Source organism: Cavia porcellus, unplaced genomic scaffold, assembly GCF_034190915.1.
Source record: "Cavia porcellus strain 051 isolate PalLab524CR breed Dunkin Hartley unplaced genomic scaffold, mCavPor4.1 scaffold_40, whole genome shotgun sequence".
Taxonomy (NCBI): domain Eukaryota; kingdom Metazoa; phylum Chordata; class Mammalia; order Rodentia; family Caviidae; genus Cavia; species Cavia porcellus.
Genome location: NW_026947523.1, coordinates 8,541,468 through 8,660,859, shown reverse-complemented (window position 1 = coordinate 8,660,859; position 119,392 = coordinate 8,541,468). Strand labels below are relative to the sequence as shown.

General features: G+C 58.5%; 1 protein-coding gene and 2 long non-coding RNA genes across 4 annotated transcripts; 1 reads left to right on the top strand and 2 right to left on the bottom strand.

The window, feature by feature from the left end:
• Positions 1–25,334: 25,334 nt before the first annotated feature.
• Positions 25,335–103,287, top strand: Cacna1i (calcium voltage-gated channel subunit alpha1 I). Its single transcript, XM_063243917.1, is given in 37 exon segments — positions 25,335–25,591; positions 42,763–42,874; positions 43,215–43,348; positions 57,777–57,874; positions 65,714–65,873; positions 70,192–70,507; positions 71,439–71,531; positions 74,070–74,364; positions 76,117–76,538; positions 81,777–81,928; positions 82,535–82,720; positions 82,994–83,111; positions 83,247–83,402; positions 83,797–83,890; positions 84,547–84,749; positions 85,169–85,636; positions 85,875–85,975; positions 86,545–86,668; positions 86,836–86,904; positions 87,330–87,514; positions 87,923–88,049; positions 88,253–88,378; positions 89,089–89,178; positions 90,292–90,484; positions 90,953–91,104; positions 92,494–92,603; positions 93,192–93,325; positions 94,106–94,176; positions 96,403–96,481; positions 97,154–97,275; positions 98,006–98,344; positions 98,579–98,731; positions 98,827–98,949; positions 99,649–99,814; positions 101,123–101,319; positions 102,483–102,965; positions 102,968–103,287. Coding segments are annotated over 37 exon segments (6,561 nt in total). The 5' UTR covers positions 25,335–25,355; the 3' UTR covers positions 103,142–103,287.
• Positions 61,303–63,463, bottom strand: LOC134474876 (uncharacterized). Its single transcript, XR_010045770.1, has 2 exons — positions 63,201–63,463; positions 61,303–61,661 (listed from the first exon to the last, which is right to left on the bottom strand). It is a non-coding gene; the product is annotated as an uncharacterized LOC134474876 (long non-coding RNA).
• Positions 103,288–103,755: 468 nt separating the features above from the next.
• Positions 103,756–108,566, bottom strand: LOC134474883 (uncharacterized). 2 transcript variants are annotated; one of them, XR_010045795.1, is made up of 4 exons: positions 108,347–108,566; positions 105,365–106,002; positions 105,168–105,254; positions 103,756–104,622 (listed from the first exon to the last, which is right to left on the bottom strand). It is a non-coding gene; the product is annotated as an uncharacterized LOC134474883 (long non-coding RNA). The 2 variants fall into 2 exon arrangements; XR_010045794.1 differs by lacking the exon at positions 108,347–108,566 and having other exon boundaries at positions 105,365–108,286.
• Positions 108,567–119,392: the final 10,826 nt, after the last annotated feature.

Here is a 119,392-nt window from a genome sequence, read left to right as displayed (position 1 = left end):
GAGTCCTGATCTCTCTGGGCAGTGGGGTCAGACTGTGCTGCCTGAGGTGCCAGGGGTGGGGCGAAGAGAGGGAGTCGCCCCAGGGTTTGGAGAGGGGAGGACGTGGGGGGAGCAGCTGGCTCTGGGGCCTCAGAGGGCCCTGAGGTAGGGGTTCAGGCTCCAAAAGAGGCAGAGTGGGGTGGGGGGCTGGACCCCTTCTAGCCTCAACCTTTCAATTCTAATTATGTTTCCATTAAAATGCAAATTTCCAGCATAGCCTGGAAGGGAGGCCCCTCATCCTGACAACCAGAGTCTGGAGGTGGGCAGGGGGTAGGGCCTGGATAATCCCACCCACCGCACTCAGCTTAGGGTCTCCAGCTCTAAGGCTAGGTCTCTAAGGTCAGAAAACTGGGGGATCCTGCATGTGAGTCATTTACTCATGCTGACCTCAATTTCCCCATCTGCAAATTCCGGTGAACCAGTTGGATCTTGCAGGATTGTCCTGAGGATTCAGTGAATGAGCATCTGGGTCCTGGGGGAAGCAGCTCAGCCCTTAAACAGGGTCAGAAACTATGGCAGCCCTGGGGGAGTCAAAGTGGTCTCCTGTCCTGCAGGCCCAGGGACTGAATGCAGTATCAGAGTGAACTTCAAGACTCGCTTCAGGCTGAGGCTCCCCACACACTTATTTCTTAGCCATTTATTTTTATGCTAGTCTTTCCTTGTAAGAGGGATATGACTTTTTTTAAAATTGGAAAGTGGGGATCTTTCTGCCCTCAGCAGATCTAAAACTAGGAGGGGTTAAAAGAAGGAAGGGAGGGGCTGAGGATTTAGCTCAGTGGCATAAACACCTGCCTTGCAAGCAGGCAGTCGTGAGTTCAATCCCTGGTACTGATTAAAAAAAAAAAAAAAAAAAAAAAAAAAAAAAAAAAGGAAGGGAAAGAGAGCTGGCCAAAAGCCGCAGGAAGGGATGAATATATGGAAGAAGTGGCTATAGTATTTCTCTTTTTGCCTTGGCTCCTAGGAAGCTCAGATTGGAGTGTATTCAGCTGTTCTGAATATAATTTATTACATGACTGTATTATGCTGCTATATTATTCAACTGCAATAAATGTTCATTTAACTTTCTAGTACTTCTAGCTGGCTCTGGTTCCCTAAATGATTTCTGATCTTTTATTTTACTTTTTAAGAAATCCCCTTTAGAAATAGCCGAGAGTATAAATTATAAATTAGCAATTAAGACGTGAAAGAGTGCACGGGCTGTTCTCTGCATATCTTTCAAGCCTTAAGCCTCAGTGATTGTGGCTTTATACTAAGAACCCAGAGGGGCAGCGGCTGCAAAATGTGCCGGGTGATTGATTTTGTGTTCTTTGAGCCGAGCCAGGTGGGTAAGAGCAGTTGGCAGCCAGAACACGGCCACTTGGGCTGGTCCTTGAGGAGCTGGGTCCTGAACAAGACAGGGCTGAGTCTTCAGGAGTCTGAGGGTCTAAATCCCTGGACGTACTTGGTGTCTACGCCATCTCCCCCGTCCCCCTGAGCCCTGGCCTGGCTTGGAAAGTGCCCTTTCCAATGTGGGCTCATTTCCTCCCTGCTGTGACCTCAGGGCTGGTGCTGAGTGACACAGGGCTGCCCAGGCCAGGGAGGCTGTGACACTTAAGAAGTAATAAGCCACCATCGGGCAGAGGGGGCTGCTGACTGGGACATCTCCTCTCCCTCTCCGCCAAGCTGGGACTGGGGGCACCCTGGGTGGTTTGTGGGTGCAGAGGCGGAAGGAGGGGAACAGGCTTTTCTGTGGCTTTGGAATCCTCAGGGCCCAGCCTTCCCCACCTCAAAGCATGGCAATGATGGCTGAGTCTGGGGCTTCCCACATCCTGACCCGGAGCTGGGGCTTCAGGACAAGGACCAGGGGACAAGAGTCCCCCTGCCAGCCTGGAGAAGGTGGAGAGGTCTGGGGCTGTTTACTCCATGCAGGAGGAGCTCAGGCCAGGGACAAGGTCTGGGGAGGTGATGGGGGCACCCCAGCACCCAGCGTTCCTGGCTGGGGCTGTCCTGAGGGGCCAGAGGAAGTCCCAGGATCACAGAGGGAGATTTAGAGATGAACCACAGGCTCCACCCAGGACATCTGGGAGCCACTGATCCCTTCCCACCCCACCCTGCAGACACCCCAGCCCTGAGAAGAATCTCCCCGTCCCTGCTGCCTGGGGGATCGGTGACTTCATGACTCTAGATTTGGTGTGAGCATCACTGGTGGGGCCAGAGGAGGGGAGGGAGCTTGGAGGTTTCAAATCCCATGCAGCTCGCTGAACCTGGTACAGAATAAAAGCATGAGATGCCTGTTAGAAAGCTTAAGGCTGTGTGTGTGTGCGTGCGTGTGTGTATGTGTGCGTGTGTCACTAGGAATCAAACCTGGGGCCTCCAGCACTGCACCCCTGAGCTGCACTTCACTTCCAACCCTGTTCTTCATTCATTTTTTGAGATGGGTTTTGCTAAATTTCCCAGGCTGGGCTCCAATTCGGCAATCCTCCTGCCTCAGCCTCCTGGAAGCTGGGATTGTTGTATGAATCACCACACCCCAGCAGCAGCAGCAGAGCTTCAGGAAACAAAGAGGGCCAGGAAGTCCTTGGGGGTGAGATCTACGCTTGCCTATGTCCTTCTCCAGGCCCTGACTATTTCCTGACACCTGCACCCCAACTCTGGTTAGCATGGCAGCTTCCAGCATCGACTCCCCGGCCAGCTGGCCTGATTTGGGTCCTGGCTGTGACCAGGAACCCGGGCTTCACCTGCCTGTGCTTCACTCTCCTTGTGCCACACGGGAAGAGCAGCCTGGCCTGCAGTCCCTCCACAGGGGCCCTTAGACTGACTCTGATACCCCGCCCTCCCTGCACCCCTCTTCCCCTTCTTAGCCTTGATCTTCCCTTTCTGCCCCCTCCAAATGCCAGCATCTTGTTCTCCTCTGAATGCTGGGAGTCAGTACCGAGGGGGAGGTGGGCTGTGATGACAGAGCTCAGAGGCAAGGCTGGGTTGGGGGCAGTTGGTGTCAAGACTCAGGGGCAGGCGGGACTGGCTGGGAGGAGTCGGGCCCCCTGGTTGGGTGACAGCCTTGTCGGGGGAATGATCTTTCCATGGGTGCCCTTTCCCTGGCAGACTGGCTGTGCATGTATTTATTTTAGCAGTACCCAAGGTCTTCATGCTGAACCACATCTCCGGTTCTTTAATTTTTTATGGTGAGACGGAGTCTCACTAAGTTCCTAATTGCCCAGGCTGAGTTTAAACTTTTGATCCTCCTGCCTCAGCTTCCCAGAGTGCTAGAATTCCAATCATATATTAACATGCCCAGTATCAGATTGGCTTCAAGACTTGGATCTTTCTCCTTAGCCCCTGCTGCCCATCCTGCCCGGCCACACACTCCACAGCCACCTGGACCTTGGAATCCCTGGCACGTTTCCTCCAAAGACGCTGATGCTCCAGCAAGCAGCAGCCCACGGGCCTCCTGGGAATGTTTATGTTTGTGAATTTCCTAACACAAGGGCTCAGGGGTCGAGGACTTGCCCAGCACATGTGAGGCCCTGGGTCCCATCCCCAGCTCTGAGGGAGAACCAGCTCGTCCAGTGAAGCAAGCAGACCCGCTATGGTCCGCTCTGTGTTCCTGCCACTGTGCTAAGCTCTTTTCACATGGTGGCCGGTGCCATCTGCTCAGTGCCATGGTGGAGGGGGGCTGCCGCTGATGCCACCCCCACTCTGTGGGCCAGGAGCCCACGGCCCCCAGAGTGAAGCCACTTGTCCAAAGGGCATGGTAAGAATAGGACAGGTTCTCAGATCTCTGCAAAGGAAGGCTTATTTCCTGTTCATAAATTGGGGGCTCAGACTCAGAAAGGGACCCCCCAAAGGCAACCGGAAAGGGCCGACTTGAGCTCACACCCTGGACTGAAAATCCCGAGCTGGAGCCCGGGCCCCTACTTAGTGCCACTTAGGGGGCCCAGGGAAGAGACGGTGAGATGCCAACCTCACCCCTCTCTGTTTGGCACCCGGGCATGTGTGAGTGATTTTGCTACACACTGGCACCGTGATTCCTGCGCCACCACAGTCCCAAAGCAAGGAGCCCAGCCAGTCACAGGCTGCAACCACCAAAACTGTGGACCAAAGAGTTCTTTCTTCTTTTTAAGGTGATTACCTCAGGTGTTTGCTTCAGTAGCTGTCTCATGTAGACATAAGAAGACATAAGACATAAGACATAAGAACTCTGTTCGCTGTAAAGCCCTTAGGCCCAGCATGGTGGTGCAGATCTGTAATCCTAGCACCCTGGGAGGCTGAGGCAGGAGGATCACAAGTTTGAGCCAAGGCTGGGCAACTTAGTAAGATCCTATCTCAAAATAAAACAAATGGATAGGAGACTAGACTATAGCTCTCTGCGAAGCCCCTGGTTCAATCCTCAGCACCACTAAATAAAGAAAGAAATAAGTGCCTAGAATCTGCCCACTCACAGCCACCAACAGGGCGGGTATTGGTGAGCACAACTTACAGAAGAGGAAACTAAGGCACAAAAAATTAAGTTATTGGCCCATGCAATCCGTAGCCAGTGGTGCAGGGGACACTTTTGAGACCAGCCCCGAGATGGAGGCACAGCCGGAGACCCACAGGTCCCATCAGGCTGGGGGCATTGTGGTCACCTTGGGCAGGGCAGACAAGGCGGCAGAGGACCCCAGGGCCCCAGCCGGGCAAGCAGATGCCACGGCTGCCAGCTCCCTGCTGGGCTCTGGCAACTCTTGCCCTAGGAGCGAGGAGCAGGAGAGGCTGGGGCCAGGGCAGAGGGGAGTCGGGCGGAGCTGGAGGAAGCCAGCCCAGGCGGATGGTGCCATCTTTGGCTGGGTGAGATGGGAGGGCAGGGGCCCAGACACATGGAGGATGCGCCCAGGAGATCCTGGAGACTCGAACCTGGGGCCTGGGAGGTCTGGGCACACACAGCCCCCACCCAGCCTCAGATCTCAGCTAGGTTCCTGGACTCCCCAACCCTCCTTGTGCCCATTTTCAAGGGAGAGACTGAGCCCATCTGTATCTCCTGCCTGTGTCTGCCACACCAGGCCCTGGCACGGGTGGCTACCCCCGCCTTCCTGGGCTGAGGGGCTGAGGAGCCACCTCCTCCATGAAGTCTTCCCCAGCGCTGGGCAGTTCCAGCTCAGGACCCATGAATGTAAACCTGTCAGGCAGGGGCTGAAGGAGAAGAGTTTTGAGGCCAATCTGGTACCAGGTATGATAGTATATGGTTGGAATTTCAGCACTCTGGGAGGCTGAGGCAGGAGAATTGCTGTGAGTTCAAGGCCAGCCTGGGTTACAAAACTTTGTCTCAACAAAGCAAAGCAAAGCAAAACAAAACAGAAAGTAAGAAAGACATGATGACAATGACAAGGATGTGCCCACCATGGCAAGCCACAGCCACGCCCTGGCTGTCTGCAGTGACCCTGTGCTTCTAGGATCCTAGCCAGGGGGCTTTCACTTCTGCCCCTCGCCGCCTCCACCACTGCTTCCCTGGCTCTGCCCAGCACCCTGCTTGTCCGGAAGCCCACGTGTGACAGTGTAGCTCCTCTCGGGAAGGGAGGGGTCACACACATGCTTGGAGAGGGGGCCACTGCCTCTCCTTCACCTTTCCTCACTCAGAAGAGGAAACCTTCCTCCCTCTCGGGGCCTATTGCGTGTCCTCGGGCTCTAGCGTACAGCTCCTCGGAGACCCAGATGAATTAAAGATGTAATTAAATTAGGACTCCTTCATTATTGGAAGCCTGGAAGCCTCTGCAGGTAGGGGGTGGAGAAGGAGAGGCGGGCGGCTCCCTGCCTGGGCCCCGGTGCTGTCTGGAGCTGAGCTCTTGTGGGTTTGAGGCCTGGGAAAGCGCGCTGCCCCCAGCCCTCCTCCTGCTCAGGGCCCCCCAACACCCCAGGGAAGCCTCAGGGTACCGCTGCTTCCCTGGGTACCTTGCACAAGATCCACCCTCTCCCAGGCTCAGTGTCCTCATCTGCAAAGTGAGACAATACAGAAGCCATGAGACAGTGGCAGGGAGACCCTGTTACAGTTTCTTTTTGTTGCTGTTATTTTTTGGTTTTTTGAAACAGGGTCTCAGGAGTTATTTCAGGATGATGGTGTGCTTGGCCTCCTGAGTGCTGGGGTTACAGGCGATGGCATGCTAATATCTGAGGAAGAGGTTGGGGTACACATTGGCTAAAGTAATGAGGGCATCTCAACTGTTCTGGGGTTGGGGAGAGGTCTTCCAGGTTTTAGAGATTTACTGCCTAAAGCAACCTTAAAGACAACCCAATGCTGTGTGAGGTAGTGCATGCCTGTAATCGCAGCACTCAGGAGGCTGAGGCAGGAAGAGCGCCTCGAGTTTGAGGTCAGAGTGAGCTATATAGTGAGACCCTGTCTCCAAAAAGCCAAAAATAAAAATAAAAAAGGAAAAAAGATGAAGAAAGTGAGCAGGGCGGGTTCTATACCAGCTCCTGGGCTTGGTAAGTAAGGTATGGGCTTTCCTTCTTCCCCTGACTCCCCTGGTCTGGGTAGGGAGATGGAGGAGCCATGGCTTGTGGAGGAAATGGGAGGAGGGCATCCTTCAGGTTGGGGGGAGACTATGTGCAGAAGCCTGGTGGCAGAGGTAGGGTAGCGGCCCAGGGAGAGTCGCTGACCCTTGGGGACACATGTGTGGCAGGCGTGAGACCCCGGAGCCTGCTGGTGAGGGCTGGGGAGGGGCTGGCGCTCCTGTGCATCCTCAGAGGAAAACAACATTCTCAGTGTCAGCGACGCCATGGCGCCGTCAGGAGCTCACGAAACAGCACCTGCCATGGGAAACGGAAGTCCCTGGCTCTGTTTGTTCTGTGAAAGTGCGAAAACTCACAACCTTTTCAACCAGACGGGTAACAGGAACACGGGAGACAGGAGCACTTGGGTTCAACTTGGAGAGGGAGGAGGCCTTGCGAGCCACCGCGCACCGGCAGCCTGGTCACCTCCACCAGCAGCCACGTCCCTCGCAGTGGTTTCCTTGGTCACTGTGGGCATCTAAGAAGGATATCGAAGAAGACGTGGCTCTCTCTCCCCGGAAACCCTTCCTCCCTTCCCTGAACTCCGGGAAAGTTCGGAGGGGACTCGTCCAGCAGCGGGGCGGAGACCGAGGCGGGGATTCAGCACCGCGGACAGCGGCGCCGAGCTGGGGACAGCCGACCGGTGACCGCTGGCCTCCCCGGAGGGATGCCGCCCACCAGCCCGTCGGGTGCAGGGATTGTGGCGCCGGAGGAGCTCCCTTGGGTCCGGAGAGGACTCACGTGGAATTCTCTCCTTTGTTCCCGGGACCCCGCTCTGTCCTCTGTCCACGGACACACAGAACGCACCGCGTGCGCACACGCAGCCCCTCCGCGCCCCCACTCCCGGGCTGGGCTCCGGTGCTCTCCGTCCCCGTGCCCCGCCCCTGCTGCACCCCCGACCCCCAGCCCTGCAGTCTCCAGCCGGGGTCCCTCCCCACGGGTCTGCCCTCAGGCTGCGTGACCTTGGGCAAGCGTCCCCGCCCTCCGCCCCCCGACCTCCCGGCTCCGGAGAGGGATGGTTTGGACCGTGCTGCTTCCGAGAGCTCGCGGCCAAACCCACGGTCGGCTCCCGGCTCCCTCTGGGAAAGCCGTGGGCAGGGCCTTGCGTGCCCAGGGCCCCAGGAGGCCGGGCAGAGCAGGGGGTGCGGGGGGCAGGGGCCCGGGCGATGGGGGAGACCGCGGGAGCTGCTGGACCAGCGCAGAAGAACCCCTCAGCTGTATATTTAGCTCGCGGGTGTATAAACAGAAACCCGGGCGCTCAGCGCTCCCCCTCCCGGTGTGAGTCATCCCTGCACTGGAGCTAAAGTTAGGCTCCAATCACAGCCCTGCCCTCCCTCCCCTCCCCTCCCCTCTGCCTCCCGTCCCCCTGCCGCCTCATCCCCTCATCTTCTCCTGCCCTTCCCCTCTCCTCTCCCATCTTCCTCCCTTCTCGGATGCTCTGAACTCTGCCTCCCATCAGTTATTCCTCCTCTGTCCACAGCTCACCCCTCCTGAGTGCGTTAGGGGACGGGCACATTTGCACTCGTGTCTGCGTGAGTGTGAGCTCAGTAGCTCCCGTGCGCCTGTGTCTGAGAGCACTGGAGAGGCGTGCGAATGTGTTCTGTGAATGTGTGTCTCGCTGCGAGGGTGCGTTTAATAGGAATGGTGTTTATTTGGGTGTAGTGTGAAGGCGTTTGGGGTTTGTGGGTCTGTGTGAATGTGTGTGTGTCTCTCTGCGTGTGCACAAGCAGGGCGAGAGGGCTGTGCGTCAGTGTCTCTGCGTGTGTCTTCTTTGCGGAAGGGCAGCTCCATGTCCTAGAAGTGAATACTCCTTAATTTTGTCTGGAAGGTTAGGGTGCAGGGGGACCCACAGACTGCTTCAGGGTGGGAATGAGGTGGCTGCTGGCTCTGGGCTGTGCTATCCTGATCTAGCCTGGGCAGGAGGGGAGCGGACATGAGCTTAGCCTGCGGGCCCTGCCCTGATGTTTTCTGTGGTGTGGCCTTGGGTCAGTTTCTGGCTTCTGTTTCTGTCAGAGGAGGGTAAGCACCATGCCGGACTCTGCAGATTGGATGTGCGGGGCAGGTGGGTGGTCGTGAGGACGTGCTGGCCGCTGAGACACTAGTGGCCCGTTGGTCGAACCTGTGCTCTTTTACCAGGTGGGATTTGGTTCACCACTGCTTATTTGTAACTTACACCCACTTTCCCTCCCCTAGGAGATCCCCTTTCTACCTGTGCACCCTGAAAACCACTCTAAAGAAAGCTTCCTCTCTGCTGAGTGTGTGCATGATCCTCTAATTCCTGCATGAGCCTCTTTTAGGGGGTCACACTGAAGGCTGTGTGTGTGTAACAAAGAAAGAGAGAGAGAGAGAGAGAGAGAGAGAGAGAGAGAGAGAGAGAGAGAAAGAGAGACAGAGACAGAGACAGAGAGTGGGGGGATGAGGAAGTGGGGAAAGGGGAAGGCTGGCAGGAGCCCCACACCCTGTTCTCCAGGAACTGAGCGATGCTGGGTCCTCAGCTGGGTGGGGGATCCAGATGTCAGGTCCTTAGCAGCAGGGAGGAGGGAGCTGCTCAGAAAGCCCTGTTCCTCACTCTGGTGGTGGCGAGGGAGGGACACAGTCTCTTCTCTACATGGCATCTAGGGTGATCTCTCAGGTTTAAGTCAGATCATGTCTCCCACCAGCTCATTTCAAGTGACAATTCAGGGTTGGGCTTAGCATGTGTGAGGCCCTAGGTTCCCTCCCCAGCAATAAAAAAAAAAAAAAGAAAGAAAGAGAAAGACACTCCCACCACCTTCACTTCCGGTCCACAACCCTCCGCTTCTCACAGACTGCTCATCATCTGATGCACTGTATGTCTTACTTGTTTCTTTTGTGAATTTGCCGACTTTCCCCTTAAAATGTGAGCCCCATGGGGGCAGGGGCTTTGCTTTGCTGGCTGCTGGGATCCCAGGGCCTCAGCCTGAGCCTGGCATACAGCTGGCCTGGGTGTGACCTCCCCCCCACTCATCCATGCACCCATCAGCAGGCCTTCTGTGTCCATGCTGGGCTGCAGGGACAGGTGTCCCTCCCAAGAGCTCTTGCCTGGCAGAGTGGGCCAGCAAGACAGGTGGGGCGTGCAGCGGCGACACTGACCTGGTGAGGCCCTGGAATAGGTGGCATCAGAGTGGGACCCTCTCTAGATGGACCACTGGAATAGTCTTCCTGCTCCACCCCCCAAACTGTAACCAAATAGAGGGCAGGGCTGGGGATCATTCTTTGAAAAGCAGGGTCACCAAATGTACAGAGCCAAGAACCAGACTGGACACCACTTTCAGGGGGTTCCAGTTTTTCTCCAAAAGAAAGCACTGCAGACCTGGCAGAGCCAGCTGTCTTCTGCTGGGTCCTCGAGGCCTGAGGCTGGGCTCCCTGGGGCCACTATGGGGCCACCAGGCTGAGCTGAGCTCCCTTTCCAGCCCCGAGGCCTTCCATTGCCTCTCCTGGGTGGTGCATTTGGAGGTGGCTTCCTAGAGCACTGTCCAGCTGAGGCTGAAAGGGCCGTTCTCCTGCTCTATTCTTTCTGCAAGCAGCAGGGACAGTGGAGAGAACAGAGCCAGAGGAGGCACGTGTGTGTGTGTGTGTGTGTGTGTGTGTGTGTGTGTGTGTGACAATTGGACACACAGAGCATGAGGCCTGGGATGGATGTGCAGACAGGGCCATCTCATAGAGTCACAAGGACCCACAGAGGGTGGGGAAGGCAGAGAGACAGCCAAGGAGGGAGGGGGCCACGGGACAAAAAGGGAAAGGAGAGACCGAGACAGAGCGGGCAGGGGCAGGAGCGGGCACCGCCCTGACCTGGGGGTGGGTGGGGCGGGCTTTCTCTCCCTCCTTGGCTCCTTTTGACTCCCTGGCTCTGGAGCTGGGGCCCCGCTGCTCTTCCCTTCTCCCTCTGGTGTCAGCCCCTCCCCCTTCCTGGCCTTTGCTCCTGCTCTGACCCCACGGGGGTCATCTCTTTCATGGCCACCACTCAGGGACCTATCCAGGACCACAGTGCTTGCCTTGTGTGAAGCCTGCTGGGACCCTCCACCCCTCCCAGGATGCCCAGCTCTCTTCTGCTAGCAGCAGCCTGGGTGTCCCCTTGCTGGGCTGGAGTCTGGAGTTGTACACCTCTGTGTACCTGACATGTGACACCCAGGTGTTCAAGAAACAGTACCTAGTGGCCACCTGGAGTGATCGGTGGTCTGTCACATCACCTCTTTTGGCTTTGGTGTCCTCGTCAGTGAAACAAGCCTGGAAATGACTGCTATGGACCTGGAATTCGAGGCGTACAATTATTGAGCACCTACTGTATGCTGGAGGCCACAATACTAACAGGCACAAAGCAGGTGTTGTGCTGACTGTCAGTGTGAGGGAGACTTCTGGTGTTTCTGCCAGCGTAAGGGTCTGGGTGGTGCTCCCCTCTGACAGTCAGACTGCCATCCTTTTCACCAGCTGTGGACTGTCAGGGCAGCAAGCAGCACTTTCCAGAAGTGTCCACCCTGGAGGGCTTGAGTCCCACCCATCTAGGAAGCTTCTAGGACCCTAAGGACCTCTTCTGGCAGAGAGCCAGGCACCGCCCACCTGGAGGGACCTGAGGTTCTTGGCATCTGTCCCCTTCTGTCCTCTCTCTGCTTCCAGCCTTCTGTCCTGGGCAGGGGGAAGAAAGTCCTCCTCTCTCTCTCTCTCTCTCTCTCTCTCTCTCTCTCTCTCTCTCTCCTTCCTTCACTCCAGCCCAGACTGCTGGTCATTAGTGATGTGACCCTGTGTGATTCACTTCTTCTTTGGATTTTGGCTCTCTGGGCTGCAAGGGGAGGCTCACAGCCCATCACCTTGGACTGCTGAGATGTTAAGGGGTGAACATAGCATTTGGGCACCTGCCGGTGGGGAGGAGGGACTCCCTGCCAGACACACCGGCTGCACGTTGCCCTGCCTGCCTGGGTTTGACCCCTAGAGAGGCCAGTGTCATCCTGGGCTCCCCTGGCTTGGACCTTTGCTTCTGCTGCCTGGGTCCAGTTTGGGGGTGGCCTGGCTGAGCTGCCGGGGGTCTGTCCTGTGTGTGCCGCCTCTGACAGAGACTCATGTCCTTTCCTGGTGCTGCACACAGGAAATCCTGTGGCACAGAGCTGCTGGGTGTTTGGTGGACTTGCTTGGGAATGCAGCCATGCGATGGGCTTTATATCGATGTCCTTGTCCCTTGAGGGCATCCTCTAGGGGTGTGTCCCCCAGACTGGGGGACCCGGCCTCTGCATCTTGCCGTCTCTTTTCCCTTCTCTCACTCTCCATTCACGCTCTTTAAATCCCACAGTTCTTCACTCTACATGACACACAGTGTTGCCCATCAGACAGTGCCCTGGGGTCCCCAAGTTTCCCCAAGTCCGTCAAGGTGGCCACGAGTATCAGGGCTCAGCTTGCTCCATCCCTCTCAGGAAGCCCCGTGCCCGGCATGCGCGCCCCTGGGTCTCACTTCGCACCTCCTCCCTGCCTGGCCCAGTCAGCCCTTCAGCTCCTCCACCTGGGAAGCTCCAGCAGCTCTGCACTGCTGTGGGAATGCGCGAGTTGGCTTTCTGTCCTTGGTTTCTCAGGCCTCTACCTTCTGTCCAAGTGTAGACTCGGTTGGTAGGTGTTTGGGATCCAGTGCTTCACAGAGGACAGTCAGGACCTGGATCCCACCCTCCCCCCAGCAGGGCTGGTGAGAGGGACTGCCCTGCACATCCTGGAGGAGGGCGTGCTAACGGGACTGTGTGGCCCACAGGAGTGTGGCTCAGCCTGGCTTCTCTCTCCTTCAGCTGAGGGAGCTGGTGTCTCAGTTTGGAATCCTGCAAACTTTGACTCCTATGGCTGTTTTTGTTTTGTACCAGGGATCCAACTCATGACCTCTCGCTTGCAAGGCAGGTGCTTATGCGGCTGAGCTAAATCCCTGGCTCCTGTGGCTTTTGAGTCTTAGCATCCAGAATCTCAGTTAACAGGTTCTCTTAATATGAATCCTCTCTGTCGCTTCTTAGCTGTGTCACCTTGAGCGAGTTACTTAGCATCTCTGTGACATTGGTTCCTCCTCTATAAAACAGAGGCGATGATTTTACCAGGTGACGATAAGGATTAAAAGCATTGACATTCTTGAAGGTTTACACAAGGGCCAAGCACACAAAGTGATTTGTGCATCTTTGAGCAATAAATCAGCGAGGACATCGTGCCCTTCTCTGGGGTCTGGAGGCCTGGAAGAGACCTCATTGATGTCCGGGGGTGGGACTCCTGCCGCCACCCCTTGTAGCTCTGGCTTGTTTATTTATTACCAGTGACCAGGGTGCACCCTACCTGCCCAGCACTACAATCTCAACAGCTCTGCATGCGGGTGTGACTTAGCTGCTCTGCCCTGTAGCTGCTGGGCTACAGACCCTGCTAGGCCTTGGTAGGGGTGGGAGGGGCCGGGGCCAGCACAGCTGTCTGGGGAGCGCCACGGGGACTCTGGTCTGAGGACCACTCCCCCACTCCTGCTACCCAGGCATAAGGGGCCTAGCGAGTGTGTGCGGGCGGCCGGTGCAGCCTTCGGCAAATACCAGGCGCAGTATAAATAGCAATAAAGAATAAACGAAGCTGCCGCAGCCAGCCAGAGCTTCTGGAGGGGCAGCCCAGCCATGGCTTCTTGCGGAGACTCCGAGCCCTACTCCTGTCCCCCGTGGATTTGGGGGTCCTCTCATCTCCAAGCAGGCTTCAATCTGTCATCTATTCTGCAGTTTCTGTGTCCCCAGAACACTCACTGTCCTGGTGGGAGGCTGGGTGGGCAGGGCTTCCTGCCAGCGCGGATGCTTGAGAGCGGCCAGGAGGGAAGAGACAAGGGTTACGGGATGGAGCAAATTTCTGCTCAGGTGCGAAGAAGTCTGAATGCTCGGAGATGCCCAGAGAGCAAAGGAGCTGCCCCAACAGGAGATGAGTCCTGCGTCACCCTGGGAAAGCAGCCAGGGGGCAGGACAGCCACTTCCCTTCAGGAACGAGGCCCTGAGACTTCACCATCTGGTAGCTTCTCCACGTTCTGAAGAGCCTTGTGAATTTCTCCAAAAGGTGGCAGAGGGCAGTGGAGAGACCGTGAGTGCTGGTTGCTATCTTCCCTGCAGCCTGGGGCTTTCACGCTTCAGGCCTGGGGCTTTCTAGCTGTGCCCCCAGCTGTCGGGGCTGCTTGTGCCTGCCCTGTGCTACCCAGTTTTTGTCTCCCACCTTTCCCTCCTCCATGCCACTGTCCCACTACCTCCTCCTAACCCTGGGAGGCTTCAAGGCTGAGTTCAAGATGTCCCACTTTGAGGCCTTGCAAAGACCCTGTGATCTGAAATCAATGCAACCCGATCTCCTAGTTCAGTACAACTTCACATTCTGGTCTTCTTGCAAAGGTTCGTTTCCCTGGATAGATGAAAATGTGGGTGGGGATGAGGATTTGTTGAGTAACTACTATGTGCCAGGCACCGTGTGGAATCCTTTAGAGACTGAATGCTGGGATGTGTAAACTTATAGTCCCGCTTTGCCGGAGAGGGAGCTAAGGCTTGGAGATATTCTGGGGCTCACTCATTATCCTATCAGGAAGTTGCAGGGCCAGAGTCAAACTGGAGCACACCTTTCCCCTGTCTGCCAGGGTAGGTGGCCTCGGGACAGCCTCAGCATCCTCCCCCTCCGGCTGCAAAGCCTTGAGGTGTCCTTACTGCCCTGTGCAAGGACACCCGAGGGCCGAGCTGAGTGTGTGGAGAGGACACCCAGGCAGGGATAGGCGGCACTATTTGTAGTTGGGGGCTGCGGCTTCCTAGATGAGGAACCTTGGCCAGCTGCTCCCTTGTGGGCTCAGTTTCCATCAGTAAAATGGAGGCACAAAGGAGATGCCCAGGAGGTGCTCAGCACCCAGGAGAGGCTCATTAAATGGGTGCCTGGTGGCAGTGGACTGGACCTGCGATTGGGAGGGTCTTGGTGCCTTTAATTTGTTTGACTGGGTACAAAATAAAATAAAAAGGAGATCATAACCTTGGACACTCCCCAGGCCCCTGCCCAGGACGGGAGGAAGGTGCTGGAGAGCCAGTTTCCTGGAGAAGCCTGGCCTCTAGCGCCTGGGCCTGGCTGCCCAGGGCACATCGAAGCTGTGGGAGACCTTTGCATCGGCCCTCCAGGGAGCCTCCCCGGAGGAGGTGACCTTCCAGCCAAACCCTGACCCTGGGAAGAAGCAGGGCTGTGACTGGGAAGTGGGAAGGCAGCCTGGTTGCAGAGGGGCCCTTGCAGCTGGCCCTGGCTCAGCCCCACCATTTAGGAGCTGGGGGACTCCGTGGGATCCTTCCTGGGGCCCTGGAGCACCGCCTCTCAATCGCCTCATCTCAGTGAGGAACCGGTGTGACCAAATCAACCAGGCACTGGGCACATGGGCACATGGGTTGGTCGTTAATGGGGTCCCCCTTGCTAGCATGACGCAGCCCTTAGGCTTGAGGGGTCAGGACCTTCTCTCCAAGAGGGGCACGACCCTGAATCGAAGGAAGTGACCCCAAGGCTGGGGGTTCCCGGGAGCGCTCTGGGGAAGGGGCTCCCGGGCCGGCTGCCGCGTCAGTCTGTCTGTCTGTCGCCCGCACGCCTCCCCCCGGCGTCCCGCGCCTGCAGCTTTCTCCGAAGACATGTGGTGTCAGTATAAGGACGGCTTTGCCTCGCACGCGGGCGCTCGGTCTCGCCGCCGCCGCCGCCGCCGCCGCCGCACGTCCCCGCACCGCCGGGCGCTCGGGCTCCTCCGCAGCCCCCGCCGCGCGCAGACCCCGCGCTCGAGCCCGGGCCGGGGCGGGGTGGGGGCGCCGCGAGCCGCGCCGAGGCGGCCGGGAGGAGGGCGACCCCGCGCGCGCGCCTCTCGGGCACTTGGCCCCGCCGCGCCCGGCCCCGCGCCCCCGCCCCCGGCCCGGGGCGCCCCCCCCACGCCGCGCGCCCAACTCCGCGCGGTCCGCGCTCCCCGCGCCGCCGCCGTCCGCAGCTGCGCCCCCCGCGCCATGGCCCGGGCCCCGGCGCCCGCCGCGCGCCGCTCGCCGCCCCCCGCGCCCCGGGGGCGCAGCTGATCCGCAGTCGGCGGGGCGGGGGCCGGCGGGCTGGAGAGCCCTCTGACCGCCGGCTTCGAGGGATCGCGTCGCCCCGCGGCCCCAGCGCGGAAGACCCCGCCGGCCGGCGACGTCCCTGCCAAGGTAGGGAGAGGTGGCGCGGGGAGGGGGCGAGGAGGGGAGCGGCGGGGCTCGGCTCCGCGGCCGGCCCCTGGCGCGCGTCGGGCTCTGGATCGAGGCGTTGATTGATTGATTGATTTCCGGGGATCGCCCCTCACCCCCACCCCCGCCCGCGCAGCTCGTCAGGTGGGCTCCCCATCCTGCGCCCTGGAGGGACCCTGCCTTGGGAAGGAAGGACGGAGAACTTTGACCGGGCCCCTTTCTCCAAGGCCACCAAAGTTCTCCTGGTGCCAACACCGAAGCCCAAAGCTGGCGGAGCCAGCGCTGCAGAAATTTATTCAACAAGTCAGGCTGCCGGCCGGGGCCCAAGCTGCTTGTCCGTCTGTCTCCCCTGCCCCTCCGCTGGCTGCTGCGGTTCTGCGACTAAGCCGGTGCCAGTGCCCTGCTGGCTGGGCTGTGCCTAGAGTGTTTTTGGAGGGACAGTGACAGCCGAGATTGAGTGGGGGAACCCCGGGCAGGGTTTAACTTTCCTCCAAGCTGGTGGTGGAGGGCCCCCCTTCCTTGTCGGGTACCTCGGCTGGTGGCGGTGACCGAGGCTGCACCCTATGGAGCCAGGCCAGGGTCGCAGCTGGGACTCCAGGGGCAATCGGGAGCCCTCCTCGGCGGCACTGGAGGTGGTTATATAATGAGTGTTTATGATGATTGGGTTTTAATTGTTTGCTGGGTGGTGTGTGGGGTGCGGTGGGGGGGGGAGGGCTTGGCTGGGGGTGGGCAGGCCTATTTTGGGGGAGGTCAGTCTGCCTCAGGGAGGGGGCTCCGGATGGGGCCCTGGGAGGCATCAGCCAGCCCCGCTGCCTGTGTGTTGCTTCTGGTCAGGGTCCTGGGTGCTCCTGAGCTGTGGATGGCACTGGGGTCTGAGGAAACCCCTGCGCTATTTTCTGGCCTTGAGAGTCTATGTTCTGGGGCCAGGTGTGTGTGTGTGTGTGTGTGTGTGTGTGTGTGTGTGTGTGTGTGTGTGTGGTGTGTGAAGGAGAGAGACTGAGCGTGAGTCTGTGTGTGTCTGTGTGTGTGCTTGGTGTGACGAGGTCTGGGTCTGATTCACGAGTGAGGAGTGTCTTAGGCCGGAGGGTGCACCGTGGCCTGGACAGCCATCTGTCCTTGGTCCTCTCCCTGCCTGGAGGCTCCGTATGCCTGGGATGCTGTGCCCGCAGGGCAGCGGGTCCCAGGGCTGGGCTGGGAGAGAGCTTGGTGGAGGACCTGGGGCCTGCCTCCCCACTGCCCAGTCCTCCGGCCCTGCCCACGCTGCCCAGTCGCCTCTTGGATTATCAAGCTTCCCTCAGCTCCCAAGACTCGCTCTGGAAACTCCTGTCCATCCTTCAGGACAAACTTCTTTCTGTTCAGCATGTGGGTCCCAGGGCCAGGCTGGGCACGGGGCATACCTCCTCGGGAGACCTCCCCTTTCCTCTTCCTGCCTCTGCATCACCCCCCAGGCCTGATGGAGGAGATGCCGGTAGGTGACAGGTTAGGACAGTGCAGGTTGACACTGAGCGGGGACTGAGCCTGGGCCTGCAGCCTGGGGGTGGGTGATGAAATGAGAGGACAGCACCAACCTGGTGAACCTCCCCACACCCCGAAGGCCTGGGCATGGCCCTGTGTCCTGGGCTCTGCGGTCCTGGCTGCTCAGAGTGGCTTGTACCAGCCCGGGCACCATGGTGGGTGTTTGGGGAGGAGCTGCAGCCTGATTCTCTGCCCTCTCCCGCCCTGGCCCTGCACCGTCCTCCACACCCTCTCTGGTCCAGGTGCTGTGGAAGGGCTGCCCCAAGAGGGCATTGTGTATGCCCACCAGGGGGCGCCAGGCAGCCCCCATGGCCTGGGGGTTGACTCCCCTTGACCTTGGGGGGCCCCCTGGGGCAGAGGTTCCTAGGAGAACTCCCCTGCTCTCCTACTCAGTCCTCTGGCTCCAGCCAGGGTCAGCACATGGCTTAGCTGGGCGCAGTTTCAGGGGATCCCTGTGGCTGCAGCCTCTGTGTGGCTCTTTCTAGCCCCAGAGCCCCCCCAGAGCCTGAGGCTGTGTCCTCTGGTTCCCCTCCTCCCCCCTCACCTGTCCTTTGAACCCCAAGGGTGGCATTCTGGGGTTCAGCTCCCAGACAGATTGTTTCTGGGCCCCCTCTGTCCCTGGCCCTCCCCAGCTGGCTCAGCCCTGGCAGCTCCGAGCTTTGTGAGGTGAAGAAGCAGGCTGTCGGTGCCTCCTTGATCTGTGCTGTCTCCCCTACACTGCCTTGTTCTTAATTCCCCAGCCCCGCATTCGGGGTACTCAAAACCACCGGGAAAGGGTGGTGGGTGGGGTCTAGAGAGATCCCAGGGGCTGCAGGAGACGCTGGCCCATTGTGGCCTGCGCCGCTCTCTTCCTCCCTCCTCCTCCTCTCCCTCCCTCTCAACCCCCTTCTGCTGGATCCCTTTCTCTCCCTCCCTGACCCTTCCCTTCCTCCTCTCCTGTTCTGCAGAACATGTCCTTCCCAGGTGTCCTCACGATGTGCCCCATAGTGCCCTCCATCCACCCTGCTGTCCCATGAGTTCTGGGGCTGGGCTGGGACTCAGCATTCTGTGGGTGCTTTGTGGATCTCTGGGTCCATGAGTCTGAGTCTGAGGGCTGTGGATTCTAAAATCCAGGCAATGTGAGCTGCCAGTCTAAAGAGAGAAGGAAACAAATCGGATTTGCTGATTTCCTTTTCTTTCTCTTAGATTTCTTAAGCACTTACTAAGCGCCAGGTCCTGTCCTGGTCGCTGGCGTACACAGCAGTGAGCCCAAGCGCACACGCCGGATCTCTCCTTGTGGTTTTCCACACGCATTTGCCACCTGGGCCAGGTACTCAGGGGCGGTGGAAGGCGGGACACAGCCACAGTTTTTGCTTCTGCTCTTGCTGGGCAGTGGAGAAGCAGGCTGAGTGTGACACGTGGGGGTGCAGACTTTGGAGGATAGAGCACGAGGTGTTCGGATCCCCTGGAGCGGGTGCTGGCTCCAGGGCTCCTTGAGCGGGAGAGGAGGATGAGGAGGAAGAGGAGGAAGAGGAGGAAGAGGAGGAAGAGGAGGAGGAGGGGGCGGGAGATGGAGAGCAGGAGGGGGAGGGGAACGGAGGCTCCGGGAGGTCACAGCCTCTCAGCAGGCAGCCCTGTTTCAGGGAGTTCTTGTCCCTCACCTCCCCCATTGCTTCTGTGTGCTGTTCCCTTGTCCTGGACTCAGCCAGCACTGTCTGGCTAAGGACACATTCCTGGAAGGGCAGCGGGCTCCTGTCTCTGCTGTTGCTGCCCTCCAGACCAGCCACGGCCACTCTGCATGGGCCACATGCGCTGGACCAGGGGCTCAGCTTCCTGTGTGGACAGAGAGGGAGGAGCGAGTCTGTGACTGTGGCCCAGAGGGACGGGTCAGCAGCGTCCCCGGAGGCTTGGCGTGTTTCCAGGCGGGGTAATGTAACGCCTTCCACCTCAGAGGCTTCTCAGGCCGAGAAGGTGCCCCAGTGCCTATCGTGGGCCCCGTTCTCCTCTCATTATAAGGTGCTTTGCGAATTTCTTCCCGTCTGCTATCTCAATTGCCAGGGGTATAAAATCCTTGGCATTTTACACAAAAAGAAGCAAAGCTTGTGGAGACCTAGTGACACGGGGCAGGTGAGCTGCAGCCTGGACCCCCTCCAGCAGGGCACACTGCACCCTGACTTTTGTTAGCTGAAGTAAGACCAAAACCCTAATTACCACAGGGTGAGTAAAAGCTGATCAGCAGAGGCCCTGCTGGGGGTGTCCAGACTCACCAATGGGGATTCCAAGTGGCCTAGCTGGCCAGCACATGGCCTAGGGCCCGGCGACAGACATGTGGGTGGGTACTCAGGGCGGCAGGGAGGCTGGAGTCCTGGATCTTCCTCCGAGGGGCTCTTTTTTTGTACTGAGAATTGAACTCACGACCTTAGGATGGGGCGGCAGGGGCGGTGCCGCTGAGCTATATCCCACCTCCAAAGGGCTCTTGACCTTGGGAAAATCTCTTTGCTTCTTTGTGCCTCAGTTTCCTCCCTGGTAGATGGAGAAAGCACAAGTTCTGGCTATCATAGCATCTTAGCATATACTAGGCCCCCCCCACTCACACACATACACACACACACACACACACACACACACACACACATACACTCACTCGCACAAACGTGTGGGCTGTGATTTGTTAGCTGTCCCGGGAGGTGCTGATCTAATTCATTGATCGGGGGACTGCAAAGCTGGGAGGGCTGCTATTGATTTCGGTGACAGGGCCAAGAGGGGTTTCAGCTGTAAGCAGGCTCAGCTGTGGACCACAGCAAGTTCAGGGTCGGGCTGTGCACGCGGGGCCAACGTTAGCCCTTTTTATGTCAGAGGCGCGTGGCGTGGCTGTGCTGCTTTGAAGAGGATCTGAGGGCGCGGGACCGCATTCCTGGAGGAGCTGCAGGCTCATGGCTTGGCTGCCGGCGCGTCCTGAGCTCCAGCCAGCATCAAGAGATCCGGTGTCAGCTCTGGCCTGCCTGAGCAGGCAGCAGGCGAAGTGGGTGGGCTAGGGCAGGACCGAGGAGGGGTCCCAGGGAGGCATGGGATCTGGAGATTGTCATCTGAGGAGTGGCTGGGGGAGCTGGTGACAAGAGGCCTGGGGCAGATGAGGTTGGGGGTGGGCGGCTGTCGTCAGGTGTCTGCAGGGCTGTCATGCGGAAGAGGGAGCAGACAGAGGGTTCCAGGCTCCGGGGTGCCTGCTGGAGGATTCTGGGAGGCAGCTTCTCCGCAGCCTCGCAGACTTTTCTGAGACCACAGATGCAGGCTCTGCGCTGATGATGTGTGCATGCACACACCTGTGTTCTGTGCATTTGAGTGCAGGGTGTGTGTATCTATGAGATTCTGTGTGTATGTGGGGTGTGTCCATGGTGACGGGTGTGTGGCTGGTGTGTTCTGTGTGCCCATGTGTGGCTGTATGAATGGGTCTGTGTCCTCGTGTGTGGATCCGTGTGTCTGTGTGATTGTGTGTGTGCGTGAAGATGTGCCTGTTGACTGTGTATCACGTGTGTGGCTGTGTGTGTGATGATGTCTGTGTGCCTGTGTGTGTCTGCAGCTGACCCTGTGTGGGCTGCTGAAGCCAGCACTGCCCGTGTGAGAGTGTGAGTGTCTGTGTGTCTGTGTGTCTGCATGGGGTGTCGCCAGGTCACCTCGCAGCAGCCCTGCCCGTGAGCGGGCGTCTCCTAATCTCTAGATGGGGAGCCGAGGGTACTTCTGGCCCACCCTGTGCCACAGCACCCTGGTGTTGGAGCTGGGACTCAAACAGGTCGCAGTTTCTGGTGCCCACGCTCCCAAACGTCACACATAGTTGCCGGGATGACTGGAGTTAATATTCTGGGCCTTTAAAGATGCCACGTGGGTCTCAGACACTGATTCTGAGACTCCTGGATTCTCATATCCCCTGAGTGAAAGTGTTGCTTGTTCTAGCAGTGATATTACCTGGTGTGAGCTTGTTGACAAAGTTGTCTGCTGATGTGAACACACAGACACACTCACCACTGGGCCTCGGGACTCTGTACTCTGGAGACACAAGGACTCTTAAGAGGCCTGAGTGCTGGCTGGAAGATTCTAGAAGTCAGGTTTCCCACTGCCCTGGGAGGACTTGGGGGTTTCGTCTGGACCAGCAACGGGGTCCCTCCTGTCTAATGACTCAGCCTGGAGGGGAGGCCTGTGACCTGGGCACCTGCTTCCAGGACACTGATCCAGGTTGGAGACTGTAATGGCTCAGTGTTCGAGTTTGGAAGCTAGAAGAACTGAGCAGGGACCAATCTGTGCCCCAGGCCACTGGGAGACCTTGGTCAGTGCTGGATTCCCCTGGGTTCTGGTCTCTTCCTCTATGAAAGGCTAATGTCGTGGTGTTGTGGAGAGAATTGACACAGATGATGCAAGGAGCTCTTTGGCCACTGCCTGGGGGTGATGCTGGTTATGGTGATGCTGGGGACAGTGATGTGGTGGTGATGGTGATGCTGGTGATGGTGGTGATGGTGATGCTGGTGATGTGGTGGTGATGGTGATGATGATGGTGGTTAGTGATAATGATGGGAATGGCAGAGGGAGGGCTGGGTAGCAGCCCCTGGGGATGGCACAGTTGTCCTCATGCCTGTATCCCAGAATGTGTCTCATCCACCTCACATTGCCTCTTCCCAAGGGCTAAACATTACGGAGAGAAAAAGTGAGGCTCCAGGAGGCTCCAGGTGGGGGGCTCACACATGGTGGGTTCTGCGTCATCCCTCCCTGCCTATGAAGGCCACTGCCTGGCAGGCCCATATCAAGGTCAGGCCCTCGGAACATCACAGGGAGCAGTGGAGCAGCGGTGCATGCCTGTGAGCCTAGCACTTGGGAGGCTGAGGCAGGTGGATTCCAAGTTGGAGCCCAGCCTGGCTCTGTAATAAGACCTTGCCTCAAAAAACAACCAAACCAAACCAGACCCAAACAAACAAAACCACCAAAAACAAAACAAAGGTAGGAGTCCTAGAATGTGGCAGCAGCTCAGACCTTGGGGCCTGATGCAAGCCACCAGCGCTTCCCCTGAAGAGAGTGCCCTGGCCTCTGTGAGGCTCCTCCTGCTGCTGGTCAGCACCTCGGGCCGGCTGCCGGCCCTCCCGGGCTTCCAGCCACGGTGTGCAGGCAGCAGGGGCAGGAAAGTGGGGGTTCTGCATGGGACCGGGGCCCGGGGAGTGGAGAGTGGGCCAGCGGTGGAGCCTGGGTGGTCACTGTGGTCTGGGTCGGCGATGGGAGCTGCGGTGACTCGAGGGGACAGGCTCAGGCAGAGGACAGCAGGACAACTTGTTGGTTTGCCTCTGGTGCTGGGGGTTGAACCCAGATGCATACACAGCCATTTTGAATATTTATTTTAAAACAGGGTCTCCCTGAGTTGCTAAATTGTCCAGGCTGGGCTTGAACTTGCAATCCTCCTGCCTCAGCCTCTCAGGGTGCTGATCATGACACATTCAAACAGGAGCCAGAAAGGCAAAAGCAAGTGAGTGCACCACGGCCCCCAGCGTGAGGAGAGGGGTTTGCGCGGCAGGCCAGCGGCTCTTCCCAGCATCAGGGTTTCCGCGGGGCTGGGTGGGGCTGGGTGGCGGCCCCCCACCCCTTTCGGCACCCCGGGGCCCCAAACAGGTCCAGGGCCTGGCCCACCCCACCTCCACTGCACGCAGGGTCCCCCTGCGAGGCCGCTCTGGGCCCTGCTGCCGCCCTGTCCTCCTCGGCCCAGGCTCAGCTGCCCAGCCTGTTTCTGTCCCTTAATGCCCTGAGCTGCTCCAGCGCCCAGTTTTGCTGCTGCTGTTCCTCCCACCGAGCGCCCTTCCAGTGGGCCACAGGGTGGGCGTCGCTCTCTGATTCGCATCCTCTGTCCCTGAAATGTCTGTTGTAGAGAAGGCGAGGTCCTGTCTCCCTTCCACTTTTCTCCCTCCTTCATTTGCTCCCCAAGCCTTTTTGTCCAGTTTCCCAGCAAACACTGATTGAGCACCTAGTGTGTTCCAGGGGCAGCACCTCAGTGCCTGCCTCTTATAGGTCAGGGTGATGGACACTGAGTCCTAGAGCGAGAGTGGTGGAAACCTGAAAGACTGAGGTGCTGTCCGATTCTCTGGCCACCCAGGGCTGCTCCTGAGTCTGGCTTGTTCATTAGGGTAACCCCAGAGCCTGCACATAGTAGGTGATCAGGAAATACTGTTGGACCAATGGCTGGAGCGGCAGGGGCTGGACCAGCAGGGCAGGAGGTGAGCAGAGGGCTGGAGGAGGAGCCAGCACCCGAGGAGGAGGAGGACGGAGGTCACGCCACGGTGGTGGGAGACCTGGAGCCGCGCGGGGAGGCTGCTGGTCTGCCTGGGTGGGTGACACGTGGCCGGCCAAGGTGCCTGGGAGCTTATGTAAGGCCTGTGGCTGTTTTTCTGGAACCAAGAGCAAAGCCTCAAGCTCTGGAGAAAACTCTGCCTCGCTGACCAGCCGGGCGAAGTGGCAGGAGGCACCAGCTTCCGCCCGCTGCCCCTGGGAGCTGGAGAAGTGTCCAAACGCATCAGCCGCGGCGCTCGGTGCACAGTCCTGCAGCTGCCAGCAGCGGCGGTGGGCACCGGGGATCTGGGCCTCATCTCCGTGCCCACAGCCAAGCCTGGGGCTCTAGGGCCCAGGGCCCCACAGACAAGTCTTTAGGGACCGGTAGCCTACAGGGGGAGGTGCCAGCCCAGCCAGGCCAGTCGCTCTTGTCACTTAATGGATCTGGAGGGCTGGCGCTGGAGTCCCGCCTCTGATTCCCTCCTGCTTCATTCTTAGCTCAGGGCAAAGCTTGAGCAACCTGCTTGCTACTCTGGGCCTCAGTTTTCCCATCTACCAAATGGGCATATTCACTCTGGAGAGGACACTGTTGCCACTGGGCTGAGGGACACCATCGTGATGTGTTCTGGGGGGCTGCCGGTTCTGTTCGTGCATCTGCAGAGCAGAGAGGTCGCTCTGGAAGCTTCCTGGATCCTCATCCCGGCTGGCTGAGACCACAGCGCCCTGACTGACCGTGTCTATTTGCAGCAGTTGCCTTTTACAGGTTTTCTTTACTTTCAAGGATGCAATAAACAGTAACTCTCGTCTTTTGTTTTTTAATATTTTGGTGCTGGGATCAAACCCAGGCTTTGTGCATGTGAAGCACACGCACTGCCTCTGAGCCACGCCCCAGGCACAACGCTAGTGTGCGGGGGACAAAACCTGGGGGTGTGGGGCCGGGATTTAGCTCAGGGGTTCCAGTCATTGACTGGTAAGCGCGAGGTCATGATTTTGATTCCTGGTCCCCCAAACAAAAACAAGACTCAGGATAGCTCGGGGGTAGAGTGTGCTTTTGAGCCCCACCACTGAAAAAAATCACCATTGTATTCTTTCTTAAAATTTATTTTAAAGAAAGAAAAATCCCAAACTTTCAAAATAAGATATAGGAGATAATAGGTTAATGTATTGCATATTGGATCTTTTAATTTGTTTCTCAGAGTAGAAGATATTGGCATTTAATTGTCAAAACAAAAGTAACACAACCCTTTCTTTTTAATGAACAAAGAGAAATTAGTAGCAGAACTATTTTGTGTGTATATAGATCTAGTTCTTTTTGCTTTTCCCTTCTTTCTTTTCTCCTTTCTCCCATCCCAGTTTCTCTTTCCTTTAGAACAGTTTCGTTCCGTTTCATGGTATCTATGGTACATTTGGGATCTTGTTTACCCTTCAGCTTCTCACACCAGGGAGGCAATACGATGTTTACACACGTGTCTGGTTTACGATGTGTCTGATTTATTTCACTTACAATGTGGTCTTAGTTGCAACCATTTACCTATAAAATTCTTCAATTTATCCTTCTTTCTGGCTGAGTAGTATTCCACTGCATGAAAATATCCACATCTTTTTTATCCTTTCCTCAGTCGATGAGCATTTAGGTTGTTTCAAAGATCTGGCTGTTACAAATTCTGCTACTGTAAACATAGATCACTATGGTACGATGTTTTTAATTCTCTTGGGGCCCAAGACTGGGCTGTCAGAACCACATTCTTGTGACCCGAAGCTGGTCAGGGAGTAGGTGCCAGGCTTGCCCTCCATGCCTCCCTCTCTGTCCCCCAGGGCTCCCTGTGCGGCACTGACATGGCTGAGAGCACCTCGACGCCCTCCTCATCCGCAGCGGCAGCGCCGGCCTTGGAGCCGGGGATCACAGAACAGCCGGGGCCCCAGAGCCCCCCTCCGTCCCCTCCGGGCCTGGAGGAGCCCCTGGATGGAGCCGACCCTGAAGTCCCACACCCGGACCTGGCGCCTGTGGCCTTTTTCTGCCTGCGACAGACCACCAGCCCCCGGAACTGGTGCATCAAGATGGTGTGTAACCCATATCCTCTGTGCGTGCGGCTGGTGGGCCGGGCACTGCCCAGGGCCAGGGGCCATGTGGGGGCAGCCTCCTGCCTCGGTCGTCGGCAGAATACCTGAGAAGAATGACCTAGGCGCGGAGAGGTTGCTTCGGCTCACGGATTCGGGGGTCCGTCCAGAGCTGATGGCTCTGTGGCCCGAAGGCCTGCGGTCAGGGAGAAGCATCATGGCAGAAGGGCGTGGACGAGGAAAACAGCTCATCTCACAGCAGCAGGGGAGCAGGGAGAGGGGGAAGGAGGCAGGAAAGAAAGGAGGGGGCAGGGGACATGGTAGGCCCTCAAGGCGAGGCTCGGGAGACCCACGCCCTCCACTCGGGCCCTGGCTTGCAACCGCCGTGCAGCGGGAGCTCATGGGAGAGTGCGTTGCGCTTGGTGTCAGTGTGGGGTCTTGGGGGACATTTGACATTCAAGCCATTAGAGTCTGGAGGGAAGCCAGAGTTGGGGGTCTGTTCTCTTGATGTCCTTTGGTGAGGGGACCCGAGGCCGGGCCATTGGGCCCTGGGTGTTGGGTCAGGGGAGATGTCGGGGTACGGAGGTCGGACCAGTGGCAAAGTCATAGACGGTTCAGTGCTGTGTGCAGGGGCTGCAGATAAGTCAGACCTCTGCGGCTCCCGGTGACCCAGCTGTGGACGGCTGATGACCACACGGTGAGGGGAGCCAGGACAGGGAGCCCGGGTGAGGGTGGACAGCTGATGGTCCCGCGTAGCTCTATCCAGAGCCAGGAAGCGGCCACGGGCAGCACCTGCCCAGGTATTTGCGTCCCGTGTACTCGTGTGCGCCTTCTGGGGACTCGTCCTCATGCCCTGCGTGCTGCTGTGACAGGACACCTGACACGGGCAGCTTACAGAGACCCCGGAGCCCAGTGCGGAGGCGCACACTTGTAATCCCAGCTGCTTGGGAGGCTGAGGCAGGAGGATGGCGAGTTTGAGCCCCACCTGGGCAACTTGGCAAGACCTTGACTCAGAATAAAGTCCAAGGCCAGGGCGCTGCCCAGGGGTAGGTTACCTGCCACGTGTGCGTGGGGCCCTGAGGCCCGGGTTCCAGCCCCCTCGAGGGTGGCGGAGGTGGAGATTCACTCCTTACGCTGCAGTGCACGCAGCAGGCAGCGCTGTGGGGGAGTCAGAGAGGGCCACGCTGGCTGCTGGGACGACACTGTGTCCGCGACAAGCCGCTTCCCTCCTGCCGCCCTCCCTCTCGCCGGGCTGAGGCCCCTGAGCCAGCCCCCTCCCCTCGGTCACACCCCCCAACACTGTTGCCATGGGGACTGAAGTTCCGGTTTATAAACTTGGAGGGAGCCATTCAACCCTGGCAGGACTTGGGGGTTCAGAGGAAAGTCCTGGTCCATGTACCAGGCCCTGTGCACCCCCTCCAGCCTCGATTTACCTGCTGTGCTTCCCTGGCCTCTGCTGGACCCCAGGGGCTCCTCACACACTCTTCCCCCTCTGAAATGCTGTTCCCTTCACTCTGTACCTGGCTGAAGCCTTTACTGATTCCTTTAAATCATGGTTTTGGTGTTACCTTCTCAGGGAGGCCCCGTGGACTGCCCGTTTGTGGTCACATCAGCTGTGGAGTTCTGGGTGCTGGCAGATGACTGGGGAGGGATGGAGCCTGAGTGCTGTTGGGGAGTGTGGGGCCAGTGCTGTGGTGGAGTCACACTGAGGAATGGGGTGGTCAGATGGGGAGGGGGCTCCACGTAGGGGAGGTGGGAAACTGGGGGAGGGCGGAGCCTGAGAGGTGGCAGGGGCCTTGCTGGGCTTTGCAGGCTGCATAGGAGCCCAGAGGGGTTCAGAGTTGGTGGAAGCTGCAGTGTTTAAAACCAAGTCTGGAACTGGGGGTGGGGTTGAGACTCACACTATGGCGGCCTTGTGGTTTGGGGGTCACTGAATAGAACCCACCAGGGCCTACCTGGGGTGCTGGTGTTTAAGGCCACCAGGGCTCATGCTGGGGTGCCAGGGAGGCAGACGGGGGTGACAAGACTGGTCCCAGAAAAGGGCGTGGGGTGCACATGCACCTCAACACAGATGTGAGGTGATGGTGGATCTCAGGCTCCCCACTCTTGGAAATGGGGTGCTCAGGGAAGAAGGCAGAGCTGGGTGTTCTGGCTCTTCCTGTGGACTGCTCAGGCCCTCTGAGATTTTTCACGGGAGACACAGAGGACCGGGACACTGAGCTCAGGACTGCTGGGAGTCGGGGACATCGGTCTGAAGTGTTGAGGAGATGGAGGGGCTCACAGCAGGGGGAGGGAGCAAGAAGGGTGACTTCGAGGGAAGAGAAGCCGGTCTGAGGACCGGGACGTTGGAACAGCCTCTCAGGTCTGTACTGCACCGGTGACAAGAGTTGGCTTGGACTGTGCCACTTGGGTGCTGTGTGGCTTCAAGCTGGTCCCTCCACCTCTCTGAGCCCTGGCGGTCAGGATGAGCAGGTGGCCTGGGCCTGGGAGTCTGCTTGGTCAGGCTCCAGCAGGTCTGGCTGATCCCGTGCACTGCATGGGTGGCTTTGGGAGGTCCCCTGTCTCGGAGCCCCAGCGCCTCCACCTAAAAAGGAGGGCTGCCTGAGATGTCCCAGTTTTCTGTGGGGTCACTGTCCCCTTCTACCTCTGTTGCCTCCGCTTTCCGTGAGCTGGGGACGAGGATGGGACTGGCCCGGAGTGGAGAGAAGAGGAGAAGGGGCCTGGGCAGAGCTGGGCGTGGCTGCCTCTGCCTGGAAAGAGCCCCTGGCCTGTGGGGGTGGCAGCCGCCCAGGCCTGAGCCTGATCTTCAGGTAGGGATGTGGTGAGCCCCTGGCCGAGCCACCCCACTTCTGAGAGTGAGCCTGGCAGTGCAGAGCGAAGACGTAAGCTCAGTGACCCTCAAACTCGCTCTGCAGCCGTCCAAAGCCCAAAGAAGCCTGAGTTCCACCGGGAAGTGAACTCAGGACCTCGGGCTCCCCAGGCAGGCGCTGGTGCTGCTGAGCTGCATCTCCGCCGAGGCCTGATGTCTAAAGAAGGCTGTGCACTCTTGGTGGCTCCCGCGCTGTGGGTCTGGGAGTTAGGACAGTGGTGTGGCACTGGCCGTGGTGGCCGAGGTCCCTGAGCTGGGCAGGGGCAGGTGGGGTGGGACCAAGGAGCCAAGGGGGACCTTGGCAGCTACAGGGCCCTGCAGCAGAGACTCCCGCAGCAGCCGGGGGCGTCAGGCCTGGAAGGGGGCATGGGAGTAGGGGTGTCTGCGTCAGGTGTGGAGGTTCTGGGAACCCCCAGCCAGGGTCCTCCTTCCCACTGGGCCTCAGTAGGAGGATCAGGGCAGTGCTTAACCTGGTGCTTCTCAGTGGAGAGGAGTCAAGCGGTGCTTAGCCTAGTATTCCTCAGTGGGAAGATGTCAGGGGTGGTGCTTAATCTGATATTTCTTAGTGGAAGGCCTTTAGGGCATGCTTAACCTAGTATTCTAGGAGGGCATCTGGGCAGTGCTTAACCTGGTACTCCTCAGTGAGGCACGTGTCAAGGGAAGTGCTTAGCCCGGTACTCCTCGGCAGGGCCTGTGGGCGCTGTGGCAGTGATGGTGCTGTGTGGGCCCGCTGTCTCCAGGGCGCCTGGAGCTCCTGACTGGGCTCTTATCCCCGAAGCTCGGTCCCCGGGACCAGGAAGCCCCCTTACCTTCCAGCTCCTGCAAAGGAGAGCTGGGCCTGGAGGAGTGGGTGCCACTGTGTTCCAGCAGGGCCCGGGGGTGCACCCGGGGACCCCGCCTCCTGACAGCCTGTCTTCTGCTCTGTCCCTGTGCTGAGGGCCGGGCCAGGCCCAACCTTTGAAGCTTGGTGCTCCTGACTCAGCTCCTCGGGGCCTGAGTCACTGCCTGACTCACAGAGGGCCTCAGTGGTGGCAGCATGGGGTCCCCCTGGAGCCTGCCAACCGGGGTAGGAAAGGTCTGCTGCCCCAAATGTCCCTACTAGGCCTGGGTGTTAGGTTGTGCTGTCAGCTGGGAGGCGCCGGCTTCACCTGGATGTGGTGGGGTGCTGTGTTGGACAGCGCTGGGCACCCTAGGGAGACAGGCTGGGGGCTGGTTCTGCCTCTGGTTGCTGTGTGGCCATGGGCCAGTGTCTTCACTTCTCTGAGCCCCCATTTTTCATACCTGTCAAACTGGGGTGGTAAAGCTGCCTGGGAGTGATGGAGCCCTCCCTCCGGCTGAGTGAGTTCAGTCAGCTGTCAGGGGACAGGTTTTCAGAAGCTGCTAAGCGTAGCCGGTGTCACCTTAAGAGCCATCTTGGAGATGGGGCCCTCAAAGCCCCATTTTATGCATGAGAAAAGTGAGGTGTGGAGAAGTCAAGTCACTTTTATTTCAGGTTGCACAGCCCGGATGTGGCAGGTCTGGGATGAAAAGCCCAGTGTCCCTGCTCCTCCTCAGCCCCGGCGTGTGTCCAGGATGCCACCACCTGTGTGACCTGAAGACCCCTCTCTGTTCTCCCCATGTCACCTGGGGCAGTGTTTGCTGGGTGCTTCCTGGCGCAGAGGGCGGGGTGCTCAGTCTGCACCTGGTGACACCGCTAGGGCTTTAGCAGCCCCTGGCCCTCTTTGTGTCCTCCTGGGCCGGACCTCCTGCGACAGCAGCCAGTGCTGGGCCAGGCCTTGTGCGGCGTGGGCAGGATTAGCTGTGTGTGTGGAGCCAGCCGGCCGCAGAGGCCCCCTTTCTGCTGGGACACGAGGACCAGCCAGAGCTGGGAGGCAGGAGCCGGGACCCGTCACCTCCCTGGGGTGCCCTGAGCCTCCCCGGCTGCAGCCAAGGACAGCAGGTGGTGCGACCCCCACGAAGTCTGGCCAAGGCCAGGTCCTGTTCCGCTCGCGCGCAAGCTCAGGGTGTCTTTCGAGGGCTTTGTCCCCATTCACTGGCCACCGTCACCAGAGCTGTGGCTGTTTGTGGCAGGGATGCTCCCTGTGGCTCCCAGGAGAGTCGTGCTTCGGGGACAGATCTCCTGAGAAGGAGCCTGTACTGCGGAGAGCAGGGACGTGGCCCGGGTGCAGGCAGAGGCCCTGTGGTCACTTTGGGGGATGAGGGGACCCAGAGGAGACCTCAGGGGTCACACATTGGTTGCCTGAATGAATGGAGCCTTGCACTGGGCTTTTTGGCTCTGTGGCCTTGGACAGGGTCCTTGTCCTTGCTGAGCACCTGTGTGCGTGAGCCCCATTGTGACCCCGGGTGGGGACATCAGGATTCAAGGAGAGTTCTCGTGCAAGCGCCCTGTGAACCGGTAAGCGATGAGCAGCCGCTGAACGTGGAGCCAGCAGGTCCTGGGCAGACGGGCGGCGGGGCCCTGTGGCCCCGGAAGCGGTGTGAGGGGTCCAGGTGCTGGCGGGTGCAGGGGGGGAGGTGGGGCTGGAGTGCGATGAATGCAGAGGGACTGCACAGGGCCATCACTGCAGGCGACACCTCTTCCCTTGCCACTTCCCCTGGCCCTGGGGTGGCTCTTAGCTCTGCTGCCCCAGACTGGCCCTTGGGCCACCAGCTAGCGGCTTCTAGGATCCTGTCTGGGGGACTTGGGGCTCCTAGGAAGTCCTCCCTTGGCCTCCCCCGCTGCCCTCCGGTGCCGGCCCTTCCTCTTTGGTCACGCTGGGAGAGGCTGAGGTCTCACTGTCTGAACAGGCAGCTCCTGGCCTCACCCCTCCTGCCCATGTGACACCTGGCCCCGCCCTCCCTCCCCTCCCTCCCCTCCCCTGCACAGCGGAGTGGGCCCTGGACCAGGAGCCCAAAGCCCTGTGACCGCGGCCTCACCTTGCCCTGCCCACCTGCCTTCCTCCTGTTTGTCACCTGTGAAGGCCCAGTGCCGCAGGGACAGGGACGCTTCCCTCCCCATCAGCGTTATTTATTTCCCCCACTCTCAACTTACTGTGCTCCGCCCTGGCCCAGAACAGCCTAGCTCAGCCCGGCTCAGGGCAGGCCTGTGGCTCTCATGTCCCCATCACCGTGTCCCCAACTCCCAGCACAGGCCTGGATCTCCTGGACCCATGCAGAAGTTTCCAGATTGCAGGGTGCTTTCCACCCTGCTGCGACCTCCAACCAGCTCAGCAGCCTCACGGGGTAGCGGCGCAGGGAGCCAACTGCATCCCACAGCCTCGGAAATTGAGGCGCAGGGAGGAAGCGTGACTACCCCAGGGTTGCTGCCCCAGTGGAGACAGGGGCAAAGTCAGGGCAGACTGGGCTGGCTCCGCCCAGGGCAGAGGCGCCCCCTGCTCCTCCAGCCCAGGCCTGGTGGGCTGTCCAGACGCACGGCAGGCATTGCAGAAGCAGCACGTGCCTGGAAAATCGTCTCTTTCCCTCCATGTGGAGAGGAGAAGGTCGTTTTTCTAGAAAGAAAAGGCAGCGGCAAGCGTGATCCCCCAAAATGCTCCTAAAGCCCCATGGATGCTGCACCCTTACTGGTCATCAGAGTGGACCAGGCAGCCAATCAGAGGAAGTCTGACTGACCCTACAAGGCAACCTCAGGTCCTTTGGCATGGAGATACTTATATAAAGAGAGGGCTGCCCATGACCCAGATAGGGGTGTTGGTGAAGCCTCCCTGAAAGAGGGGATCTTTTGGTCTGGGTCTTACTGCATGAATAGGAGCTTCCCAGAACAGTTGCAGGAGGACGTTGCAGAAGAGGGGATAGTGCAGGAAACAATGAGGAGTTTAGCGTGAGTGGAACAGTGCGAGACAGGCCGTGACATGCCAGTTTAGAGCTCAGACTTAGTTTTGTGGCACTGGGGGCTGCTGCAGGGCATCCGGCAGCGGGGGGACTTGGGTAGCCCCACCTGTTAGAGTGGTGACTCCAGCAGCTGACAGGGAAAGGTGTTGACTGGGGCCAATGTGCAGGTCGCCCTCCTGGGGAATTCAGACTCCCTCGCCTGGACAGGGCTGGAAGCGGACTGCGACCTGCTGCCTCCTGAGACCCTGTCACTCTCCTGTCACAAGACAAATGGCTCCATTTGCTTCCTTCGGGGAGAAATCAATACTTTTAAAAACCAGTCTGAATGTCTTCCTGCTAATCTCTCTCCAGCTCCCCTTGGGGCCACCGCTCACATTTCCAGTCCTGTCTGCCGGCGATTGCTGTGTGGCCCTGAGCAGTGGCCGTGGCCTCTCTGATTCCCATCTCAGGGGGAAGCAGCTGGTGGCTGGCTGTGGGCTGCCCCACCCGTGCGGGCTTGGGTCTGGCATGGGCCCTCTCAAGTTCACACCACTGAGCACAGGCAAGCAACCACCCCTCTCTGGGTGTCAGTTCCCGTACCCTTAAAATCGGGAGGCGGGAGGTCAGGCTGTCACTGTGGTTTTCATTCAGGGCTGACTGTGCCCCCCATGGGACACATGGCCACGTCTGGAGATGTGTTTGGTTGTCATTGCTTGGGTGCGGCACAAGGCTGACAGTCCCCCAACATAGATGCCATCCCTGCCCTTCTGCCCACAACACAAAGACACCCAGAGAATTAGCAGCCAGAAATCATGAGTGCTGGAGTTGGGCGCCCTGGCCTCAGTGGGCTCCTGAAGTGTGGGGACAGTGTGGAGCTGGGGCTTGGGGGAAGGTCCCGGGACCAAAAGTGGGGATCTGCTAAGCAGGAGACATGGCGCCAAGTTCCGAGAGAGGTGGAGTGTGTCTGAATCCTGGAGCTGCCACTTACTGTGCCTCCTTCCCTGTCATTTTCCTGTGAATCCATTGATCTGTCTGTTCCTCATCCACCCAGCTGTGTGCTCTCACTCTGTGCTTCATCAGCCAGTCCATGCATCATCTATGCTTGCTTCCATCCGCCCATCCATCCATCCCTTCATCCATCCACCCACCCATCCATCCATCCATCCATCCATCCATCCACCCATCCATCCATCCATCTATCCATCCATCTGCCCATCCATCCATCCATCCATCCATCCATCCATCCGCCCATCCATCCATCCACCCATCCATCCATCCATCCATCCGCCCATCCATCCATCCATCCATCCACCCATCCATCCATGCATCCATCCATCCATCCGCCCATCCATCCATCCACCCATCCATCCATCCATCCATCCGCCCATCCATCCATCCATCCATCCATCCGCCCATCCACCCATCCATCCATCCATCCATCCATCTGCCCATCCATCCATGCATCCATCCATCCATCCATGCATCCATCCATCCATCCATCCATCCATCCACCCACCCACCCATCCATCCATGCATCCATCCATCCATCCATCCATCCATCCATCCGTCCATCCATCCATCCATCCGCCCATCCATCCATGCATCCATCCATCCATCCATCCATCCATCCATCCATCCGCCCATCCATCCATGCATCCATCCATCCATCCGCCCATCCATCCATCCATCCATCCATCCATCCATCCACCCATCCATCCATCCATCCATCCGCCCATCCATCCATCCATCCATCCATCCATCCACCCACCCACCCATCCATCCATGCATCCATCCATCCATCCATCCATCCATCCGTCCATCCATCCATCCATCCGCCCATCCATCCATGCATCCATCCATCCATCCACCCACCCATCCATCCATCCATCCATCCATCCATCCATCCATCCATCCGCCCATCCACCCATCCATCCATCCATCCATCCATTTGTCTATCCATGCACTCATCTGTCTGTCTCTCCATCCATCTGCACATTATCTGTATTCCCATGTCTTATCTACCCATCTGCTCACCTCACTTCCTGTCCATCACCCAGGCCTTGCAGGCACACCTCCCTCTGCCCACCTTGTACCATTTCTCTGCCCAGTTGTCTGTTGGCCTCACTGCCGCCAGACCTCACCACCTCATCGCCCTCCTGTCTGCACAGCCGTGTGACCCATCCGCTCATCCAGCCTGTTCACTTGCTTGGCAAATGCTGTTCATCACCCTTCCCTCTCTTTGTATGTTTCCTGCTACCTGCCGAGTGACCATTCAAGGTCCCTGTGGGGCACCTGTGCTACCCGACTTACTGTCCTCCCCTTCTGTGTGGCCACACCCCAGGGTCTCCCGATGCCCGTCTCTTCTCTGGGTCTGGCCCTTGATGCCATGCAGGGTAGGTGTGCAGCCAGGCTTCCCATGGAGTGTACTGTAGGGGCAGGGGTGAGGTGGACAGAGCGGAAGGCCCAGGAGTGCCAACACCGTGGGCCCTGAGTGCCAAGCCGAGGTGCTTGAAACGGATCCGGAAGGCAGTGGGGAACCGTAGAAGGCTTTAGTTTTGAAGAGCTGTCTGGCTGCCTCGTGGAGTGTGTGTCAAAGCGGGCAAGGCTGAAGGGAGAGGTGGCAGGGGTTCCGGGAGTGCGGCCAGCCTGGGGCAGTGGGGCGTGGGGGGGATGAGCCTCGGGGTTGGGGTGGAGAAAGGGACAGGCCTCTGAGATGGGTGGGGATGGGGAGGGAGGTCCGGAGAGCTCTCGTCTGGGCAGCTTCGGGGATTGGTGGTGGGATAGGGGATGTGGTCCATGGTGAATCTGAGACAGGAAGAACGTGGGGTTGATGGAGGCATTTGGTGCCGTTCCCGGGAGGCCTGCTGTTCTGCAGTGACTGGGCCAGGGCTGGGACAGAGGCTCTGCATCCTCTGAGCCAGGGTCATGAGCTAGGGAAGTGGATTGGGGCGGGGAGGGGAGGGACAGGATGGGATAGGCTGGGGCAGCCGGGTGCCTGAGAAGACCCCGTTACTCTTAGTGTTGTTGTTCGGTTGGTGCTGCGGATGGAACCCAAGGCCTTATGCCTGCTAGGCAAGAGCTCTGCCACTGAGCTACATCCTCAGTGCTTGTTACTATTATTAATGGCAATATTTTAAATTCTGAGACAAGGTCTCATTAAGTTCCTCAGACTGGCTTCCGATTTGTGATCCTCCTGCCTCAGCCCCAGAGCAGCTGGGACTATAGGCGTGTGCCACTGTGGCTGGCTGAGACCTGGTGCAGAAGGGTTGGGGCCCAGGAAATGCAAAGAGGACCAGTCCGGGACTCACACCTCCCAGGCCCCTCCCAGGGGAGAGTTTGTAGAAGCCGGGTCTTAACTTGGGATTCTTGAGCTCAGATGGGGACAAGTGGCGCATTTGTCTCACTGACCTTTGGTTGAAATATCATATGGAACTTTTCCTCTGAAAAATGGAGTTGACAAACAACAGTGGTGTTAAATGCAGCTCTGCAACTGTCACCTGTGGAAATCACCAGTAATTTCATGTCACCTCACGGCCATTGTAGAGCACGCAGAAAATCATGTACATCCATCATGGTGACCGGCTGTTACCTGGTGTCAGGCCCGCTGCTGGATCTTGTTATTTACCGCGCTGATAACAAGACACGCACGTTCTTCAAAAATTTGTTTTAACAATGTTTTGACAACTCAGCTGCACACCCGTAATGCCAGCGTCTGTGAGACTGAGGCGGGAGGACTGCAGTGAGCTTGAGGCCACCCTGGTGACAGGGTCAGTTCAGGCCCAGCCTGGATTACACAGGGAGGCCCAATGTCAAAAAAAATTGTTTTGGAGGGATAACTTTTAACAGAACTGGCTTCTTTTTTTTTTTCTTTCTTTTTTAGTATTAGAAACAGGGTCTTACTGTGTAGCCCAGGGTGGCCTCAGACTCACAGTGATCCTCCTGCCTCAGCTTCCCTAGGGCGGGGGATTACTCGTGTGTGCTACCATGTCTGGTTTCTTTTCAATATCCTTAAACCTTTAAGAAAAAGTGTATATTTAAGACTTTACTCTGAGAAGGGGCTTGTGAGGTCTCTGGCTGAAGCACGGGAAAGGTTAAGAGGCCCGTCCTAGGACGAAAGAGGTCAGCCTGCCTGGGGCTGCGGGCTGCGTGGCCGAGAGGGGGGCGAGCACGCAGGGCGCATGCGCCTGCCGTATCCGCGTGCGCGGGATGAGCGTGTGCGCATGCTCAGGGGGTTGCGGGCGAACAGGTGCAGCTGTGTGTTCAGGGGCAGGTGCGAGGGGCTTCAGTGAAGGGTGACCCACGGTGACCCCCAGTGATCCACGGAGATTGCTGCCTGTGGGGAGGGAGGCGACGAGGAGTTTAGGGTGGGGAGGCGGGCTGCAGATCCCCGCAGGGCGGAAGTGTCACCTTAGCCTCCTCCATGCCTCGGTGATGGGGGGCTCTCACCCCTGCTGAGGTCTCCAGGTCTCCACCGCCCGGCGCGGGCCCTCAGGACCGGGTCCGCCCGCCTGGGTTTCCTTGTTGTCACCTCCACAACGGCTATCTACACCGGGCACCGCGAACTGCTGGGCATCGGGGGGCGAATTCTCATGTGACAGGGACGCTGAGAAGTGGGACCGAGGCCGGGGGCAGGGAAGGAAGGCGGAGAGGGGGCTCACGCTGGTCCCTGCTTGCTGTGTTCTTTAAAAATTGAATTTTCATCTTCCCTCTTGTGGTTGCTCTTCAATTATGCTTGGTTCTTTTTCTTTCTTTTTTTTCTGGTCCCAGGAATTGAACTCAGTTCCTCACACTTGCCAGGCAGGTACTGTGCGGCCGAGCTATAGCCCTGGCCTGGTTCCATTTTTATGGGGTAAAATATGCATAGAGCAGAGGTCCCAAATCTTAGTGTGCAGCAATGCACCGCCTCTCCTGGCACTATGTGGAGGCCAAGGATTCATCAGTCCCCCGAAGCTCCCTGGTTCCCCGTCCCCCTGTGGTGGCTTCCTTTGTCACTGGTATTCTGTTCCCCTTCACTGTACATTAATCTTGCCTGATTTTTTACCTTCATATAACTGGATCCATACACTGTTTGCTCTGTGCCTGACAGATTTATCCACATGGCTGCATGTAAGTCAGTTTTCTTTTTTTATAATGCAACCCCCCAGCCCTGCTGATATTTTGGGCAAGATAATTCTTCCCGGAAAGGTCTGTCTGGTGCACTGTAGGGTGTTTAGCAGTGTCCCTGACCTATTTGATGTCAGGAAGTGGCCCCTCCAGGTTGTGACAACCAAGCATGTCTCTGGGAATGGCCAGATGTTCCTTGGGGCGCGAACTCATCCCTAGTTGGGACCATTATGATAGCACAGCCTTGACCCTTGAGAGTGTGGTTCTGGTGACCCATGCTGGGATGGCCGGGGGGCTCCCAGGCTGGGTCTTCAGTCAGCTTCCGTAGATGCACTGAGCAGCTTTCTGGGGTGGCTGTTGCCTGTGATTAGTCCAATGAGTAAGTGAGTGAATGAGCTTTCTCTCAAAGTCCGAGGCACGGAACACAGGGCTTCTAGAAGCTGTAGCTATGGCCACTGCAGTGCATGCAACACAGTCCCCTCCCTGCTGGGCCCTGGCACAGGTTTGATCCGGCCACCTCCAGGGAGGGAGCTGAGCTCAAACTATCTCAGAGCCCAGTGTACACACCGGGTATACAGCTGGTGCTCTGTAGCTGCTTGTGGACCTGTCTTTACAGAAGCACAAAACTGGCTCAGGTTTGGAACACTAGGCCCCCCAGGAACCCAGTCCTGTGCTGTTCACCTTTACGTGCAGGGTAGGAGCTCAGGAGAGACAGTGCTTGGCAGGGGCTGCAGACCCCAGCCCCTTCCTTCACTTGATTTATTTAGACAACTGAGCCCTACCCAGGGAAAGGATCAGATTTCAGATCTGACAAAGATAAAATCAAACTTGCCCGCCCCCACCAAACGCAACACTCCCGGCCCCCACCGCCTTCCCGGAGCCCCCCATCAGGGAGCCTGTGCCTGTCAGCTGTGGGAGGGAGGGAGTGGTCTCCATGGTAACCACACCAACCTCTGGCTGACTGCTGCAGAGGAGGCTGCCCTGTGGGTCACTCTGGTATCAGGCACTGTCCCTTTACCAGCTCACCCTTCTGGCTGGCCCTGGCAGGTGCCAGTGAGCACGGTGGCTTCTCTCAGGACTGTGGCAGCGTGTGGGGAGGAGTTTCGTGTTCTGATCCAGCTTGGCCTTTTACAAGGAGGCCATTGCTGTTTCCTGCTGTGAATTTTCCCTCTTAGCCGACCAGGGGCTGGAGTGTCCCCCTTCCTGGCCCCCCGAATGCCACACAGGCCTGGACACCCAGCAGAACCATGGCCAGATGGACCGATGGCGGTGCTAATCACTGACCCAGGCCCGACCTTCACTTGCCAGAGCTCGTTATGCAGACCTCTTGCTCTGTGAGTTGTGTGTGCCGCACATTTAAATGAGATAATGCATGCAAGTTGATTAGCCAGCTCCTTGGCAAACACACACACACTCAGGATGACTTAAGAAATGTTTGTGATCATGGCCATCATTACTGTCATTAACCCGGTGCCTGGCACAGAGCAGGCGCTCGATATGCCTCATTAATTCCCTGCCTGCTCTCAGGACCTGGTTCTGAGGCTCTGGGGGGCCCTGAGGGAAGGGTGTGGGGAAGGATCCAGGCCCTTTGGGTGGGCAGAGCCCCACTGGAGAGCTGGGGTGCTGGGAGGTCCCCAGGTTGGTTTTCTCCCAAGGTTGGGCGGCTTTGCCTGCCAAGGAAGCCATATCGATTGGATCGCCATTGATCCAGTTCTCCGTCTGCGTGCCTAGGAGATGCTCATCGTGGCTGTCAGGGTTCCAATGGGCTCTAGCGACCCGCATGTGGCTGTTTCCAGCGAGTGGCCGGATGCGGAGCTTGGACCTGTGGGCAAACACAGGCCTCCCAGGTGGCTTTGCAAAGGCAGCTGTGGCTCAGGGACCATGGGACTGGAAAGTGGGCCTTGAGTGTCCTTTCTGCATCAGGACTGCTGAGGTTGGCCTGGTCTCTGCCTGTGCCTGATCATGCAGTGGGGGATCGGACTGTGAGGATCTGGCAGGGCTGCAGTGTGACAAGTCACCATGGCAGGAGTGGGGACCTGGATGGCTGGGTCCCAACTTTGCAGCCTCAGATGCCAATCGGAGTATTGAACCTGGCCATGGGAGGCAGCAGGGGCCACTGGAAACCCCTAAGTGCAAGCTCTCCTGTTCTGCTTCGAGCCTCCAGGTACTGCTTTGAGCCAGAGTCCCCACTTTGTGTGACCTTGGGCAAGTGACTGCAGCCCCCCAGACCCCTTCCTCATCTGTCCTCCTGTGATAGCTAAGCTCATATCCCTAAGGTGTCTGGTGTACATAGTCATGGTGACTGCCCAGTTCATTACTGTGATGTGTTCGGGGCCAGGGCAGCAGGGAGCACTTCCGGAGAGCAGACTGAGCATTGCCCTGGGGAGGATAAAAGGTGCCTTAAGGGAAGCCGGATAGGGTTGTGAGGGATGAACAGGAGTTTGCTAGAGGGAAGGAAATGTGTATTTGAAGTGTGTACTTAGGGATGGTAAGTTCAATGCATGCCAAAGCTAGCAAGGGACTGGACCAGAAATATCTCTTGGGGTCAGAGTGTAGGGGGCCGGGGAGTCAGGCTCAGGGGCGGACAGAAGCCCCGGAAGGCTTGGAGTAATCAGGACCATCCTTCTGGGGGATTCTGGCCAAGATAGATTAGCTTGGGGGCAGGAGAAGCAGCCCGCTTTCATATCTCACTGGGCCTCTTTGCCCCTGGTGACCTTGGGCCAATCTGTCCCCCTTGGCATCTTGGCTTCCTCATTTGTGAGTGGGGCCTGCTCTCAAGTGGGCAGAGGGATGGATGCAGGGTTGCTTACACACTCCTAGATGGAGCCTGAGGCAGGTGCTGGCTGATGCATGGGCACCTTGTTGGGGCAGAGTCCAAAACCGGAGGCCAGAGGGGGCTGGTGTGGTATCCAGGAGGAAGTAGAGACCCAGGGCAGTGACGGGCTCCTGCTTGTCACAGAGGAGAGCACTGGTCTTGGAGTCCAGCAGGCTTGAGGTAAATCTCAGATCTTCTACTTCCAGGCCATGACCCAGGAGAGGTTCCTAATTTCCTCAGCCTCAATTTCCTCATCTGTGAAATGGGTCTCCTGACCTGCTGGGCTCAGGACCCTGGGAGGATACAGCAGGTCTGCTAGGCTCCTGCGAGCCCCTGCTAGGTGCACGGTGGGCTGGGCCCTGCAGGAAGGGCAGAGACACAGAGGAGGAGGCTAGGAGGAGCAGTAGCCTGAGGAGGGGGGAATGGGAGGAATGGGGGACGTTCGCTGGTAATTAGAACGTTTGAACTTCAAGAAAGTTAATTAATGATGAAGCTGCTGCCGGAGCAGTACTCAGGCTGGAAGGGGGCCCTGGCAGCGACTGGAATTAATTACAGGCTGTTGCAGGAGAGTGGCAGTGTGGGGGGACAGGAAGGAGCGGGGTGGAGATGAGGTGCAGAGAAAATGGCATCCCAAGGTGAGAGAGGACTGGGTGAGGGGGTGGTTACCATGGAAACCAGGCCAGTCTCCCTGCAGGGAGGGGCTCACCCCACTGGAGGGGCATCTACATGGGGGTCTTGAGGGTGGCACCATCAAGTTGCCAGCCGGATGGAGGGCAGAAGTTTCCTTGGAAACACTTAAGTGCCCCCGGGGTGCCTAGAGACCCATATGTTCACTCAGCAAACCTTTATTAAGGGCCTGCAAGGTGCCTGTTACTGTTAGAGCCATGAATGCAAAGTTGCTGACCCCTGGACTGTGGGTTCTAGAAGCAGACAGGGACAATGACCAGGACATGCTGGTTGTGGCCAGGGTGATGAGTGATTAGAAAGACAGAAAGGAAAGGCTGGGATGGAGGAGGCCAGTAGGGATGCACAGGGTGTCTGGGAGCAGGTGAAGTTAAAGGATCAATCCTGCAGGGCCTGGGGAGTATTTCCAGTTAGTGGGTAACATATGCAAAGGCCCTGAGGTTAAATGTGCCCAAGGCTGCTGAGGAGCAGTCGGAGGTCAGTGAGGCTGGAGAGTGTGAGCTGGGGCCAGGTGAGGTAGGGTTGAGGGGTTGGCTGGGAGCTGGGCCCTGCAGTCTGGTGAGGGATTTCAGGCTGTGCTGAGAAGGAGGGAGGTGCCTCTGTATTTTTGGGAGCTCAGTGCTGGGCAGGGGGGAGCCTCAGAGGCCCAGAGATGGAAGCGGCTGGCCCGAGACTCCAGACTAGGTGCCCTGGTCCCCTAGTCTCACAGCTCTCACCACATATGAGCTGCTCTCCATCCCAGTTCTGGGTCAGGAAAGGGGCTGTGTAGGCCTCGAGGGTCGAGCTGGGTCAGAGAAGGGAAGTGGCAGCAGTCAGAGGGGGGATGAGACCGTCTCTGTGGAGAAGAGGGTCTTTTGTAGAGAAGAGGAACCCACCCCTAGCTCTGGTCATCATTTCTAAGGGCGATCAGGCTTCCTGGTCCGGAGGTTCACCCAGGAGTCTGACTATAGCCATTTATGTTGTGTGTGCTGAAGCCTTGAGCTCTTTTCAGCTAGGAACAGATTTTCTGGGGTCCCTGACTCAGTGACAATGGGGGACAGAAGTTGGGGGACCTGAGAAGAATTCACCTTTCTCATCTCACGGGGGCGGGGGGGAGAGGGCATGAAGGACACAAACCCTGAGGTCACTGGGCTCTGAGTTCTGTGACTTGGTAGGTGGCATGATGGGACGGGACACAGTCACTGCTTGGACTGTGGTAGTCACTGCGTGGAGGTCTCCAGCAACTGGGGTGCAGGAGGTAGCCCTATCTGGTTCCCCAGCACCCCTGAGGCTCTGCCCATGCTGGGTTAAGAGATTGTCCCTAGTTGGGGTGCACGCCTGTAATCTCAACACTTGGGAGGCTGAGGCAGGGAGTTTGCTGAGAATTCAAGGCCAGCCTGGACTCCATAGTGAGATCCTGTCTTAAAAAAAAAAAAAATTAAAAAGGATTGTCCCTAGGTCTCTTGGTTGCAGGGACCTAAGGACAGTTTCTGGCTTGGTCCAGGCTGAGGCCAGCCAGGGAGCAGCAGCTCTGTGTGGCTGTGAGCTACAGGGGTGGGGTGGAAGGGAAGCCAGGTGAGGTGTTCACCCAGTGCCAGCCATGGTGCTGCACCCTCTGCAGGCCTCAGAGCTGGCCTGGCAGAGATGGAGGTGGTGGGTCAGCAGGAGACGGGGTCAGCGAAGGGAGATGGCCACAGTCAGAGGGGGACCGGACATTCTCTGCATCCACCTATTGGATGCAGGGAGGGGCAGGGAGGGGATCTTCCCTGGTGGTGGCTGGGGGGTGGTTTCGGTCTTGTGGTGGGTGTGGCCCGTGTGACCTGTCTGCTGTGGCAGGGCAGAATGGGAAGACCAGACCCAGGGTGTTCCTGCGTGCACCCCAGCCCCACAGCGCGGTTCCCCCGTTGTGGCCTTGACTCGGTGTGCACGTGGTTCGAGTGTGTCAGCATGCTGGTGATTCTGCTGAACTGCGTGACCCTGGGCATGTACCAGCCTTGCGACGACATGGACTGCCTGTCGGACCGCTGCAAGATCCTGCAGGTGAGAGGCCCTAGAGAACCGGAGGAGAGGGGGCGGCGGAGCCTGGGCGATGCTTTTGGTGGGAAAATCCCCTTGCCCCCCCCCCCCAGCTGAGGTCCCCTCTCAGCACTCTGGGCTAGGGGACCAACAATGGGCTGTGTGACCCTGGGCAAGCCCTGTCCCTTTCTGGGGCTCAGTTTCCTCATCTGCGAAGTGATCCTGGATCTGGAGGTCTCCCCACCCTGAGGAAGGAGTTGTGGGTCTTTGCTGGGGCTCCTCCTGTCCACACTGGTGTCCCCACCTCGCCCTGTGTCCTACTCCTGAGCCTCTCGGTGACCTTTGTCTCCTTCCTGCACCACAGGTCTTTGACGACTTCATCTTCATCTTCTTTGCCATGGAGATGGTGCTCAAAATGGTGGCCCTGGGCATTTTTGGCAAGAAGTGCTATCTGGGGGACACCTGGAACCGGCTGGATTTCTTCATTGTGATGGCCGGGTAGGTTTGAGCGCCCACGTCAGATGTCAGTAGACAGCCTGGGGTGAGGATGAAGCAGCAGTGTGGGACTGTGGGGACCGCCTGGGTGTGGGCGCGGGAGCAATGGCGCCCCTGGAGGACGGGCTGGGACAGACAGACGCTCCGTTTCCCCTGCTGGGGGAGACTGCTTTGGTTCTGCTTTAAGCTAATTAATTCCTTGTGTGACTTTGAGAAAGCCACTTGGCCTCTCTAGGCTGCTGTTTAAAATGGGCGTAGAAATAGTAGCAGTGTCACACAGAGCCTCTGAACACTTTAGCTGTCGTCACTATCATCATCACCATCATCACTAGCAAGCTGGAGGTGGGGGGCAGATGGGGCGCCATCTGAGCCCCACTCTTGGTGTGTCTGCTGAGCACACACGGCATGAGACAGGAGGATCACTGAGCCCAGCCTTGGCAGCCAAGTGACTCCTGCCGCCCTCACAGAAAGGCCAGATGACAGCGTAGCCCCTCGGAGCATCCTGGCCTGCGCTGCGCGTCATTCCTGCTTCCTGGGTTGCTTCCAGCCGTGTGTCCGCCCATCCCCCAGGGCAGAGGGGACCTTATCAAGAGTTAGTGCCGCCCCACATGGTGGGTGAGGGGAGGTAAACCATGTGTCCCCCGTCCTGCCGAGCTCACAGACTCTGGTGGCTGCCCTGTGGCTGTGTCCTCCTATGCTGGGATGAGGGCAAAGCACTGTGGTCTGCAGAGTGCATTTAACCCAGGAGCCGGACCCAGATAGGGTGGGGACTCGGTGCCTGGGTGCTGTACTGAGGAAGTGACATGCAAAGGTTGAAGGACAAACTGGTGCCCAGCAAAGGGTCAGTACGGCAGGGGAAAGGATGGAAAAAAAAGTCCGGAGGCCATGGCGGGAAGTAGTGTGTGCGCGCATGATTGTGTCGTGTATGTGGGTCCCAGTGTGTGTGAATGTGTACGTGAGTGTGCTGTGTGTGCACTGCCACAGAAAGGGGAAGAGAAAGCAGTGTGAACATGGCCGAGGAGGAGATCAGGATGTGGAGTAGCCCACCGGTTATGTCCCGAATGTGTTGGGCTGGGACAAAATACTGACGTGGGAAACTTAAAAGAGCCCAGGTGTGTTTTGGCTCATGATTTCAGTCCGTGCCCAGCCGGCCCCAAGGCAGGAGCATCATGGCGGAGGGCGTGGTGGAGGAAAGCGCCTCTGAAAGCAAAGGGAAGGGGCCAGAGTCCAGATGCAGTCCCCAGGGTCACACACCCACGCCCGTCTCCTCCATCCAGGCCCCGCCTTTAGTAGCCCAGCTGTGAGCTCACCCCTGGGTTAACCCACCCCAGATCCAGGCCCTCCCTGGGAGTCTCGCTGCAGGAAGAGGGACCATCAGGGTGAACCAGCGCTCAGCTCTGTGCTGAGGAGGGCTGAGCTGTCTCACTGGTGCTTTCGGAGCCTCGCTCCCCGCCGAGCGCCCCTTCCTACCAGCTCTGTTCGGTTCACAAGGATCTGGGCCTAACAGGAGGGTTGGTGGCTTCACAAGGCTCCTGGGTATGGCGTCACCCACCTGGTCAGGTTCATTTGTGTTCTCATTTTGGTCCGGCTGGAGAACACGCTTAAGTAGTTTTTCAAAGAAAAGGAGATTGGAAAGTGTCGTTTTCAGTCTTGCCTGTCCAAACGGGTCTCTTTGATCTCAGAGTGGGAAGGACAGTTCCTGTGTCCGCCTGATTTTCAAGTCATGACTTTTCTGCCTTAGATCTCAGCTAAGGTTGTGTCCTGCAAATGGACAATTTGGGACTGCAGGGTCCAGTGCAGGCCTGGTTCTGATTTCTGGGAAAAGAACTTGATAGAGTTATTTCCAAAAGATGAAAAATATTAACAAAAGATGAGAAATATAAAATAAAAAGCGGCCTTTATTCTGAGAACACGGAGAGAGATGACCGGCAACCCCACCGCTGGCGTCCGGCGATCTCTCCGGCGGACACGTGGCGTGGGGGCCTGTAAATAACCTCGGTTTGGGGTGGAACCTAAGGCGGGCATTAGGGATACACAGATAGCCCATTGGTCCTAGGTTTGGCGCCATATGTAAATTCCCAGGGGCGGGAAGATGGCATCACAGGTAACTTCCTAGGGGCAGGGCAAGATGGGGCTTCCTGCTTTTGGCTGTGGCTTTCCTGGCTACAGTGTCCTGTCTGGGCCAAACCTTTCAGAACTGACTTTTCTCTCACTAGAAGCTTTTTGGGCTTTCTCTTCACCTTCAGAGTCCAGATGTTTTCTGGGCAGCTCTAGAACTTACAGAACAAAGACTCCTGTGTTCAGCTCAGGACAGAGATCTCGGCATTTCTTGTTGAGTTGTTAACCATTCTCGACTCTCTCTGTCTAGACGATTCCCTTCACTACCTTTTCTCCACATCTTTTCTTACTGAGGGCTTCTTTGCCCACTTGTGAGTTCTGGGTGACCCCCAGCAGTGCTCTTGCCCCTCCTCTGCCCCTGAGGGAATCACTGCTTTCCTCCATCTTCCTTGTCCTCAGTTTTTTTTTTTTTCCTTTTTGAGACAGCGCCTCATTGTGTAATTCAGGCTGGCCTTGAACTCATCATGATCCTCCTGTCTCAGCCTCCTGAGTGCTGAGATTATAGTGTGTGCCACCACGCCCAGCTCTGTCCTTGAGTTTTTGTTTTTTTCCGAACAGCTTGTGTCTGTTCTTGTTTTATGGATGTAATATTTACTTAGATCTCCTTCTGGATACTAATTAGACTCTTCAAATTCCTTCCTGATTCTGGTAGTAACCGTGTGTTGAAGTGTAATTTCCAAAAGTTAAAAAAACCCAGCCTTCTCACAAATCTAAGGCTGAACATGGGTTGCAGGTTTATTTGGCTCATTAAGGTGGGGACCGGGAGAATTAGGAAAGCTGGCATCGGGGAAGAGCGCGGCAGAGATGGAGGTGAGAATCCGCGCTGGTTAATGACCTCCAGGTAATAAAACTGCAGGATTTGGTGTCGGGCAGAGATCTTTTCTGCTGAGCAGGAATCATGTGTATCTCTACCAGATAAAAATCTACAAGTTAACGTGTAATTTCATGGCTTCTAGACCTTTAATTAACAGAAAATAGTGACCTAAGTGAAGGTTTATTTCCCTAGATAATGAAATAATCTGCGAATAGGTATGTGAAATTATGCTCCAGAATGACACAGTAATACTGCCCGCCCTTTGCTTTATTTCCAAGTTTTAGGGTGCTTTTTCCAGCTCCGATCTCAGGGATGTCATTTGTTTTACTGGCTTTGCCTTCTGCTCCCCACGAGTCTCCCCCAGGTCCTCCTTTAGACTTAAAGCACCTCCTCTGTTGCTTGGTGCTTCCTCCTGTCTGTCCCTGTTATGAATCCAGGCCCGTGGCAGGAGCCGTGTGGAGGGAGAAGCCGGCTGGCCTCAGCCTTTCGGAAGGACTCAGTTTGACGCCTTCTCTTGGTCTCTGAGATGGGGTAGGAGGGACGCGGCCTGGGGGCAGGGTGCGTGGCCCGCTGCCCTGTGTGCATTCACATTCTTACTGGATGGACAAGGGGTGCGGGGTTTTCACTCCACTTTTCTCCCCACAGATGATGTCACTGCCTGGCTGGGGGTCAGGTTCCACAGAGCCTTGTTTGTTGGAGTCAAGAATGCACAGGGGCCCGCCCTGTGCTGGATGCTGGGGACTCAGGGGAACCTCAGAGTCCTCCCGATGCCCTGTGTCCAGGGAGCCAGACCATAGGATGGCGAGTCACAGCCCGGGGCTCCAGAGCGCAGCCCCTTGGCTCACCCATCCCCCGCAGTCCCCCCAAGCTCTGTGCTATAAATGTTCTGTTTCCAGAGTAACAGGCCTGACATCCTGAGGATGTTTTCTTTCTCCCTGCCCCTCCCCTCCCCCAAATTACTGGCTCCTTCTTTGAGCTCCCGGGGGTGACACAGAACCTTGAGTCGGAAGGTTCCTTGGAGGTCACAGCCTCCATCTCTATGTCCCGAGCGCCCATCACAGCAGGCTCACCTGTTCCCCTGCTGCCACTGCAGGAGACTCCCTCCCTCCCAAAGGCACCGATTGCTGACTGGCGCAGCTTGATGTGCTAGAAAGTTCTTTCACTGAGCTGGGATTTGTCTTCCAGTGGCTTCTTCCTTGTTCTCTAAGTCACATGTATTGAGACCTGGAACGCCAGGCCTTGTGCTGGTCAGTAGGGACGTGATGCTGGACGAGACAGATGCCCCTCATGATCTCACGGAGCTCACAGTTTAGGGGACGGGATGTAAGACCGACCTTCCAGTGAAAAGTCGCCAGGGTCCCCTGTGGGGTTCACGTCATGCTGTCTCCACCCTGGCCGAGGAGCAAGGTCTCAGCCTGTTGAGGACAGTGGCTTAGGAAGCAGAGGGCCTGGGCTGAGGTGCAGGACTGTGGTGACCACTGAGCGGGGGTGTTCCTTGCCACTGCTAGGTTTTGGTCACCTGGGATAAAAGCAGGTGATCTCTTTAAACCCCAATGCCCATCTTGGTGTTTATTTTTGCTACTTTCTGCTTCCAGGGACCTCTTGGTGTCCTAGGCCAGAGTACCCACTCTGAGCCTTGGCTTTCTGTGGGTACTCAGCCCCGGATGCCAGCCCAGCACCGCACTCCTCAGGGTGTGACAGAGGCCCCGCCTTGTCCTCACGCTTCTGGTGAAATGGAACCCCCTCCTCGTCTTAGCACTTAGGTGCACTTCTCTGCCCTTGGCCATTAAGGTCATGAAATATTCAGTTACATCCTTGTTGAATGCACGCTCTGCTTTGTCTATACCTGCCTGGCGCACCGAGCTGGTCCGTCTACTTCCTCCCCACCCCCAAACCTGAGAAGACCACTGCCAGCAGTATGGGAGTCCGGGTATCCCTGAGAAAGGCTTCCTGGAGAATCCCCGTGCTGGTGTCTGGGAGGCCTGAAAGGGGATGGCTGGGTGGGGGGCGCTGTGGATGTGTGCAGGAGCCACAGCTCCCCTGAATCTGAAAGCCCTCAAAAATTTGCAGCCGTGACAGCATCAGGGTGGCAGTTCCCCAAGGAACAAGTGTGTAGCTCAGGGTGGGGCGTCTCCCTGCCCCCCAGGACATGCACAGACTCTTCCCCCTCCTTATGCTTCATCCTCCTTAAACTTCATGGAGCAACAGGATCACTGGGGCCCCAGTTAAAATGCAGACTCCTAGGCCTAGCCCCAGGGATCTGGAACCAACAGGGGTGACAGACCCTAGGAATCCAAATTTCAACCAAACGCCCAGGTGGCCTGGAAGCCATGGTCTGAGGGCCACAGCTGGAGAAAGCAGCATGGTGGACTCTCGTGGTGGCCCCTCATCGGGACCACTGAAATGTGGGGACCACTGCAAGGGGGAGACACTGGGGAGGACCCACTGTGCCTCTGTGCCCAGGATCTGAGTGATTCTGGTGACGGCAAAATACTTTGTGTACAGAGGGGTTCGGACCCTGTAGAAGAATGTCTGTGGCCACTTATAACATAAATGGAGGTCGCAGAAACCTGTGACTCAGCTCCCTGGCCAGAGGATAAGAAGGAGAGGCAGGCTCGGGGTTTACCGTACGCTGAAGGCATCTTCCAACAAGCGCATGGGGGAACCGTGGCTGCAGCCCTCGCTTCCGGCTCTCAGAAAGCTGAAAGTCAGTAAAAATCGTCCCTCAAGCCAGGGCTAGAACCTTCTAAAAGGACCAGCCAGGCGCTCCCCTCTGCGGTTGCTGGCCACAAGTTCCTTTTGTCCAGAGTGTCCCACCAGTGCCACTTTAAAAAGCAAAGGAAATTGATCCTCTTGGTCACCATCCTGAGGGGGAGCGGAAATCAGGAACACCCCCTTTTTGCAGCGCGCTCCTCAGGCTGTGAAGCTGCGTGCCATCTTGTTTTATTGGCATACAGGCTCCATGAGGGTGGGCTGCGGTCAGGTCCACCTCCCAGATGCCACTTGCCAAGGCCACAGGCTGCCACCTGGTTCCATGTAAATTGCGGGTGTTTCAAGGACATGCCCAGTTGTAAGCCACTAGAAACCACCCAACAGTGGCACCACCTCACCCCTACTGTCTTTTTTCACCAAGTGCCCCGGTTGGTGGTTACAGCAACAGCCCTGCAGCACGGGCTGACATCTGTGGGATTTTCCAGGCCCTTTTGTGGTCACAAGGCAGCAGCAGCTGAAGCCGTGGGTGTTGGATCCAAATTGAAGGCAGAGGGAAGGGTGAAGAGATGGGGCCACGCTAGCAGCGCCTGTCCACTTGGCTCAAAAAAACAACATTTTCCTTCTCGGACTTCTCCCCTGCCCAGCTATTGTGGCCAGAATCAGATCACATCGCTGTCCTCAGCGGCAGGGAGAGGAGGAAGTGGAAGGCATGGTAGAATTTGGCTAAAGGGACCAAGAGCTGTTCTCTGGGGTCAGTCAGGATGGGGAGAAGAGATAACCCACAGTGGACAGGCAGTAGTCCTCTCCTGGGCCTCAGTTTCCTCATCCACCCTCCCACAAGCTGCAGCTCCAGCTCAGCGTCTCTGGAGTACTGTCTGGGCTGGGTTGGGAAATCCAGAACCAAACACCAGCCTATGCAAGGTCCACAGACACTGGAGCTGCCAGCAGCCCAGCCGTATTCAGGGGTCAGAGGGCTGTGGATGAGGCCTATTCCCAGAATCCTTCGGGTTGGCCTCTGTCCTCTATGGGTGGATGAGGGAGCCACTGGAGGTGTCCAGAGGCCCAGGGTACCTGCTGACTTCATACCCAGATATCTCCTGGGATTTATAGGTTCATCTGCTCTATGAGGACAGGGCTGAGAATGGTTACTAGCTTGGAGTCTCCAGAGCCTGGTTCTGGGCCCAGCAGGGGAAGCTTCCATGCGTGTGGGTTTCCTGCTGTGCCAGGTACTCAGGAGCAGTGGGGAAAAGGTGTTCAGAGTCATCTTTGTTAAGCTGAGCTGTGCTGGGTGGGTACAGACCTGGGAAGGTTCCAGTGGGAATGTTCATGTGAGTGTTTTTCTCATTTGCATGTGGGCCAGGGCTGGAGAGGGTGATGGTCACTGCGTAGGCCCGTTTCCAAGGAAACAGGATGGTAGCCGCCATGGGGGAGGGGGCAGTCACCAGAGATTCTCAGGCCACGCGCAGAGGAGTCAGACACCACTCAGGCATGAGTCAGGCAGGGCTCCGGCAGCTCTTTGGGAGGGAATGCTGGACCTGGCTGAAGGCAGTCTACCACCTCCTTGATGGGAAGCCGAGAGGTCTCTGGCTTCAGGGCCACTGGTTCGGAATCCTGAGACTTCACCAGATTGTGCGCCCTCCTCCCACATATCTGCTCATTCTCTTGTACTGACTTGGTGTCCCTGGAGCTTGCTTTTCCACAGCTGCAGGCTCATAGCTTACTCCTCACAATTCAGAAAGACACCTGTCCTTTCCCAGCCATTCCACCAGGGGTAAACTGAGCCTCCTGAGCTTGGATTGGCTGACCTGGGACACGTGCTCATCCCTGAGCCAATCACAATAGGCTAGGGTGCCGCCTATCTCTGATTGGCCACACCTAGTCAGGGCCCAGCCCTGGCAGAGCGTGAGGTCCAGACCTTTCCTAGCCTGGAAGGATGGAGTGGGCAAAGACCGGGCTGTGTTCCTCTTGGAGTACGGCGTGGAGCTGGGTCAGGCAGGAACCGCCGCTTAAGTGCTATGCCAGGAGCTAATGTTTACTGATGGACTGAGCTGCTTTGCATCCTTAATGGTGTTTCCATTTCATAGTCCCAGGATGTTAGGGTTGTCACATCTGTTTTCCAGATAAGGCAACGTGGGTGCAGAGAGAGCTGCCCCAGGCCACATGGCTGGTACATGGTGGGATCTGGAACTGCTCGGGTGCAGTTCACCTGCAGCCTATGTTCACTCCATGTGAGGCGTGTCACCTTTTCAGGGCCAAAATATTGCAGTGAGCCTGTTCTGAGGACTTGGGAACCCTCATCTATGCACTCTCAGGAGACCAAGTCCCCTGAGAGGCACAGTTCCGCCAAACTCTGGTAGAACCTGAGCTTCTCCCCTCCATCCGAGCCCACCAGCCACGGTGCCAGCACTGGTCCCAACTTCGGTGGGAGGCAGACATCACAGAGGGGGACATACACAAAATAGCTATGCATTATTTGTCTGATGATCAATATTACCTGGATGACCGATGTATGGGAAATCTTAGATGGCGGCTGGGAGGGAGGAGGTTTCAGGGCCTCCAGCCAACCGGGCCCAGGGGCTGCCATGGCTCCCACCTGTCTGGGATCTGTCTCTGCAGCCCTCCCTTCGGCCTGGGGACCACCTGAGTGTGTGTCCCCCCCATGCTCCCCGATCTCTGAACCTGGTCCAACTTGGTTTCAGAGCATCAGATCTCTTACCAATCCAGTGGGCTTCCCGAGCTCTCTTCTCCTGGGCTTGTAGAATTTGTGTCTTGGTCTGTTCAAAATGCCATAAACTAGTAGCTTGTAAGTTAAATGCATTATGAAAGTGATGATTACTATTATTTTGGTTTTTAAATTAATTAATTAATTTTTTGAGACAGGATCTTGCCACATAGTTCAGGCTGGCACTGAACTCACTGTGTAGCCCAGGCTGGCCTCAAACTTTTGGTAATCTTCCTGCCTCAGTCTCCTGAGTGCTGGGATTACAGGTGTGTGCCACCACACACGGCTAAAGAAACGTATTGCAAGAAATGTATTGCTCACAGTTCTGGGGGATAAAAGTCCAAGATCCAGGCGTGGTTGGGACAGCCCCCTGACTTGGGGATGCCTCTCCCCGGAGGAAGAGATGTGTGAGTCCCTCTAGTCTCCCCATGAAAGATGGAAATCTCCTCCGTAAGGGCTCCAGTGCCCCAGTGCCACCCCTGGGGGTTTAGCATTTCAGCCTAGGAATTCTGGGGACACACAGGCATTCAGATAGCAATGGCTGGAGTGGTCTGTAGATCACAGGGAGCGGGCCACAGTCAAGGGTCAGTGCTGTTAGTCTTAATCATCTTCACGCTTTTCTTTCTGCCTCTCTCTGTTAAGCATCTACTATGTACTAGGTGCCAGGACGTCCTCGAAGGCTGTGGTCTGGTTATCAAGCAACACAAGCCTGAGTCAGCACCCAGCTGCCTCCTGACAGATGATCTGCGATTCCTAGCTCTCAGCCTTCCCTTCTATTAGCTGCATCTTAAATCACATCCTAAGAAAGTCCCCCTGAGCCCCTTGAAAAAATGGAAGAAACACCCTAGTTTTATTGGCAAAACACACAGAATGCGTCCCCTGGGCGGGGTATTTCCCGGGAAGATGTTGGATTCCACTGATTTTATGCTGCTTCTTGTCGGCTCCCAGCTTCTTTTTCTGATCTTACCTCTTAAGTTATCTGTTTGCCAAGCTCACATGAGGATCCCGCCTGGGCCTGGTGCCGGGGACCCAGCTGGAATAGAGGCAGCCCTGAAGAACAGGGACATTTATGGAACTCGCCTCCCAGGCCGGGTGGCTTCAGAGGCCCGGGGGACACTGTGAAAGGCAGTAGGGCTGGGGAGGGGGAAGCCCAGAAGGATGCTCCACGCAGGCGGGAGGCTGAGACAGGCTGGTGCTCCCCGGGTGCAGACCCAGTGGCCACAGCTCGGCACCGGGGCCTCTTTGGCTCTTACTGCCTCGACTTACTCTGTTGGATTGCGTGACCCAAAGGAGGGCTTAAGCAGCACCACAAGATTCACAGGCTAGTGTGAGCGAGGCCACGATGAAACTTCCCGTCACGTGGCCAGCGGAAAGCACTGCTAGTGAGGTGAAAAGTGGTTGGAGCTGGTGACTGATGAAGCATGGGCAGGGGGGTGGCTCCCACAGAGTTTCTGGATCCCCCTGAACCTGAATGTGTCCCTCGGGACAACTTCCAAGCCCAGGACTCTTCCTTTACAAGAGGTGCCATAGCCTGATTTTGGGAGGTGACAAGAGGGAAGGTGTGTTAGCCTTGGCAGATAGCGAGGACTCAGGAAGCCCTGCTGAGCTGGCCAGGACAGTGTCCACTGGCTGATGGAGCCTGGGGCCCCCGGCCTCTACTAGGAGCCAGGATTTGGGGAGGGGCTCTGCAGCAGGCACCAAGCAGGTCACCTGAAGGACTGATGTCACCTCCCTGGTACTCCAGCTCAGGATATCACAGCAACCCTGTCCCACTGGCCCCCAGCACTGAGCTCAACCTGTCTCCTCCCAGGCTGGTTCCAGGACAGAAGTGTTGCTTTAAAGCCAAATTACCTACCTAATTAGGCGCTTGGGAGTTGCCAGGAGGTAGTGGGGGTTTTGTTGATTTTTTAAAAAGACTTTTAGCACCGAAGCTTTGTGATAAAGTGAGTGTGTAATTAGGAATTAATTTCTCACTCCCGAAAGTGATGTCTTACTGGGGCCTGAGGGAAGTCAGCTGGGTGGCCTGACACCCACTCAGCGGCCCCTACCTTACCTTGTCTTTCCTGAAGCAGGGCCTGGGGACCCAGCACCCACACTGTCATCATGGTGGGAGGACTGGAAGGGAAGATGGTTTCTTTTTCACAGGTGGCTTTGGCCAAAAGTGGGAGGCATTATTCACAGTAGATGCTTCCTGAGGGCCTGCTGGGCATGGTGATGCGTGTGCCAGCTTGTGTGTGTGCATGCATGCGTGTGTGTGTGTGTGTGTGTGTGAGGTGATGGAGAGGGGCCACCCAGCATGGGTGCTGCTGGAGCCCAGCCTCCTCATCCCAGCCCGTGGCTTCTGCCCTGGACGGTGCCCTGGCTGCTGGCAGCTTCCCATCTCCCTCCAGGCCAGTGAGAACTGTTTGTCACCAGCTCCACAGGAGCTGTCCTTCCTCCAACCGGCTGATGTCACCCTAGCCTCCATTCTCTGAGTGCCAAATCTGAGAACCACTTTGCACAGGCTCTCAGGACCCCTGGGTGCCGTGGCACCAGCAGCCCGTGTGGTGACCTCCTGGTGATCAGCTCTTCTGACCTGTGGCTCCTGGGGTGACCTCCCTGTGCTCCTGGCTCAGGCTGTGCAGAGTGAGCAGTTTTCAGGGAGCTGTAGCAGAGCCGTGGATCGGGGCCTGATGTGGGGCAGAGGTGGCTCCCTGGAAGAGGAGGCCCTGGAGAGAGGCCAGGGGCAGGAGGAGACTGGGCTCGGTATAGGAGCAAGGCCTGTGGAGGTGTGCAGAGGCCAGGCTGCAGGGCCCTCAGAGCTGAGGGCAGGGGCTTGGGCTTTGTTCTAAGGGCACTCGGTAGCTGTGGAGGATTTAGAGGAGGGGAACGACGCAGACTGAGTTTCTAGAAGGTTTGTGCTGACCGAGGGTTGAGGCAGCAGGAGGCAGGGCAGGCAGGAGGCTGCTGCCGCTGTCGCTGTTGGGAGAGGGGGCTGGTGACAGCCTAGGACAGGGGTGGCCCAACTGTCAGCAGGTGTCCTGGGGTGGACTTAGTGGCACAAGTTACTGGTGAGGTTCCCAGGACAGAGTTCAAACTGCATTTCATGGCATCTCCCCACTCCTGTCCAGTGTCCCCCTTCCTGTCCTTGTCCAGTGAGAGAAAAATGAGAACCACTGGCTTCTTCAGTGTGCAGATACTAAATGCTTCTCGTTCACCTTCCTCAGACAGTGGATAAGCTCCAGCAGAGCACCCGTGCTAGGGTCATGAAATGTAGGAGGGTTGAGACTTAAGAGAAATGTTTGGGCAAGTGGGGTCTCCGGAAAGATTCACAGTGTCAAGATCTTTCAGACTGTAAAGACTTAGTAATGTCTCATTTCCTCTTTCTACTTGGCTGCCAGGAAGCTTAGAGCTAAGCCCTCAACCCTAAGTTTTACAAGAAATTTTCGTTAGGGGGTACTTTTCATTGCAACCAGTGAGGTCTCAGGGGAATTTTTGCAGTAGACCCTGGAAAGTTCATTCTCACCTGAAGACCTGGAAGGTTAGGGCTGGGGTGAAGGAAAGGGGGTCCAGGTCTGCCTCTGTGTCTTTGGGTGTTCCCAGTGCTTTGCTCAGTAGTTACCATTTTTCTGCAGGGACTGCCAGTCTGGGCAGGAGCCTGGGGGTCTGATCAGCCTCTCATGGCAAGAGGGAGTCTAGGGGAGTTTGAACCCCAGAGTTTACTACCTGGGCAATCCTGGGCCTCTGTGACATCCCGTCATAGCCATATCCCACGCAGGACCCTCGTACCAACTGCTTCCCACTGCCCCTTGTCATGAAGAAACATGGAGTGCCAGCCAACACCACTTCCCACCATGACGCCCAGACTGGGCATGTGGCCTCGTCCCCACCCCAAGGCCTCATGCTCCAGGCAGTGTGGGGCAGGAGTCGGACACACAGATTGTCTTGAGACCTCCACATGGAGCGTGGCTGTGGCTCGTGACTGGGACCCATCCTGGTGGAGGGCTCGTGGAGGGGGATGGGGGCGGGGCCAGAGGCGTGGCCCACCCTCACATGGCTCACCTCAAACTGTGTGGCACAGGCAATTAGTGACACGGGAGGTCATGAAGAGTCCCCAGCGCACAGTCACCCTGTCTCCCAGGCACTTAGAAGGCACCCATTCATTTCTACCCTGAGCTTCACTGGCTGGGTGCAAGTCCCAGCAGGCACCCCTAGCATTAGGTGGGATGCCCTTTGGGCCCTGGGACACAGGGCATGGGTGAACGGGCCCAGTGAGGGCTGGGAACCTCAGTGTGCCTGGCAGAGTGCACCAGAGCTGGTGCCCATGCCTGGCAGGATCAGGGAAGCCGGGGCAGGAGGAGGTCTGCGTGTGTGTTTGTGTGTGTGGGGGGGAGGTGGCGCTGGCCTTGGCCGCCTATGCAGGGGCCTCTCCAGGCCCCGGATGTGCGTGTGTTGGAGCGAGCCCCTGTGTGTGCTTGCGCACGCCACCCCCACAGCGCCTCTGTCACATGTGTCTCCCTGGAGAACTCTTTCTACTAAATACAAAGATGACAGCTTGGCTCACCCACGCACGGAATCCTCACCCGGCCCCGCTCCCTCGCTGTGCCCCCCCAGGGCCCCTCCCCGTCTCCCTCTCTTCTCCCCTCTCCCCCTGGGGTCCCCCAGGTCTTTGTCTCAGGTTCTAGTCTGTCACTTTGGGGGTCACCCCTGAGTAGGAGTGTGCGTGCGTGCATGATGGTCTCGGAGGAGTGTGTGTGTGTGCGTGTGCGCGTGTGCACAGCCGGCTGTGTGCAGGTGGAGGGGAGCGGGCGGGACAGGGCATCTCAGGAAAAGCTGCTTCCGTGCAGTCAATCACCCCGCACGCACGTGGCAGGAGGGGGTGGGACGGACAGGTTTGCGGGCGGCGGAGGGGGACAGCCTTTGCTACCCGCTGGCGCTGATGTGGGCCCAGGTGGAGCCCGGCGGGCTGGGGAGGGCTGGTGATCCGTGCCCGGTGTGCGGGGGGGGGGGGGAGGGTTACCCCCCCCCCCCCGCTGAACCTCCGTGGGGGGCTGATAGCAGGGTCAGGCGGGATCTGATAGGAGCACAGGGGACTGTGGAGGGTCCCCAAAGATGGCTGGGGGAGACCCGCTGGGGGAGGCTGCAGATGGGTCGTTGAATGGGTGGGGCAGCTGCCTGGGGAGGGTGGGAGGGTCCAGGGCAGCGCTGAGGGCCTGCCATCTATAGTCTTGGCCTTTGTCTCCTTGCCTGCCTGGGTGCTCCTGGGACAGGGGCTGGGTTCTTAGGCGGGGATGTCTCCCCAGAGAGGCTCTGAGGACTCCAGGGCACCTGCAGGAAAGCTTGGGCATGAGCTGGATGAGGATGAGGGGACCCTCCAGGCAAAAGGGACCATGTGGGTAAAAGCTCTGGGGTGGGGGGCTCCCTGAGAGCCCACAGTGCTGTACTTTGCTGCCACGGCCCAGGGCGGCACCTAAGCTGCCTCACCTGCAGAGGCTGGGCAGGGCCACAGTGCTGGAGCAGGGGGCTTTGAACTCAGATCTCTACCCCTTTGCTGGGTGACACAGGGCACAGAAAGTCCTCTCTCTGAGCTTTGCCCTCTCCCCTCACATCAGGGCTTAGACCCCTGGCGTGATCAGCTTCTAGGGGTGGCAAGGGTTCACAGCATGGCTGTTGATGTGACCAGGATGGACAATCCCTGAGGAGTCGCCTTGGGGACCCCTCAGCACCTCCATTCTCCTCTCAGGAGTGGGTGCAATGGAAGGTGGTCTGGTGGGGGGGAGCTCTAGAAGTCGGGGCTCACACCAGCTGGGGGTCAGGTGGATGGGACAGAAGGGCAGCAGACAGAAGCTCAGTGCTGGCCTTGCAGGGGGAGCTGATGTCTCTGTTCTTGTCACCCCGTCTACCCCTCTGTGTCTGTGGACCCTTCCCCTGTCACCAGCCCGGTTTACAGAGGGGGACATAGAGGTCAGGCAGATAGCCGAGGCTGTACACACCGTCTGCAGAGTGGGTGTGGGTGGGCCCGGTGGCCAGCGACCCCCGCAGGGCCACCTCTGCACTGTCCCTCACTGTGTTCCATCTCTCCGCAGGATGGTGGAGTACTCCCTGGACCTTCAGAACATCAACCTGTCAGCCATCCGCACCGTGCGCGTCCTGAGGCCCCTCAAAGCCATCAACCGTGTGCCCAGTGAGTCGCCCTTCCCTGTGCCCTGCGCCGGCCCCGCCGGCCTGGCTGCTGCGGGACGGAAGCAGTGTGAAGCCACTGCAAGGTGCCCCTGAGAGCTGAGTTCCAAAGTAACCCGGATTGCAGCATCTTGGGGATCTTACTGTTGGGGGACAGAAGTTGCCTATGGGGGTGGGCTGCTCAGACTGGGGGGCGGAGCCGAGCTGCTTAGTGTGAGCAGAAAGCTGTTTAGGGTGAGGGGGGTGCAGCACTTCCCTGGGCAGTGAGGCCTGACCCCTTACTTGTCACCCTGACTTGAGCTCTGTCACCCACCCACCCTCAGGACCACGTACCACTCACCCCTCTGTCTGCTCACTCACTCACCCATCTACTTACCCTCCTCCTTTCCTTCTTTCCTTCCTTCCATCCAGCCACACATCCACCCACCCATCCATCACCTCATCCATCCTTCCATCCCTCTATCCATCCATTCACCTACCCAATCACTCGTCCATCCATCCATCCATCATCCACCTACCCATCCACTCATCCATCCACCTAATCCATCTAATCCATCTAATCCATCTAATCCATCCACCCTCAGTGGATAAGAGAGGTCACCTCATCACCAGAAGTCCTGATGTCTGCCCAGGCGTATCCCATGTGCATCTCTGGATCTTGTGAGCCTCACAGTTGCCCTGGGGTGGGTGGGGTGAGCTGTTCTCAATTTAGAGATGGAAACCCAGACACCCATTTGAGGATCCACTACCAGGGGGCAGCAGCTGCAGGGGCCAGTTAGGTTCCCAGCCCCTCCACTGCCCTATGTTAGGAGTGGCCTGGGGACCTGGGGATGGGGGTCCCCAGAGGAGGATCCTGACTGTGGGGGCTTTCCTTCCTCTTGGGGAAGGACAGTTACTTGTGTAAGCACCTCCCACCCCACCAGGGTCCAGGCACTTGGCAAACTGATGTCTGTCTGATTTAACCTTCTCTACAGCTTGTGTGACCCCAGAGAGCTTAAGTGTCTCTTGCAAGGTCACACAACAATTCAAAGGCAGGGCAGTGATCCGAACAGAGTTCTGCCTGTGCCTGGCTCTTTCCCTGGCTCAGCCCGGATCCTTGTTTCCCTTTCCTGCCTGAGCCTCAGTGTCCCGCTGTGCACCTTGATCCCTCCCCAGGGTCAGCAAAGGCCCCGCGCCCAGCCCCTGTCCCGGGGGGGCCCCACCCAGCCCCCTCTCCTCCATCCTCTGCTGCCTGCCTGGAGAGTCTGGCCTCATTGGGCTTGCAGAACCTGGGTGGGGTGGTGGCACTGCACGCCACGCCCTGGGACATGTGCATAACAGGGTGACCAGCAAGAGGCTGGGGCTGGCTGGGCCCCAAGGGTGACCTGATTCCTGCATGTGCAGAGCTGAGGCAGCTGGCAGAGATGCCAGGTCTTAGATGACACATCCAGGGCCACCTTGGCACAGTGGGAAACCCCAAGGGGTCCGGAGAGCAATGGAGGGGGGTGGGAGGAGGAGCCACTCAGCCTGACGGCTAGGCCGGGGCTGGGACACCCGAGGGGCTGTGTTGGGGGGCATCTTCGCTGTGTCCTTCTCACCCCCACAGTCCTAGAAGGTTCCTTAGAGAAGCCCTGGCTGACAACCATCTTTTCCCCCTGACAAACAGGGAAGGCTCGCACACGGGGCTGTCCCCAGCCAGGGTCACATAGCAGCTGCTCGGCAGAGACCAGATTAAACCAGAGCTGCTCCCCCGCCATGCGTCTACTTGGCCCTCAGCCCCACCTGCCTTAACTGACAAAAGGGCCCAAAGGTGGACTTCGTCTGCTCAGCACCCAGCACTGTGCCAGGTGGTGAGAAGATAGCAAGGGGCTGTCCTGTGCTGGACCACAGGCTTCAAGCGCTCAGCCAGGGGTTTTAGGGGACGAAGGGGACCGGCCATGTGACCCGAGTCTCCCTGGGGAGGTGGAGTCTGAGCTGAGCCCCTCCAGAGCCTTTGGGTTCACGGGTCCATGTCAGGGCCAGGGCTGGGTGCCGCTGGGGCACCAGGATGGAGAAGACAGGGCTGAACCAGGATAGGCTTGTGTGCTCCGGGGCCACAGGAGCCATGGGAGAGGTTAGTGGGGGGCGGGGTGGAGGGGACCCCTGGGTAATGTGGGTGGAGGAAGGCAGAGCCTAGGTAGTGAATGGATGGAGGAGGCGCTCTTGGGCCTGGCCAGGGTCTGAACTGGCTGACTCAGTGTTTTGGGGGGACACAGCAGCGAGAGTGCAGAGGGGGGCCTTGCCTTCCTGGGGCTCCCCTCAGTGCTCTCCATTTCTGTCCCTCAGAAGACAGCCACGTGCACTACTGTCACACTCCTGGCCCCTTGCAGGGCTGTGTGTGCAGTGCTGAGGGCCTACATGGGGGCACTGGGGACTGGGGATCCTGCGCTGTGGGCCTAGAGCAGCTCTTGGGCGAGGGGGGCAACGGCAGCGGGAGGGGTTCGTGCATGTGGGAAGGGGCGGGGTGCAGGGCAGGCGCTCAGGTTGCGGGTCACATGCTGGCTGGGTGGCTTCCGTGCTTCTGCGTGGTGTGGGGGCGAGAAGCTGCGTGTGTCTGTGGGAGAAGGCGTGTGCATGTGTGAGTGTGCTGCGGGGCGTGCGCACATGTCTGTCGTGTGTACCTGTCACTGTGGTGTACTCAGGGGAGCGTGTTTGCACCGGTGCCTCTGCTTCCCTCTGTGGCCCCTGCCACCCTCCCGCTGTGCGTGGAGCTCATTAAGTGGCTCCTGGCTGCAGCGGTCACTCGCTGTCCCCGGTGCCAGCCCGCCTGCCCGTTCTCTGGAGAAGGACAGGATCTGCCACCAGCCCAGCATCCCCGCCCTGGACGCTCCAATTATAGGAGCCTCGTGCCGGAGGAGAGGCGCCTCGTCTGTCCTCAGGGCTTTCTCCCTGCTAATGGCCCCCCTGGGAGGCCCCGATTCCTCCGAAGCAGCCCTGGGTCCTCCGGGGGAGGCTGGAGCTCTGACTTCCAGAGCTCCCCTGGGTGTTCCCTGGAAGGGACCTTAGGATAAAGTCCTGTCCTCTCTTGCTTTAATCACCGGGAGCCGGAGGGGGATCTCTGAGGTCCACTGGTCCAGGTTCCGCTTTGCTTTTGGCCCTCCCCAGAGTTGCCAGGGAATGAATGGCTTGGGAGGAAGCGTGGGCACCTAGAGGCGCTTCCTAGGGGCTACTGTGGGTCTCTTCTCTTTCTAAACATGAGTTTGCCAGAAGCCCCGCTAATTGGTGCCATCTTTAGGGTTGTGTCCGCCCTGGGATGTGTTCGACTGTAACTTGCAGCTCTCACTTTTGCCACTAGATGGCAAGCTAGAGAGCGGGTACCAGGGGAAGTTAAATGGGGGCTGTTGGCTGCAAATCTGCGGGGGTGGGGTGGGGTGGTGGATGGAGTTTGCCATTTAGAATTCTACAGAGGTCGAGGAGGGTGCTCCATGACTGTAATGTAATCCCCAGGACCACAGAACTAGCCACCAACCAGCTATCAACCAACCACCAACCAACCACCCAGCACAGGCTGCAAAGCCCCAACTCAGTCCACAAGGAAGATTCGTTGGGGGCCAGGGAATTCTGGTCTCAGCTCTGCCATCAGCCCTCTGTGTGACCTGAGCCTCAGTGTCCCCACTTGCACAGTGCAGGAGGAGGGACTGGATTAGATGCTCGTTCTCAGCTTCATCCAGGATGGATGGGGCCCCAGCCCTCAGGGTGGTCTCTAGGGAATCTTGTAAGATTAGTCCTTCCGGGCCACCCTGCAGTCTGTGTCCTGGCTTCTGTCCGGGTCTCTGATGGGTAAAGGGAAGGAGATGGCACTGAGGAGCAGGCTGGGTGGGGTGGGGTGGAAGCTCTTGAGTTGGGAGACCCCTCCTGTATTTGTTTTCTTCAGCAGTACTAGGGATTGAACCTAAGGCTTTCTTCACACTGAGCTAGAGTCCCAGCCCTTCGGGTTTTTTTTAAAAGACAATCATATTAAGTAACTAAGTGGCCCAGGCTGGGCTTGAACTTGTGATCCTCTTGCCTCAGCCTCCCAAAATGCTGGGATTATAAACGTGGCACTGCACTTGGCTTTCCTGATCCTATTCAAGGTGTGTTTTCTTCCATTAGAAACCAAGGCAGTCACTGTGAGGCCCAGGCCCTGGCCACACTCTTTCTGGCTGTCACCCCCAAGTTCAGCCCTGACTCAGCTACCAGCCACCCGTGAGGGGGCTATGGGACTGGGGTTCCTTCTCAGAAGGACTGTGGGGAGCTCCATCCTGGATGAAATCTGGGGGAAAGAACTGTGCCAGGAGCCAAACTCCCCGGAGTGGGTGTTTCCTTAGGGGTTGGTGGCAGCAAAGGATGGCTGGGGGCTGCCTTACCCTAACTTCACCTGGGACTTTGGGCTGTCTCTTGGAAGGTGAGCTGGGGAAAGGGGTGAGAGGTGAGTGGATAGAGAACGTCTGGCCAGGTATCTGGTGAGAGGTGACTTGGGGATGGGGAAGGACGAGCAGCTGGGGCTGCGGAAGAGGTGTGTGGAGCTGGACTAGGCCAGGCACAGGTGGTGCCCAGGGACAAGGGCTGAGATTAGGGTAGGCGTGGGCTCCAGATACTGGTGTTGACTGACTGACTGACTCCTTCATGGGGGCCACCAGGCTGGGGCAGCACAGCTGGGGTCAGAGAGGACGCTGAGCCACAGCCCCTCCTGCAGGCAGACACCTGGACGGGAACCACAAGCATGGGACACGGGCTGGCAGCTGGGACCTCAGCAGCCTGGCGTCTGGGCCTGGCCTGAGCTCCCCTGCACTCTGGTTGGCAGGGGCAGCAGCAGGAGCAGCAGAGCTGAGCAGCCTCCGCCAGCAGAGAGTGAGGGCCCCTGGGGGCCAGGCCACAGCCTGGCACCCTGCTCCCTCAGCACCCCCTCTCTGCCATGGGCTATGCCCCTGGCATAGGCTGGCATGTGTTCAGTGTTTCTACTTGAACTGGCCTGGCAGAGTGGCGGAGCTAATCTGGACTGACAGCTCTGTCTGAGAGCACCCTGAACCTCGAGGGGAAAGGCCTGACTGGACGGGCACCCTCCTCCTGTCACCTCTGTCACCTCTGCCTATGGCCACTGAGGCCTCCCCTGCCCAGGATCCCTTGGAGCAGAGGCCATGGCTGGGTCCCCAACCTGAGGGCAGAAGGGGGTAGCAGCACCTCATGGGCCAGCAGAGGACAGGAGGGGTGTGGTGTGGGGCACAGGATGGGGGTGAGGATTTCCCTGCCAGTGAGTATCTGATCTCAAAATCCTCCTGCCTCAGCCTCCCAGAGTCTGGCATTATAGGCGTCTGCTACCATACCCAGCTTACCTTCTGTAGATGAGGCCACCAGGGGCCCAGAGAGACTGAGTTTTATCTCTCAATCACCCAGCCTGGCCTGGAACCCAGATCAGTCCTGGGTGGTTTTCCCCTTCATGGCTGGGAGCAGGTTCTTGGTCATACTTAGGGGTCATCTGGCTGGGTGGGAAGGGAGGAAGGAGGCATGGAGGCTGCCTGGAGGAGGAGGAGGAGGGCTTGGGAGGGGGAGGGGAGCGGGGTGAGAGAGGCAGAGGGTGACACGCAGGTGGTTTGCTCTCTCCTTCTGTCTGTCTGTCTGTCCTTCTCTCCACTGTGTGCACTTGTCGGGGCACCAGCCACCCTGCACCCGCCCCTCCCTGTCCCTCCTCTGTGCTTCAACTGCTGTGTGTCTGCCTCCCTCTGTCTCCTGAACCGCGGTTCTTTGCCGCTGGTTCCTCTCCTCTCCCCAACTCGACCTCCTCCACCTCTTGGGCCTGTGCCAGGGGACCGAGGGCAGAGAGTAACCATCCAACCTGTCTGGTAATTACTTGACCGAGGACATAAAAGGAAGCTTAGCTGAGGTCTCTCCAGCTCCTCTGCCTCCCTAATCCCGTGGCCCCTTTTCCTGGCTCGGAGCTCCTTCTAAGTCCCTAATTAGCTAATTATGCCTGGCTCTGTGGCCCTGGAACTCCAGGGCCCCCAGGGAGGGCTGTGGAGGGAGCTGGGGCCCAGCTGGGGAGCGGGAGCCAGGAGAGGAGGAGGTGGGTCCATTCGGAGAAGGCAGCTGGGCAGGTTTTCAGAGCCCTCCGGAATTTCAATATCCTGGAGAACAAGGGAAAGGTAATTAATTGAGCAACACAGGCAGCTGAGGGAGCGGCCCTGAGCAGCTCTGGGGCTGCCAAGCGCCTCCTCCCGAGCTCCCGCTTCCGGTCCAGCCTGTCCTCCAGCTGCTGCCCCAGCCTCTGCCCCTTCCAAGCTGATCAAGGCCCCCACCTGCTTGGAAATCTGCAGAAGACCACAGTGACCAGTCTTTTGAGCCCCACACTCTGGGGCCCCTCCACAGGGCCCCTGTAGGCCCCCACGATCTCACTCTGCAGGGTCACCCCTGTGCCTTGGCCATGCCAGCTCCTGAGTCTGGCCAGCAGCTCGTCCTGCAGGGCTCAAAGCCAGCCTCTGCCCAGATGTGCCTTGGCCTTGGTCCTTTTGCTCAGCGCTGTGGTCTCCCTGCTGCTAGGCTACCAGTTCGGGGAGGCGGGGACGAACCTGGTCTTGTTCATCTCTGGATTCCCTGGGTGCTCAGCACTGCTGGGCACACAGCAGGCAGCTATCTGGTATTTGAGGAAGGTGTTCGTGGGTGCATGAATGGCGGGGTGCAAGGAGGGCCTGCGATCCCCTGACCTCAGTCAGTTGGACCCATTTGTGTGGATCACGTAGGGGCCTCGGGTGCCCGGTGTGGGGGCAGAGAAAGGTGAGGCATCAAGCCCTTGGCAACTCTCAGAGGGATGGAGCAGGCTGCCAGGGAGCCCCATTGCTGTCTTGGGAGGAGGCTGACCTAGTTTTGTGGGGAGGGAGGTGGGGGTGGGAATTAATTATTGATTGAAAATCACTCCACATAGAGTTCGTGATGCAAATCCCCAATACTTAGCCTCATTAATAACCACCTCAGCCCACCCCTGGCATGAGTGAAAATCTGGACAGGACCACTGTTCTGTTGTCACCATCCCGTCATCCCCCACCCCGTCTTCCTCTCTTCCCATGACTTATCACACCCGTGGTTCATGAGCAGCCGTACTGGCTGAGCCATGTTGGCTGAGCCAGGACCTGCTGGGTTCTTGGAACGCTGAGGTGACTCAGACACAGACCCTGCTGCCAGGAGCTCAGTAGAGGAGATAGGACAGGCAACCCTTAGGCTGGAAGGCCAAATGTCGATGGAAGCAGAATCCTCTTAGGTTGTGCAGTATACAACCTGCATCACTGTGCAGGTAGTCAGAGGTGCTGAGATTATCTACAGCAGAGGAGTGAGAAATGAACTCTCCTGGGGATGGAGTGAGAAAGGGTCTGAAAGACTCACAGAAAAAGCTTTCACGGGGCAGTGGTGATTAAACAGGGGTTTACCAGGAAGAGGGTGATGAGTTACAGAAGGAGAGCTGGAGCTGGTGTCAGGCCACCTGGTTTAAATCCAGGCCTCGCTGCTTCTTAGCCTGGGTCCACGGGCGTGTCGCTTCGGTTCTTTGCGCCTCCCATTGTGTCCTAGTGTAACATAGAGATGGTGCCGCCAACCTCACAGGCCTGAGGGAGACCATATGTCCATAGAAGTGTCCCATAGATACCTATTCGACCCGCTGAGATCCAGTGTAAGTGCGGTGGGGCCCAGAGCCATTTCCCTGGCTTTCTGGGAGAGGAGCAAATAGGAAGGGCCGGGCTGATCTGGTGCTCACAGCTGGCTGGAGCTGGGGAGCTCCTCTGCCTGTGTGTCCTGGCCTCTCCTTGGTCACTCACTTCTCTCTTGCGCTGCTCCTGCTGACCTCACCCTCTCCACCCTGCAGGCATGCGGATCCTGGTGAACCTGCTCCTGGACACGCTGCCCATGCTGGGCAATGTCCTCCTGCTCTGCTTCTTCGTCTTCTTCATCTTTGGCATCATTGGTGTGCAGCTGTGGGCTGGCCTGCTTCGTAACCGCTGCTTCCTGGAGGAGAACTTCACCATGTGAGTGTGGCCTGGGGCTCTTGCTTCGTGCCCCTTGGGGATGGGGAAATCAGGACCGACCAGGCAGGAGCAGCAGACCGAAGGGAGTGTCATACTGGAAGCTGCCCCTGCTGGAGACATCCCTAGGAGATGTGGGGACTTAGCATGGGGTGGGCTGTGTCTCCTTCTTCTGGGTCTAATTGGGAAGTGAGGGTTGGGTAGGGCCTGGACCACCTGTCCTTTGCTGCAGGGGTCACCATGATGCTTGGGTGGACTACAGAGGGGGTGCCCGGTGGTGAGGCTCCCTGCAGGTTAGGTGGGAATTTTTGCTCAAAAGAAGCCAGTCCAGAGCCAGATGGGGCAGAGGGGCAGGATGAGGCAGTGCTGCTTCTCCTGGTCTGTCTGTGTGGACAGCTGTGAACAGTTGTTAGTGCTGAGTGTGGGGGTCCAAGTGCACCCAGCCTCTGTGTCCTGTGTGGATCTGTCCTACATCATTCTGTAGCTGATCTGATTACCGAGGGTCACTCCTGGAGCCTTTTCCTCTGTCCTCACCACTGCACCCACAAACATGGACCAGGTATCAACTTTATAGCAAAGAACTGGGGACGAGGTTGGGGTGGTGGTGGTGAGGTTTACACAGCAACTCAGTGGTCGCCAGCACCCAGAGCAGAGCAGCTGCTGATCAGGACTCACAGTGGGGCAGCAGGATGTGTTCTGGGGCTCAGAGCTCTGGACTCAGAGCATTGCAGCTCAGGGTCCCAGGAAGCCTCTTTGGTGGGGTCCCGGAAGTCCCCACTGTCCTTTGCATGCTTTCCCAAGGGACCTGACAGTAGTGGTCTGAGGGCTAGGCAGAGCAGGTCCCTTCTGGGGTCTGCATGCTTGCAGGTCAGAGCTGGGGCCTCAGGGACTTCCATCCAACGTGGTCACTATGGAGATGAGGCTGAGGCCAAGCAAGGGAAGGGACTCCCCTGGGCCACACAGCAGGGCTCCTACCAGGAGTTCGGTCCTCCCTAGTCTAGGGTACCAGGCCCAGTGTGGGACCTCGGGGATAAGAGCTTCCTTGCTCAGCCTGCAGGGGACCCGGGCCTGGGTGCAGAGGGATTGAGAGCTGAGAGGAGGTGTGAGGGCAGCACAGTGATGGGGGTAGGACAGAAGGCACTTGCTGTCCCACAGGACGGGACCTGGAGCTGAGCCCAGCAGGTGAGTGAGGCTGGCTCTACAGCTGCAGGGTGGCATGGAACAGGAGCAGGGGGCCTGGCCTTCAGGGTGCAATTCTGCCTCTGCCAGCTGCGTGACCTTGGGAGCAAGTGGCCAAAAGACCTCGTGCCTCAGTTTCCCTCTCAGGGTTGTTGTGGGATGACCCCAGTGAGGGTTTTAGAATAGCACGTGGCCCCAGGAAGCATGGAGCAAGTGTGGGTGGTGAGGGTGGGTATAGCTCAGGGCACCTCTGTCTTTCACGGACTCCGGAAGCTGAGACAGCATCTGGGGTCACAGGGTGTATGAAGCCGTCCTGGGCATCCCGGGGCTGGCTCGGAGCCGGTGCAGGGTGGTGCTTCGTAAACTCACGGAATGGCAGTGTGTGCCCCGAAGATGATCCTGAGCGATGACAGCTGAGACAGCTGGTGTTTACGGGGCGCTCAGCTTGTGCTGGGTGCTAGTCTCTGCGGAGGCGGGGGGAGACTCAGTGATCTTCCAACACCCTGGGAGGGGAGAATGTTATCAGCATCATTTTCCATTTGACTCAGAGAAGTGAAGCTGCTTGCCCAGGGCACGCAGGGTGCAGAGCTGGGGTTTGGACCCAGGCCGGCAGGGGCATCAGAGGCTTTGCTCCCCAACCCAGCAGGCCTGGGTGGAGGTCAAGGGCAGAGGAGGCTGCAGGTGGCCTGAGGAGGGACAGGACCGGCTGGCAGAGCTGCTGTAGGAGGAATGAGGCTGGGAGGTGGCTAGGGGCCTGGCTGGGCTCCCCATTATCTCTGACCCTCTGGGCGGGTCCCCGGTGCCTACTTTCCCTGAGGGAGAGCAGGTGAGAAGGTCCCTGGTATAGCAGAGATGCCAGGAAGGGTGGCCTGACAGGCGGGGCAGAGCCATGCCGACCCATGTCCCAGCTCCATGCAGCTGTCCCCAGCTTGCACCCGAGAACAGAGGGACCCTGCTGCCCAGATATGTCCCCTGGGGGACCGTGTGCAGCACCGTGTGACGCTGAGAACGCTGTTTGTGGATTTTCAGGTGTGATTAAGTCTAAAGAGGAAAACTCAAGTTGGAATAAAATATTTGCAATTCCTGTAACCACCAGAGGCCTGAGAACCAGAATAAAGACAGAACTCCTGGAAGGACCAGAAAGAGGCTAATTAGGAATGGCCCCCAGGACCTTAGCAGGCTGATAACCATGTGAAAAGGGGTTTGTCATCGCTGGTGTTCAGGGACATAGAATTGAAACCATAGTAGGACATCGAGATGCCCCAGCAGAATGATCCAAATCCGAATGCGAAAGTGGCAGTCGTTGCTGAGGATGAGTGTGGGGACCCCTGGCATGCCGAGGGGCTTGGTGTGTCCCTTGTGGAAAGCGGGGAGAGCCTTAGCTGCTCCTGGTGTTTGATCAAAAGGAAAGACACCTTAGCTCCCCAACATAGAAGTGAGAGTATTTATGAGTCAGAAACCCGAGGCCCAGAAATGATCTAAAGCAATAGTTGGATAAATAACAAGCATCGTATTTCCTCTGAATTTGCTCAGAGAAATGAGAACAAAGGAAGTACTTCTCATACCCTGCGTGGTGTCTTTTGGGGCACAGAAACTTCTAGTTTAAGATGAAGTGCAAGCCAGGTGTGGTGGTGCACGCCTGGACTCTCAGGACTCTGGAGGCTGAATCTGGAAGATCGCAAACCTGGGCAACTTAGGGAAACCCTGTCTCAATAGCAAGGGCCGGAGACGGGGTTCAGTGGGAAGACCCTGGGTTCAGTCCCAGTACCACAAACAGACAAACCCCCAAAAAAGCCCAAAACAAGAATGAAGCTGGTTGATCATTCATTTTTTAGCATTGTGGGGTTTTTTTTGTAGAAATTGAACTCAGGACCTCACACTTGCCAGGTGGGTGCTGTGCCACTGAGCTAAATCTCTGGCCCCATAGCATCATATTTTGTGTCCAGTTTCAGAAATCTTCTCCTGACCCAAGGTCCTGGAAGTATTCGCCAGTGCTTTCTTTGAGACACTTTCTTGTTTTGTCTTTGGAGTTTGGGTCCTTTCTGTGTTAGATAATTTTGGGTATGGATGGTAGTTGGCTAGGGTGGGGATGTGTCCAGGATTTATTTGTTTAGTGACTATTTACTTGTCCCAGGACTACTGGTTGAAAAGTCCCTCCCTTTCCCATGGGATTGCCAAGGCCCCTTTGTTAGGAGTGGTGGCCCCGAGTGTACGGGTTGTGCTGATGGGTGGTGGGTGTTACCATGTTGTCCTCCACAAAGCTTGTTCAGGGTGCGCTCTCCCAGAGGTGCTCGTGAGCCTGTTCCTCCTCCTGCTTCCCCACGCTCTGCTCAGTCGGTCCTGGGAAGCTGGCCATTCCCGTGGTGTAGATGATCTCACTGTTACCTTTGCCTTTATGCATAGGTTTGGCTCTGAGCTCTGCGGTGTCCCACTGATCTTTCAGCTTCTGTTACAGTGACACCGCTGTTCTCGTAATTCTAGTTGTAGGATATTTTGCCCTGGTGTAGGGTTGGTTTCCATTCATCTTTCTGCCTCGAGAAACCTGCTTGATCTGTCTCGCATACAGATAACTCCTTGGGCCATCTGGCAGGTTCCATAGACAAAAACTGGTTGGGATTTTGATTGGGATTATGGAGAAGCCCTAGGATTCTCACCTCCATTTTATAGATGAGGAAGCTCAAGTCCAGCAAGGGAAAGTACCCAGCCCTGTGTCACCTACACAGGAAGTAGTGGGGCAGACAGGCTCTCACCCTCGTGCTCTGGGTCAGCACAGTCCAGCACTTCCTTACTGAGCCCTGCGCTGTGTGGGGCGGTGCTGGGGAGGTGGCTATGTTTGCCTCAGGACACTAGCACAGAAGGGGAGAGAGGCAGAGTGTGGCCCCAGGGAGCTCAGAATCAGCTCTATTGGATCCTGGCGAGCGTCCCCCAGAGAAGGCTCCCAGAAGACAGCACCCTGGAATGGGGTCACAGTGCCTTGTGGGGCTTTTCGTGACCTTAATGGAAATGGGAGAGGGGGTACAGAGGGGGTATGCCCAGGCCTGGAGGCAGGGGTTGGGGCTGGTGGGCCAATCCTGACAAGGCCTCTCCTTTCCTGGCCTTCCTGGCCATGATCCCTCCCTTCCCCTCTTTCACCCGTGGACAGACAAGGGGATGTGGCCCTGCCACCCTATTACCAGCCAGAGGAGGATGACGAGATGCCCTTCATCTGCTCCCTGTCCGGGGACAATGGCATCATGGGCTGCCATGAGATCCCCCCACTCAAGGAGCAGGGCCGAGAGTGCTGCCTGTCTAAGGATGATGTCTATGACTTCGGGGCGGGGCGCCAGGACCTCAACACCAGTGGGCTCTGTGTCAACTGGAACCGCTACTACAATGTGTGCCGCACAGGCAGCGCCAACCCTCACAAGGGCGCCATCAACTTTGACAACATCGGGTACGCCTGGATCGTCATCTTCCAGGTGAGGGTCCTCGTGGCCGGGTGGGTAGGGCTGTGGGCAGCTCTTCCAGGCTGCTGGGCATCTGCCACCCTATCTCACTGAGTCAGCCTGGATTGCTGGCCTGGTGGTGCTATGGGCCCATTTTACAGGCAGAGCATCTGAGATTCAGACAGGGGAAGCCCTGCAGTTGGCTAAGGACTGCATGGCTAGCAAGTGGCAAAATCAGGGTTTGTCCTGCATGCACAGACCCCAAAGCCAGGGCTCCCTGCAGAGCCCCAGGATACCTGGAGGCAGAGGTGCCAGCAGGGAAGTTGTGTTGGAGCAGCCACGGCAAGGTGGGGCCCTGCAAAGGGGCATGGGGAGGAAGGCGATGAGGAGCCCAGCTGGTCTGGTCAGCGGGAAAGACGGTTCACCTTGCCCGCAGAGGAGGCTGGGTACTCTGAAAACTTGGGCTCTCAAAGTACCAAAGGACTTGGATATATTGCTTGACCTCTGGCTCTGTCTCCTTCTCTGGAAAGGGGTTTGGGTGGGGTGGGGGAGACAGTCACCCTCCTGCCTCTTCTGGTCTACACACCCAGGCTCCAAGCTGTACCCGGCCCTGCCAGGAGGGCTTTGTGGTCCCCAAAGACTGAGAAGAAATGAGCATGAGCCGGAGCCCCCTGCCCTGCATCTGCACCCCATCTTGCCCAGATATGAAGCCAGGAAACAGGGTGGCCTCTGAGTGAGGAGGCCCAGAGGTCCAGTCCCGGCCTCACTCCTGCCTGCTGTGTGACCCTGAGCAAGTGTCCTCACCCCTGAACCTGTTTCCTCACCAGCAGCTGGGGGCCAGTGGGACTTCATAGGGCCAGTGTCTGTCTCGTCCCTGTGCACAGTAGGGCCTCGGAGTGCGGTGTGGGCATGGCCGGCTGCCTGTCCTGCCTCAGGCTGTCTGTGTCCCCCCCGCTGGCTGCAGGTGATCACGCTGGAAGGCTGGGTGGAGATCATGTACTACGTGATGGATGCACACTCGTTCTACAACTTCATCTATTTTATCCTGCTTATCATAGTAAGTGTCCAGGAGCTGGGGACCGGGGAACGGCAGGAGGGGAGGCTCCTGAGGGGTCCCCAGGGGCCCTGAGAGCCGGGAGAGCTGGCAGGAGGCAGCCTTGATTGAAGGGGCTTGTCGGGCGCGGCTGCCCAGAGCGTCCATCACTCCTGCAGCCTTCATCTCTCATCTCTGGGCAGCTAAATCCCCTCCCCTGCCTTTCCCTTCCTTGAGTCTCTGGGATAACATTCTTCCCCCTGCCTTAGCCAGGTGGGGGTCCGACTCCTCAAGGGTCCCTCTTTTCCTGGGGACTGGAAGAGAAGGTGGCCCCTTGGTGGTGACCAGGTGGAGCCTCTTGAAATTCCCCAAGGTGGCTCTGCCTGCTGGGGTGAGCAGGAGATGGAGGCGGGGTTCCATCCTCCCCTCTGGGCCAGCCCTCTTGTCCCTCATTCTCTTTTTCATGCCTGGCTGCAGCTTCAGCCATGGCACTGTCCCCCAAATGTCAAGGTGATTCACTCTGGGGACCACTGCTCCTCACTCCCTGCTGCGCAAGGCGGGGTCCTGGATGCCTGTGGTGGCTGTCGGGCTCGAGCTTGGTTCCCTGGGGGCAGTGCCCCATCCTGAGTTGGAGGGACCTTGACTGGAGGTCAGGACAAGCTGGCAGGTGACCTGAGATGACGCTGCTGTTGGCTTAGTCCCAGCGTGGTCCTTGGACCGTGGAGACGCATAGATAAGATGAGGGCGTCCTGGATTTTGTTGTGCTTTGCTGCCCTTCCCCTGTTCACAGGAGCTGAGGGCTGACACAGGCAGGGGGCAGGCCTGGGCTCTGCCCTGCAGGAGGACATAGTGGCTGGTAGTGGACAGTGATCCTACAGAGCGTCAGGTGCCCAGAGAGAAGCAGCAGAGGGGGCCCAGGGAGCCGCTCACCCACTGGAGGAGGGGTGCAGAGGGAGGATGAGTCTGGGATTCCGGGGTGACTGTGGAAGGCTCTGCCTGCTCCTCCTGTTAGTTCTGGGCCTGGAGTCATTAACACTGTGTGACCTTGGGAGGCTCCTTGGTGTCCTGGGGCTTCTGTGGAGTAGGGACAGCGGCAGCCCCTGGCTCCTGGGCTCAAGAAGGATTAGGTGAGACCGAGCCAGAATCCTGAATATCCCACAGTAAGTGCTCAGAACATGATGCTTTCGCTGTGATGGCTGCTCGGTGGGGTCCCAGCTCGCCCTGCTGCAGGACAGGGGGTGCTGGCGGATGGCTGGCGATGTGGGTGTTTTGTTGGTGCTGGGAGCGGTGCAGGGAGCAGATCTTCACATATGTACTGCCATGATCCCCCAGGGGCCTGGCTGAGCAGGGTCACCTGTCCAGACCTAGAGCCCCAGAGAGGCAAGATGCCTGGCCTGAACCACGTTCCAGCAAGGGGTCCTCAGCCCCCCAAATGCAGTCCCAGTACTCCTCCTGATAGGAAGTCCTAGGCTCGTCTTGCCTCAGTCTCCCATTTGACAGATGGGGAAGGAGAGGCTCCGGGGGTTGCCCAGGGAGCCACTGCCACAGCAGGGCTGGGCAGGAGCTGACACACATAAGCTCCCGGAGGTCAGGGTCCCAGCCCGGGGTCTGCATGCTTCCAACAGGTGCAGGGCAGTGCTTCAGGAATTGCTGGGCATTTTCTCAGTGGAGAGGCAGGGTATTTGCCCAGAACCCTCTGCACCAGGAAGCATCTTCCATCCCTTCCCTGAATCATGCTGATGGCAAGAGGAGGCAAGGACAAATCAGTGACCGGGGCTGCCACCTGTGAGCCTTCCTGGTGGTGCCGGAGGAGCAGTCCCCACCGACCAGGAGGCTGAGCTCGTTCAGAGGCTCAGCAGGTGCTGGGCAGGGGTGGGCAGGGCCCTTCTGCCTGCCTAGGGTGCCCTGGCAGCAGGGAGAAGGGCAGAGACGTGAAGACAGGGTGCTTAGCACTAGCAGCCTGCCTGTCCTTACTGCCCAGAGCAAGCCAAGACCTAACCATAGGCCCGAGGTCAGGCTGGGGGGCCCGAGAGGGGCTCAGAGTCGAGGTCTCAGGTGGGGTGGTGGCAAGGCCATCCCTTGGTGCCCAGGGAGCCTGGCTTGGTGGCGCCCTCTGTGGGCCTGGGGAGCCACCTGGGCTGCACCTTCTCCGGCAACAAGGCCTCAGTGATCTTTCCTGTCCCCATCTGTGTCTGTGCCTCTCCGTGTCTCTGGGCCCCTCCACCCCCTGCTCTCTGTCGCTGTCCCCACCCCCTCAACTCTGTGCCTCCCAATTCTGTCCACCCTGAACTTGTCCCGCTCTCTTTCATGCCCGCTTCGTCCTTACCCTTGCGCTCTGTTGGTGGCCTGTCCTGTCTCCCACTCCGCCCGCTTCCCTCCTCCTCGCCGTTTCTGACCCTGTCTTCCCTTCTCTGTCACCCCGTCTCCGTCTCTGGCTCTCGGTCTCCCTGACTCTCTCTCTCCATCTCTCTGTCTCCCCCTCCCCATGACTCCTTGCTGGCCCCTTTCCTACCCCACTGTCCCCTCCACCCCGTCCCTGTCCTTTCCTCCCGTTGGTCACAGGTGGGCTCCTTCTTCATGATCAACCTGTGCCTCGTTGTCATAGCGACCCAGTTCTCGGAGACCAAACAGCGGGAGCACCGGCTGATGCTGGAGCAGCGGCAGCGCTACCTGTCCTCCAGCACGGTGGCCAGCTATGCCGAGCCCGGGGACTGCTACGAGGAGATCTTTCAGTACGTCTGCCACATCCTGCGGAAGGCCAAGCGCCGCGCCCTGGGCCTCTACCAGGTCCTGCAGAGCAGGCGCCAGGGCCTGGGCCCGGGGACACCGGCCCCTGCCACGGAGCCCAGGCACTGCAGTAAGTGGCCCGCTGGGGACTCACATGGGCACACCTGCCCAGCACGGGAGAGGCATCTATCGTGCTCAGAATCCCAGGTCTTCATTTCTGCCTCAGGTGCCCCACACCCCTGCCTCCCCGTCCCCCTGTGCGCAGACACCAGCTCTGCCCCAGGTGCCATCCTGGTGAGAAGTGATGTATGATCTGTCCTCGGGCTTGTAAAAGTGAGCTGCATCAGCCACACAGCCTGTGTCACCCGAGCCTGGTTCCTGCCACTGTCCCTGCTTATCAGCACGCTTGAGTGATGACATGAGCACCTGGCACTGGGATGGTGGCCTGCCCTGCAGAGGTGTGGCAGGCTGGGGACACTTACACTGGTGCTGTGTCCTGCCTGAAGGCCATTTCTTGTGCTAGAATACCGTGATCTTAGCAGAAAGGGCTGTGGCCTTTTCCTTAGTTCTTTTGTTCCAGGAAATCATCCTGGAAGGGCAGACTATGCACCGTCAGCTCCAGCTTCCACTGCGTGTGTGTGTGTGTGTGTGTGTGTGTGTGTGTGTGTGTGTGCTCATGCGTGTGTGTGTGTGTATGTGCAGTACTGGGGGTAGAACCCAAGGCCATGCATCGAGTAGGCAAAGGCTCTACCATGAAGCTCGCCCCTAACCCTCATCCCATTTTCAAATGGGAAAACTGGAGTTCAAGGAGACAAGGAAGCTACTTCAAGTGGTCCCATGTATAGATGACAAACCTCAGTCATGTGGAACGGCTGTCCCTAGCTGCCCTAGGAGGGGGCCTGCCCCAGCACATTTCCTCCCTGTTGGTGATGAGGAGTTGGTAGGCACAGACATTGTCCCGTGTGCGCTTCCCTGTGTGACCTTGAGCACGGTGGCCCCTCTGCAGGCCTCTATGCCTTCTGTGGAATGGGACTCAGGATCCACCAGTGGGTGGCCATGAGCCGTGGGCTTAATGTCCTAGGCCCCAGAAAGCCTGCTCTCCCAGCTCTCCCCTCCTGGGGGAAGCATCCTCCATGCCAGCCTTTGGAGGAGGCCCCAGGTGGCCTATGGGCTGCCAGGGCATATGAATGGGTGAGCCGGAGGCTGGGCAAGGCTGGTGCTGCCTTCCTGGGAGGTGCGGGCTTCCTGCTGCTGTCCACCTGCTCTGGCTGGAGCTCGGGGGGGGGGGGGGGAGGCCCAGGAGCTTCAGAGGGAGGTCTGCGGCCCCGCCCCCGCCTCCATATCCTCCCTTGGCCTGGGAATGGCTTTGACCTGTCCTCCAGGGGCTGCAGTGGGAGGGCCCCTGCCTGATGCTGGCTGCGGAGCCGTGTCTGGGACTGGTTAGACAGCAAGTGTGCGGATGGGGGCTTTTCTTCCCCTTTCGTGTTACCTTTTTTTTTTTTTTTTGCTTGTGGAAGCAAAGCAGGTTTATGCTAGGAAAATACAGAAAAAGCAGAAAGAATCCAAACTAGGTATGGAGGCCTCTTTGACCCTCTGAAATGACTCCCGGGCCCCAGAGCTGGAGTCCGTGGCCAGCCCAGGCCTCCCAGGTGGCTCCTGGGCAGGGAGGGGGGTGAGCCTGCCAGGTGCAGAGGACCCTCCCGTAGCCTGGCAAGTGGTGCTCCCGGCCCTGCTGCTGCACAGGGTGGAAGAGCCCAGAGAGGGAAGCCGCCTCCCAGGAAACACCAGGCGGCTTGGCCTGCAGCTCCCCCAGGCTGACCCTGTGTCCTAGAGTGGGCTGGGCCTGTGTGACCATTGACATTGGCTTCTGTTTGCTTTTCAGCACTGTGCCCAAGACATAGCCCCCTGGACACAGCACCCCACGTGCTGGTGCAGCCCATCTCTGCCATGCTGGCCTCTGACCCCGCCAGCTGCCCGCATTGCCAGCACGAGACGGGCCGGCAGCCCTCGGGCCCAGGCAGCACTAACTCTGGCCAGGAGGGCTCGGGCTCTGGGGGCTCACGTGGTGATGAGCCCGAGGGTGATGGTGATGGGCCTCGGAGCAGCGAGGATGGGGTGTCCTCAGGCCTGGGGAAGGAGGACGAGGAGGAACAGGCGGATGGGGCTGCCCGGCTGTGTGGGGACGTGTGGCGGGAGACGCGTGCCAAGCTTCGGGGCATCGTGGACAGCAAGTACTTCAATCGAGGCATCATGATGGCCATCCTGGTGAACACCGTCAGCATGGGCATCGAGCACCATGAACAGGCCAGTGCTGGGGGGCACTGGCTTGGGTGGGGTGGCACGGGGTGGGTACAGAGGGACCCAGGCTGGGCCACCCTGTGTGTCTGTCTGCTCCTGGCTGGAATTGGGTGGGCTTCATTGATCCACGTGGCCTCAGCATCCGGCCTAGAATCATGCTCAGAGCAGTCACTGATCCATGGCCGCACAGCCAGCCTGGTGCTTGGTTTGAGGCCACCTCCACCTGTGGCCTCACTGACAGCCAGGTAGGGTTCGGATTCCCACATCCCCTCGGCTTCTCTGCTGAGCCCCGTGGGGCCCACCCGGTGGGGCCGTGCTCTCATTTCCCTGTTCATTAGCTTGCTGAGCTCAGGCTCCATTCAATTTACTTAAATGCAGCCCCTGGGGCTGCCACAGACACTTTGGTTGGAGCTGCTGGTTTGCCAGGCTTTGCAGCTTGATTAAAAATGTCCCTAGGGAGAGCTGCGGGAGGTGTGCGGTGGGAGGAGCTGGAGAGACCTGCAGCCCGGACCTTTTCCTCCCTAGCCTCTGGCTTCCTGTCTGGGTCTCCAAGGGAGCACAGACCTAGGCTCCTGGGGAGCAGCTTCTGTTGGGGTGCTGGCTTGAGTGTCTGAGCCCCACTACACCAGGGCTGAGCCATATCCCTGCCAGTGGTGTCCTGGAACCAGCCGGTGATAACCAATTGTCTTACGCTCTGGAATTTTGCAAGTGGTTATTAAACAGCTGGCAGCTTGAAATTAGCTGTGGCGGAAGGATTTACACCATGGAAATTGGCAGATCACACAAACCAGGGCTGTTTTTCACACACTCCTGATTCCTGCCTTCTTGCGTTCCCCACCAAGGTAACCATGGACAGAGCAGCTTCCCCAGTGCCTGCCAGCCCAGCAGTCCCCTGCCCAAACCTCCCCAAGGTCCCCCCTCAATCCTGCCATATGCCATCTGAGCGAGCCATCTGGGTTAGATTCTAACCCAGAACCTAACCCAGAATCTTTTCTCTAGGAGCCACATGGCACTCAAGTTGGCTCCTATCATGTGGCTCCTGCAATGTGGCTTTACCAGGGTGGGAGAGGGTCCTGCCCAGTCTTAGAGCCCACCTGACTGTGTGCCCACTACTTCTGTGTGTCACTCACTGAACACCTGCTGATACCAGCCTGCGCCAGCCTGGCATCCGAGTCCTCACAGACTCTTTCCAAGCAGGTGTTGTCTTAGACACTTTTCTATCACTGAGACAAAATACTCAGTATCTACAGCTTAAAGGTCAAGACGTTTATTTTGACCAGTGGTTTCAGAAGGTTCAATCCAGGGTTGATTGGCGCCACGGCAGAAAGGCCACGGTGGAAGGGAAAGACGCCCAACCCACGGCAGAAAGGAGAGAGGGCCCACAGAGGAGCATCCACCCTCGTGGTCACACTCCTAGTGACCTGCTGGCCAGCCAAGCCCCATCTCCTAGCAGTGAGCTCAGCACTGTACAGTGGATGAATCCTGGTCTAATCACCTTCCAAAAGCACTGTCTCTGGGCACATGAGATATTGGGGTACATTTTAGGTCAAAACTGTAACAGTGTCATTTTCTGTCCTGCACACTTGGAAAGCCATTGCTCAGAGAGGCCAAGCCCCTTGCCCAGGGTGTGGGTTCTGACCCTGATTCTGCTGACGGGCAGGGTGGCCCCAGGTGAGTCCCTGTGCGTCCCTCAGCTGGTGCCTCCGTTTGTCAATGGGCCCAGGGCCCGTGACACACACGGGTAAATTTGTTAAGGAGCCTGGTGCTCGAGAATCAGTCATGGCTTGTGAGTCTTTTGTTTGAGACTTCTCCACCAGCCCTGGTGAGTTTACCGTTCGGTGTCTGGAGCCTCAAAAACAAAAAATTAATTAAAGAAAAGAGGAGGAGGAAGCATTTTTAAAGCATTCTTTTTAAAGCAGCTCCGAGTGGCAGCCATTGTGCGGCTGAGCCCTGTGCCGGGTCTGCCCCTGGGCCCTGGTATTTTTGCTTCTCTTCCTCGGCTCCCAGACATCGCTCTGGCGGGAACCTATCCGCCTCCAAGTTTATTTTGAGCAGCCCCTGCTGAGGTGGTGCCTGCAGAGAGAGGTGGCCCAGGGCCGCAGAGAGAGAGAGAGGGGAGAGGAGAAGAAGGCAAGCGAACCGGTCACCCTTGCCTGGCCACACCCTGTACCCCACATGGACTGGCGAAGACCTCTGTGCACTATTCTTGTGGGGGGACAGAGTATAGTGTCAATAAAGTAGGGGCTGATCATTGTCATCTCCCTGGCCATGTGGGTCTTCAAGGCGGTCATGGGGGCTGTCACCCATCCAGGTTCCCTGGCTCTGTAGATGCTGTTCCTTGCAGGCTTTGCGTGGAAGAGAAGGATGGGAAGGGGGTGGGGGTACCAGCCAGGCAGGCCCTGTGAGCATTTCAGGAGGCTGGAGCTGGTGCTTGGGCCAGGAGGTGGGGGACACACGACAGCCCACTGCTGTGTGGCTGGCCGGAGTGTCAGGCTGCCCTGGGCAGCAATCCTTTCATTATCACCCACTATCAGTGTCACGGATCCGCCTTGTGTGCAGCCTTGGGGGGCAGGCAGGGTGGGCGACTCACCCTCACTGGCCAGATGGGAAAGCTGAGGCTCCGGAAGGTGAGATGGTGAGATGGGTTGCCCAGGTGGGCCCTGAGGTGCTGGGGCAGCTACAGGTGTCACACTGGACGGTCAGGATGACACCGCTCCCTGCTAAGTCTCTGCCTCAACTTCCCTCCCAGCTGCAGCCTCACTGGAGCCGGAGGGGGGTCAGGGTGATGGACAAGAGACAGAGGGCTGGGCTGAGTGGGCAACAGGGCAGCGAGCAGGGTGCCTCCCTGGGATAGGGCTGGCCATGGTCCGCAGCTGCAGAGGACTATATTCTGTATCAGCGACAGATCCGAAGCCCACTTTAGGCTCCCTTCCCCAGGGCCTGTTAAGTCACTGCCAGCCCAGGCCTAGGGTGACTGGGAAGAGGGCAATGGGGTGGCTTAGCGGCTGGCATTCCAGCCTGTGGGAGCCCAAGTGAGAGAGGCAGCAACATGGGCTGTGGCCAGAGGAGGCTCCCAGGAGCGGGTGGCCCTGGGGTGACCCTGAAGGATTACTGTGTCTCTTGGTGAGAGCAGAGGCAGGCACTGGGACCAGGGGGTAGAGGACGCCCTTCCCCGCCTCGCAGGCCCTGAACAAGAAGGGCGTGTGGGGCAGACAGACAGCACAGGAGCCAGCACGGCTGGTCCTCTCCCAGGGCGCTTGAGGCTGGCTTTATCCTTAGGGCTGTGGGGAGCCATGGGGTGCCCCACAGCAGGGGAGTGAGCTAGACCGGTGCCTCGCTGGCACAGTGGGCAGCTAAAGGGGCTGTCGGGTGGGGAGACCTGGGCCCGAGGTCCAGCTCTGCTGCTGCTGGCCACGACCCGGGACCCTGGCGGCCACTTCTCCTCTCTGAGCCTTGGGCTCCCTGTCTGTAGGGCTGTTGGAGGCTTGGATGAGCTGGGCAGGAGAGACCCCGGGCCAGCTCAGCCTTCCGCCTCTCCTGCACATGGCCGGGGCGGGGCTTTCTGGGCCACCACGTGGCTGTCAGTCTCTGTCCTTCAGCACCTGCTCTTCACGGCGGGTCTCGGCATCTCTGGTGGCCTCCTCTGCCTGCCTGCCTGCTCTTTTGTGTCATTCGCTTTCTGGCTCTCATGGCGTCCAGAGTTGTCTGTGTGTCCGTCTCTCTTCCAAGGCCCCCTCTGTCTGTGTCGCTCCGCTGCTGCCTGCATCTTCCCAGGCCTCCTCCCTCCTCGCCCTGTCCCTGGCTGTGTCTGCCTTCATCTGTCTGTCTTCCTCCAGCCTGTCTTGCTCCCAGAAAAATCTGCTCTCGGGAGAGATGGATGGTCCATTAGGGGGAGATTAACAGGTGTGTGCTGCTTGGAGCAGCAGCTGCTGCAGGGGAGGAGGGAGGTGAGCGAGTGACCTTTCGGGGAGAGCGGTGGCCCTGCGCTGACTACCGATCGAGGAAGGCTGTGTGCCGCCTGTGTGGCGGAGACCCAGGCAATCGCCGTCACCGGCCGTCATCGTCCACCCTTTTCATCTCTGAGCGCACGGTCTGGGCGGGCTGGACACTGGCAGCTCGGAGCAGCAGCTCCGCCCGCCCCACCGAGGCTCCTCTGGGGTCCCGCTCCGTTTTGGGCGCGCTGTGTGAGTCACATGTAATTACAGACGAACTGGGGCTTTCTCCTTTTATCTGGCTTGAGAGGAGCTGGCAGTTTTATTAGATTTCCCCGGCACTACGTGGCAAGCTGGTGGCTGGGTTATTTTACTTTTTCTTTTCCTTTTAAGTCACATGGAATCAAGGGCAGACCCTTGAGGCTCCCTGTCGCTCAGTGGAGGGCCTGGAGGGTGCTGATGGGTAGGATGTGGTCTGCCACAGTCCCCTTCTCTCCTCTGTGTCATCGGCTCTCTCCTTAGCTCTTAGGTCTCTGCTGAGAGTCCTCTGGGCCCCACTGCCAGTGTCCCCCAAACCACCCTCAGCTTCCCTGGTACTGGCAGGCACTGGGTGGCTCCTTAGCGTGGTCTGTGGGACTTTGCCACCCAAAGGTGAACTTCTTCACTGCAGCTGCCAGCACGTGGCGGGTACTCGGGAGAGTGAATGAATGCGTGGATGCGTGAGTTGGGGTGCAGTTTCAGGGGTGATGCGATGGGATAGCACTTTGGAGTCCAGCGTAGACCAGTGCCCGCCCTGTACACTCTTTGCTGGACCCCCAGGGAGCTGCAGAGGGGAGACAGGGGATGAGCCCCGTGGGTCTTAGCAAGGATCACATGGCCACCTAACACCCTAATCAGGCTGGGACCTCCTCTCCCTGCCATGCTGAGAGCACGGCCTGTTCCCAGCAGCTCCAGGGGCACAGGGAGGTCTGTGACTGGGTCGAGCAAGAGCAGCTGGTGACCCTTTGAGAAGCCAGGGATTTTGTGGGAGGTCCCTTATCCTCATGGGGCTTTGTGTCCTCTTCAAGCACCAGGGCTCTGTGCGTTGGGCTGTCCCTGGACCCGACCACCTGGGTGCTGTGCTGCCCCCTCTGGGTGTAGCCCAGCATCCTGTCCAGATGTGTGGGAAGTCAGCCCTTCCACCCTGGGGGGACCTCACAGGACGCTGAAGTGGCAGAGATGAGAGGTGCTCAAGGCCACAGACTGAGCCCCAAGGAGGACACAGACCTGCCAAGGTCACAGAACACCTCCTCCCCATCCTGTCCCCTTACAGCCCGAGGAGCTGACCAACATCCTGGAGATCTGCAACGTGGTCTTCACCAGCATGTTTGCCCTGGAGATGATCCTGAAGCTGGCCGCCTTCGGGCTCTTCGATTACCTGCGGAACCCGTACAACATCTTCGACAGCATCATTGTCATCATTAGGTATGGGTCCCATTTCCTGCCTACAGCAGAGGAGGGGGATTTAAGGTCCTGCCCCTGGCCAGGACTTGGGATGTGAGCTAGGAAATGGCAGAGGAGACCAATTACACTGAAGTACAGTTATATAAATATTTTAAAAATTCATGATTTAGCCATATGTGCACTTTCAGATCAGTGCAGCACGCAGCCCTGATCTGTAGCGGTGGTCTGAAGTGACCTCTTTCCCAGGGGGCAGGGTGTGCGTAAGAACCGTGTCAGAGGACCCCCGCCCACTGCCCTATGGCAGGAAGGTGTCCGTTGCCTGCAAAGCCATGGTGTAGCTTATTCTCTGTGGTTTATTATTTACATTCAGGGTCAAGGGAAATAGTACTTCCATAAAGAGGACAGCAGTATCCCCACTCCCTAGATTTGTGAAATAGCCTTTTAGCGGGCTCCATGGGCTCTGGGTTAGAGGCCCGGTTAGAGGTGTGGAGGCGCCCTGAGCATTGCTCGCTGGACGGATGGGTGAATGCATGAATGAGTGAGTGGCGGCGCCCGCCTCTTTGTCCTCCCTTCCTCCCCGGCCCGGCCCGCGCCTCCTCTTGGCCTGCCACCGCCCCCTTCTGCCAGCATCTGGGAGATCGTGGGGCAGGCGGACGGCGGGCTCTCGGTGCTGCGCACCTTCCGGCTGCTTCGGGTGCTGAAGCTGGTGCGGTTCATGCCCGCGCTGCGGCGCCAGCTGGTGGTGCTCATGAAGACCATGGACAACGTGGCCACCTTCTGCATGCTGCTCATGCTCTTCATCTTCATCTTCAGGTGAGCCCTGCCCGCCCTGGGGACCGGCCCTGCCGGCGGGGCTGGTGGAACCTCCCCAGGAAAAGCCACCTGCATGTGGGCGTGGATCTCAGCACCATAGTTCCATCCCCGTGGCTCTGGGCAGGTCCTGCCTCCGGAACCTCAGTGTTCACCTCTGTAAAGTGGGACTCATGCTGCCCCTGCCTGGGCAGACTGGGCTGTCCTGAGAAGGAAGCGGGGGCAGGCGGAGCTGGGCATGTGCTGACCCCTGAGCTGCCTCTGTCCTTCCCCCAGCATCCTCGGGATGCACATCTTTGGCTGCAAGTTCAGCCTCCGCACGGACACGGGAGACACGGTCCCCGACAGGAAGAACTTCGACTCCCTGCTCTGGGCCATCGTCACGGTGTTCCAGGTGAGCAGCAGCAGTGTGTCCGAGTGTCACAAGGGAACTGATCCGGGGCGGTGGGGCTGTCCACCTCAACCCTCCCCATGGACAGAGGAGGCCTGGCAGCTGGGGGATCCCAGGGCCGACTGTGTCCCCCCACAGATCCTCACCCAGGAGGACTGGAACGTCGTCCTCTACAACGGCATGGCCTCCACCTCCCCCTGGGCCTCCCTGTACTTCGTTGCCCTCATGACCTTTGGCAACTACGTGCTCTTCAACTTGCTGGTGGCCATCCTGGTGGAGGGCTTCCAGGCTGAGGTGACCACAGCCCTGGGAGCAGTGTCTCCACAGGGTCTGCAAGACTTGGGGTGGGGGAAGTGGGGGGGGGGGCGGCCGTGGAACAGTTCAATCTAGCAGGCCACAGGCACCCAAAGGAGGGCGCCGGTGAGATGGTGAGCTTCTCAGTACAGGAAGCATGCAAACAGAGCCTCCTCTGGGATCCCAAAGATCTGGGATTCTGGGTCCTGCTTCCTCTGTTCTCTTGGGGGAGGGATTACAATCAGCCAGATGGAGTCTCATTAACTTTTGAGCCTCAGTTTCCTCATCTGTAAAATGGGAATGGAAACATCAATGGAAACTTCAGGTGGCAGGGAAGGAGGAAAGGTGAAAAGGACTGAGCTGACCTGTGTCCCAATGTGGGCCCGTCTCCCAGGGTGATGCCAACCGCTCCTACTCCGATGAGGACCAGAGCTCATCTAACATGGAGGAGTTGGACAAATTCCAGGAGGGCCTGGACAGCAGCGGAGGTAAAAAGGCCTCCACTTGTCACCTGGGAGCCAAGACCTGGGGGTCTTCCCTAGAGGCCCAGGTGGGCACAGGGCAGAACACTTGGCTTCTCCTCCAGCCCAGGCTAGCGCTGCCTGATTCTCTGTGGCTGGTTATTCACATCCATAATGGAAACAAATGCTACATCTTGAAGAGGCAGGGCATCTATGGACATCCTGGATTCCAGCCACAGGAGTAGCAGAAGTCCACCTGCTTCTCTTCCCAGTGGTTAGGAACCCTACTGGTTAGGACTGGATGCCGGTTCTGTCCTGCCTGGCATCCTGGACAGCTTGGGACAAGCCTTTCTTGCTCCAAGCCCAGCAGGATTCCTCTTTGCAGCCCAGGCAGGCGGTCTCTGCCTTGCTTTCTGCAGAGGGCATGGGCGTGAGGCGCCCATGCTGGCCACAGGGCAGGCTGGCCTGAACACGGATGCCAGTGGTGCTGTGCACACTTAAGCAGAGCGCCCTGCAGGCAGCATGCAGGGGAGCCGCCCACGATGGGGTGCGCCTGGAAGAGTCACTCCAGCAAAGCTTTCTCTTCTGTTACGTCTACATCTGTTTCTTTGTCTCATGGCTTCCTTTGCTCTTGTTCTGTTTGTCTATCTGCTGTCTGTCCCTCTGTGTCCACCTCACTCCAGATCTCAAGCTCTGCCCAATCCCTATGACCCCCAATGGGCACTTGGACCCCAGCCTCCCACTGGGTGGGCATCTGGGCCCCTCCGGGGCTGCAGACCCTGCTGCCCGCCTCTCCCTGCAGCCAGACCCCATGCTGATGGCCCTGGACTCCCGCAAGAGCAGCGTCATGTCACTGGGGAGGATGAGCTATGATCAGCGCTCCCTGGTGAGTCCTGTGGGGTGCTCAGGATGGGTGCTCCTGGGGGGTGGGAGGGAGACTGTCTGGCCCAAACCTGGCAGGGGTGCCATCATCTGTCCCATTCCTGGGTGTCCAGTGCCAGACAGGACCCACAATAAGGAAAGAATGAAAGAGTGTTGCCAGAGAGAACTCGGTTTTCATGTTAACAGCAGTGTGCAGGGTGCAGACTTTGGGGTCAGACACATCCGAACTAAATCTGGTCTGTGTCACCTCTGAGTTGTGTGACTATGAGCAAATGACTCCCTTTCTCTGAGCCTCAGTTTCTTTACCTGTAAAATAGGGGAATGCCCCTAACTTACTGTGCCTTCCTCAAGGGAAGGGAGGTGGCAGAGGGAAAGCGTGGCCGGGGAGGACCCTGGCGCGCTGACCCAGCTGGCCTCCTGCAGTCCAGCTCGCGCAGCTCCTACTATGGGCCGTGGGGCCGCAGTGCGGCCTGGGCCAGCCGCCGCTCCAGCTGGAACAGCCTCAAGCACAAGCCGCCGTCTGCGGAGCACGAGTCCCTGCTCTCAGCGGAGCGCGGCGGCGCCCGGGCCAGCGAGGGCACCCGGGATGAGGGTCCGCTGCGCTCTGCGCCCCTGCACGCCCCGCACGCCCACCACACGCACCACGGGGCCCACCTGGCGCATCGCCACCGCCACCACCGCCGCACGCTGTCCCTCGACACCAGGGACTCAGTGGACCTGGCCGAGCTGGTGCCCACTGTGGGCGCCCACCCACGGGCTGCCTGGAGGGTGGCAGGCCTGGGCCCCGGCCATGAGGACTGCAACGGCAGGATGCCCAGCATCGCCAAGGACGTTTTCACCAAGATGGATGACCGCCGCGACCGCGGGGAGGACGAGGAGGAGATCGACTACGTGAGTGGGGTGGAGTGGGTCTGCCGTGTCCGAAGATGGTGGACAAGGGTGGGTCAAAGGGGGCGTGGCGATGGGCGGGGTCGGGCCTGGGCCATGGGTCTCTGGTGACCCAGACAGGAGGAGCTGGGTCTGCCATGGAAAAGAAGCTCTATCCGTCTGTCCTGAGTGGGGCGAGGGTTTGGGATCTTGCAGTGTCCGCACTTGCTGACCCTCCCACACCGGGTTTTCCTCTTGCCAGACTCTGTGTTTCCGCATCCGCAAGATGATCGACGTCTACAAACCTGATTGGTGCGAGGTCCGCCAGGACTGGTCCGTTTACCTCTTCTCTCCAGAGAACAGGTGGGAGCAGCCGGGCTTGTGGAGTGGATGAGTGTGGGGATGACCTGTCTGAGAGGGACCATTCTCTGCCAAGCCGGGCCAGGCCATCGAGGGCCTGAGGGCCGGTGTGGGTCTGCAGGGAGGGTGAGCATCCAGATGCCTGGACAGGGCTTTCCTGGGCAGCTCCTGTGGTCTAGGCCAGCCCTGTGCTATACATTAGGTCTGACAGATCCTCCAGCGGTCTGGGGTGCTTTCACATTTTGGGGGGATCAGAAGGGGCCTCTGTGTACAGTGAGAGGAGGAGGAGGTCATTCAGGTGGAGGGGGCAGCTTGACAGAATGTCTGGAGTGAGAGCATTTATCTGACAGTACATGGTGTTGGTACTGAGGACAGGGCTCAGTGATTTGGAAAGCCTTGAATGTCATGGCAAGGTGTGAGATCAGGGGAGGAGGCGTGAGGTAAGCTCCCTGTGCAGAAGTGAAGCTGCCATCTGTTGGAGGAGAGAGAGATCACTTCCTCTAGGTCTTCTTGGTCCCCCGGCAGTGGTGGTGGAGGGGAGGCACTCTGACACTCCTGGGTCCCTTGCCCAGGTTCCGGGTCCTATGTCAGACCATCATTGCCCACAAGCTCTTTGACTATGTGGTCCTGGCCTTCATCTTCCTGAACTGTATCACCATTGCCCTGGAGCGGCCCCAGATCGAGGCTGGCAGCACCGTGAGTGCTGGGACCTGGGGTAGGGCAGTGGGCCAGGCAGAGGGAGCAGTGGCAGGGAGAGGGCCGTCTGGGGCCGAGACATGGGGCCTCCCCTGGCTGGCCCTGGGCTGCTCCCGAGCCTGAGATGTGGACTTCCTGCAGCCCATGGCGTCTCCCATCTCTTTCAGGAACGCATCTTCCTCACTGTGTCCAACTACATCTTCACAGCCATCTTTGTGGGCGAGATGACATTGAAGGTCTCTCTGAGCTTCATCTGGACCACTCACCCCTAGCTCGGGGCTTCCTGCCCTTGTCACGGGCCTGCCCACCAGCAGCATTCTCCAGGCCCCAGAGGACCGCCACCTCCACTGGGTGCCAGCCCCTGGGTTGGGCCTCTGGGACACAAAGGGGGTCCATGGCATCCCCACTCTCCTGGAAGGTGGATATAGGGAGGAACATTGACAGTGGCACCGTGGTACCTGCTAGAGGTGTAGGGCACAGGAAAAGATTTTCTCTCTAAGATTCCCAGTGTGGTGGCTTTGGATTGGGTTTAGAGATGTGCTCACCAAGATGTGCTCACCGGTGGACCCCTGGGCCATGACCCCGCCCCCGTCTACGACCATGCCCACTTAGGGGTGGAGCCCACTGGCCTGGCCCACCCCCTGACCGGCCTCGCCCTCAGGTGGTGTCGCTGGGCCTGTACTTCGGCGAGCAGGCGTACCTGCGAAGCAGCTGGAACGTGCTGGACGGCTTCCTCGTCTTCGTGTCCATCATCGACATCGTTGTGTCTGTGGCCTCGGCTGGGGGAGCTAAGATTCTGGGAGTCCTCCGGGTTCTGCGGCTTCTGCGCACTCTGCGCCCCCTGCGGTGAGGGGAGGGTGTTGCTGCACTGTGCCGGAAATCACCCGGGTCTAAGTGGGCGTCTGCACCTGCTTTGGGGTGCATTCAGATCTCCAGTAGCACCTTCTGAACAACTTAGAAGTCCGGAGACCTGGAGGTGGGGTGAAGGATGCTGGTGGGGTAGGCTTGAAGGTGATCTCAATACTGCAAGCCACCTCGGTGGCTCCCTACCCTGTAGACCAGGATGGTGGTGCACCTCGGGAGGGGGAGGGGGAGGGTAGGTGTCCTCCTGTGTATCAGTCGGGGTCAGCTGGCAGCTCACCATCTGTTGCCCAGCCACTTTCTCTTCATTCTTTGCTGCTATCATTTTCCCCTTGGGGGCTCAGCCCTGGCCATCCCCGGGGTTCACAGTGCCCCCTGGGTCCTTGTCCGCAGTGTCATCAGCCGGGCCCCTGGCCTGAAGCTGGTGGTAGAGACGCTCATCTCCTCCCTCAAGCCCATTGGCAACATCGTCCTCATCTGCTGTGCCTTCTTTATCATCTTTGGCATTCTGGGGGTGCAGGTGAGGGGCACCAGGGTGTGCCGGGGCTGGGGGTGCTCTGTGGCTAGGTGGGGGCGGCAGGACAGTCAGGGCAGAGGCTGAGACAGACCCCAGCCTAGGTGACCAAGGCCAAGACAGGCTGGGTGCCTGTGACTGATTGGGCAGGCTCTCCTGAGTCTTGCGTCTCACCCGCCTGGGAGCGCTAACCTTGCCTCCTTCCCCAGCTCTTCAAGGGCAAATTCTACCACTGTCTGGGTGTGGACACGCGCAACATCACCAATCGCTCCGACTGTGTGGCTGCCAACTACCGATGGGTCCACCACAAATATAACTTCGACAACCTGGGCCAGGTGGGTACTGCCCGCCTACCCTGACCCACTCCCTGGGGCTGACAGCTCTTCAGTGCTCATGGCCCTGGGCTCACAAACCAAGCTCCTTTCAGGAGCTTCAGTTTTCTGTCCTGCAAAATGGGCAAGGGAAGCATTCCCCTCTCTGAGCTCTGGTATTCAGAGACTGCCCAGCACTTTGTAGAGCTTCACTGAACATTGGTCCTGGCTTTCAATCCCCGCCCCCCTAGCAAGGGCATCCTGACAGTTCAGAGTCCACCACAGGTGGGCATGCATGGCAGCTGCACCAGCTTACTGTGAGTGTAACCTCTTTGAGCCTTGGTTTCCTCATCTGTGAAATGGGAATGTTCCTGGGCAGGCAGGAGAAACTGTGGCCCGGCTTCACTTTATCATCACTCACCTTCTTTGTTTTCCACTCCAGTTGGCAGGCAGACCCTGCCTGCTTCCCACTGTGTTCTTGGTGTCCCCTCCTGGGAACCTGCCAGGTTTGACCCTTTTAGGCAGGGCCTAGGTGAGAATCTTGGCCCTCACTTGGGTGCCTCCTAAGAACCGGCCCCAATCTGCGCCGACTGCTCCCCTTTCCCAAAGGCCTTGTCCCAGGGCAAGTTTGAAATGCTGTTTGTCTCTCTGTCCCCTGGAAGGGGAGGAATGGAGGGCTGAGGAGATGCAGGCCCAGACCCTCACCCCTGCTCCCTCCCCTCCATGTCTTCCAGGCTCTGATGTCCCTTTTCGTCCTGGCTTCTAAGGACGGCTGGGTGAACATCATGTACAACGGGCTGGACGCTGTGGCTGTGGACCAGCAGGTGGGCATGGCTGGGCCAGGCCAGCTCGGGATAGCGAGAGGGACGTGTTGTGTTTGGGGCCCAGTGGTCTGAGACCAGAGCCTGTGAGGCTCACTCCCGGTGCCTCCCCATCATCAGCCGTGGGCGCCCCTCACATCCTGTGCCCACCCTCCCCTGGCAGCACCCCTTCGGGAGCCCTGCAGGGACGGGGAGCCCAGCCGGCTCCTGCCTGGTAGGTGCGTGAAATGAAGACAGATGTGTTGGGAGGCAGCAGGCGGAGCAGGGATGGAAAGGGGTGCCCTTTGCCCAGCGTCCAGACCTGCAGGGCCCAGGGCTGGCGGGGGGAGCAGGAGCAGGGGTCCTATCCGGGTGTAGGCAGGTACTTTGGGCAGGACACGGGTGGCCAGGCTGGCTGCGTCCAGGCACAAGGCTGAGAGGCGGCTGGGGGAAGAGCAGGGAGAGTTCCTGGGGCAGGACAGAGCCGCACGGGAGGAGTCGGGGTGGCAGCAGCCCCAGGCCCGTGAGCGGCCTCTGCCGTTGGCTTTCCGAGACCCAGCTGGTTAGACTGGGAGGGGGCTGCAGGGCTCAGGGCTGTGGAGGGAATGAGAAGGCTGGGGGCATCTTCCCCCACTGTCTCCTGGCTGTCCCGCTCCAGCAGTGTGTGTGCGCACACAGCTCCTACTGGGCTTAGCTCACCTGTTTCCGGTCTGGTTTCTGAGTGGACGAGCGAACTGGTGGACGGAACGCTGGGCGGGTGGGTGGATGGACGGATCTGTGACTGGGTGGGTGGGAAATGGATAGATGGACGGTACTGGATGAGCAAGTGGACATTGGGTGGATGGACGGGTAGGAAGATGCTGGAAGGAGGGGTGGCTGGGGGAAGGGGTGCGTGCTTGGTGGGTGAATGGTAGGTAAATGGGGTGGGGAGACAGCTGAGGCGGCCATCGGAAGGGGAGGGAGGAAGGGGTGCGCTTTGCTGAGCGCTTCACTTGTGCAGGTCCAGGGTAGGCGCGTCCCACCGCCGCCTCTCTGAGGCTCGCGGTCGCCTTGGATACGGTGACCTGTTGGTGCCCAGCTCCCGCGTGGCGCTGCGGTGCCCGGTCAGCCCCTCAGCCTGGCTCTGGCTCCCCGCAGCCCGTGACCAACCACAACCCCTGGATGCTGCTGTACTTCATCTCCTTCCTGCTCATCGTCAGCTTCTTCGTGCTCAACATGTTCGTGGGCGTGGTGGTGGAGAACTTCCACAAGTGCCGGCAGCACCAGGAGGCCGAGGAGGCGCGGCGGCGCGAGGAGAAGCGGCTGCGGCGCCTGGAGAAGAAGCGGCGCAGTGAGTGGGCGCTGCGGCGCGCGCGGGGCGGGGTGCGGGGCCCTGCGGACCCCCTCCCCGGGCTCCTCTGCTGGGGGGAGGCCTCCCGGGCCTTTGGAGCTGGTCCCTGTGTCTGCGCCGTGGCCCTCAGTGTTTACCTGGAGTCTTGGGGTGACACCGCCGTCCACCTGCATGAGGCCCCCCAAGTCATTTAGTACAGGCCGAGGACAGAGGCAGAGCCTGGTTGCTGGTGGCGGTGTTGGCTGAGAATCGGGGTCCTGCCCTTCTTGCCACCCTCCCCCATCTTCCTGTTTCCCTCAGGACGCGCCGAGTGGGTGGGTGGACCCCTAGCCGACCTGGGGCCTGGGCCCCCTGTGCTCCCCCTCTTGCCTCCTCCTTTGTGCCTTTCCCTCCTTTGTGCTCTGTCCCCTTCCCCTTGGTCCCAGCCCTCTGTGATCTGTGCCACTCCCCGCCGTGTCCCCCTTGCAGAAGCCCAGAGGCTGCCCTACTACGCCACCTACTGCCCCACCCGGCTGCTCATCCACTCCATGTGCACCAGCCACTACCTGGACATCTTCATCACCTTCATCATCTGCCTCAATGTGGTCACCATGTCCCTGGAGCACTATAACCAGCCCCCGGTGAGCCCAGGTTGCCGCCAAGCCCAAGGTCGCTTTGTGAGAATGAGGCCAGGGACCTTGGGGACCGGGTGGCACTGGTCAGTCCAGGAAACCCCTCTGAGCCCAGCCTTGTGCTGCAGGGGAGGAGGCCTGGGACAGCCCTGCCTTACCCAGCTCACGGGCTGCAGGGCACAGATGCGGGATGGGGAAAGGCCAGAGGGAGAGCTCACCGGTTCCGGGTGGCTGAGGTGCCGTTGCCAGCCACCTACAACATGAATCGGGATCGCTGTGGTGCACAAAATGCTGATTGTTAGCAAGACACACTGCAAGCGAACACTTCAGTCCTCACCATGACTGGAGACTCAGAGGAACCCCGTCTAGACGTTTAAGACAAGAAACCGAGGCTCAGAGAGGTTCAGTTACTTAGCTGTAGGGCATGGAGTCAGAACTAGGTCTGCATTCGAAACCTCCCATGGAGCACCACTGTGAGCCGACCATGCGGAGACTAGCGGAGGGCCTAAGATGGCAGGGCCGCTCCGGGCAGCCACTGGTGGAGGAGGAGGGGGACCTGTTCAGAATCCCAGGTGAGGTGTGTGAAGGATACGAAGGGTGTGTGCATCCCCAAAGCCTCACCTCAGTGGGGTTGACAGGAAAGAAGGGGAGAGCAGAACTGCCAGGTGAGGGACGAGTGTCTTATTTCACATACTAGAGGAGACTGCTATGAATGGAGGGGAAGGGAAGGGAACCGTGGGGGGAAGGAACAGTCGTAGAACTTCCAAAGTAACACGGAGACATGGAGTGATTATTGCTCACAATTTACCAGTTATTCATTTTGTGCCCAGCCCTGAATTATAAGCTCATTTAATTTTCAAAGCAACTTTTGGAGGTGGGTGTGATTATTTTCTACAATGTTTAGATTAAGAAACTAAGTGCCACTGGGTATGGTGGCACCTGTCTGTAATCCCAGCACTCGGCAGGCTGAAGCAGGAGGGTGACCATGAGTTCAAAGCCAGCCTAGACTACACAGCGAGACCGTGTCTCAAATAAAACAAAACAAACAAGAATCTAAGTGCCAAGAGAGGCCAATCACTTGCGCAAGGTCACATGGTAAATGAGGAAATGCTAAACCGGGATTCAAATCTAGGCAGTCTAGCTTGAAATCTTTTAAACACTATCCCACTCTGCTCCAAAGGGGAACAGCTGGACCAAACTAACAGAAATAAAGAAAAGGAAACAATTTAAATTGAATAATCCATGTTAAATAAGATTGAAGGAATACAGACAGATAAATAATTGTACTAAACATGAATGGATTACATTCTCCCCTTAAAAGACAGAGACTTTCCATCTGGAGGAAGGTTTAGAGGCAGGTCTTGGGGCCTGGATTATGTTTCTCTTTGCCCCCTATAGTCCCTGGAGACAGCCCTCAAGTACTGCAACTACATGTTCACCACCGTCTTTGTGTTGGAGGCCGTGCTGAAGTTGGTGGCGTTTGGCCTGCGACGGTTCTTCAAGGACCGGTGAGTGGCTGGGTCACACTAGGGCAGCAGAGTGGGGAGTTAGTCCTGGAGGGACCTGAGGGTGCCTTCCTCACGGGCATTGATGACCGGGGCTCCCTCTAATATCTCCGAGCAGGAAATGATGAGGTCTCAGGCAGCAGCCCCAGAGCATTTCAGCAGACCCCTCTCAGGCTCTGTCCCTGCAGGTAGAGCGGGTCTGCTTTATGCTAATTCTCCTTTTTAAGGCAAGCAAGTGAAGCTCAGAGTGACCACTGCACTCTACCACTCTACCAAAGCCACCCAGAGGGTGCAGGTGGCTCAAGATTTAGACTTAAATGACCCCACCCATCACCTTGCTTCATCAGAGTCAGAGCCCCCACTTCCTCCCACCTCTGTGGGAGGTCATAGGCATTGATTTAGCTGCATCAGCCCTGGCTTGGGAAGCTGTGAGCTATAGAGAGGGGGCCGGATCCACTGGCCTCTGGAGGGGCTGCAGGGAGGGGGGCCACACAGCCCAGTGGGCCGCAGCCAGAGTGAAGAATGGGGAGGCTTCATGCCGTGAGCTGTGTGCCTGAGTCCCACCCTGCCCTCCTCCACCCGGCCGAGCAGGTGGAACCAGCTGGACTTGGCCATCGTGCTGCTGTCTGTCATGGGCATTACGCTGGAAGAGATCGAGATCAATGCGGCACTGCCCATCAACCCCACCATCATCCGCATCATGCGGGTGCTGCGCATCGCCCGGGGTGAGGGGTGGTGGCGGCTGGGCAGATGTGGGCTGGGGCTGGCCGTTCTCTGAGGAGAGCACCCAGGACAGGGTGCACCAGCACTGCCTGTGGGTTCACTGTCTTGCCACTCTCCCACCTCCCTTCTTCCCACGTGACACCTGCCTCCTGATCACACCGCCACACGTGGCCTGGTCTCAGCTTGTCCAGCCGTGCGATAGCTCCAGCGCTGTGACAGGAACACCGGGTCGGGTCCTCTGCCCACCCCAGAGCCCCTACCTCTCCCCCTCCCCCACCAGTGCAGCTCCCGCCCCTTCTCTCCAGGCCATCCTGCCTCGGTGCTCACCCCATCCTCTGGCTCTTCTGCTCCCTGCCTGTCGCCGCTGCATGCCTGGGGTGGTACCCGTACCCGGGGTGGCGGTGGGGGTGGGGGGACTCCAGAGCCCCCTTTAGCCAGAGGGGAAGGGAAGACGCCTGGTCATCTCTGCATCTTCACACTTAGTGCCACACTGGAGCATACCCTTCGCCATCCCGTCCCCCCTCCCCCCTGTTTCCGCATACATGTTCTTAATCTCCGGGTCATTGTATACTGATGTCTGTACCTCGCGTTGCGTGTTTTGGGCACAGTCCCCTGTTCACCCCGTGGTGGCTCCTGTGCTCTTGTAGTGAGGCACCTGGAGCGGCCCCTGCCTGCACGCTCCTCTGTGTCCCCCTCCTCCGCGTTCACACTCGCGCACACAGACCTGCACACGTGCGTGTCCACGGCCTAGGCTGAGCTGGCCGGGCTGGTGTCACCCACAGTGCTGAAGCTGTTGAAGATGGCCACAGGGATGCGGGCGCTGCTGGACACGGTGGTGCAGGCTCTGCCCCAGGTAAGAGCCGCTCCTCTGCACAGCCCTGCTGGGTGTCGCTGGAGCTGGTCGGGGTCCTGGAGGTGCAGACCACCACTCCCCTTCTCCCCATACTTGCCCAGATTGGGGGGGCAGTTGGAGCGGGGGTTCTCTCCTGCCCCTTTTTCTGGGCTTCCTGCACCCAGCCTGTGCAGACACAAGGTGGAATGGGGTGGGCACCTGCAGTGTGCTTCTGGGAGAGTCCGAGGCCCTGTCCCCAGGAAGGGGATCTTTGAGCTGACCTGGCAGGGTGGCTTGGCAGGCGGCAGTGCAGTGTGGACAGAGAGGCCTGGCTAAGCATTCATGGCAGGCCTTAAGGAACTTTTGGTGATTTAAAATGAACTTTAGTTTATTTACACAAAAAATGAGTATGAAGATCAACAGCTCAGGGCAGGTAGAAGCAGGGCTAATAAACGAGGGGACCTGGGCTAAGACACCAGTGAGTCCTCAGGTTTGGTGTGAGCTTCCCAGGGGCCTGGTCACAAAGGGAAAGTGACATGGCTCTGGTCAGAGCTGGAGGAAAAGCAAGGACATTCACTCAAAGAGATGTCACTTTCCTCATGCGCAGAAGATGCAGGTGGTGCTGGGCCAGGAAGGGTGTGCAGCCAGGAAGTGGGTTGAGCCTAGAGCTGGGATCAAGGCATCCTGTTATGTCTCTCTGGACCAGCACTGAAGTTTGCCTTTTAGATACTATCAGCTGATGCCCACGCATCAGCGTACATTGGACACTTTCTTGGTTCTCCATTAGCTCTTCCCCGTGCAGGCAGGAGGCACAGGGAGGGCTCCTCAGAGGAGGTGGCCTGTGGTTGGGGCTTTGAGGGGTGAGGAGGAGGTAGCATTGATCAGGCAAAGACAGAGCCTTGCCTGCAGTGGGAATAGACTGTGCGGAGGCCTGTGGTGAGGCTGGGGTACAGGGCTGCAGGGAAGCTTAGGGCCAGGTTACAGCAGGACTTTGGTATCAGGGCAGCAACTTTGGGCTTCAAGCTGTGACCCCTGGGTGCCACAGGAGGGTCTGCACGAGGGGCCTTCAACCAGAGCTGCTGTGGGGGGAGGCGGGCAGCCTGGAGGAGAGACTGAGGCAGGTGGTGAGGAGGCTGCAGGGGCTGCCCAGGCCCCGGGACAGGGAGGAGACCCTGGGAAGGCTGAAGGGACCTGGGTAGGATACGCTGCCAGCCCCGGGCTGAGTTCTGTACCCCCACAGCGCTCCATCCTTCTCAGCTCCGGGCTGCAGGCCTTGCCTGGGAGGCGCCCAGGAAACATCCATTTTCTTAATGAATGGAGTGAGATTTAATTAGCCCAATGTGTAGTGAGGGGCCGCCACGAGGATCCCTTAGCTGAGAGGCTGTGATTAACAGGTTTACCTTTTCAGTGATTAACGCGATTGCTTTCCGATTGCGTCTGTCCGCAGGCTTCTAGGGGCCTGGGAGGGATTTGATTTCCAGGGCGTGGCCTCGCCTCACCTAACCCACCACACAAGGGATGGGATTCCGGGTAGATTTTGCAGCAGTGGATAGGTTTGCACTAAGTGTGGAATCTGAGGCGACTTCTCCCGCAGGAGCCATGGGATGGGGGTGTGTGCTGCGTTTGCAGGAGGCTGCTGGGGCCGTGGGCTTGCAGCCTACCCATGGTCAAGCCCTGTGCTGGCTGTCAGGCAGATCCGCCCTTATCCAGCTGTGTCCTTGCTCTTGGGGACCTCCCAGACCTATAGAAGCTAGGGACAGAGACACACGGGTTGCACTTGGCTGTCAGACGGCCTGTGAGCTGCTTGGAGGAGCCCGGATGGGCCTCATGGAGGAGGGGGCACTGGGGCCGAGACTTCCCTCCCTGCCCCTCGTCCCGTGCATCATGCACTTTACTAGGCGCACAGGTAGGTGAGCGCGTAGCATCCGTGTCCCGTGGCTGGTAGGCTGTGTGAGACCGGGCAGGTGACTTCACCTCTGTTTTGTCCTCCATCTCAGAAGGAGGGATAAAAGTTGGCTCCTGGATGACCGGGGGGACCGGTCAGCCGGTGAGTGTGAGGTGCTCGAAGCAGAGGGGCACACACCAAAGGCTCCGTGAGCACTGCGTTGTTATCCTGTGGCGGTGCTGGACGGGCCTGTCTGTCCACGGGCAGGCCACGCGGGGTGGCAGGTGTGGACGTGGAGCCTGGGGGACGCTGCTGCCTCACCCGCCCCTCACCCCCGCCCCATCCTGCTGCCTCTCCCGCAGGTGGGCAACCTGGGCCTCCTCTTCATGCTGCTCTTCTTCATCTACGCCGCCCTGGGTGTGGAGCTCTTCGGGAAGCTGGGTGAGTGGCTGCAGGAGGGCCCTGGCAGCACGGGAGGCCTGGGGACCCACCGGCCTGTCATATTAGGTTACTGTCTGCAGAAGGACCCTGTGCAGGTGGCTCGGTGGTCTAGTCTCCACGGAGCCTGCTTTCCCTGCCCCTGGGCCGGTGTCCTTTCTCAGCCAGTGCCGCCTAGCAAGCAGAAAGACCAGAGCAAGCTAGGGATGGTGGTTCACGCCTGTAATCCCAGCACCCTGGGAGGCTGTGAGACCCTGTCTCAAGATAAAAAAATAAAAAAGACTGGATAGGTGGCTCAGTGGGAAAGGCCTGCCTTTAATCCCCAGTACTGCAAAAGAAAAAAGAAAAAAAGAAAAGAGTCAGGTCAGGGTCAGAGGTCCGCAGCGTTTATGCTAAACTTGGCCCAGCACAGGGCTAGTTGTGGGCACTGGATCTCCTGAGGGGTGGCCTTGCCCCATCCTCTCCTTCAAAACTGATCCTCAGCTGAAGGAAGAGCCGGATGCTCCTGCGTCTGAGCCCCAGCTGCCACCTCCCCGAGCCTCAGTTTCTCCATCTGTGGGTAGGGCCCAGCCGCACACACTTCTGAAGGGTGCAGCAGCAGGGATTCTGGGGGTGCGGTGCAGGGTGGCCCTGGGGCTCTGGCAGCCAGAGGGGCCGACCCGTCTCCTCCTCCAGTGTGCAATGAGGAGAACCCGTGCGAGGGCATGAGCCGGCACGCCACCTTCGAGAACTTCGGCATGGCCTTCCTCACACTCTTCCAGGTCTCCACGGGTGACAACTGGAATGGGATCATGAAGGTACCCGTAGTGGGCTCGGGACAGGGACTTCGGGTGGCTTCTGAGTCCAGTATGAGTGTTGACCTTGCTCATCGTACCCAGGGAGCACCCCACTGCACAGGAGGGGAGTTGGGGGCACAGAGGAGCACGGGGCCCTGCCCGGGACCCCGTAGCCCAGTGAGTGGCACTGAGGCCAGGCGGGCAGTGCTGCCCTGCGATGGTCCGGTGCGACGCCTCTGCCCAGGCCTGTGTGGTGCTTGGGCTCAGCCATTTTCTGCACCTTCTGTCCCTGCAGAGGCTTCCTGGCCTGAGGACAGAGCTGAGGCCCTGCCGAGGCCCTTGGGCTGGGGACAGGCTGCTGTGGCCCTTCCCTCCCCCTCTAACTGAGCTGGAACGGTCCCAGCGCCTGGGGCGGGCACGGAGCGTGGCTCGGGACGCCCTGAGAATCAGGCCGCTCACTGGGCCCTGGATGGGGTGGTGCAGGATCCCTCGCATTGTGGGGTTAGGGGTCAAGCCACCTGAAAACCCAGAAACCCCGTTCAGGCCTGACTGTGGCCCTGGGGGGGGCGAGGCCAGCTCCTGCCGGGGTGAGGGGTCGGAGCCAGCAGGGGCTGGATGAGACTAGGCGGGCGGGCGAGACAAGGGAGCCCTCGGGGGCTTTGAATCCTGGCCGTGCCCTCTGGGCGGGGTGGCCGTGCTGGCGGGGAGCGGCCGGCGGCCTTGGTGTTCACCGCGCCTCCTGCGGGCACAGGACACGCTGCGGGACTGTACCCACGACGAGCGCAGCTGCCTCAGCAGCCTGCAGTTCGTGTCGCCGCTGTACTTCGTCAGCTTCGTGCTCACCGCCCAGTTCGTGCTCATCAACGTGGTGGTGGCCGTGCTCATGAAGCACCTAGACGACAGCAACAAGGAGGCCCAGGAGGATGCCGAGATGGACGCCGAGCTGGAGCTGGAGATGGCCCACGGCCTGGGCCCCAGCCCGAGGCCACCCGTCCCCTCCCCAGGCGCGCCTGGCCGAGGCCCAGCAGGGCCGGGCGGCGGGGGCGACAGTGAGGGCCGTCGGTGCCGGCGCTGCCACTCTCCAGCCCAGGTGGGTGGGAGCCGGAGCGGGCCCCAGGGTCTCGGGTTGGGCGTGGCCAGGCTGCAGACAGGCCTGTCCTGGGGGCCCCTCCATACCCAGCTCCAAGAAAGGGTGATTCTGTGACGAGGGGGGTCAGTCCTGGCCACAGGCACAGGACGGGAGGGCAGCGTGTCCTGCACATGCCACAATCCCGGGACCCGGCCGATAATGCCAGCTGTCCCCACCTCGTCCCCGTCCGCCTAGGAGACCCTGTGGCTGGACAGCGTCTCTTTAATCATCAAGGACTCCTTGGAGGGGGAGCTGACCATCATCGACAACCTGTCTGGCTCCATCTTCCACCACTACGCCTCGCCGTCACCTGCCGGCTGCAAGAAGTGTCACCACGACAAGCAGGAGGTGCGGGCAGCCCGGGAGGGGCTGATATGATGCCGAGAGGCCCAGATGCCCCGTGCCCAGCCCAGGGTGATCCCAGGCGACGCCTCTCCCTGCAGGTGCAGCTGGCCGAGACGGAGGCCTTCTCCCTGAACTCAGACAGGTCCTCGTCCATCCTGCTGGGTGACGACCTGAGTCTTGAGGACCCCACGGCCTGCCCACCTGTCTCCAAAGACAGCAAGGTGAGTGGCCCTGGCAGGCTCCGCGTATCCCACACCGCTGTCTTGTGCAGGACGCCAGGGCCCACGGCCTCGGGGCCTGGCGGGACTCAGGCAGGGTGCAGTCTGGTTAATCAAGGCCTGGACTCAGCAAGTTATAAGGGCCTCAAGTCTGTCCACCCCGAAGAGGCACCAAGGTAGCTCTAGGGCTTGCCGGGCAGGGTCACCTTGGGCTATGGGACTGGGAACGTCCAGGAAGAAAGGTCAGGGCCTGATGTTCCCTGTGCCAGCTCTGAAGCAGTGGCCAAAAGGCGGGGTTTTCCCCTATTTTTGGATGTAGAAACTGAGGCTCTGCAAAAGGGAGGACCAAGACCCATCCAGGGACCCACCCGGGGAGGAGCCACCCAAGGCCCTGCCCATGGAGGCAGGTGCCCGTGGCCCCTGCCTGTCTTTGATGCCTTTGCACCTTGACGTGGCTGCTGCTCTGGGCCAGGGTCTGCGTCAGCTCTGAGATGGACATGAGCCGCACTGAGGACCTCAGTCACCCGGGGGAGTGGACGGGGAGCCACTGTCCGCCCTCGGCCTCAGCAGATGGCGATCGTCGGCTGGGGTGGGAGAAGGATGAAGGTCCTTGCGGGCAGTGGGTGCTGTGCAGGAGGGGGCTGTGTCGGGCCAGCCTCTGTCCCCGCTCCATCTCCCCCCCATCTCCCTCCCGTCCCGCAGGGGGAGCTGGACCTCTCGGAGCCCGAGCGGGTGGGGGACCTGGACGAATGCTTCTTCCCCCTGCCCAACACAGCCGTCTCCTTGGGAACAGAGAACTTCCTGTGTGAGATGGAAGGAATCCCGTTCAACCCTGTCCGGTCCTGGCTGAAACAGGAGAGCAGCCAAGGTGAGGGGCAGGGTTTCACATACCTCATCTCCAGTGTGTGCTTCAGAGGGAGGAAGCTGAGTTTTCCCCCAGTGTTTTTGCCTAGATATTATTGTGTTTACTTCTGAAGGAACCAGATGAAGACCTGGTAATAGGGTTCATGTAACAATGATTAAAAAAAATTCAAGAGCCAAATAACAAGATGAGATAATAATTACAAGCCTGGACCCTTCATGCTGAGCCTCCGCGGAGCTGTGGCAAAAAGGGAATCAAGTTGACCCACACAAATCTTGCCATGAAGTAGGATCACTGACAAATTGCTGAGATGGTTTTGTAGAGCTGAATTTGAGAGCTTTTATCTCTAAATATTCACACAAGGCGATGTTGAACAGCAGAAAGCCTAATGTTTTGATAGCCTTGTTGTAAAATGTCCTGGCCTTTATCCTTTGAGGCTGACTATTATCCTTTGGGGGTAGTTTGTGCTTTGGATGTGTGGCAAGGCTGTGAGTGCATGGCGGGGACCCAGGTGGCCTGCTTGTCTCTCAGGCTACAGGAATCTGGTTTTAAAACACTGGCCGGGGAGAGGGCAGATACAGGAGGCGCCCAACACAGAAGGACCCTGAATCCACCCCGAGCTGTCTGCTAGGTTATCTGCACCAGCACCTCCAGGAGTGGTGGGGTTGGGGTGACTTTTTCCCAGGACCCTCACCCGACAGCTGACAGCTGATGCTGAGGCCCCAGACGTCCTGGGCCCGAAGTGTGACCCTAGAGACACTCTGATTGGTGGAATCCCACCCCCTGGAATTGACTTTTGTTTGTTTTTTCCTCAAGGAATCCCATGAGGGTCAGTCAGGCTGACCCTGCCTCTGGGTAGCTGGTCATGCATGCCCCAGTCCTGGGCACTAGGGGACCTGGCTGTGCCCCCCTGTACCCAAGGCTCCTCTAGGGTCCTCAGCAGAGCAAACAGGCCCTTGTGGCTCTCGAATCTGTGCTGTCCAGCCAGTGTGGGCAGAGGGCCTGAGGGTAACACCCGGGGACTGCAGTGTACCTGGGCTGGGAGCATCAATGGCTTCTCACCCTCGACTGCTGTTCGGCCCTCGGAGGACCTGGACTTGATCTCTCTGGATCAAAAGCTTTGGTTCAGGGCCTGTCCTGTTAGGGACCACCCTGGCTGACACCTCTCCTGCTCTCACTTGGGGAAACTGAGGCTCGGAGATATTCTCAGCAGCCAGTTTGTTAGGGAGCCCTCCCTGGCAGCCCAGGGAGAACATGTGCCCTTTGCCCTCCCATTAAGCTGTACCCCACAGCTCGTCTCCGCCTTCCCCGCAGCACCCCCGAGGCCCTTCTCCCCAGACGCCTCCAGCCCACTCCTGCCCATGCCCGCCGAGTTCTTCCACCCTGCTGTGTCTGCCAGCCAGAAAGGGCAGGAGAGAGGCGCTGGCGTGGGGGCCCTCCCCAAGATTGCCCTGCAGGGCTCCTGGGCCTCTCTGAGGTCGCCAAGCGTCAACTGCACCCTCCTCCGACAGGTAGGGGCACCTCCTGGGCTCTGGGGAGCTCCCTGCTGGGGGCATCAGAGCCTGGTGAAACCTGTGCGGGGGGGGGGGGGGAGGTGCAGGAGCACAACCGTGCAGGGGCAGTTGGGGAAAGTTAGGGGATGCTGAGTCTGGGGGAGCACGCGGCACCAGGGCCTGGGACGATGGGCAGGAGCAGCTCCTGAGGTACCTGGGGGCTCCAGAGGGTGGGCAGGACCCAAATGGGGAGTCTGGCAGAAGATCCTTGGGCTACTGCTTGGGAGGAGGGATAGGATGCCAGGGAGTCTTTTTAGGGTGACACGTGCTGGGGATGGGAGGCACCTGGGGTGCTCAGGGTGGGTGTGAAAGGGGCTAGATTACCAGGAATAAGGGCAAAGGGCCAGGTCTGGGGACAGGAGATCTCAGCTGCAGGTCCCTGAATTGAATTGGCTGCGACTATGGCTCCCTGGACCAGAGGGTCTTGCAGAGAGGTGCCTTGGACCTCGGCTCCCACGTATGGCAGAGGTAGAGGTGTAATCAGTTATTCAGGCAGAGATAGTTGATCTCCCAGCCCTGTGCCAGTGTGCAAGGGACAGGAGTGTGTGTGACAGCAGGCAGACGGGCACAAAGTCTCTGCCAGGGGTGGGAATGGCTGGAGGGGTTGGGAGATGGGGCCAGGGGGTAGGAGGTGGGGCTGACAGTTGAGTGGTGACAGTGAGCCTGGCCTGGGGTTTGAGGGGAGGTAATGACAGATGCCCCTGAGGTACCGTCTGTGGGTGCAGGAGTGGTGTGGGGGCAGGACAGCCCAGAGGGGTGCAGCCAGGGGAGACTGGGTGTTTCCTCTGCTGGGGTTGGGTCCTTGGGATGGGGGGAGGTGAAGGAGCCTTGCAAACTGGGGCATGGGGGGCAGCGAGGCCTGTGGCTTTCCTGGGGCGTAGGCTGGGGGCCCCGGGAAGGACAGGGCCGGGCACTGACTTGGGCTGAGTTGGGGCACCCTGGCTGTCCCTTGGGGGTTGGTGGTGCAGGGTGACCCATAGAGGCTCCCACACAGCAGAGGGGATGCCAAGAGGTCTCCTCGCACCCCCTTGGATGCCCAGGCTGGGAAAGGCCCGTCCCTGTTGTCCGGATGGACGGGGTGGGGGACCCAGGCGGCCCCATCCCCTCCTCCCTCCCCGCAGGCCACCGTGAGCGACACGTCGCTGGACGCCAGCCCCAGCAGCTCGGCGGGCAGCCTGCAGACCACGCTGGAGGACAGCCTGACCCTGAGCGACAGCCCCCGGCGCGGCCTGGGCCCGCCCGCGCCCCTGGCTGGGCCCCGGGCAGGCCTGTCCCCCGCCACCCGGCGCCGCCTCAGCCTGCGCGGCCGCGGCCTGTTCAGCCTGCGCGGGCTCCGCGCGCACCAGCGCAGCCACAGCAGCGGCGGCTCCACCAGCCCGGGCTGCACGCAGCACGACTCCATGGACCCCTCGGACGAGGAGGGCCGCGGCGGCGCGGGCGGCGAGCCCTCCGAGACGCTCAGCAGCCTGTCGCTCACCTCCCTCTTCTGCCCGCCGCCCGCGCCGCCGCCCGCGCCGCCCGGCCTCCTGCCGGCGCGGAGGTTCAGCAGCACCAGCAGCCTGGGCGTGGGCGTGGGCGTGGGCGCCGGCCCCGGCCGGGCCGAGTCCCCGCCGCCGCCGCCCCGCCCCGCGGCCTGGCCCGGAGCCCGTCGTGGGCCGCGGGCCGCAGCAAGGACCCCCCGGGCCAGGCCGCGCGGTCCTCGGGCTTGGGGGCGCCCGAGCCCCGGCCGCCGCCCGGGGACCTGGAGTCGGGAGACGCGGCCGGCCGGAGGAAGAGATGAGGGGCCGCAGGGGCCGCGCCGGACGCCCACCGGGGCCGGGCCCGCCCCGAGTCACCTTCTTACCTCAGGAGCCAGGGAGCAGACAGCAATACTTTGTCCACACCTGGGAATGGTGCGGGGACAGCCAGGCTGCCAGGCAGGCCGGGTGGAGGAGGGTCTGGGTCAGCCAGGCTCAGACGGCCGCCGAGGCCCAGAGTGGCCCTCCCAGTGCATATACATATATATATATGCAGATATATATAGAGAGACAGACATATATATATATATATATATATATTTATTTTTTTTACTGAGAGCTTATGACTTCCAGAAAGTGCTACAGTGGAGGGTGACGCCAGGGTTGGACAGGGCTTTTGTCTGCTGCTTGGGACCCGGCCCGCCCAGCCCAGGGCAGAGGGTTCTGCCTGAGCATTGGCACCGTAGCTTGGGTGTCTTCCTGGGCCGGGCGCTTGAGAATGATCAGAGCCGCGGCCAGGAGACAGGCCAGGCGAGGAGGTGCAATTCAGGGTGCGCTTTTTTTCCTGTAAAGAAGAGACGCTGCTAAGATTCCCCACTGCCACCCACGTGTTGGGGTGTCTGTCTTGTCCCTCTGACCGTCTCGTTGTTGTGCAGTCTTTTGTAGACACTCCTGAGCACACATCATAGTCACTGGTTAGATGTTTTCTTTAGAAAAACTCGGGTGAGTAGTTGTATTTCTTAGGACAGGGGTGGGGTAGTGCACAGCTCCCAGGCTGGGCAGGGGGCTCTGGCACAGTGAGGGTCTGACCCCACTGAGCACTCTGGGGGTGCCCCCAAGGTGAGCCCCGAGGTACAGCCATCCCTGAAGGGATGTGATCACCTTGCCCTGAGCAGCTCTGCCCGTGTCTTCTCGGAGTGCAGGGAACAGCAGATCCGACAGGGTTAGCAGGGATGGGGCGTCTGCCCAGGCCCCGGACAGCCTCCCCGCTGCCCAGCTCCCGAACCCTGCAGCCCAATCACCTGGAGCCCCGTGGTTCCTGCTTCCCACGTACCTGTCCCTGGGTCTCTATGGCACCGTCCTGAGCTGCAGGTCAGGTTTCATTGCAGTCGTGCTTCCCAAACAGGTTCCAGACGGGTGTTTTTATTTGAATACTTATGATGCATTTATTTCAGTATTTGTTAGAAAAAGTGTAATATGCGGAAGCTGTGATTTCACAGGCACATTGCTTAGATCAAGGCTGAGTTCTAAGCAGTATGAGGAGGTAAAATCAGTTTCGAGAAGGAGCTCAGGAAGGTGTTGGCTCAGGAGTGGCGATGCAGCACATCTGAGACGTGTCTTGACGCACCTTGGCATCTCGGGGCCTCTGTCTTTGCCGAGCTGTCTGGTGACTTCCGCTCAGTCCTGCTGAGAGGTCTCAGCCCTGCTCTCGAGGCCTGGCTTCGCACGACTCAGCCTCCTGCCAGGCTGGTGAGTCGTGTGCTCTATGAGCAGGCTCTGGGCTTCTTCTGGCAGCATCTGAGGCCTGGGCGCCATGGCGAAGGGAGGAGGGGGAAGCAGATGACACGAGCATCTTTGGTGCAGAGCCCTTGTCCTCAGAGCCGAGGTAGTGAGGACATTTTACATCAGAGGAAATCGGGGCCCAGGGAGGCGAAGCAGCCACCCGGACCCCGCAGGGCCCTGGCAGCAGAGAAGCCAGGGTGCTTGTGGACTGCAGAAAAGCCCAGGTTTTAAAGTGGGGATGGTGCAGAGGGCCCAGCATGGAGTTGGCTGACTCAGCAGCCAGGGCTGGACAGGCCCCAGAGCCCCTGGGCTCCGTTCTCTGACATCTTTAATCTGAGGGATGGCCCTGATGCTCCCTGCAGCCTTTCCTGATGTCACCGGGTGCTGGGTGGCTGACAGGGAATTCGACCCGCAGGCATGTCTGACACAAAGCAGTCTTTGCACAGACCAGGTGGCCCCCGAGCAAGTGGGTCACTGGGGGCATAATCCAGGCAGGCGTGAGCAAAGGCAGCCGGACAGAGCAGGGCAGATGGAGGAGGCGGGTGTGGCTGAGGCGGGAAGCTGTACCTGGCAGCCGGTTCCTGGCGGGCCCCAAATGCTCATCCCAGACACTTGGCCGTGTTCCTGGGGGTGTCAGGACCAGGGACCAGGGAGCTGTTGGCAAGGACAAACCAAAGTGGTTCAAGAGTGGGGTGAGCGGCTCCTCCGCCCTCCCAACCCTGTGGCCTGGGCCACGCGTGTCCATCAATAAAGCACAAACTTACCCTCATCCACAGGGGCCTGGCTGTGGGGAAAAGGGAGACCCAGGTGTCAGGGCCCTAAGGGTGGTGTTTTCAGGGCTGAAGCTGGTGGACACCTTGGCATCGTGGAGAGGGACCCAAGACCACACGCGCGGTGGCCTGTCCTGGCCAGCTGTCCTCCTGTCCCTGAAAGGAGGCCAAACTGCCAGCATCCACCTGTCTGCTGTCCCCGCCCTCAGCCCTCCATGGTCAGGGCCACTCCAGCCCCCTTTGCTGCGCTGTGGAAGGGCTTGGGGTCCTAGAAGCCGCTCTTTAGCCCGACACACATACTCTTCTTGTCTTTGTGCAATAATCAGTGTTCCTGGCAGAGCCAGGGCCGAGCGGGGGAGGAGGCAGCGGCCACCTCGTCCGGGAAGCCTCGCTGGCTCTGCTGCTGCGCCGTAGCCCTCCCCGTGGCTGTACAGTTTCTATGGCGTGACGAACTCCCCTCCTAGCTGCCGACGGCGCTGGTCCCTGCTGGCTCAGAAGGCCCGGGCACAGGGAACCAGGCGGCAACACGACCAGTGTTGTTTTGAATAAAACCCCAGGCGCCTGTCTCGGAGTCTGTCCTGTGTCTCTGCTCTTCTTTCCCTGGGGAGGTCGGGGTGTCCAGGGTGGGTTTCCTGGGGGAGGGGGGGGCAGGGTGTGTGTCACACCTGTCCTTTGCCTTCAGGCTGTGGGACCTCAGGTGTTGGAGACCTCTACGTGATAGGGTGTCTTGTGGGTAGGCAGAGCAAGGTGACAGGATCTCAGGCAGTGAGGCTGGGATCAGGGAGAAAGGATCACACAGGACGGTGACCCTGCCCTGGGCACTATTTCCTGGTCTCATACTACCCGTATAATCAGGGCTGCAAAGGACAAAAACCCAACTCATGCACTGACAGGTACAGAAAGAATACAAAAGGAGAGACAGAGGGAAAGGAAGAAGAGACCAAAGGAACTAATTTAGTGGTTCAAGACTATATATTGGCTTTCAGGTGTGACTGGATCAAGGGACAAGGTCATCCTCCACCTCTTGGCTCTGCTCCAGCTCTGCCCAGGTCACCAAGAGTGTCTCTCCTGGGAGCAAGGCCCACTTTGCCTCCCTCAGTGTTAACTGGGGTCACTGTTATGCGACTCCATATGTTATGAGACTCCATATTGGCTAGGCGTGAAGTGTCAGCCAGGATCCCAGTAGGAAAGGAGGGACTGGCCCAGGATTCCGCCCTTTCTGCCCAGCTCACTGGAGCCAAGCAGCCTGAGAGCTTGCCTGGCCCTGCCAGTGTCAGCCTCGGCCCTCCATGGTGGGTCCTCTTGCTCCACAGGGACTACCTGGGGCTGGAGTACTGCAGGACCAGAGGACAGAGGGACACAGGTGTGGGTCCCAGCCCGGCACCTCCCCCTGCAAGCCCCAACCATTCGGTCCCATCGTCACCAGGTCTGCTGGCACCTGCTCCCACATCTCTGCTGGGGGACCCCCTTTCTGGTGGCTGCCACAGCTCTTGGAAGTTAGGGAAATCAGCACAGCTGTGTCTGCACCCTGCCTGGGCCCAAGCAGGCGACAGGACAGGCAGGACGAGGCTGGGGATGGTGGCTGCTCCGGCTGGCAGTGGCACTGTCCAGAGGACCCTGCTTCCCTGCCCGAGCCATGCAGCACTCGGGACCCTTGGAAGGCCTTTGCTGCTTCAGGCGGTGCTTTACCACAGGGAGAGGGATGGGTCCGAACTGGAGCATCGGTGTGTGTAGTGTGCACACGAGTGTGCAAACTGACACCAGATATGTATGAGGCTGCAGGTTCAGGGCTGCAGCCCGGCCCTGCTCCTGCACTGCCCTGGTGAGGAAGCCGAGGCCACGCAAGGCCTCTCCAGGGCAGGCTGAGCCCCAAGTCTGAGTGCGGGTTTTTGGGACCTAGGATTCAGGGCCAGCGGCCGTCCTACCCTCAGCCTCTTCCTGTGGGGCGGGGCCTGCTGCCCGGACATGGCTGCAGGAGCTGGGAGGTGCCCAGCGAGCCTCGCATGCCCATTTTATGCCCATTCTCTGCAGACCTCCTGTCTCCCCCTCCTGGATACCCTACAGGGACCTCAGACCTAGCGTGTCCAAAACTAAGCTGTCACCCTCCCCGACACCTGTGCCCCTCCTGGGGCCTGCGCTGGCTGGCATAGCCCCTGGAATCCTGGGTGTGGCCTTGTACCTCCCAGCTGTCCCCGTGGACACTGGTCCACCAATGCCTCCTTTCCTTCTTCCCCTTCCTGCTGCCCCCAAGCCCTCCAGGATGTCCCCGCATTGTCATACCGCGTCTTGCAGTCCTGCCAGTGCCAGGCCAGTGTCCTGTCCTTAGCAGGCCCCTCTGACTGCCTCATCTCCCCACAGCCAGGGATGACATCCTGGGTCCCTGCTGGCCTCGCCCCGCAGCCCCTCTTCTAGCCTTTTTGCCTGCTGTCCCCACCCCACGGCTGTGACAAGGGCCCTGGCTTCCTTCTGGGAACTCTCCTCCCCCTGAGGCCCCTGGTGCTCTCTGCAGGCTGCGAGGCCAGGCCCCTCCTCGGTGCCAGCCCAGAAGTCCTCTAGCTCTCCTTGTGTCCCCTATTGGTGGTCTGTGGCCACCTTGCCCTGCTATAGCCAGGCCCAGCTGCCGTGTGACCAGCTCCCTGGCCGAGAGACTATCTCATCCTGGGCCAACTCTGTCCCAGCTTGTGAGCTGGCCCTTGTGGTCCTGGACACCTGAGCCTGTTCCCAGTGCCCTGCAGGAGTGGAGCCCACCACGGAGCCGGCCTGTCCCCTCCCCTGCCCCCTGCCCAGCACTTACTCTTCCTTCTGGCTCAGCCTGCAGGTTGCTTCCTCCAGGAGGCTGTCCGTGCCCCAGGGGTCAGATTGCCCTGGCACCCCATTGTCCTCCTGCACCCTGCCTCTCCCTCTTACCCCCCTCCTCCCCTGTGTCACGTCTGTTTCCCCCGATAGACTGTCCTGGCCCAAGGACAACGACCATACCTCCTTTCTGCCCAGAGCCTGGTGCAGACAAGCCTCAGCAGTGTCCCCTGTGTGTCTCCCTCCTCTACCCAAGGAATCCAGTGCAGAGAGCAGGGGATGTGTCCCAGGTCACACAGCAAGGCGCTGGCCGGGGGTGCGGGGGACACCACTGGTGGTGGCTCCTCCAAGGCCAGGCAGCTAGCGCCCAGCACGCTTGGGCAGCAGAGGCCTGTTTGCTCCCCACCCCTCGCCCATTAATAAGGGATTAAAAGCAAGCAGCTGGCGAGGAGAGGCTGGCTTAAAACACAGCCCCAACCCGCAGCACGTGAGGCGTGAGAAACTTCGGCCCTCAGCACTTTTTGTTTAGACCTGAATTCATGAATTTTAACTAAATAAGCACAGGCATGTTAGGTATTAATATATGTACGATTATGCAAAATCACTATTATGGCTGTAATGAAAATTAGATCCTGGCTTAGTGGTGGCGTGCTGGGTGGGAGGCATCCCCCTGGTTTCCAGGGCTGTGACCTTCCATTGCTGTTGCCATGGTAACGGGGCTGCTATGGGAATCTGTGGATGGAGGCTGGTCCTGAGGAGGGGGTGGGGCAGAGCCTGCCACGTGAGAAGAGAGGGGACTTGTGACCAGTGTGAGGGGCTGGGGTGCGTACACCCCACGAGTACCTGCATCCACCATCTGGGCTTGACACCTCTTCTATGGAGGCGGCCCTGTCTCTTGGTATCTATTCATGGAGCACTTACTATGTACCGGGCCCAGGGACACATCAGTGACAGCTCTGTGTGCTCGTCAGGGCCATATCCCAGAGCGGGACGCCAGTAATAAACAGATGCAGGACCCGGGTCACCTCAGAGCCTGCGAGGGTTCAGGGGAAGTGGTGGGAGACAGTGGTGGCCAGAGGTGCCCCAGTCCCTTCCTGATAAGCAGCAAGCAAGCATTCCAGCAAGCAGCATTGTAGGACAGGACACAGGACGCCCGCCTCATCTCAACCCCGGAGGAACCATGGTCGTTCTCCAGTCAGTGTCCCACGTGGTATTGGGCACGCTTACACTGACGCCTGGGTCACCTACAGGAAATTCGGATTTGACAGGCCGCCCCATTCTTTGCTAATCCAGTCAAACTGCCAGAGCACAGGGCGACCTGCCTGGGCCGGGGGCTGTGAGGAGCCCCGCTTGTGCATTTGACCCACACGCCTGTTCTGGTCCTCTTGCAGGGCTGTCCCCTCCTGCAAGCTCTTCTCATCCAGCTGGGGGTGCGCTGACATCAGACCTCTCCCCATTCTGCTCCACACTTCCAAGGCTCTCAGGACCCTGGGGGTGCTGGTCCTCACTCACCACCAGTGTGACTTCACAGCCACCCACCTGCCCTGTCCTCCCCCCCGCCACCTCTGCATGGCCCCCCGATTCCCCCCTCCCCTTTCTAGCCCCATCAGGTCGGTGTCTTGAGAAACCTCGGGAAAGGTTTTTCCTCAGGAAAGCTTGCCCCTGCCCCATGCTGAGGCCCAGAACCTTACATTTGTCTGTGTGTTTGTTTACTGTGGTTCCGGGGAGTGAACCCAGGGCCTTGTCCTGAGCTCCATCCTCAGCCCTTTTGACGTTTTATTTTGAGACAGGGTCTTGCTAAGTCATTAAGTTGTCCGGGCTAGGTTTTGAACTTGCCATCCTCCTGCTTCAGCCTCGCTGACTGCTATGATTACATCTGCTGGCTTCTTACTTCCAAAAAGTTTCACCATGCGTATTTTTTTATTGTCTTCAAATGTACATAACAAAGTGTTTATCATCTTAATCACTTTTTTTTTTTTTTTTTGTCTTTTTGAGACAGGGTGTTGCTATGCAGTTCAGGCTAGCATTGAGCTCACTTTGTTGCCCAGGCTGGTCTCGCAACAAATCCTCCTGCCTCAGATTACAGGAGTCTCCCACCACGTCCAGTTCTTAATCACATTTAGTATGTAGCTCTGTTATACTAAGGATAGTCATAGTGTAAAGCAGCCATCACCATCTTCTGTGTTTGAATATTTTTCCTCTCCCAAACTGAAACCCCGGACCCCTTACACGCTAATTCCCCCGTTCCTCCCTCCGACCTCTGGCAACCATCACCCTCCTTGCTCTGTGAATTCCTCTAAGGACCTCAGAACGTGAAACCTGAGTATGAATCCTTTAGTGACTGGCTGTTTGCACTCGGCATCAGATCCTCAAGCTACATCCATGTTGTAGCCCGGGGCAGAACTTTCTCCATGTTTAAGGATGAGTAATATTCCACGGTGTGTGTAGGCCGCTGTATGTGGGGTTATTGTGGACACCGGAAGGGCTTCTGCAGGTCGGCTACTGTGAGCAATGCTGCTGTGAACATGGGGGTGCAACTCTCTTTGGTCCCTGCTTTCCTTTCTTTTGTGTGTGTCAGTGAGGTTCACCAAGTCAGTGGCAAATCTGTGTCCACTTGTTGAGGGCCACCTTGGCATTCCCACGGCACCGTGTCCTGACTCCACCTGGGCCCCTCCCTTTAGGTGTCTGGCTGGAGTACAGGCAGGTCGTTCACCCTGTGTGTTTTTCTCTCTCCCTTCCCTCTCCTCGCTCTTGCACCTTTTTGAGATCACTCAGAAGTCTGCAGAGAGCTTGGGAGTCAGCGGAGGAGGGTGAGGAGCAACCCCCCAGGGAACCCCCCTGCTGAAGCTCCCAGGGCCATGAGCAGCCTGGAAGGGGAGTGTGGGCTGGTTCTCCAGGGCTCAGGAGGGCAGGTGCTCAGTTTTGGAAGCCTGGACAGAGCGGTGGGGCAAACTCTTGGGGTTGGGGTGGGGGTGGGGGGAGCCGGAGGAAGAACCCAGCTACCAGTTGATGGGGCAGAGAAGGGGCTGGAGGTGAGCACAGACTGGGCGGGGCCTGATCTTCTCTGCACTTCCGGGACCCCACAGCCTGCTCCAGTTTGAGGGGACCTCTCTGTCTTCAGGGTCAGACACCAGTGCATGCTGAGGACCAGGCTTCTGTGGGTTACTTTGCAGACAGCATTGGGGGCCGGGAGTCCTGTTGGCCTGGTGTGGCCAGCAGCCTTCCTGTGTCCATCCATCCATCCATCCTTCCACCCATCCATCCAGCCACCTGCACCCGGCGCCTGCCCTGTGCATGCCCTCGTGTCTCTGCCCGTCCCCTTCTGGTTCTGTCTGTTTCTTTGTCCTGATGCCTGTCTTGGTCACAGGAGCCACTCTGGCCAGCCAGGCATTCACCATGGCAGAGATGGGTATGTCACCTCCCCACACAGACAGGGCACACCCTGGACTCCTCACCCTCACTCCAGCATCTCTGGAGACCTCCAGGGTACTGGGGACCAGGGTCCAGGGCTGCCCTCTGCTTCCTGGTGGCCATGGCCCAGGGTGGGCCTGGCTGGGAAAATGAGAGATGCTGTAGTACGTAAGAGCCAATATGGGTGCGCTCTCCCTAGATGCAGACGGCCCTGGGCTGCAGGCTCCTCCCCTCTTCCCTGCTACTGGAATGGGGGCCCCCCAGAGGGTGCATCTTCCTGGGAAGACGGGAGAGGCACTGGTCAGGCCCTCCAGGCACTGATCAGCACTGGCTCAGGGTCTGGGCCACCTCTGCCACGGGGAGGGGGCAGCTTCCCACCAGGAGGCCACAGGAGGGACTCAGGCCCAGGGCTGTCCCTGTGGCCTCTTTCACACAGCTGGAGGGCACTTGGAAGGGGTCTGGGGTGCAGTTCCAAGAGATCCTCAACCTCAGGGTGCTTGGCGGCCACCTCCTCTGGAACCTGTACCCCAGTCTGGTCCCCTACTCTGTGTGTGTGTGACTTCCTTCCAATGAACAGAACATGGCCAAAGCGCCGAGATGTCACTCCTGAGGGTAGGAGACAAAGACTGCTTCCTCCTTGCTTGCCTCTCCCGCTGGAATATGCTCGGAAGGAAGCCAGCTGCCCACTGTGAGCTGTGCTGCAGAGAAGCCCCGTGATGGGGACGTGAAAGACACCAACCTCCAGCCAGCACCCAGGGAGGAGTTGAGGCAGTGACTAGGCCCTGTCCCCAAGCACCTGAGCATCAAGGAAGCAGCTGGAGGCTCCTGGCACCGGTCCTGGCTGCTGGCCCACAAAAGCTATGCAATAATGTATATGGTTGTTTTAAAGCTACTAAATCTGGGGTGTTTGTTACACAGCCATGAGCTGATACAAGTGTATTCTGTCCTGCACTGAAAATTCTATCCTGTATTATGTGAAATTCTGGAACTGGCAAAATTTATCTGTAGTAGAAAAAACCCCTTCAGAACAGTGGCTGCCCCCTGGAAGAGCTGGCTGAGAGTTTTCTGATAGATGACAGCAAGAAATGACCTTTGTCCTGAATGGATCCACTGTATGAGGAAGCCATGGTTTCCAATTTACAGATGGGTAAACCGAGGCTTTGGAGGATCCAGTCAGCCGAGGTTATGCAGTATGGAGGCAGCAGAGCTGGGGCTTCTGTTTGTTCAGGTGTCTAGGAGGATGGGGCTGTGTTGATCTAGGGTATCATTTCCCTCTGTGCCTCAGTTTCCTCATATCTGAAGCAGAGATACAAACTGCCAAGTGGGTGAAATCAAGTGCCACTGTCTATGTCTCTGTCTGTGTCAGTCTGTCTGTCTCTTATTGGTAACTGAACCCACGACTTTTGCATTGAGCTATTTTCCCAACAATCTTTATACATTTAAAACATTTTTGAAGTTGATAAGTTGTCCAGGCTGGGCCAGAACATGGGATCCTCCTGCCTCAGCCTCCCAGCGTGCTGGGATATGCACCGCCACATCCTGCTGACTTTTTTCACTCTGCAATCTGTCTGCTGTGGTGCTCTGCGAGAGTTAGGTACGGTGGCCCAGAGGCAGGCGAGGCGCCTTTCCCTTTGGCTATGTCCTCCTTTGGAGGGTGGCATCTTCTGGGCCTACAGGTAGGATGCCTGGCAGAGCTGGGTGGGTTTTTGGGGCGGGGGGGGTGTGTCAGCTTTCCTCAAGGTCAGGTCACTCTCCAGAGTGATCTGGTACTGAGGCTTCGCCACCTTGTAGTATCCTGATTCCAGGAAGTCCATTCCTAAGGAAGCAGGCGTCCAGCCCCCAGCCCGGCCTGGGATGAAGCCTCACAGCCCCTGACTCTGCAGGGACCAATGGGACTCGGGAAGCTGCTGGGTGCAGTGTGCCAGCCCTGCAAATATGCAGGGAGGAAGGACAGCTTACAGTGCTCCTGCCCCTGGGCCTTGGCCCACCATCCCCGTACCTGGCATTCTCTCCAACACCAGAGCCACCTCTTTTGACCTTGTGTCCCAGGTCCCCACTAGTGACTCTTTCCTGACTGAAGACTGGCAGAAGAAGCTGGGCAGGGCCTGAGGGAGGGACAGGAGAGGCAGGGTGAGCTGCAGAGGTTGAGTTTGGGGATGTGACTATTTCAGTGTGTCCTGGGCTTAGTGACCCATCTCCCACATGCCAGCCCGGGGAGGTAGTGCATTGAGACGCAGAAGCTTGAAGGAGAAGTGGGTCATCTGGGGCTGTCCAGGCTGGGAGCAGCAGCAGGACCTCAGCCCAGCTCGGCCCTCTCTGCCATCGTGTCCTCTGAGGCTGGCTCTGCAGGTCTGAGGGCAGCGTGAGCGTCAACACCCCCTGGCACCTGAGTCTCCTCAGCGGCTCATCGCTCATGTCCACAGCTTTCCCAAACCCAGAGACTCTGCTCTGAAATGTGACCAGAGCAGTGGGGGGCACTGCAGCTTAGGGGCTGACATAGACCCCAGTGGAGCCGGCAGGAAGAACCAGCTGCATCCTGTGCCCGTCCACCATAGTGAGCAGTGGTGGCCCCAGACCTGGCTGGAACTGACGTCATGTTCATGGGACGGGGGAACGGGGGATGATGGGTTTCTAAATGGCACTTTGTTTCCTGGGACTTGGGCCTCGGGCAGTGTGGGCAGAGTGCTGAGAGGCACGATCCAGTGACTGCCTCTCTCTGACCAAGAGGCTTTCTCCCACCGAGTGCTTTCCAGAAAGAAAGGGAGGCAGGGTCGGGCTCTGCCCTGCTCTACTGTTCCTGCAGCTCCTGTCTGCTCGAGGCTTTACTCTGGGTGTGGGGGGTCAGGCCCAGGACAGGTCAAGGGGGGTCAGGGAGCACAACATGCAGAGCGGAGCGCACATTCTCAGCCTCTTCTGGTTCCTGCCTCTTTCTATGAGGACACTAAGCTCACTAGGGGGGCATCTACTCTCATGGCCCTGTCTACCCCTGATCACCTCTGGATCACCTCCACTACCAACTGCCAGCCCGCTGGGAATCTGGGCCTCAACAAGAGAGTTTGGGAAAGAGACACAAATGTTCAGTCCAAGGCAGAGACCAGTGAAGGGCAGGAAGGTCTACACTGTGAGCCCCTCAGAAGCCTGGAGTGGCCGAGGGGGCGACAGCAGGCTGGGACACAGGGGTGTGTGTCACTGAGGGTTGCCGTGGAGACAGGACACCTACACATACACACTGCATGCTGCAGAGCAATGTTCTGTCAGCAGTGGACCCCGGGTGTGACAGTGGCTGTAGCAGGAACCACCTAGGTTTGTGCAAGTGCATGCTGAGGTGTCTGTACCATGACAAAAATCGCTGGGACAGTGATTTATCTGAGCGCATCCACAGTGCTATGCAGCATGTGATTTATTTTTGTTCCTTTGTGTAGTTTTTTGTCTTTCTGAGACAGGGTCTCGCTATGCAGTTCAGGCTGGCCTTAGGCTCACTTTGTACCCCAGGCTGGTCTCAAACTCGCAATGATCCTCCTGCTTCAGCCTTCCAAGGGCTGGGGTTACAGGAGTGCATCACCACGCCCAGCCAGGGTGTGATTTATGTATGTGTGCATGTGAGAGAGACGGGGAACGAGAGAGAGTGGCTGTGGTGGCTGTGGAGGCCGGTGAGCTTGAACTCTACAGGGCAGGCAGGGCAGCTGGAAACTGAGGCACATTTCCCCGTCGCAGTCTGAGGCAGAGGAGCTGTGCTCCAGAAGGCCTCACACATCTGGATTAGTGACTGACAAACACCTGAGCCCTGTGGTCCAGCCAGGTTAATGCATGATTCGGTGTCACAGCTGGCTTGAAATCCCAGCTCCAATTTCTGCTCGTGGAGGCCCATTTTATAATGTCATCTGCAGGTGTGACTCTTGTCTTACCATGCCTTGGAGGCAAGCAGAGGCCGGACCTCTGAGTGGCAGGTCCCTCACCGGGGGCCCTCTGGCCAGCTGTGTCACTGCAGACCTTGTCTTGGAACATTGCCAGCTGCAGTCCTTGGCTTCAGAGTGATCTGGAGATTGATGGCCTCTTGGCATGTTTGCACAGAGGGCTGCGGCCACTGCCAGGCAGGGTGTCATTAAGGGCTGCAGAGACAAGGTTTTCTAGGGGGGGGCATCTGTGCCCCACTGGCTCCCGCCCAGGTTGCCTGCAGAGCATGTCCTGTCCCCGCAGGCACTCGGGTTGCTCCAGATGGGCAGGGCCTGCCCGGATCCTTGTCTCCAATGCTCTGGGGCATGGGCCACTGCCAGGCACAGCCTCACCCAGGTGCTGGGATATTCCATGTCCGGGTGACAGCCTCTGTCTGCTGACCCACTGCAGCCCTCACCTTCTGTCCTGGTCATCTGGTGTGCGTTTGTGCCGTCACTTACCTGGGACTCCTCGAGAGCCGGGTCATATCTGTGTAGTCTGGAAACTCAGTGAACTGCAGGGCCTAAGGCAGAGCTGCGAGACGAGACCTTTCATTTGTAGCACCAGTGAGGCCTCAGGCTCTGAGCCCGGGTTCTAAGAGCCAGGTCTGATAAACACCTCCATGCCCCTAAGCCCTGCAAAGATTCTGAGTGATCCTAATCTACAGAATCCTGGGAAAGGAGACACTCAGGTTGGCAACACAGCAGACTGCATGGTGGCTTCAGCGTGGTGGCTTTGGCGTGCAGGCTGCTCTGATAGGGACACCCCTGAGCCCCGACCTTCCTTCCTGCTTGTGGGATGTGTGACCCAGTGGCAAGCTCTCTTTTAAGCAGTGATCAGAGGCCTAGGCCCATCTCTGGTTTGAGGTTCCCAAGGTTAGCTTGGGAAGAGCGGAAAGGTGCATCTGGGAAGGGCTGGTGGGCCAGGCCGGGATGAATATTCAGGACAAGCCACCGGACAGGACACAGGCACAAGGCCACACTCAGCTTCAAGGGAGGCTGAGACAGGGGTCCAGTCAGGAGCCCCAGGGAAGAAGAAACAAACAGTGGGGCAGGTGAGATCCGTTCAGCAGAAGTCAGATCTTCTGGTGTTGGGGAGGAGCAACTCCCTTGTGCCACAAAATACCTAAAAACAGAGTTTGGAGCCACAAACATCCTTGTTCAGTGCAGACATCAGTGTTCAAGGAAGGGACATTCTGGCAGCCAGAAGCGAGGAAGGAAGAGCAGTAAGGAAATGTTGGCCTGGAACAGGTACCTCCAACTTTGAGGCGCCATCTTGTCTTGAGCACACAAAGGCTAGGGATACCCAGAAGTCTCACCCTGGGACCTCAGAGGCCACTCTGCGTACTGGTGGGCTCCAAGAAAACGATCGTCCAGCTGGGTGTGGTGGTGCATGCCTGTAATCTCAGACTCTGGGGGTTGAGGCAGGAATGTCAGAAGTTTGAGACCAGCCCAAACAATTTAGTGAGTCCCTGTCTCAAAATAAAAAATAAAACAGTGAAGGTCTCAGGATGTAGCTCAGCCTGAAGACCCTTGGTTCAGTCCCCAGCACCACGTATACACGCACACCAAATCCTTCCAGCAAAGACAGGTCCTGAGGACACTCATTGTGTTGGCCTGAGTGTTGAACAAGAACAGGAATAAGAAGATTCCTCCATGAGAATATGTCACCTCCAGCTGACCTTCACACAGGACTGGGGCTCAAGTTGATAAAGTTGAGTGGTCCGAGAATTAAGCTCAAGTGGTGCTGGGTTGGTGGACCTGAGCCTGCATCTGAGCATGCCCTGGTCTGGTCTCCGTGGTTCCCCCCAAACAGCACCAGGCTCACAGCCAGGGGGCCAGGGATATAGCTCAGCCGCCCAGTGCCTGCCTGGCAAGTGCAAGGTCATGAGTTAGAGTCCCAGGTACACCCCCCCCCCCAAAAAAAAGAATCCTCTGAGGTCTCATGTGTTCAGAAAATGATTGGACCCTGTGGGTGTGCTGGTCATGAGTGGATTGGTCCGCTGAGTTTATAGCTAAATGTGCGACTGGGAGATGAGGCCTGGTTGAAATGTGTGTGCTGTTGGGGGTGGGTTAGTCACGTTCTCATCACCAACATGCAATATCTGACACCTGCGGCTTAAAGGAAGAGGGTTATTTTGGTTCCTGTTTTCAGTCTGTTGCCTGGCTCTAAGGAGAAATAGCATGGCAAAGGGCTTGGGTGGAAGAAAGTTGCTCACATCATGGCATCCAGGAGGCAGAGAGAAAAGGGAGGAGTCTGGGAGTGAGCTATACCCTTCGAGGTCACATTCCCTCGGACCTGCCCCTTCTGACCAGGCCCTACCCACAGTAGTGCCTCCACCACCCAACCCTTTCCCAGAGCCCCACCTCTGAGTGCACAAAGCTTCTGGGGGACAGTCTAGATCTACCCTATAACGAGTGCTTGCCTTTGGAGGGTGCACCTTTCTCCTCCCGTCTCTCCTCCCCCTGGCTACCTCGTCAGCAGTCTTCCTCCCCTCCGCCCTTCCACCGTGAGGCTTCTGCCTTGAGTGCACCGACTATTGACTGAATCGCCCTAAAATGTGAACCAGATTAAACCTTGTCTTCTTCAGTTGTGGGGACTGGACACTTTGCTCCAGTGGCAGGACAGCTGACTAATAAAGCTTCAAATGACCAAGTTTAGAGGTGTAGGGAGCCGTTGAAGCTGGAGATGGATCACATGTGTGGGACTAATGCAAGGACAGCCCTGAAGACACAGAGAGCCCAAAACAAGCCACATAAACAAGCTGTTCCAGTTCCAAGAAGGCAAGGGGCCCAGGCCCACCAGGCAAACAAGTTGCTAGGCAGCGGGGCTGAAATTGACATCGACCATTTTGAGTGTTTAAATAAATGTGCTGCATGGGTGAGCAGTTCCTTCTCTCCCAGCAGGAGAGGGGCTCCCCCTGACCCCAGATGTGTCTCTTCTTTATTTTCTCCTCCTCTCAGCACTAGAGCTGCAGCTGGTTGGGACACAGAGGAAGTGATCCCCGCAAGGCAGTGTCAGCAGGGCCCTCCCGCACCACAGAGAGAGGTTTCAGATGTCTGAATGACAGGAATAAAAAGAAATTTCAAAATTCTAAGGAAACAAAGATTGAGAAGATGAACAACGAAAAATAGACTGAAAGTAATCCAAGAGATTGGCAAAAGAACTTCTCGTAAACTTACAATAGAACTTCTAGTAAGGAAAAAGGCACTAACTAAAACGTGGAACTCAGAGGACAGCAAGCAAACCCAGCTCAGAAGCCGCTCAGCCCACTAGGAGATGGCACCGAGCAATTAATGGAATGCTAAGGACAGAGGAAGAAACGAGGAAAGACACGCAGTGGAGCAAAGAGAGAAGGCTGGAGAATGGAGAGTAACGCACATCCTTCTGGAGTTCCTGGACCAGAGCAGAGACTGCCTGGGAGTCATGGTCCAGAAAGATAAGGGTTTTTCAGGATTTTCTGGAATTGTTCGAAGTCATGACTTCTGGGTCAGGCAACACAATAAAGCCCAAGCAACTGATATAAAACAATCCATAGCGGACCCACCCCAGTGTTGTGAAATAGCAAACAGAAGGTTTTAGAAGAAGCCAGAAAGGAGACAAATTTCCTACAAATAAGAGGCAGTGAGACTGGAGATAGGATTCTGGGCAGCGGGAGTAGAGGCCAGGAGCCTGGAAAGTAACCTCACCGAATAATAAAAGACACAAACAGGACAACGGCCTGCCTAGCGTTTCGGTTTAGTAAAAATAGTTTTCTAGAAGATGAGGACCTCTTGAGACAAAGCTTAGAGGAGCAGAGACCCTCCTTGATGGAGCCATTTCTAAAGAAAATAATTCCATGTTGGAACTTACAAAGCTGGGAAACCAAGCAACCAGCCTGCCTCC